This window comes from Geotrypetes seraphini, chromosome 14, assembly GCF_902459505.1.
Source record: "Geotrypetes seraphini chromosome 14, aGeoSer1.1, whole genome shotgun sequence".
NCBI lineage: Eukaryota > Metazoa > Chordata > Amphibia > Gymnophiona > Dermophiidae > Geotrypetes > Geotrypetes seraphini.
This window is the reverse complement of record NC_047097.1, coordinates 12,697,038-12,841,216: the sequence shown is the minus strand read 5'-3', so window position 1 is coordinate 12,841,216 and position 144,179 is coordinate 12,697,038. Positions and strand designations below refer to the sequence as shown.

General features: G+C 43.1%; 4 protein-coding genes across 9 annotated transcripts in view; 3 read left to right on the top strand and 1 right to left on the bottom strand.

Moving 5' to 3' along the window:
• LOC117348512 (cytochrome c oxidase subunit 5A, mitochondrial) overlaps nt 1-5,949 on the top strand; it is a 16,596-nt gene extending 10,647 nt beyond the window's left edge. For both annotated transcript variants that reach the window (XM_033920728.1, XM_033920727.1), the window contains exon 5: nt 5,779-5,949. The gene's annotated coding sequence lies outside the window, so the exon portion shown is untranslated. The remainder of the gene's footprint in view (nt 1-5,778) is intronic.
• Nucleotides 5,950-17,178: 11,229 nt separating this feature from the next.
• On the top strand, nt 17,179-33,855 carry FAM219B (family with sequence similarity 219 member B). Of its 2 annotated transcripts, none has more exons than XM_033920280.1 (6): nt 17,179-17,648; nt 23,029-23,116; nt 23,887-23,977; nt 24,439-24,516; nt 30,019-30,067; nt 30,399-33,855. In XM_033920280.1, exons 1-6 carry the CDS (start codon nt 17,583-17,585, stop codon nt 30,552-30,554), a joined length of 528 nt encoding a protein of 175 aa, XP_033776171.1. In that variant the 5' UTR covers nt 17,179-17,582; the 3' UTR covers nt 30,555-33,855. The 2 variants fall into 2 exon arrangements, with proteins under 2 accessions (XP_033776171.1, XP_033776170.1); XM_033920279.1 differs by having other exon boundaries at nt 17,187-17,648; nt 23,029-23,125.
• Nucleotides 33,856-41,904: 8,049 nt separating this feature from the next.
• On the bottom strand, nt 41,905-84,670 carry MPI (mannose phosphate isomerase). 4 transcript variants are annotated; one of them, XM_033921010.1, is made up of 9 exons: nt 84,560-84,670; nt 78,478-78,605; nt 77,203-77,403; nt 73,779-73,920; nt 72,749-72,937; nt 70,781-70,954; nt 70,118-70,326; nt 64,346-64,477; nt 41,905-42,618 (listed from the first exon to the last, which is right to left on the bottom strand). In XM_033921010.1, exons 1-9 carry the CDS (start codon nt 84,573-84,575, stop codon nt 42,487-42,489), a joined length of 1,323 nt encoding a protein of 440 aa, XP_033776901.1. In that variant the 5' UTR covers nt 84,576-84,670; the 3' UTR covers nt 41,905-42,486. The 4 variants fall into 4 exon arrangements, with proteins under 4 accessions (XP_033776901.1, XP_033776902.1, XP_033776900.1 ...); XM_033921011.1 differs by having other exon boundaries at nt 84,475-84,579; XM_033921009.1 differs by having other exon boundaries at nt 84,482-84,575.
• Nucleotides 84,671-84,713: 43 nt separating this feature from the next.
• On the top strand, nt 84,714-137,349 carry SCAMP2 (secretory carrier membrane protein 2). The gene is made up of 9 exons (XM_033921013.1): nt 84,714-85,132; nt 102,588-102,668; nt 104,656-104,748; nt 124,863-124,974; nt 127,942-128,070; nt 128,739-128,898; nt 129,085-129,186; nt 134,839-134,956; nt 135,794-137,349. The coding sequence occupies exons 1-9, from the start codon at nt 85,076-85,078 to the stop codon at nt 135,926-135,928; spliced, it is 987 nt and encodes a 328-aa protein (XP_033776904.1). The 5' UTR covers nt 84,714-85,075; the 3' UTR covers nt 135,929-137,349.
• The last annotated feature ends 6,830 nt before the right edge of the window (nt 137,350-144,179 follow it).

Sequence of the window (144,179 nt, the reverse complement as noted above, 5' to 3'; positions counted from 1 at the left end):
TACTTTTCTTATATATTTTTGCCAAATCTAGATATGGGGAAAACTTGTAATCTTAAATTGAGACAACACATTCTAATATATTTCCATTAGGGCTGCACATTTAACACACATTAAAAATTTTAAGTCAATTAATGGCTTAAGGGTACCCCATCTCTGTATTCTGCATTGCCCCATCTGGCTCCTGTTTTCTTCCCCTTCAGTTGGCTCGCTCATTTTATGTGGTCTTCTGCTCCCGTCAGTCTTCATGAGGTTGTAGTGTCAAAAAACAAAGCAGACGACAGGCACAGGGATGTTTCCCCATGCATGCTACTGTTGCTATGTTGGAACCAGAAACATGAAGTTACATGACTTCAACCTGGGGCCCTTGGTGCCTAGCCCTAACTTCTGCACTACTCAAATCTGCATGCTGCACTTTTAAGAATGTCCATAATACCAGAACCTGTCATAAGAGCTTGGAATCCCTTGCGGGTTTCACATTCAGGGAAGAGGACAGCGACCATTGGGGGATTAAGGAGGTGGCATGCCTTAACCCCTCTAGTGGACAGCTACTCAATTGGAGCACCTTGCTGTATCGTGGATGTGCCAAATACCAGGTCTAAATACAGACCTCCGTGTTTTTAGACTTGGACATATTCTCTTTCTGTAATCAGAATTGAATATCTGTATTTTGGTCCAAAACTTGCCCAAACCATGCCCCCTTTCCATATGGATATACTGCAGTGTTAGACATTCGTTCATGAGCAACAGGGGAAGGTAGACAGATGCCGAGGTGGAAAGACCTCAAATGCAGGCATGAGGGAAGGAGGTGGTAATTTCAGGCAGCCCCAGACATTTTGCATGGCTCGCTCAATGGTAGCTATTCCCCTGGCTATGGGTGTTCTTGGTTTGAAGTTAAATTGCAAAAGGTCTAATTATGTAAAACATTTTATAGTTCAGAGTCAGGTTAAAAGTTTCTGTTTACTAAAGAGCAGTAAGATTTTGCAGTTCCTATGTTTAATTGCCAGAATTAATATACAGTAACTGCAAAACCTTTGTGTTAACTGTTTTGGTGTTCTCAATAGTTTCCAATTCTGCAAACATATAAAGTATGCAAGTAATGCACATTAAATTCTGTCTGTTCAGGTGACATTAACTGTACCACATTATCTTATTGTAGTGGTAACCACCTCCCTGTTACCTGGAAGATATAGTTTGTCCATTCTTTTCTCTGTTCTCTACTAGCTGTTAACACTGTAAATAATGCACGTAAACTGTTGGCACATGTTGGTTGTCATTTTTAATAGCTTAACACAGTTTTAGTAAAGGGGACCCCTAAGGAAATAGTTTATACTTAACATGTACTATCTAGTGCTTGTAGATGCTTGCAGATACTGTCCTTCACGTCATCTTTCCCTGCATCTCATGTAATTATGGATATCTACAACTTCTGTTATATCCGTTCCAGTAGGTGTTCAATCCCTTCCCACAATCCGGAAGTAAATCCAAACACTTTTCTTAGCATATGCTCCTCTTACCTTAGAGAGTGAGTTAGAGCCCCCTACAGTTTCGATTTCTGCAAGCAATCCATGCAGAAGTCTCTTGAATTGCTCTGCTTCTTTTTTGCTTAAAAGTTTTTGTTTCTTTTGGGCTTCAGTGCCTTGAGACCCCTTTCAGGTGGTTCCCTATCAGAGGAAAGGACGCATTCCCGTGAGTACGGACTGGATCTGTGGAGCTAGACTGCCGTACGCCACCATTTTTTGACTCGGGGTCCATTCCCCTGGGAGTTCACTTGCCTGCTGACCTTGGCAGGGTTGTTTAAGTACAGGCTGTATGCATCCTGAGTGAACATTCCCTGAGTTTCAGGGTGCAGGATGCATTTCCTGCCCTCATTTGCGTGGGGAGGATCTGTGGGGTTGGAGGTTACTTTCGGTGTCCGGCCGACTGGCAGTCCGAAGATCTTAAAGTCTGGTCAATTTGGAGCTATTCTGAGGCAAAAAATCATTTTCTCCATTCAGCTGCTGAGTGAAAAAGTTGACAGGCAAGGTACTTCAGTGACTGTGAGTAACCCCCCCATTATTTCCTATGGGAACTTCGGGAGTGGTTTGTAAAATGTGTTTAAACTCGTTTTTCACAGTTTCTGAGGATAAGGTTCAGGTCTCCATCTTTCCAGACCCCAAATTTCCATTTTATTTATTTCTGGATTTTATTTTTGCCGTTTTTGGTGCAAATTTGCTGGCGGTGGCCATCTTGATCGGACCCAAATCATTGGATGCAGCGTCTGTTTCTTCTAAACCAGTTTTGCCAGTGGCGGAGGTCCCTTTTCAGGATCCCTCTTGTCCGGCTATGGCTGAGCTCGATTGCATTGTGCCATATGGATATATGCCACTTTTGACTCCTAACACTGCTTTTATTTTGGATCCGGCTGGTACCCTTGTTGGGACTGGTCAACACGGTCGCCCTGAGAGTTCAGATTTGGATGAAGACCCCTCTACAGCAGGTCTTTTTAACATGGCTTTGTCCATCATTTTATTGCTGGGGTTCTGCATGAGGGAAAAAAAATCCTCTTCCTCCCAATCCTATCCACAGTTTCTTGGCTGGTTAAAAGACAATAGGATACCCAGGCTGCTCTCTCCAGCTATGTCTAAACTTTCTCTGCTGGCTCCTGCTTTTCAGCAGTTTTAAGCACCTTAAGGTAGATTCCGTCGTGACGCAGAATACCCGGTATATTGACCGCCTTAGTGTTGGAGTAGTAGTATTTAAGGCCTCCAGGATTGCACAGTGTAGATTTTATTTATTTAAAAAACAAAAAACAAACAAATAACAACAAAACCCTTTTGAAGTGGCTTCTTCAGGTTGCCCTCTGTGAAAGTTGAGGTCTGTCCTAGCTAGTGCTGGACAGTGTGGATTATGTGGCGGATGCCCTTTCTGATCTCATTCGAGTTCTTACCGCTTATGTGGTGTCTGTATGCCGGCCTCTTTGGTTCTTGTCTTGGGCTGGGGATACTGCCTCCAGGGCCACTTTAAGCAGACTTCCTTTCAAGGGTCAGCTTCTTTTTGGGACAGGTATAGATGACCTTGGGGCTGGTGTTGCTGATTGCCACCCTAAGTGTCTCCCTGTACACAAGTCTCGCTGGACTTTGGGAGGGGACAGTAGTAATTTTTGTCCCTCATGCCATTTTCGTCAGAGATCCTCGGGCTCCTCCTCCCAGAAATATTCCCAGGGATATGGTCCCCGTGACAACTCTTCCATTCCAGCCATCCTCAGACATCCAGATCCCGGGCAGCTGCTGCTCCTAAACAGCCCTCCAGAGGGCAGCCTTGCTCAGTTTATTCAGAATAGACTCGCCTGTCCTCGGATAAATAAGTGCTGGACAGCATTCAGGAGGGGCACAAGATTGCTTTCTTTTGCCTGCCTCGGACTTGTTTCTGGACTCGCCGGCAGGTCAGCTGGACAAGGAGTGAAGGGTCTGTGCTACTTTGCAGCGTCTCTTAGACATTCAAGCACTAGAACCCATTCCTGAACACAAAGGGCTTCGGCAGATACTCTTTATACTTCATCATGGCAAAGCACAGCTCAGAGGACTGGAGGCCCATTCTGGATCGCAAGTCGGTCACTCACTTCCTATGGATTTCTTATTTCCGAATGGAAGCTGTGCAACAGTCATTGCTGCTATCCTGGGGAGTTCTAGCATCCTTAGATTACATGGAGGCTTTCCTTCATATTCTAATATTTCTGGAGCATCGCAAATTTCTGTGTTTCCATGTTCTGCAACAGCATTTCCAGGTCACAGCTCTTCCTTTTGAGCTGACAGCTCCTTGCACGTTCACCAAGGTGATGGTTCTTGTAGTGGTTTTTCTCCGCAGGCAGGGTGTCCAGGTCCATCCTTTTTTGGACAACTGGTTGATCCGGGCTCTGTTTCGACACAAGTGCGCCTGTACGATGGAGATGGTAGTCCAACCCATAGTTGGGGTTGGATTGTCAACTTCAAACAGAGAAAGACAAACTGTGGAAAACAGAATGTTCTTAATGTTCTTGACTTTCCTTTTATTTCTTCAAATATGTTTTCAAATAAAATAAACCTTGTCCACATGGATCATACACTGAGGTAAAACCTTACTTTTTACAATTTCAAACAGACAGTTGACACCATCTAAGATCTTGGAGTATCTGGGCCTTCTTTTTGATACCTGATGGGGTAGTGTGTTTCTTCCCGAGCCGCACAGTCCGATACTTCAGTGGCAGATCATAGATGTCCTGAACCTTCCAGCTCCCATGCCCTGACATTATCTGCAGGTGCTACTCTTCTGGATTTGACGATCAAGACTTGTCTTTCTGGTTGCCATTGTCTCGGCAATGGATATTTGGAGCTTCTGGCTCTTTCCTGCAGGGAATCCTTTCTCTGTATTATGGATGCAGGAGGAACTTTCCATACTGTACCTTCCTTTCTATCAGGAGGTTCATTTGCCTGCATTTTCATTCTACAGGATTGGAGCGAAAGGATCAGATCGTTAGCTGTCAGGAGAGTTTTGCTCCACTATTTGGAGAGGACTATTTCCGGCTGTCTGATCACCTCTTCATCCTGACTGCTGCGCCTTGCCATGGTCGTCCGGTGTCCAAGTCCTCAGTTGTTTGATGGATTCACATGCCCATTTCCGCAACTTTCATCGCCTATGGCAAGCAGCTGCCAGTTTCTCAAGGCTCACTCAACTTGCTGCGTCATGGGTGGCATATCGCATGATTCATCCAGATGAACTTTACAGGGCAACTACTTGGTCCTCTCTTCATACCTTTACCCGGTTTTACCGGGTGGATGTGGTGGCTCGCTCTGATGCTGCTTTTGGCACCTTGGTGTTGAGGGCAGGTTCTTGCTTTGGCACGTCATCTAGCGTATGGAATCCGGAAGGGACATAACAGAATGGAAGATTAGGTTTTTATCTTCAATAATCTTCTTTCTGTTAGGCCCTGTAGGATTCCATACAATCCACCCTCTCTGTGTTTGCTCAGTTGTGTAGAATAGCCTGCTTCTTTCTGCCTCAGTTATTCTTGCAGGCTTGAAGACTTTCCAGCCAATTGACGGATCCTATGGTGTGTTTTCCTCTTCTGTGAGTATGCTTAACTGAAGGATGTCTCCTGTGGGTGCTTGTTGGCACACCACAGGTTAGTTCTACATTGTTCCTCAATGCCTTTTCTGTATTGCATTTTGCCTGCTTGTTACTTTTTATATTTTGCAGAGCTGCTCTTAACAGAAATTGTTTGTTGCTGGGGAGGTTCCCCCATGCCCCCTTATTTGTCCTGGATTGATTCCAGTATGGTTGCTTGGCTTTGGGACTGAATTGTAGGGGGCTCTAACTCACTTTCCAAGGTAGGAGGAGTATAAAAACAAGACTGTGGATATAGATGTTCTGAAAGATGATTTATTATTCGCTCTTTGCAATAAAACCATTAAAATACAAATATTAGTCCAACCGGACCCTAAATGGTCTGTGTTTCAGCGAACCCGCCTTCTTCAGGGGTCCATTGTCTAGCCTTGCATTGCCCCAGTGGTAATTTTCGGGGGGGATTGAGGAGGAGGTAACATATTGACATATGCTCAGAAAAGTGTTTGCATTTCTGCAACTCCTGGATTGCGGGAAGGGATTGAATAACTAGCATAAGAAATCCTACAGGGACTAACAAAGAAGATTATCAAAGGTAGAAACCTAATCTTTAATTCACTGCATGTAGGACAGCAGAAAGGGAAACAATAGGACATATAAATACTTGAATGAAGGGTAAATTGCATTTCTCTTAATTTGTAGATGAGACCATCTCAAGGATTTTATTGTTGATGCTACTTGATTGTACACAGCCTCCAGAAGATGCAAGGATGTTAAACTATTACCTTATTTGAATATAAAACATTTTCTTTATTGACTCTTAATGTATGTAATATTTCGCTGAGCCTAATAAAGAGAAAATGTTTGAACCAAGCTTTTGTGCTAAGTGCCTTCAAGAAAAGGGAGCAGCTGGGCAGATGGAGCCACTATATTTAGTGCACAAATGAATCAATGATTAAACTGTGTTTCCTATACCTTGCTGTTCAGTTATGCATCTCAGGGCAAAGGAGTGTATAAATGTGGGACATTTAGTTAGAGGCTAGGATATTGGGGGGGGGGGGGAAAGGAATTTCTGGTTTTGTTTTTTGTAAAGAAACTACGAGAAAGCCTTAAATTTCTGCATATTTATTTTAATTTTAAAACACTTTTATCCCGCATATCCAAACAATGTATGTGGGTTACAAAAGTACATGCACAGATCAACAAACAAACATAAAACAGCACAATTTCTTTAAAAATTGTTAAAATCATATTTAAAAGAGCAAAAAACTAATGATTAAACAGCTCAATTGAACAGATCTCCACTTCCAAAAGCTTCCTGAAAAAAATAAACTTTCAACAATTTACAAAAGGACAATGGCACCGGAATCTGATGAATATTAGTAAGTAAAGCATTCCACATACATGGTACTGCAACACTAAAAATTGTCGAATATATTGAAGGCTTGGCAACAGACTTCAATGAAGGAGTTCCCAACAAACATTGCGACTCCGACCTAAGCGAGACCACAGACCCAGGGCCATGAAGGGTTCTATGTCATCTGCGTGCACTATTGCTGAAATATATCTTCCAAGTTTTGGCATAGGTTGCCACAGTAGCTGGCCTTTTCACTCTAAGATAAAAATAATATCTCCTGCTTTCTGCCTTGGACACATAGAAATATCCAGAGCTGGGGTTTTCTTCTTAAGAACATAAGAATTGCTATATTGGGACAGACCGAAGGTCCATCAACACAGTTTTCAACAGTGGCTAAGCCAGGTCCCAAGTAGAGAACTGCATGGGAACGGGGATCCCGCGGGTTCCCCCTTTGGGTCACGGGGATCCCGTGGGGATGCCCCCTAGGGTCACGGGGATCCCGTGGGGATGCCCCATAGGGTCGTGGGGTTGGATGTACTCACGAGGCTCGTCTTCTCCCTACCTGCCCTGCCGCAGCACACAGCCAATCGGAAGTCTTCCACGATGTCGGCGCTGACATCGGGAAGACTTCCAGTCGGCTGAGTGCTGCGGCAGGGCAAGTAGGGAAAGGCAATGGTGTACTAAGGGGTGGGGTGGGGAGGACGGTCCGCCCTGGGTGCAGCCTTAGTGGGGGGGGGGGTTGCACAGCCGGCCAGGTCCCCTTACCTTTGTGGCGCTTCCCCTGACCGACCGACCGACAACAGGCCCGGTCCGACAAACCTCCCTGCCCTGTAGCCACGAATCTAAATTACCTTCTTACAGCAGCTTCAATACTCCAGTTGCTGTAAGAAGGTAATTTAGATTCGCAGCTACAGGGCAGGGAGGTTTGTCGGACCGGGCCTGTTCTGTTGTTGGGCGGGGAAGCGCCACGAAGGTAAGGGGCAGGGAGAGAGAAAGGGAGGAAAGGTGGAGTGGAGAGGAAAAGACGCTTAAGGGAAATGAGTAAAACAGGGGGGAGAAGGACGCTGACAGGACATGGGGAAGATGGGGGGGGGGAGAAGGATGCTGAAAGGAAATGGGGAAGAGAGAGTGGGGAGAAGACGCTGGCAGGGAAGAAAACAGATGCCAGACTATGGGGGGATCGGAGGGAAGAAGATGGGTGCCAGACCAATTTGGAAGGGGGGAGAAAGGAGAGGCACAGTAACAGAGCAAATGGAAGATGCAGAGAGAAGAGAGATAGTGGATGGAAGGAATTGAATGAGAACATGAGGAAAGCAGAAACCAGGCAACAAAGGTAGGAAAAAAATTCTATTTCTTTCTTTTTTTTTTTGCTTTAGGATAAAGTAGTATATTAGTTGTGTTGATAAAAATTTATAAACATTAGAGGCTCTGGTAGAAATCCATTTACAAAGTATGTATTCTTCCCAATTAATATTTCCAAATTAATAAAGTCTTTTTGCTTATTTGTAAATGGGTTTCTACCAGAGCCTTTAATTCAGTAGCATAATTAAATGAAATAACAATTTCTGAAGTTTATAGGGATGGGCGGGGACGGAAGGGATTCCTCGTGGGGATGGAAGGGATTCCTTGCGGGGACGGGTGGGATTCCTCACGGGGACGGGTGGGACTTTGGCAGGGACAGGTGAGATTTCTGTCCCCGCGCAACTCTAGTCCCAAGTACCTAGCTAGATCCCAAATAATAAAATAGATTTTATGCTGCTTATCGTATCCTTAGCTTAGGAGTCACTTATGGTTTACTTGATTTCCTTTGGTACCAGACCAGTCCAGACAAATGGGTTGTGTCTATCTACCGTAGAATGAAAATTGTTCCCAGTGATTCGTCCCATAAGGATATTGTGCAGCCCTAGATTGTTCAGCATATTCTTAACTACAAGCAGATGGTTGATGGAAGGTGCAGCTCCTACTAGGTGCTTCACAGCCAGCTCCTGACTTAGTTCCAGTCGGGTATCAGTTGAGCAGAGGGTTTCCTTTTGGAAGACTTTTAACTCCTTTTCCTGTTTGAAAGCTTGGCTGGATCCAGGTGACACCTGGATCCCTCCCTCCTCTACAAATTGGTAGTAGTAGTATTTAAGTTAAGTCTGCTCACTAGTAATGCATTGCTTCTATTTTAATTTTTTTGTAGGTATATTTTTCTGGGTGTATATTTTCTCTTCATAATCTTTACTTTCTTTGCTACTTTCCTTTCTATTGTCTGTTGGGAGCACTACAGGCAGTTCCTTCAATGGGAAATTTTTATTTTCTTAGCAGCTAAACAGTTTTTTCAGCTGCACTATTTCTACTTTGTCTTTCTGTGGCATCGGCTCTATTCTGTCAGGTTAGAATCTGGTAGTTTCTCTGAGAAAACTTGACAGACTTGAGTGGTTTCTCCACCTGCTCTGTCACAAGCCATTCTTGGCTTATCCTTGACAATATGCTTTTCTAGATTGTCATGTAATTTGGTGTCTTGTGACATCAGCAAATGACATATTTCAAGGCCACAAGATGTTTTTTCTCATTTTCACCTCTCCTGTTTAGATTCAACAACAGCCAGGGTTTCTCATCATGGCTGGTCAACATATTGTTTAGGTGTCGGCACCCTTCATCTGTTATGGCAGCAGCAGCAGTTGCTGTGCATTAGACAGAGTAAAGAACGGCACATCACCATTCCAGCAGAAATTAAGTATCTGCAACTCCAGCAGGGGTGCCTCTAGTGGTATCTCACAGCCTTGGCAATGGCCTAATGATCACAGCTGCTTCTTTTAAGGCCTGTTCTTCTGTCTGCCTTTCTGATGGTGGACTTCTTGTCCATACAGCATCAGAAATAGTCTGGAGAGTGCAAAAGCAGAGACCTTGTCTCTGTTTAGCTTGGACCAGATAAACTCTGATGTATTTTAGTTGCATCACTTGTTGATAACTAAAATGACAATTTATATAGCACGGTTTCAAGCTACTTCTATCAGATACAAATGTATTTTCAAAATTATGTTTATGTATATCGGCACAAAGATATGGAACAACCTCCCAATAATCATAAGATCTGAACCGAACTACTTTACACTGTGAAAGAAATGAAAGACTTTTCTTTGGCACCATATCCTCTACAGAAAACTGACCCTACAAAACACCTTACAACCTCTATTACACTATGCACACTGTCATTCACCTGACTTTGGACTATGTTATCTCCACCTTCTACCTCATTTAACCATTCCTTAAAAGTACTACTTTATCTTCTTGTATTGTACCTTCCCTCAAACCATTTTCATAATGTGTCTCCTGTAGCTTTGTACTGTTCTAAATTGTAACTTTTAAAATTGTACTGTAAGTCGCCTTGAACCTATTAATGAGACTCATAAATCCCACATTAGAATATATCTGTAAGACACTAATCTATCTCGCTTGTCACAGCTGTCTGGTGGATGTTGCTGTTCTTTCTGTGTGTGAATATCTGGTTCAACTCAGGTTTCCTCTCCCATGTTGCAATATTGTAAGTCCCACCTGCATGGCTCATCAGCTAGTCTCTTCTGGATGTCAAAGCTAGGATGCTACATTCCATGACTAGATGGCGCATTCATTTTGCTAGCCTGGATATCTCTGCCACAATACCCATCTGAGTGGCATGAATATGCTGATGCCCACCTGGTTGGTGCAACTGAATCAACACTTGCCTGGATGGGATAGGAGCACCATCACTTGCCTTCCTAATACAAGTACACCAATGCTCTGTAGGTGCAAATTAAATGTATCAGAGCAGCCCACAGGCTGCTGCTTCTTTTTGGAAATAGTGCAAGGAGGACATGAATGTGTGAAATTCGGGGTGCTAAATATGATTACATTAATCATTTATTTATTTACACTAGTCTTTAAGCCCGTTAGATTAACGGGTGCTAGAACATATGTGTGTGTGTCTGTCTTTTTTTCTCTCTCTCTCCTTAGCCGCTTTCTTTCTTTCTGCCTTTCTTTTTCCTTGGCTGTCCATCACCACCCTTTGCCTGCTCCCCCTGTCCATTTTCCCTTCCTTTTACCTCCACTGTGTCCACCACCACCCCTTCACTGCTCTCCTTATGCAGCAGCAGCCCTTCTCCCTTTGTTTTACCTCCCCCCTGTCCAGCAGCACCTCTTTCCTTCTCCCCCTGTCCAACATTAGTCCTCCGTTCTTTTTTCTTCACCTCCCCTGTCCATCAGCATCTCTTTCCTTCTCCCCCTGTCCAGCAGTAGGCATCCCTTCCTTTTTTATCCTCCCTCCTCCTTCTTATCCCTATGATACTCTTACCTTGCTCTGCCCCTGATCAGAGGTTCCCGACAGCTGCCCAGTTGCACCCAATGGAAAAGTTCCCACTGCCGCATCCCGCACCCCTCCTGACGCGGCTCCCGCTGTCCTTTCTGTCTGTCTCTGTCCTTGGCCCCCTTTGCCTGTCTGTCTTTCTGTGTATCTCCCTGACCCTGTGTCTTTCTTCTTTCCTTTCTGTCTCCCTTCCTCCCTCTGTCTGTCTGTCCAAAGCAGCATTCCATCCCCCTCCCCCCACACCAGTTCCCTGTGCACCTGCCCCTGTGTCTTTCTTATTTTCTTTGTGTTTCCCTTCCTCTCTTTGTCTGTCCAAAGCAGCATTCCATCCCCCTCCATTTCCCTCCCCCCACACCAGTTCCCTGAGCACCTGCCCCTGTGTATTTCTTATTTTCTTTGTGTTTCCCTTCCTCTCTCTGTCTGTCCAAAGCAGCATTCCATCCCCCTCCATTTCCCTCCCCCCACACCAGTTCCCTGAGCACCTGCCCCTGTGTATTTCTTATTTTCTTTGTGTTTCCCTTCCTCTCTCTGTCTGTCTGTCCGTCCAAAGCAGCATTCCCTTCCCCTCCATTTCCCTCCCCCCCCCAGTTCCCTGTGCAGCAGCATTAGCATTTCCTCTACCCGCCCCTGTCCCTTCCCCTTCCCCTTCCCGCGGGCCGGACTACAAAGGTGGTGATTCCAGCAGCGCTTTTATCAGTCTCCACACGCTGCTTCGGGCCCTTCTGCCCTGATTTACTCTGGCACGTTCCTGATGACATCATCAGAGACGCGGCAGAGCAAATCAGGGCAGTAGAAGGGCCCGAAGCCGTGTGTGGAGACTGATGTACACGCTGCTTGAATCGCCATTCGGACCCGCGGGAAGAGAAGGGGGTGGGCGGCAAAGGAGAAACGGAGATCGGCGGCGGCGACAGGAGAAACGGAGAACGTCGTCTGGCTGCGGTCCGGCTTGTGGAGGCGATCGGGTGGTGACGTATTCGCGCGCATGCGCACTCCTTCGGCCACAGACCTACAGCGCACGGAACACGAAAATAGGACTGCGCATGCGCGAGTTAGCCTTTTATTATATAGGATTCCTCTGTGATTGGATCCGAGTCTAAACTCCTGAACAATGTGGACAAGCAATGAGATGACTGTTATAAAAATAAGGGCTCATTATTTACATGCAAGTATAACAACCAAACATGAAAACACGAGCAACTCAAATCACATGCAAACCAAAACAATACAATAAGACACGTTATCAGCTAGTTAGAGAAAATGCATATAGAACCCTAAATTGAACCTGAAGTTAGGGTTGCTAATATTAGCCCTTTTAGCAATAACAGATATGACTTATAATCTGGTGGTGATGTCTTCTGGACAGATGGGCAGAGGGTAGGCAGGAACTCTGGGCAGTCGGCAGATTCAATAGGGCAGGGGCTGGGAGAGAACCTGGATGTTGGCCAATCATGTTGCTTGCTTTCATAGCTAAGGTGTGGCAGCAGCTTGGTTCCCATGGAAACCATATCAATATCCATGCTGTAGTTCCTTTCTGTTTTCTATTGTAGTGGTTCCTGCTTAAGCAGTTCCTTTTTCACATCAATTGTTTGGACCATGGGCAGTCTTTCTACCTCTGGAGCACTTTGTCTAGCCATGGTTCATAGTTTCAGTGGTTGTCTATCCTTCTGTACCCTTAACAGTTGGCTATTCTGCCCCACCAGGACAACTATAACCCATACCATTTCTGTACTTCCTGGATAATTCAGGGGTAATTAAACTCATAGAGTCATGTTAAGTCCTTAGAAAGCTGGACATAGGGTTCAGCAGCAACTTTTCATCTGTTTACTGGGATGAGCCTAGGCACCATTATAATCCTGTCACCATTGCTAATCTCTTAAAGGATGGAAGGTTGGTAGTAAAACCTCTGAAAAATCAAGAGATTTAGGGAAAAGTTATTATAAAGAAACCATTAAAAAATCTCTAGAACACAGCACACTTTTTTTTTATAGCTTTCTTTTTTAAGTATGCAATAATTATCTTGAACAATATATTCAAGATTCTCTGCCCCCTTGAAAATTCTTTGTTCTAACTGAAGTACAATAAAAAAAAATTAATTGTATTTTCATTAGCTCAGGGAAGAGGATGTGACATCTGTTTAGTTAATAGTTTGGCTAAGCTGCTGCATGCCAGCATCTAGGGTTTAATTGGAGATCCTTTGGTAGTTAGACACTGTATGCTTTGATAAGTGTGTACTAGATAAATGCTAGAAATAAGGTGACATCTTGGGTAATGTATCCTTGAATTGAGAGTCAGAGCCAGTACTGAAAGGATGCATCCAGGGCAATTGCCATGAGCCCCCTGTTACAAAAATGGCCTATACCTGTGTGAAGCTGAACGGTTGCATGGGAATTTGGCCAGGTGTTGGGGCTCTCCCAAATTTCTGTCCTGGGCCCCTGTTACTAGAGGAAATTTTGAAGCAGCTTACCTTTTTATGTACATTGAAATCCACTCTCTTATCTTATTGACATAGTAACTTAATAAATGACAGCAGATAAAGACTTGAATGAGTCATCCAGCCTACTCAATAGTTAAAATGCATTATAAATTCATGATTAAATTGGGGTTTTTTTTCTTTGATATTTCTGGGCCATAGACCATACAAGTCTGTCTAGTACTGTCCTTGGGTTCCAACTTCTGGAGTTGCTGTCAAAGCTCAATCCAGCCTATCCAAACCATCTTGTCAGTTGAGAGATACAGACTGTAAAAGTCTGCCCAGCACAATCCTCATGTTCCAAATAACTGGAGTTCCCATCCTAAATTGAATTGCCATATATGGGACACAGACCATTCAAGTCTGCCTAGGACCGACCTTAGTTCTTCAATTTATACCATTCATTTTCTAGTTAGAGATCCCCTACATTCATTCTATGCTTTTTTGAATTTTGTCACCATTTTCATGTCCACCACCTTCCTTGGGAGGGCATTCAATGCACCAACAACCCTCTCCGTTGAAAAGAATTTCCTAACATTACTCTTAATTCTACCACCCTGCAACTTCAATTCACGCCGTCTAGTTTATTCGTTTTCCCTTCTCTGGAAAATGGGATCACTTTCAGCTGACAGATGTTGAATGAGAACTTCAGATGTAGCTTATTCTTAATATTTTAACTTCTGGAGTGACTTAGGAAAAAATATGGCCAACAAAATCAGTAGATTGCAGTACAAAGAATGTGAGATTGGTATAAATATTTGAATGTGAGACTGGTATAAATATTTGAAAGCAAAATTGAAAAGTGTTATCAGTTCACTTTTAGATACCGATAAGAAAAAGAGAGCCTGGATTTTGAAGAAACCAATCCTAGAAGTGATGGGCAAGGATAGAGAAGGTGTTTTTCCAATTTGTCGGGCATAATCACTGAAACAATCAATGAACAGTGAAGAGAGGATTGTGAAATATAGTGTTTGCAGAGAATGGCACAATGATTATTTGAAAGCAAATACTGTATAATAATTTTTTAAAAGCATCCTTATTTACCATGAGTCAATGCAGGGCAACAAGCGATAACATGAAGTGATAAAGCAATTGCTAGAAGTCTGGCAATAGAAGTCAGGCAAACCTGTAGGAGAGAAGGCAGAATTAGAAAGCCCAAGTAGGCTATTACATGAAGTAGCCCAGGTGGCAAGGCTCAAATGTAAGAGAATCTAATCTTGCAGCTATAGTTCGTAGGACAGTGTCATTGCTTTAGTACAGATAAAGCTAAGGGATCAGCATGAACATGAGGACTAGATATTGGGAGGGGGGAAGGAACCACCTCCAGGCGCAGAAAGACAACAACACCAGGAGAAACTGGCAGAGACATAAGGAAACTGAATGAATATGTAAAATAAATATTAATGTCATTTGTAAGATACTGAAAAGTATTAACTGAGCAAAGATTGGGAAGCTGAGACTGAGAAAAACATAACAAGGAACTCAAGAAAGGTTCTTTTTTTTTATAATTCTAATAAAAGATGATTCCAATGTGGGTTACAGTTAAAGCATGACAAGTGTAGAGGTGATCACCTGGTTTGGATTGGTACTTCTCTGGCATCTGCCATGAAGGAACAAAAACAATGAATCTGACTTCTGCAGATGATGATAGTATTGGAGCAAAAGGAACCAGAACCAGTAGATTTCTCTTGTGTTTATTAAACACAAAACTACTGTAAGATAGTAAATTTGGAGGTAGAAGTGCAAAAGTCAAGAAATACAGTAGTAATTGTAGTTCTTGTTAATTGCCTGCAGCAGAGGCTAATACACATCTAAATTCCTCATAGCTAGATCAACTGCTTTCGCCCACTACCTATGAGGAATTTAGGAAGCGCCTAAAAACACACCTGTTCCTGAAATACCTGAACAACTGACCTACTCTTCCCTCTCTCCTCAATAACAGTCCTCCCGACCTCTTACCCTTTTCCTCTCTCCCCTCTTTAGTCCGCATAGAACTCTTGGTTCTGTGATATATACAAATTGTTATTATTATCATATCGTAATTGTCGCTGTACTTTCAAAATTGCACATAGAACTCTTGGTTCTATGATATATATAAATTATTATCGTAATTTTCGCTGTACTTTTTGAATTGCATGGCCTTCTTCTAACAGGCCCACTTGGAAATTTCTTCCAATCTGTATACCTTATACTCTCGCTCAGCAAATTGTATATCTATAATTTTGCTTCGTAAATGTTTCTGCACTCTGTATTTCCTCTGACTATCTGCACATTGTAACTCGCTGAATGTCCAGCTCTCTTGATTGTAAACCGCCTAGAAGTCGCAAGATTGTGGCGGTATAGAAGAATAAAGTTATTATTATTATTATTATTATTGCAGAAGTCAGGCTAGACTGCAGGGACACCTAAATATGGGAAACTTGACAAGTTAAAAAAAATAAAAATAAAATTGAGAACCAAAAAGAAAACAGGAGGTACCCCCCCTCCCTTTTTACCAGTGATTAAAATCCAGCATTTAATCTTGCCAGTCGCCAAAAAATATATGTACCATAAACACAGCAAATCACCTCTCTGAAGATAAATGCACCTCCAGCTACACACGAAAATATTGTAAGAACAGTTATTCTTGCAAATCATACTGGGATACCTACAAACATAATATTAATAGACCACAAACCTATCCTTGACCAAGCTAAGTGATACCAGCCTCATAAACATACATTGTCTATGACAGCTGCTTCTACATGCTTTTTCTGTCTCCAGATATTTTTTTTTTTGCCCTTGTGCTTCATCTTGCTTTCCCTCCCTCCTGCAGCTTATGAACAGCTCAGCCTCTTGTTCTTGCTCACATTCCCTGCTGAGTTTTCTTGATATTCAAATCTTCCTTATTCCCCCCTGCTAGAAATGTGGCAATGACCCCAGGACTAAAGTGAGCCAGGAGCAGACACTGCTTCTGGAGTTTGGAAATGTTGTACCAATGCCAATCATCTTCAGTTCCCATAGTCTTAGCTCCAGCTTACATCTGGCACAGGGTAAACACTGACAGTAGTGGGCAGGAATGAGGGGGGTTTATGTTTATCTCCCTATTCCATGGCTGAGTGCATTTGGGTGCTATGAGTTCCTGAAGCTGAAGGACTGGGGAGGTGTCTGCAGATGTAGCCTGTTTTGGAGCTGGAGGACTTGTGCATTTGTGTGTTGATGCAAGACCATGATAGTGTGTGCATGGGCTTCCCTGCTCTGGTATTGGAAGACCAGGGAGGAGGGCATACAGGTGAGTGTATGACTAGGAAGGGATGCACCACACACAAGTCCCATCTTACAATCCACCCACTTCTCATTCCCTTAGAGCAGGGGTCAAATCCAGTTCTTGTGGTCCACAACCCAATGGAAACGGTGCATTCATTACGGAAATCCTGAAAACCAGGCTGTGTTATGGACCTCAAGGATTTGATTTGAGGACCCCCTGCCCTAGAGGGCAGAGGTTGGGTAAATAGGAGATATAGGATTTATCTGCTGTATCCTGGAAATCATATCCTCTTTCCAAGCATTTTAAATCACTCCAATAACCACAAGCTCATATTAAAGCCACGCAATTGCTGGATCTGCAGAGCAACAAAGAGGCACTAGATCAATTTGGAAAGAGGGAATGGTAAATATATGGTGTGATATACAGGCCTCCATCACAGGTGGAAGAAGTGGACAGAGATTTAATATTCAGAATATATCTAAAAAAGGGGAAGTTTTACTAATAGGTGATTTTAACATGCCCTACTGTGGGGTCTTCTAGAAGTAGGGAGATCATAACATAACATAAAAATGTATTTCTAAACCACAGCTCAGGCAAGCTATGAACACACAATCCGTCAAAGGGCGGAGACTTGGCCTGGCACGCTCCATTCGGAGCAAAGTTCCACGTTTTCCCAGCCCAGAGCATGCGCAGTATTACTCACTGAGGAAGCCGAGCAGCGGTTGGTTTGCTGGCATGTTGGTGCTTATTGGCCGAATAATGCCGCCCTCCCTCGTACTCCTTGTACAGGCAGTCGGAAAGTCGAAAGCGGAAGCAAAGAGGGAGGAAGAACAGTTAGAGTCGAGACTCGTTCACGGCGATAACCGTGATACAATCCTCTCCGGAAACGTTATAAGGAGCCTTGTTTAAGTGGCACAAACAGTTGCCTTGGCAACGCAGTTGCCTTCTCATCCTAAGCCCTCAGCCTGGTCTCGCGAGACTAGCGTCAGCGTTTTAGTACAGTGTTTCGGTGTTTTTGCGGCACGATCTTTGTATTTCAGCTGTTTGGGACCGCGAGTGGCGGAAAAGTTGGGTGGCCTAGCCCCGCCCACCACCTGTGTTTGGGGAAATGGAGCCCGACTCGAGCGGAGAGCCCAGAGACCCAGAACGGGGCCTAGGGGTCAACAGCACAACGGTAAGAAATGGGACAAGTCTGGGGAGGGGGAGCGGAAAGTCACTTACGTGAGGCAGAGGAGCAGATCCAGTGAGATCCATTCAGAGCAGGCCTGGCTTGCGAAACCCTGGCCAACTCTGAGGCACAAGTATTTTCTTGTATTCTTATAGTTCAGTGTCGCTGGGCGGTACAGAGCTTCTCATTTGCTCCAGTTGACATTTAGGATCTTATGTAAGGGATTTTTTTGTTTTCTCCACCCAGAGGATTCCGGCTGGTTTTACGTTCTCCCGCAGGATTAGTCTAATCTCATTTTTACCACAGTGCTTGCGGGGAATTGTAGTCTCTTATGTAATTAAGAAATCAAAGTTGTGAATCCTTTTTTTTTTTTAAACTGAGATAAAACCCACATTGGCTCAGTCTTTTTGGCGGAATTTGGAGACATTTGGCAACCCAACCCTTACACTGCCATGGGCAAATATTAACTTAATTAAGTGAATTAGGGAAAAGATCTTTAAGATAAAGCCTTATTGTCAGAGTGATGATGCAGTCCTACACTGTATTTGGCCCTGGCATGAGGTGTGTTTTTGATTTTTTTTTTTTGCTTTTCCTGCAAATTTGAATTGTCTCTTTATGTGCTATTTTGTGATTCTGACACAAAAATACTAAAGTGGTTTTTGTTTTAAATTTAAAGTCATATATATCCAGAACAAAACATTATGGCCCCGATGCACAAAAGCTTTCTGTGGCAGTAAGAGTCATTAAAGCACTCTTACTGGCATGGAAAGCTGTCCTCCCGATGCAGAAAAGGTTTCTCAGTGGCTTCTTCGATCATCATAGCAGCCACTGAGAATCCTATGCAAATGCATTATAAGGAGCTCGTTAGTATTCTAATGAGCCTTCCTTGTGATGCACGAACGAGAATGCACCCTCCATTATTGAATAAACAGGCATAAATTGTCCACACAACATATGTGCAACAGCTGAGCCCATTAAAAAACCAAAAACTCCTTTGCAGCTGAACTGGAGCCAGCAGGGGTAAACCAGCAGCCGCTCTCTCCTCTGCTGATGGGCAGACTGGATGGGGCATTTGGCCTTTATCTACCATCATGTTTCTATGCAACTGATCACAGCTCTGGAGCTGCCATCAGCTGGGCAGAGGGGAGAGTGGCAGCTGCAGGCAGGAGGAGCTATACCTAGTGATTGCTCTTCTGAGTAGGCACCAGGCATAATTCCTCCCCTTTTACTCGTGCTACTCCAACAGAATAGCATGCATATAACTTGCATGTTGTTTTGCTGAGCATCACCAGTAAAATAAAAATAGCTCCCACCATGGTATTATTTTTTTTTTTTTACCATGGTGTCAGAGCTTTGCGCATCCGACCCTATGTTTAAATCATTTTTCCAAGGGAGACAAATTGAAATCTGTTTTAATGCTGTCTTGCTGAACTGTAAATAAATTTGGATATATCAGTAAGAAAAATCCAGTATTAAAGCCTGTGACCTTACTGAATGCTCAGTTAATAAAACTGTGTGTTAAACATAAGAGCAGCTAGACCAATTGTTCATCTAGCCCAGTATTCTGTTGCCAACAGTGGCCAATTCAGGTCATAGTACCTGCCAGAAATCCAAATACAAGGGGGCCCCCCGTATCCACAGTTTACCTCCCAAGCACCGAGCACTCTCGCCCACCCTCACTCTACCCCACCACATCCACCCCAATATTCATCCAGAATACTTCAGTGGCAGTGAGCAGCATCATCTCCTGCTTGTTATTGAGCCCCCTCCTTCTGAGGTCACATCTAGGTCAGGCCCCTCCCTTGGGAGGGGACTTAGGCACTCTAGCTAATCAGGGCCTTAGGCCCCTTTCAGTGCATCCCAGAATGCACCGGAAAGGGGAAGGCCTGCCATTTGAAAGTGCGAGTCTGCTGACAGGAGGGAGTGAGCGTTGCTTGTTTACTCTATCCAAAAATACTATGACTAGGGGGCATGCGATTAAGTTAAGTCGTCGTCTTTAGGTGCCATCAACTCGTGCCCAAGTCCTAACGACTTGATGAAATGTTTTGTGCTAGTCTGGTAAGGTCCCCCAGCGTCATCCCCATGCTTGTTTTCAATATGTCCAACCATCTGGTTACATTTGATACATTGTCTTCTTTGCTTGGTTCCTTTGATCTTCCCAAACATGTTGTCAAGCCAGTTGTAACTTCATCATTTAGGCTTCTAGTGACATAGCTGGTTTGATCTCTTTCAGAATCGATTTGTTAGTTCTTCTGGTAGTCCACGGCACGCATAAAATCCTTCTCCAACACCTAAGCTCAAATGAGTCCAACAGAAAATAATAATTTTTAAAAAACAAACAACCCCGGCAGAAAAGAGGGCTGATGCTCCCCTCTCCACCGCTACTGGCTGTTCTAATACGGCACTGAAAATGTTGGGTCTTATCAACGGTGTTGACCTGTGCAGGATGTGAAGGGATGTTGGGGCATATATGCAGAGATGCACTTTAGGGCCTAACAGGATGATACAGCAGCTCAAAAAGAGGGCAGCCCCTGGCTCTTCACAGACACAAGGAGTAAGGAGAGTTTGAAATTAGAGAAACGTGACGACAATGATCAATGCAGGGCTAGTGTAAAGGCATTACGCAAGCTTTCAGCCTTGCCCCCCCCCCCCCCCCAAAGTCATTTTTAGGCTACGCCTGTGGGTTACCAGCTGAAGGCTTCCTCTTCCTTCAAGGTCTGGAACTGTTCAATGCTGCAGCTCCCTCCCCTCAGGGCTCTGATTTGGTCAGGTGGGGGAGGGAAGCGCTTTACCAGCTATTGATTAAAAATGGGTACGGGGGCTGCTGCTGCTGGGGGGCCCTGCTGCTAGGATTTTAAAAAGGTACGGGGGGAAGGCCCAGCCAGCCACTAGGCCTGCCTGCCTGCCCTGTCCTGGCCTACCACTAGACCACCAGAGGGGGGACAGGGTACAGAGCCTGGCAGGGTAGGAGGACAGGGTGCAGAGCTTGGCAAGGAGTGCGGGGTTGGGTGCAGAGCCTGACAGGGAGAATTTGGTTCAGAATGTTTTTTTCTTGTTTTCTTCCTCTAAATCTAGGTGCGTCTTATGGAGGAAAAAAATATGGTAATACTAGCAGACTTTAATGTGGATAGAATTACATTACATTGGCACAGATTTATATTCTGCCAGATCCTATTCAGTTCCACATGGTGAACTGGAGCATTTCATCCAGGAATTACAATATATACCTTTGCCTCATATTATATGCATCAATTTGCATCTTTAAAAATCCACCCAGTTTTGAGCTGTTTACAAAATACCAAATCTTGTGAAGAGGTAAGGGAGGAATTCCAGGCTGATGCTGCCTGATAGATTATTATCTTCATTGATTTAACTGCACTAACTGATCTCACTGAGGGAAAGCTTAAGTAAGACCAATTTCTGTAATAGTTGCTTATGTAAAATTGCAAAAGGTGTATGGGGGGGGGAAGGGGTGAAGTACATATTATATTTTAAAATGAACTCTTGCAACCACAGGTTAACCAGTGCAGCTTGTAAAAATAAGGGGTAAATGTCATCACCTTTTCTCAGTATAAAACCCTAATTGCCGAATAGTGAAAGAGAAGAGATTGTTTAATTGGTAATGTATTTCCCAATTTATTTTGTGTTGCTATAGATTACAGTTACCAGCCTATGTATCAAAGTTTCAGTCTTAAAACCAACTTCAAGTGTAATGTCCAGTTTTCTAAATTAGTTGGTGACTTTTCAGGCTTGGGCAGAGCAGAATATAATATTTAAAAAGGAGATGGTCCTAGAATGATTGTAGTTCTTATCTGAAGGGGAAAGGGAAGGGAGACTTGTATACCACCTTTTGTGGCTATGACATTCAAAGCAGTGGGCATTGGCTGATTAAGTGACTTGCCCAGGATCACAAGGAGCAGCACTTGAATTTGATTTCACAACCTTTGCTGGGTGCAGAGGCAGCAGCTCTACCATTGAGCCACGCCTTCCCCTCAAGCACAGGATCTTTTTGGTTATATAAGACATTCTTGGTTTAAATGTAACTATTTGTGCTACACTAAAGTAAATTTAAAAGAAACAAAACAAAAAAAACCCAATAAACCAAACCCAAATTAGTAATGGCACCTTGCAGATATTGACTTACCAGATGTATTAATTGAATTTGACCCTTTGACAGGATTGAGAGAGGAGTTGTGCATATATCTCAATTCTTTGTATAAATGGAAATATCCTTTAGTCATTGGTTGCTCTTTTAGATCTTTCTGATGTTATAATTGGGTCAGGCTGGATTATCAGGCTGTACCTCTTTAAAATTTTGGAATCGTTCCCCCCTAATCCAACATGTCTCTGTGTCTTTTCCCTTTCAGTCTCTCCTCCCCCCAGTGTCTCTGGAGCTTAAGAAAATGCCATAGCTCAAAGGCCTTGCTCATGGCACATGCTCTTCTCCCCTCCCCCAGCAATATTTTTTCTTCAACACCAGCTTTACTCACCAGCCCCATCTGATTTAACTTCCTGTTTTTGGAAGAGCAGGAGGGGGTCACAGGAAAAGACCCAGTTCAGGTCCGAGGCAGCCTGTGAGTAAGACTGGTGCTGAAGGAAAAAATTCTTGCTTCTGAGAAGGCATGGGGTGTGGGCAGGGAAAGGAGAGATGCTGGATCATGGGCGAGAGGGAGGGTGAAGGTGTGCAGCATTTCTAAGTCTGGATTTTTAGACTTGTACATATAAAATACAAATTGCATAAAACCAAAATCCAATAAGAAAACTATCCTGCCTATGTTTCCTTGTAGAAGACAAGGAAAAGACATGCAATGTCTTAGATCAGAGAAATTCACTTTTTTTGTCCTTTAGACTACAATTGTTTCAGAATAACCCTAATGAATGTGCATGAGATTTGCATGCATACTACCCATTATATATAGTATTGTCTCATGAATATTCACTGGGAGATATCCTGAAAACTTGGCCTGTTTCTAGTCTCTGGGAACCAGAAATTAATACCAGTGTGTTAAATACCAGTACATTTGGAATTTTTCTGTGAGCATTGGCATTCTTGACTTGTGTTCTACTTACATCTTCATGTACCTGGATATTTAGCCATATTTGATTTTTGCCTTCATTTACTGTGGGAGGATACAAGTAGTGATTTTATATACAAATTAGATTTGGCCTTCAGAAGAGGCTTTGTGATCACTAGGCTTAAAGAAGATTTTGGCATCCCTGGTCCACTTTAGTCAAAGCATAGTGGAGGAGGTTGGCTCTGCTCTAGTTCTTTCAAAATAGATGTTTCACCATGATACTTGTATTCTAAAATGTTATGTAATTGTGAATGTAGTATGATGATCAATCTAATGGGATGGTGCATTGTCTCTTTAATTTCTGTGAACAGTCTGTAGGTAAGACTGAGAAGGCAGAAAAGGATAATCTTGTGGTAAAGAAAGGACCATACATTATGACTAAAGCTCCCTCTATACACAGTAAGCTGCGTAAGTGACCATTCAAAAAGATAACTAATTAAAAATGGTAATTGCATCTGTGTGTCTCTTATTCTTTTCCCCCTGTACTGTCATCTCCTCTCCCTCTCTCCCAGTAGTCATACCTCTTAGTAGGATGGTAGCTTGAACAGGTCCAACAAGAAATCCTGAGGTAATACAGGACTTGCCCTTTGTCTTGTGCAATGTCTTTCCTTCCCTTGTCTTTTTTTTTCTTTTGACTTTGTATGGACACATTGTTGTGATTTAAGTCTGACAAATGAGCATGTCCGGGGAGGGGGGGAGCCTCATAAGTGTGCCACCTTTTTAAGGAAAAGAGCAGAGAATTGTAGTAATTTGAGAGAGAGGGAAGAATGAAGGCAGGAGCCAGGGAAAACTGCATTTCTCCTTGTATTATGAACACTGCAGGATTAAGTGGCCTTATCTAATCCTGTAATTTTATCTTGGGTTTCTCTGGCAGTAATTAGCGGCTAGACTTTTCTGGGATTAAATGGTATGAGAATATAATGGTGCATCTTTAAGACAAGAGATGGATTGCATACTAGGAGGTACTCCTTGAGATTTGGAAAGTGTTAAAAAATATTTGCTTTGAAATCCCCTCATACAAAATCCACAAAGCCAAACTCATAGGTTTGGAGGCCTTGGGCAGCAAGGGTGAATAGACCTTGGAATACTGGAGACAGCCTTTTGCACGGTGAGTTTAGTCTTCATCCATTTGTAATAAAGGTTTTTTTTGGGGGGGTTGTTGCTTTTAGAGAGGCACCGAGAAATGGCAAAAGCAGCACTGCGGAAGAAAGGCCTGCTGGGAGGAGCCATCTTGCACCAACCGAAGCCATCTACTAAAAGGTTTGAAAGAATGGTTGTTCATCAGCCAATATAGTTTGCAGATTTCTGCACCTTCCACCCAAGCAAATTCTTAAGAGTAACTACTTGGTCAGACTATTTAGCAGTAGATAAGGTCATCTGTTGTCTGCCAATTGAACAGGAAAAAGCATGCACATCATTATCCCAGGCCTCCTGTACTTTTCTGTGTTCATTTAGTAGGGAAACAAAAGTTGAAACCTCAACTAGATCTGGGTCTAGCTAATAACCTTAGGTTCTAGCTTTTTAATGAACTGGAAAGAGTCACTAAGATCTGACTGCTCCGCTCTTCCTTTTTACCACCAAATGCCAGACAGTTCAACCTTGAGGTAATCCGTTATTTGGAGCTGTTATGAATAGGAGAATTGCTTGTTTATGCTTATGAGTTTTCCAGTGGACGTTCAGGGTGCTGCTGCCTCTAATTTCTCTGCTATATTCTTTCCTAGGTCAGTAAAGTTTAATAAGGGTTATGCTGCTCTGAGGCAAACGTCACATGAAGCTCTGGTCTCTCTGGAGTCAGATAGGTGAGAGAAGCTGTTCCAAAGTCTCACTTTTTTCATTTGGTAAATGAGTCTTTCACCTATAAGAATGGATGGACCAATTTATATCCATAAATTTCAGAACGCTATGTACAGGATGAATGATACTGGGTTTTGTGGCTCTACTCTGCTGACTGTACTTGCAGCAGAGGATGCAGTGGGGCTGAGGAAATCGGTTAAATTACTGTGACAGTGGCAGAAGATGAGGTGGAATAGAAAACAAAATGCAGTCTCTTTTGCTTTGATTCCTTTTTAGATGTGATAGGGACAGAGTATAACAAAATGAGCCCTCAGCACTGCATGTAGAACTTCTGGTTCTAGATAAAATTTAGAGGCACAGAAAACAATATTTTTTGTAGCAGTTTTTCTGCTAATTATAATTCTCCCTGCAAGCAACAACCTAGCAGCGTGAGGATTATCATAATTTGAAATGTTTAATCTCAATTTTTTTAACATCCGGTTGGGTGGAAGAAGAGTTGATAGAAAAGTTGGGGGATGTGAGCAAGCAAGGTATGGCCTTGTTGCTGTGGTTTTGCACATTTTCAAGAAGTAATGAATAATGATAGAATATGGCTAGAGAGAAACTAGTGTGAGAAAGCAACAGGGCACATTGAAGTTGATCTGGACTGCTGAGCAACAACAATAATTAATTATTTCTATAGTACTACCAGATGCACACAGCACTGTATATTAAATATGCAAGAGACAGTCACTGCCTTATAGAGCTTACAATCTACTTATAACAAGACACACAGGACAAAAGGGTGAATTGTTAATTGCTGATCAGGTAGGGAACTGAAAGGGGAATGATGAAGTGGATATGGTGGGGGACAGTAGAGAGACTGACCAACAGAAATGGGTGCTGTACAAGTTGGTTGGGATGAGACTTAAATACAGCTTCAAAAAAGTGGGCTTTCAGTCTGGATTTGAGCCCAATGTACCTAGTCAGGCAGGATGTTCCAGGCATATGGCACAGCAAGTAAAAGGGACAGAGTTGGCTGTAGAGAAGAGTGCCACTAAGCGAGACTTGCCCGATGAAAGGAGCTATTGGTGAGGACTGTAGGGAGAGATAAGAGAGGAGAAATACAGGGGAGTTTGAACTGTTATGCAGAAATGGGAGCTAGCAAAGAAACTTGAGGAGAGGGGTAAAGTGAGCATAACGATATTGACAAAATATGAGATGTGCAGCAGAATTCTGAACAGATTGAAGTGGGGAGAGATGACTTAGTGGAAGACCTGCAAAAAGCAAGTTGCAATAGACCAGGTGAGAGGTGACGAAACCATGGATGAGGATCTTGGCAGCGTGTTGAGAGAGGAAAGGCTGGATTTTAGCAATGACGTAGAGAAAGAAACAGGATTTGGCTGTTGGATATGCAGAGTGAAGGAAAGAGATAAGTCAAAGATGACCCTGAGGTTATGAGACAGGGAGGATGAGAGTATTATCCACCGAAATAGAGAACGGAGGAAGGGGAAAGGAGGAGTTCGGGAGGAAAGAGGAGGAGTTCAGTCTTGGCCATGTTTAATTTTAGATGGCAGCTAGACATCCTAGATAGCAATGTCAGACAGGTAGGCCAAGACGCTGGCCTGGATTCCTATAGAAATTTCAGGTGTAGGGAGGAAGATTTGTGAGTTGTCGGCATAGAGGTAATACTGGAAGCTGTGGGAGGAGATTAGAGCACCAAGGGAAGAAGTGTAGATGGAGAAAAGAAGAGGTCCCAGGACAAAGCCGGGGTACAGTGACTGATGGTAGAATGACTGCAGGGAAGGATCCTCCAGAGCACAAGCTAAAAGTGTGACAGGAATGGTATGAAGAAAACCATGAGATAACAGAGCTCTGAAATCCCAGTAAGGACAGCATATCGATGAGTAGGCGGTGTCAAAACACTGCAGGTAGATCAAGGAGGATGAGGACAGAGTTGAGACCCTTGGATTTGGCCAGGAGCAGGTAATTGGAGACTCTAGAAAGGACAGTTTCCTTAAAACGAAGAGTGCGAATGCTGGATTGACGCAAAGACGAAAGAAAGTCAATTCAACAGAGTGAACAGCATGTTCAAGTAGCTTGGAGAAGAAGGGGAGGAGAGAGATGGGTTGATAATTGGAATGGCAGGTTAGGGTCCAGTGAAGGTTTTTTTGAGGAGCAGCGTAACTGCGGCATGTTTTGAAGACGTCCGGCATAGTTGCAGTGGAGAGCGAACGGTTGAAGATATGGAAAATAGAGGGGTTGACAATAGGGGGGATGGTGATCATTAGTTGCATGGGGATGGGATCAGAGGAACAGGTAAGTTTAGAGGAGGAGAAGATGTGTGGTTTCCTCCTCAGAGAAGGAAGAAAAGGCAACACGGGCCAACGGAGAGTCAGCAGTGTGGATGGGAGGATTGAGAGGCAGAGGCAATTCGGTCGAGATCTCAAGGTTAATCTTGTGAACCTTGTTGTGGAAATACTCAGCCATAGTCTGGTGAGAAAGTGAAGGAGAGCTGGAAGGAAGGGTACCATATTTGCCGGTGTATAAGACGACTTTTCAGTACCTTAAAATCCTCCCCAAAGTCGGGGGTTGTCTTATATACGCCGGGTACTGTTTAGAGAGCTGCACGGGGACGCCCCCTAGGGTCGCGGGGATCCCATGGGGACGCCTCCGAGGGTCGCGGGGCTCCTGCGGGGCTGGATGCTCAGTCTTCTGGATGTACGCGGCTCTTCTTCTCCCTACCTTCTCTGCTTGCAGCACAGAGCCGAACGGAAGTCTTCCCGACATCAGCGCTGACGTCGGAGGGGAGGGAGGGCTTAAACAAAGCTTAAACAAAGCCCTCCCTCCCTCCGACGTCAGCGCTGACGTCGGGAAGACTTCCGTTCCGCTCTGTGCTGCAGGCAGGGCAGATAAGGTGAAGGAGAGTAGCCTCGCGGTTCGAGTGGCTACCAAGGGAGAGGGGCGGCCGCCCTGCCCCGGTTGCAGCACAGCCGGCCAGGTCCCCTTACTTTTCTGGCACTTCCCGACCGACCGATAACAGCCCGGGTCCGACAATCCTCCCTGCCCTGTAGCCGCGAATCTAAATTACCTTCTTACAGCAGCTGTAAGAAGGTAATTTAGATTCGCGGTTAAGGGCAGGGAGGTTTGTCGGACCCGGGCTGTTATCGGTCGGTCGGGGAAGTGCCACAAAAGTAAGGGGACCTGGCCGGCTGTGCTGCACCCGGGGCGGTAGAGAAGGTGTGCGGAAGAAGGGGTAGTCTTATACGGCGAGTATATAACAAAACTCTATATTTTAACTAAAAGTTGGGGGGTCATCTTATACGCCCAGTCGTCTTATACGCCGGCAAATACGGTACTTCTGATCCTCACCATCTCTTTTCCATCCTCAACTCTCCGCTCAATCAAGCGGGCGCAGTAGTTTTGTTTTACAAGTGAAAGGGTTGATTGGAAAGAGGTCAGCAGAAATTTGAAGTATACAAAGTCAGCATGAGTGCAGGGTTTCAGCTAGTGATGTTCTGCAGATCGGGCATAAGAACGTAAGTAGTGAATCTTAGAGGTCAGCCAGGGCTGGGGTTTGGTGCCCTTTATAGAATGTGACTTGGGAGGAGCGAGGGTATGAAGAGCAGATATACACAGTGTATTGTTTGAGAGGAGAGACGGTAGCAGAGAGAGTGCACGGATTAATAGCTTGAAGATTTCTGAGTGTATTGGCGAGGATGGGTTATGTCGGTTAGGGGGGGGAGTGTTGAGTTATGAAGGTTGTCAGATGATGGTCAGTGAGGGGAAGAATTGAGGTGGAGAAGTTGGTAATTGAGCACTATTGGCTTTTTGCTGCTGACTCCAGTTTTTATTCAGTTGTTATCCATCAGGTTATTTTGTTCTGATGCGCATTAGGACCCCTGAGGAAGGAGCGTTCCTTCGAAACATGGACCGTGTTGGGTCTGGTCTTATCAGTCCTTTTGGATACAAACTGTTTTATGTTTTTTATGATTTTTTAATAAAGTCTTGGTGTCCTGTACATCATCACTGCTGTTTCTGGTTTTAGTTCTTTGTCTCGAGTTATGAAGATTGTCAGATGATGGTTAGAGAGGGAAAGAATTGAGGTGGAGAAGTTGGTAATTGAGCAGTTAGAAAAGAGGACAAGATCCAAGGAAGTGGCCATTCTGAACTGTAGGGATAGTGGAGCACAGCTGAAGATTGAATGAGGATATTAGGGTAAGAAACTTTGAGATGCCAGAGTCTTCTGGCCCCATATTTGCCTCAAAGAACCTTATGCTCCTCACAACAGCAGTTAGTAGTCATTCCCTCATTTAGACAACTTTTTCTGTATTTCCATAGGAATTTTTCATTCTGTGTTATGGCTCCTACTCTCTGGAATTCTTTGCCTTTTTACCTTCGTTCAGATAAATAATTTGTAACCTTTAAAGCACAATTAAAGGCATACTATTTCAATTTGGCCTTTAGCTCTTAACTTACTTCCTCCTGATGGCTACTTTTTCTTCTGTGTGGGCAGATTTAAATTCTTTGTTCCTTCCCTTACCACATTGTTCATCCCTTTCCCCAGTACGGCGGAGGAGTACGGAGTATGGAGGAGGGTAGGGGAAGTGCGATGAGGGTGATGCAGGCGAGGTACAGTAAGATAGGATGGAGAAAGATGAATAAGGAGGAGAAACTGTTGAACTCTTGGAGCTGTGAAGAAGGTGGGTGTTAGAAAAGATGGTGAGGTAATGAATTCAAATAGTGAACAATGTGTACTTGAGGAGTGCAGTGGTTTGGGGTGGAGGGAGCAGGTAGGTGATAGAAAGGATGGTGAGGTAGTGAATTCCAAAAATTGTCAATGTGGACTTGAGGAATGTAGTGGTTTGGGATGGAGGGGGAGATTAAGGGATGTAGTGGTTTGGGATGGAGGGGTTAATAAAAAGAGAAGAAGGTGCAATGGAGCCATAGACTATAAGCGGGGAATGATACCTGGGTGAGGTTGATCAAGGTGGGTTGGGAATTACCCTGGGGAGTGATGGGAAGGGTCTGTAGGTTGATTGCAATGTCTGCTATATAAGGAAGGTGGATGTGGTTGAGAGGTAACTTTGACTTAGCAGTCATAAGGGTAAAGAAAAAGGGGACAGGTCTCATAAACTGCCTTTTGTGGTTAACTAATCAAAATAGTGGGTAGTGGAGGATTAAGTGACTTGTCCAGGGTCACAAGATCAGTACTGGGATTTGATCTTATAAACTCTGGGTGTAGAGGCAGCAGCTCTACCATTAGGCCAGCTATTTTCTTAGAGTAGGACTGATCTTCTCCAAGGGTGGGTTTGCAGGCTCAGTAGCAGAAGAGCAGCAAACTTTTACTTCCCTTTAGCCATCTACTAGGTTGATATTTGCCCACAAAATTAGTCCTCCTGTGATACTTAGTGCACATTAGTGCCAAATCCTATGCATATTGTATGATTATACATACTGTATGAATCTCTTGTATGATTATGCAGTTTATATATACTGTACTCATGAATACTATTTTTTTGTTATAGTGACGGAGAGGTGGAGTCAAGATACTCCTCGGGCTATTCCTCTGCAGAGGTATGTCTGATTTGTCATTTGAGCCTCACCTTACAATCTTATGTTACTTGAAGTAGCATTAATGCAGGGTATTTGCTAGACATAGTCTCATAAAGTGCTGGTTCAGATACTTGGAGCCCATGGGAGCTTTCACTCCCCATTGTGCTATAATTCTAGTCCTGTGAAATCACTTGTCTGAAGATGTCATTAACTACAGCTACTTATAGTACTTCCTGTAGTTACTAGCATATTTTTGTGGGAGGATGCGACCACCTGCAACGCCTTTGCTACTTTGTCATTGCATTTCAGTCGGAGCATCGCCACTCATTGGTACTTCTCTGTTCATTCTTAGCAGGTGAACCAGGATCTCAATCGTCAGTTACTGCAGGATGGTTACCGCCTGGATGAGATCCCAGATGATGAGGACCTGGATCTCATTCCTCCCAAACCCATCAGCTCTGTGTCCTGTCCCTGTTGCTCTGGGGACTCCTCTTGCACTGTCCAGTAGATATTGTCCAGCTGGGCTTCATTTTGTAGGTCAGCACAGAATCCCCTGTGGGGGTCTAGTTATGTGTTATCCCTCTTTTCCTTCTGACTGTCTGAGTAACATCATAGCTACTGACAGTCTTTCTGGGTTAAGTGGATGGAGGTGGAAATAATGGTGCAGTGAACACCAAGCTGAGGATTATGTGTTAATCACATGATGCATTTTGCAGTTTGGACCCTCTAAGGCTGGAAGAATAACATCCATTCCTATGGAATGCTGCTGTGGCGGATAGATGACTGTGAAAGCATACTCGTACAAACACCTCTATCTAGTTTAAGGGCTGAACTAGCTCTGCTGCTTAAGAGCCCCAGGCTGATGTGGCATGTACCAGTATGGTAGGCTGTTGTTGCAAGACTGCTATACTCATCTGTCAGATGATTGCTATAGCAGCCTTTTATAATTTCATAGGGCAATGAAAAGCTTGATATATTTTCCTTTGCCTTTCTTAATATGCATGGTTAATTGTAGCCCAAACTACAGAAGTGATAAAAGCAATAACCATTTGCAACTTTTTGTAGCTTGGGTGTTAGAACACTGCTTTTCTAAGGGTGATATGCTGAAGGGCTTATTAATTTTAAAACATTTTTTTGACATGACAAGTTTCTCCTTCCTTTTGAACTTTAAACTGTCAGAACCAGATCTGTGATCTGGTGCCATGAGCTATCATTTGCAGCTACTCTGAGATTCCTATCCCCCTCCCCCCACCAGTTCACCATCTCCATCTTACCTAGTCTGACCAGGAGCCATATACGAGCACTCCTTCTGGAACCCTACAATCTTAGGTACTGAATCTCAGCATTAGCCCCCCTCCTTTTACTAAGGTACGCTAACCGATTAGCACACGCTAATTGCTAACACGTCCATAGACTAAGATGAACGTGTTAGTGTTTAGCGCGCGCTAAATCGATTAGCGCACCTTAGTAAAAAAGGGGGTATTTACTTTTGAGGCTATGAATGTCATTTCCTATCAGAGCCTAGGAGTGGAAGACCCAGCTTGAAAATTGAACTGGGGACTTTCTCCATGGCGATGCACAATATTGCCACTGGGCTGCCTCAGTTGAGCTTATTCCCTTTCGAGTGTCTGAATTGTTTTCTGTCTAGTGATTCTCAGATTTTTTAAAACTGTGCCTTGAACTCTTTATCTGCAGGAGGTTTTTTTTTTGTTTGTTTTTTTAAACTCTGATGTATGAGTTGAAATTGGGAACACTTAAAGCTCCCTAATCTACCATTGAATGCTGCAGCTAAGAATGATTTGGGCATGCGATGGACCTTCATGTCTCATCAACATTTGAATCTTCCATTCGATTTTTGGAGGTTTATTTTGTTAGCTTCTGTTACTGATTTGAAAACACATGACTAATTTAGGAATGGAAGTCTCCTGCAGACTGCTACTCATGGCAGGGGCCCCCTCTTCCTGTTTTTTCTTTGGTGAATTTTAGTATTTATATAGGTAAGGCTGGAACCTTGAGTAATTTTCTCCAATTTGTTTTTAAAGCCTCCTGCAATTAAGGGTTAAAGTCACACTTCTTGAGAGGTCAGCAGCACCCCATGTCATAAATAAGTCACACTTCTTGAGAGGTCAGCAGCACCCCATGTCATAAATATGCTGATCCAGCTGAAACTTTGTACACAAAGAGAGGAAAGAGCCTTGGCAGTTCTGCTGCAGGTGATACAGCATCTATATGTTTACATGTACATATATTGCAGAGGAAACATTTTTTTCTTTTGGAATCGGTTAAATTGTCTTTTTTAACTTAGCCACTTCTAAATGTTCAGTGTTTTGTCTCTTGTGCCCTTCCCATGCTAGGTTTGGATATGACTCTAACAAAGCTCAGCAGAAACAGAATGTGAGGTAGGCAGTTTCTGGGGAAGGGGGGAGGGGCTGATGCAGAAAGCTACCATGGGCTATAGTGCTCAATTTTAACAAAGTTTGCTCCTAGAGTAAACGCAGCATATTAAAATGTATGATGATAAAGCCTATTAGTTGCCCAATAGCAATATGGGGCTGTTCACTGATGTCTACTGTGGGGGCATAATGCCAGGTATGAGGCTACATAGAGCTCTTATGGTCTGCATCAGTCATATCTTCCTCCCCTCTGCCTGAGCCACTTAAATTTAAAAAGGTCCATCTGGCACACTACCCCCGACTTAAAAAAAAATTATCCTGGTTGTCTATTGGCATTTCCCCCTCCCCCATCCCAGACATGAGTGGCACCACTGGCTTGCTCTCAACTTAAAAAAAAAAATGCCCTGGTGTTTTATTCTCTTATATAGCAGACTAGCCCCACCCAGTGCTGACTAGGATGCACTGCACAGGGTAGGGTATTGCCATTTTGAAAATGATGGTGCAGATCCAGGTGTGAATGGGGAAGCACTCTTGCCTCATTTAAGGCATGGTATTGGGGATCCCCATTTTGGGCAGAGGCTGGGGAGAAGTTCCAATAGACATTAGAAAAAACATAATTTACCCTAATATGAGAGGGGGAGAGAGGAAGGAGGAGTAGGGTTAAGTTAGCGAGGAGGGAGATCAGGACTAATGCAGACTGCTGGTAACTTGTTTTAAAAAGTCACCCTTCTGTCAGTGCCTGAACCAGTTGCCACTCAAGCACTGACAGGACAGGTGACATTGTGCACTGCCATGATTTTTAAGCAACAGTAATTTGCATGCCCGTTACTTGCATTATACAGCAGTATTTTTTGGATCACTAATTTGTGACAGAGCTGAGCTCACTCTAGTGCACAGTTTTCTGCATCAGCTCCTGGGAGAGCCAGTTTTATGCTACCACTGTAAGCTGCTGCAGTGCTTTCCTTCAACGATTTTCAAATTTGGATTTAGCTCATGCCTTTTCAAGAGCCACTTCAAGGTGAGTTAGTCATAGTGTCTGTGTTGTTGATCCTGAATGGCTGACAATCTAAGAGCTAGATATGCCAAAAGTGCACTATTGGATTAAAGTACATTCATAGTAGTAGGTACCATTACATAAAATGGGACTACTGTAAATCTAACCCTGAGTTTGTACCTGAGGGCTACATAACTTGCCCAAGATTATAAGGAGCATCTGTAGGATTAAACTTTGCTTTCTCTGTTAACTCATTGCTGCTCTTGTGTGCAGCCCATAGGGTGCTGAAATTTGGATTGTTGAGCACATATCCTTCCCCCTCATGGTGGATTTCTTGTGCTTTGAAATTTCCTCTGCACCAGAAAGCTGATTTGTATGTAAACCAGTAGAATTTAATTAAAGATAGGATATTTATACCTGTAGCTTTTGTGCAATTCATATTATTGAAATCTAGTTTCTTAAGCTTGTGTACCAGAACTTGTTTTGGGAGTAGGTCTAGTACTGTGATTCCCAAGCTAGGTTTCTCAAGAAATTAGAGAATCTTGTTTGTATGTTTACATAGAGGGTTCTGTGATGTATAAAAATATTTTAGGAGTTGTACTGTAGTATAAAGTTTGGAAATCACTGATAGTATGGAACCAAATTTTTCATATCTAGTTAGAAGAGGCATTGGTGCTACACCATTTTAATAGGCTGAGTTCTCTTTCAAGAGACCAGGTTATACACTTAATAAGAATAAGTGCTGCTGCCATCTCATATGGAAAAAAAAGGTGTGTAGTATATTGTACTGTCTGCAGGGTTATACCAGAGAGCAGCACTTGGCTAGATTACTTAAGAAAGTCATTAGGGCAACGCTGCACAATGATTTTTCCCCAATAGGTGATGCTCTGCATGAATAGCATGCAAATTATATGCATGCTATTGGTGGACAGCAGTGCTGGTAAAAGGGAGAGGAACTGTGTCTGGCATTTGCTCAAAAGAGCAAATGTTAACCAAGCTTCTCCTCCTGCCTTCCGCAACCTTTCCTGTCGCTGCTCTACTTACCTGCCAGCTCAGCTGATGTGGCAGGGGAATCCCTGATCAGCTGAGTGACAGGGGAAGCCCCAAAGCCTCCAGTCAGGGGATTTGGGGAGTCCTGCCAGCTCAACTGATCAGGAATTCCTCTGCTGTATCCGCTCAGCCAGCAGAGAGATTATTTTTAACGGGGCCAGCTTTGCTTGCGTTACGCACGCACACACGCACAACAGTTGCGTCCTCCCACCGAGTCAGAACACCTGACACCCTGTGTCTTTTTTATTTTTTTTTCAGATCAGCAGCAATGATCCCCCCCCCAATACCAGGCTGGGAGCCTAACTCAAGCCCCCTGACACCCCCCCCCATATCCTGTACCCTTTTTCAAAAGTTCAGCAGGAGGGATGCCCTCTCGTTCCTACCTGAAGACCCACCTCTTCAAAATGGTGGCCCTACTCCTCCCAGTGCATCTTCTCAGGAACAAAGCCTCTTCATTCAGCCCTTGAAAGAGCATTTGTTTTCCAGTGTGTAGCCACAGTCTGCAGCACAGTGAGGGGAAGAAAAGCCAGTTGTCCCCCTCACTGCACCCAGGCAACATCTTTGCTTTAGCTGATTGATTTTCTTTGGCGGGAAGCCCCACCCCCTTCTTCCCAGGAACAAAGCCTCTTCATTCAGCCCTTTAAAGGGCTGCTCAGCCAAAGGGCCCTTTGTGTCAACCAAGAAGGACCAAGCCATAAAATTCCACAACAGCAAGCACACCACGAGAAATCTCCAAGGCAAGCACAACTCACTCTAAACCCATCACGCACACACCACCCAGACCACGCCTCCTACTACGCACAATGAAGCCAATAAAATAAAACCAAATGATGATCATCCTACTGCTCCTCTTGAACATAACAAACCGGATAGCAACAGGAAACATCTCCCCAAACCCAGTTACTGTAACAACCAACAGAAATCGCCACCCAGCTGGAAGAAATCATGCGGACAGAAACCTGGTCAACTGCTCGGCTTGCATGCACTACAGCACCCCACGAACACCCCCCCAGGACCAATTCCACTCCCAACCAAGCTCCCTCATCTACCCAAAAATGACTCACAACACTAAAATAGAATTTACCTCAATAAAATGTGCATACATGAACATTAGATCCCTAGGCCCAAAAACAGAGAACATAAGGGACTGGATAAAAACCGCTAAGCTAGGATGTCTCTGACCGAAACATGGCTAACCTTGGACACTGATCCAAGTCTGTCCGCAGGACTACAAAATACAAGTAATTTTCAGAGATAAAAAAATGAGGAGGAAGTCTAGCCATCATAGCCAAAACCACTCTAAATGTAAACATACTGGACAAAACCTCCACCCCCCCCTCCACATGGACTGACTTGCCTGCCAATTATCGAGTTCCACACTAAAGGAATCCATGACCCGCCTCCTATGCTACATAACCCTAGGGAAATAGAACACAGCAAAACCGGAATTAGAAGAATTTATCTTCAGAAACTCCCTCACATCATCATACAACCTAATCTTAGGAGATCTAAACCTTTACCTCAAAGATGAATCTTCCGGACAAACAGAAAGCTTTCTATTTTTCCTTAAAGCCCTATCCTTCAAGATTCTAGACCTCCAAACCACATGAGAGAGGCCACCAACTTGACATAGCGGCCTTCATGCCCATCAACCCACCCCACCAGAAATTCACACAATGGTCAGACCATTACATATACACCTTCAAATGAACTGGCCATGGATTAAACCCAAACATAACCAAAGCTTAACCTATGAAGCATGTCAAAAGATTGACACCCCCCTCCCCCAAAAAAAGAAAAATTCTGGAACAAAGCAGACACTATGTTCCAAGACGGTAGTTCCAAGACGGTAACCCCAAAGACTTCATTATCCACTGGCGCACACTAAGTACAACCCTGCTCGAGGATATGACCCAACTACAATCAAAAACCAAAATCTACAGATGCTCAGACAAATGGTTCGACAACAAATTACTCCCAACTCAAATGTCAATGCAAACGACTAAAAAGAGAATGGAGAAAAAATAACCGAGAACACTAAACAAAAAATACAAAAAAAATTTAAAAAGAAAGACATACTACACCAACCAGATAGGCACCGAAATCTAAGACACCAAGAAACTTCAAATTGCTAAGGTAATTCACAGACACCAAATCCTACTTGGCTACAAAAGACTCCCCCCCCCCCCCCCCCACACCAATAGCCACTCAACTGGCTGAATTCTTTAGAAACAAAATCTCAACAGCCAGGAATACCTTCACTGGGACCCCAAACCACCTGGATGAGATCACACTACCCTCCCCCCCCATGAAAAAGAGTCCTGTGCAACAAACAGAACCTGGTCAGACTCCCAGATATACAATGGTCTGACCTGAACAGACTATACAAAAAATAGTCTTGCAGCATGCGACCTCAACCACTGCCCCCCCATACCTGTTAAACCTCCAGCACAAAATTCCATACCCACCTCTTGCAATGGATGAGCTGCACGCTTACAGAGGGCCAATTCCCACAAGATCTCAATGAAATCATCACCATCACATCAACCTTTAGCCTCAATACCGCTATATGTCAAGCTAATGGAAGGCTTTGTGGCAAAACTTCTCACTGACTACTTAGAAAACTATAACATACTCCACCCCTCACAATCAGGCTTCCTGGCCAACTACAGCACAGAGACACTACTAGGCTGTCTACTAGACACAGCCAGACAACATCTAAGTAAAGGCAAAAAAAAATGCTAGTCATACAACTTGATTTCACTGCAGCATTTGACCTGGTAGACCATGACATCCTACTACAAACAATAAAAGCAATAGGAATCACAGGTAAGAGTTTACACATGGTTTCAAAGATTCCTTCAATCCAGGAGATATAGAGTTAAACCAAACAAAGAAAAATTGGATTCCTGGATCAATCACTACGGAGTCCCCCAAGGCTCTCCTCTATCTCCAACATTCTTCAATCTCTGCAAAGCCACACTAGGCATAACTTCATATAGCTATGCAGATGACATCATCATACTCCTTCCTTTTGACCAACATACTTCCAACACAACAAACATACTACACATAACACTAGAAACATTGACAAAATGGATGAAAGACCACAAACTAAAGCGGAACCAATACAAAACTAAATTCCTATTTCTCGGAAAAAATAAAACCACAATAAACTCCATCACATACCCCTTGCAATCCAATCTAAAACTGCTGGGAACAGTGATAGAGAGAGGCTGCACCATGCAACTCCAAATCAACAAAACAGTCCAGAAAGCTTTCGCAGTCATGCGCATCTTAAAGACAAATCTGAAAACACTTTGACAAAAAACAATTCAGACCCCTGGTCCAGTCCCTAGTTCTAGGACTCCTAGACTACTGTAACATCCTATACCTGTCGTGCCCTGCCAACATGATAAAAACAATTACAAACAGTGCAAAATACAGCCCTCAGACTGATATACTCATTGAAAAAATACGACCACATTATCGCTGCCTTCCAAAACTCATACTGGCTCCCTGTACAAGGTTAGGTTGCTGGCCTGGTTGGTGGGAGGGGGCCTTTGAAGAAGGAGTGGGCATCTCTCCTGCAGATTTGAAAAAAAGGCACAGGGTGGGGGTAAGAAGGGGTCAGGTCCCAGATTTGTGGGGAAGGGCTCAGCAGGAGAGCGTGGACTTAAAATTTTTTATTTTTTTTTTTAAATTATGGGCACAGCTACTGAATAAATTGGTGTCAAAATTTTTTGGCAGCTCCTGTTGTGCGTGTGTTGTACAACACATGTACAACAGGAGCTGCTATAAAATTTCAGCACCAATTTATTCGGTGCTGGAGGGGGCATTCCTGTTAGTACATTGCAGGGATAGCTCATTGAAATAGTAATGAGCTCCTTGCGATGTATTTGCATAGGGTTCTCGATGGCTGCTACAAGGATAGGTAGCAGCCATTTAGAACCCTTTTGTGCATCGGAAGGAGGGTTTTCCTGCCAATAATACTGCTTTAACGAGTCTTATTGGCACGGAACACTTTTTGTGCAACAGGGCCTAGATCACAACAGTGTTTACGGTCTCCAATATGACAGGCCAAAAGTGCAATCTGCTCTGAAGAAAACCTGGAATGAGTCCATCCTGTACTCTACATCCATGGGTCTGGGAAATAGGCTTCAGTAGCTCTGGTGAAACACTATCCCATTTATTTTCTTGCTTAGCCATTAAACTGTTTACTGTGTATAAAGAAATGCTCAGTGAGAGCAGTTGGTTAATGAACTCTTTAGATTAATGATCTGATACAGGAGATACTGTCTTGCTTTTCATTTTAAAACACTAGTAGATTCTTTAAATGTGAAAATTCTGGTGCTCATTACAAAGCACTGTACTGTAAGTACTGCAGTTCTTTGCGAAGTTCTTAATTGTTTGAAGTTGGCTTAGAACTTCAGCTTTAATATAGTCACATTATACAGCCTTATCAGAGGTCAGGTTGCAGGTATAGGCACTTTAAGGGTCTTTGCAGCTTGCCAGAGAAGAGTAGGAAGGCTGTATGTATTGTGCAATTCAAGATTTATTCTCTATGTAATGCTGTTTATCCCAGGACAAGCAGGCAGCGTTTTCTTACAGATGGGTGATGTTCCCCATGGAGCCTGGGTACGGACGGTGAAAAGTGAAACTATCACTTTTAAATTTTTAAAAAAGTCAAAGATCGCCTGTTGCACGCATGTATGGGTGCCTTCCCACCCACTGCCAGCTTGCAGCACTGTCAGTTTTCTAGTTCTCTGCGGAGCCGAGAAGCTGTCTTTGGTTTCTCATACCACATCTTTTCAGGCATTAATTTTAAGTGCTTTCAACTGGCATACTCTTATTGTGCATATCTGCATACATTAGTATTTTGCGCCTTCCCAAATTGGTAATATATATATTATTCTTTTAGTCTGTTTCTTTTGGGCCCTCTGGCCCTTCCCATCTTCAGGCCGGGAACATCATGTCCTTTTGCTGTCAATTAACGCTCAATCTCCCTGTACCTTCCGGTTCTTTGACCTCACATTGGTGATTTTTCCCTTAATGTCTAAAGCTCCTAGCGGCTTCAAACGGTGTGAGTGATATAGGCAGATCATTTCTGTTACAGACCCACATCAGTCATACATTCAGTGCGTTGGTCCCCAACACCAAGATTTTTTTATGCCCACTATGGTCTAAATTAAAGAGGAGGTTGCTAAAATCGAGAAGGCTGAAGTACGAGCACATTTTTGGTTCAGCTTCAAAAATGAATTCAGATTCCAACGTCGAGACTCAGCATAGGACTTTTGAGCCAGTACCAATAGCATTGACATCGAGTTCTACTTCTGCTTCAATACTGTCCCCTTTGGAGGACCTCGTAGAAAAAAACCCCCAAAAAACTAAGAAGCTAAAACCCAACTCTCCTTCCGAGTCTACTTCTTAGCACTCAAAGCGTTAGCGCATCGACTCTGACTCGAAAGCACCTCTTGTAACAATTATTTATTTCTAATATTTCTAGACTGCCTAAAATTAAGCAGCAGTTCATCTATTGGAGCTTCTGGGATTCTAGATCAATTATAAGAAATCCCATCTGGAGCCCTCTTAGATACAACTTGGGACTCAAGCTTTCATCCCACAGCACAAACTACATACAATAATTCAATTTTGCCAGAAGGTCTCCTCTTATCCCACTATTTCTGCAAGGTAAATGCTACGACACCTCCACAGAACTTGTAACTCTATTTGCCAGTCTCCATTTCAGAAAACCTCAATAGGCATTATCGACTCAATGGTTCCAAGCGACAGATCCTCTATTTCAGCAAATCACAGTGATCTCACAGATCCAGATGTCTTCAATTCATCTCTTTAGAGGCTGTGTTACTGCATAAAAGGTGTGAGCAATACAATACAATACGATGTTTTATATACCAGTTTTCTGCGGTTTACAAAAACAAGTTCTTATATTACATAGAAACATGATAGCAGATAAAGGCCAAATGGTCTATCCAGTCTGTCCAACAGCAGTAACCATTATCTCTTCCTCTAAGAGATCCCACGTGCCTATCTCAGGCTTTCTTGAAATCAGACAGTCTCAGTCTCCACCACCTTTACCAGGAGACTGTTCATGCATCTACCACCCTTTCTGTAAAAAAGTATTTCCTTAGATTAATCCTGAGCCTATCACCTCTTAACTTCATCCTATGCCCTCTCATTCCAGAGCTTCCTTTCAAATGAGACTCGACTCATGCGCATTTACACCACACAAATATTTAAACATCTCTATCCTATCTACCCTCTCCTGCCTTTCCTCCAAAGTATACATATTGAGATCTTTAAATCTGTCCCTTCGTCATATGCCTTATGACGAAGACCACACACTATTGTAGTAGTCTTCGTCTGGACTGACTCCATCCTTTTTTTATATCTTTTTGAAGGTGCAGTCTCTAGAATACAATATTCTAAATGAAGTCTTACCAGAGTCTTATACAGAGGCATCAATACCTCTTCCTTTGCACCTTAGCATCCTTCTAGCTTTCACCATTACCGTTTCAACTTGTTTGGCCACTTTAAGATCATCACACCCAAGTCCCGCTCTTCTGTCATGCACATAAGTTTTTTGCCCCCTAAACTGTACTGTTCCTTCAGGTTTTTGCAGCCCAAATGCATGCCCTTGCATTTCTTAGCATTAAATTTTAGCTGCCAAATTTCAGACTATTATTTAAGCTTTCTCTAGCTCTTTCTTCATATTATTCACACCATCCAGCGAATCTACTCTATTGCAGATTTTGGTATCATCTGCAGAGGCAAATCTTACCTGACAGTCCTTCAGCAATATCGCTTATAAAAATGTTAAAAAGAACAGGCCCAAGAACAGAACCTTGAGGCACACCACTGGTAACATCCCTTTCCTCCATTGACTACTACCCTATGTCATCTTGCACTCAACCAGTTTCTGACCCAGCCCTTCCCGAGGGCACTCAGTTTATTTATTAGACATCTGTGTGGAACACTGTCAAAGGCTTTGTTAAAATCTAAGTACACCACATCTAGCATTCTCCCTCTGTTCAAGGACAACAGGCAGATATTCTTACAAACTATCCTTCTCTCCCCTAGTTGGCTTCTTAGCTTTCTAACTCAACTGGCAGTGCCATGACCTGAAGGCACCTGAACATGCATGGTATGGGCAATCTATGACTTTTTCAAATTTTAAAATAATAGTTTCACTTTTCACTGTCCATACTCGGACTATGTGGAAGATGTCGCCCATCTGTAAGAATATCTGCCTGCTGTTCTCTGATAACACCTGTTACAGGTAAGTAACTGTTAAATTCTTTTTGTAATTTTGCTGTAGAGAAACCTCAAGCAATTAGTATGAAACATTGCTACATTTTTCTTAAGGTAATATGAGCAAAATCAGTTTTTCCCGAAACAAAAGTACCATTTATAAAGTTTATTTAGTGCATGTATAATAATGTAATACAAGCATAGATACACTTCTGTTGACTGTCAAGGGTATGTCGTTGAGGATGCTTGGCAAGTAAAAGGATTTGAGTTAAGTATTTACAGGTGAGATGGTATGTTGTAGCCGAAAGTGCTGTGCTGTGCTCTTGTTTTAGGAAAGCATACTGCTGCTAAATGGTAAACTTGAAATAGGGTTCAAAGTTTGGACAGTTTCTTAAATACTGTTTTGACAAATGAAATACACCATCTTTCAATATCAAAAAAGGTAGAATGCTAATTCTGAGCACCTAACAAAACGTGGATTGTTAAAACATTTATTACAACATACCTTACTACAACCTTGAATTCTTGATATTTTTATCTTGGCTAAATTCAGCTTGTGTTTGGTAAAAATGAAATATGTAGGACAAAAGCGCCTCTGTCCTGAAGGAAGACCAACTCATGATCATGTTCTATCCACTGAGAAGCTGCCTCTTCATAACTTTATAAACAATAAAATAGTGTATGTCTGAAATAGCTAATATATATACTAATGTTTAAAACTCAGTTATATCTTATGAAAACTGGTTAAAGATGTGCTGAATAAAAATACTTTCTTCTACAGTAAATTGTGTGGTGTCTTCAAATGAAGTGCAGTAGAACTTTTTGATCCATGAATTCCACAATACAGGGGAGAAGAAAAAAATCTAGCAGAAAACATAACACAAACTGAATCAATATTCATTATATTAATAATCTCCTGTCCCATTTCAAATAAGCTGAAAAAGACTCACTTACAATGGTAGTTATTTTATCTTATACTTCTATCATCAAACTCCACAAGTGAGGTAAAAAAAAATAATGTACTTTTCCCTTTTTTTAAATATGTGATTCTATTATTGCATGGAAATGTAATGCAAAAAAGCACATATGCTAATAAGCCAGTTCCAACTTAACAGCCATGCTGTTTCAGACCAAGGTCTATCAAGCCCAGCATCACGTTTCCCACAAAAGGGTCCAAGTTCCTGGTAGAACCCAAAGTAGATTTATTGTAGCTCACATCCAGACATAAACAATGACTCTCCCTAATCTATCTGCTAATACTTAACAAAAAAAAACCTTCCCTCTTCCCCCAGGAAGTGGTCCAAACCTCTTGAACCATGAACTTTCTTCAATCTCCTGGGTTTAAGGGAGGCTCCTTTTTAGAGATGGGGCAACCAAAACAGCCCACAGTACTCAGTGTGATCACACTAGAGACTTAATGATATTTTCAGTTTTGCTCTCTACCGTTTGGTTTTTTCTTTTTTTTTTTTTTAATACTCTCCCATCATTCTATTTGCTTTTTTTGGAATCTGGTGACTCTTTCTTGAATGGTGGCTCCTAATTTGCAACCCAGCATTTTTGTATCTGTAGTTGGGATTATTTTTCCTTAGGCAGATCACATTACACTTCTCCACGTTAAATTTCATCTGCCTTTGGCCAAGTCTCGCAAGTTCCTCCTCCAAAGACTCTCACTCCATTGCTGTTTTAATGACTGAATAATTGTGTTTCCAGTTCAAAAGGAACATAAGTCTTGACCAGTTATTCACCTCTACATGTGAGTTTTTGCAAAAGAAATCTACAGCTTTTCAGCTCTGTCTCCTTGTATTGGTGAGAAGTCCCCGTCTCCTTAATTTTTCCTTTTGCAAGCAAGTTAATGCCTTGTCTTCTGCTCTGCAATTTATTTTTCTGTTATGACCCATCTGGATTCCATACGCTAGGTGTTCAATCCCAACCTGCAGTCCGGGTGTTTCAGAAATCACACCTTTTCTGAACACATGCTTCAACTCCTTAGCCTGAGAGTTAGTAAACAATCCCAGTTTCAATTTCTGCAAGCTTCTGTTTCTTTTCTCGTTTGAAGTTATTTTTGGTGGCTTCAGTGCCTTGAGGCTCCTTCCCAGCGGTCCTCTGGAGAAAAGGATGCAGTCCTATGGTGCTGGACTGCAGCTTCAGAGAAACTCTGGTGGAGCCAGCCTGATGTATGCCACCTTCTTCAAATACCTGGGGACCCTTCCTGTGGGAGTCTGCTGGCCAGTGACTGTCAGGTTTCTAGCACAGGCTGTGTGCATCTGGAAAGAAACCCACCTAGATTTCAAGGCGAAGGCTGCTTTTCCTGCCCCTTACCACATGGCAGAGGATCCATGGGGGCGGAGGCTATAGTCTGTTTCTGGCTGACTGGCAGTCTGAAGATCTTCAATTCTGTGCATTTGGAGCTGTTTCTGAAGCAGAAAATCCTTTTTTTCTCCACTGTGCATTTGGAGCTGTTTCTGAAGCAGAAAATCCTTTTTTCTCCACTCAGCTGCTTTAAAAATGCTGACAGGCAAAAGCACTACAGAGAGTGTAAGTACCTCCGTTATTTCCTATGTGAACTTCAGCGGTGGCTTGTGGATCGATTTTAAACTTCGTTTTTCACAGTTTCTGTGGGTAGGGTTCAGGTCTTCCACTTCCCCAGACCACAAATTGCTATTTTTTTTATTTTCAGTTTTTGCTTTTTTTGTACATTTAGGTGCAAATTCATGACAGAAAAAGAGCGATTTTAAAATCCAAGATGGCCACTAACTGCTTCTTCTGCCTCAAAAACCCCTCTATTTGACTCAAAATTTATTGGGATGGACTCCCCAGTCCTTATCTACTGGATGTGGACATTGATTGCGTCGGATTAACGATTTTGTGCCATGTGCTGTAGCGCACTGGGAGCAGGAGTTACGGGCTTTGCCTCCTCCATATCCTCTTGAGCTGACCTGAGTCTTTGCCTTCCAAAGAAAATCTTATCCAGGGGCCGTTCTGGAGTATGGCACAGTATGCCTTGCGTTCTGAGTCAAGGGACTCTTTTGATGAGACATGTACCTCAGAGCCTTGCCCTGGTTACAGAGTGAGCCTTTTCACTGGATTTTATATGGTTCTTCTGAATTGCCTATCCTCAGACCCCACTCTCGTTTGATGTAGCCAGCGGGCGCTTGCGGCCTTTTCGGTCTATGGCATCTGTGGTGAAGCTTCATATTTGAGAGCTCTGTCTGGCTGTGCCAGACCTTGATTGCAGTAGTTGCCATGCAGAGTTTGATGCGTCGCCTACCACTGTATTTAAATTGGATCTGGCTGATGGCTTTGCCAAAACTAGTCTCCTCGGCCACCCTGAGTGTATGGATTTGGAGGTGCTGATCCTTCACATTTTCAGTGGGTTTCTGCCTGCCTCTTTATGGCTGATGTTCTGAAAGAGCTCCATTTGGATTTTCCACCTTCTCATTCTCTGGATTTGGTCCTGGTCTGTTCTATGCCTTTTTCCATTCATTGCACAGCTCCAATCTAATTTCAGAACAGTATGATCCATCGAAAGCTTTTTCCAATCTGCTAAAGCTATGTCTATGCTTTATTTCCTGAATCCTGATTTTTGACAGGTCTGAACAACCTGAGGTAGATGCCACCGTGGCACAGGTTTTCCAGCGCACAGCACCCCCCCCCCCCCCCTGTGATGGGGGAGTGAGGTTTCAGGATTCTCTGGATCACAGGGTGGATATTATGTAACAAACTATTCCTTTCCAGCATCCTCAGGTAGCTGAGTGGTGGTGACCACTTCCTTTATGGCACGTGCGTTCTCTGTGAAGGTGCATGCCTGTCTTCCGCTGGTGCTGGTTAGTGTGAAGGTTCCTTTTATGATCTCATTCGAGTTCTTAGTACATTCTCTGCTGGTGCAGTGTCTGAGCGCCAAACTCCTTGGCTTTGTCTTTGATTGAGGATGCTGCCTCGAGGCCACCTTTTTAAGGGCCAGATTCTTGTTGGGTATAGGTCTGGATGCCCTCTACTCAAGTGTTGCGAACAACGTCCTATGTTGCTCAGTGTGAGCCAGTATCGCTGGACTGTGGGAGGGGATCGTAGTTCTCTTCGTTCCTCCCGCAGGTGTAGTCAGGGATACTCGGTTTTATCCTCCTAGAAACGTTCTAAGGGCTACACCCACATTTCCATGGTTCCAATTCCAGGCATCCTCAGATTTCTGTGCAGTGGCTTCGCCTCACAAAAATAAAAAGCATCAATTTTGTCAGGAGTCGGGCATGGCTTCCTCCCTCGCATGCTGTCTTCTACAGTTTTGTCAGGAGTAGATTCGACTTTCAGCAGATGCCTGTTGGTCCTCCTTTGCCCACCTCCAGCTTGGATTCTGTACTTTGGCAAATCGACCACAACAGGCTAGAGTCTATGCTATTCTGCAACGCCTCTTAGTCTTCCAGATGCTGGAACCTGTTCCAGTCCACGAATGGAAGCTTAGACAGATACTTTTGATACTTCCTTGTGCCAGAAAGGCTCGGAGGATTGGAGATGCATTCTTAATCTAGTTTCAAGTTTATTTACAATTTGATATACAGACAATCAAACAAATATCTGGGCGGTTTACAATTCCTAAAATTAGAGTTAAAAAAATGCTATAGAAATAAAATTAAAAATAAAAAAAATAGGGAACATAAAAATCAGAAAAAGATATGGACAAAGTAGGTACGATAGGCACAGAGGGAGGGGAAGATTTAAAATTACATCAAAGTCAAAATAAAAATATAAGGGAGGTAGGAAGGGGAAGGGAGAGAACAAAAGGGAGAGAGAGGGAGGGAGGTCATTTTGTAAAAGCAGTTGTTTTGAGCAATAAGAAAAAAAGGATCTTATCCGGAATTTTGGTATGCATCATGAAATAAAGTTTTTAGCTTGGTTTTGAATTTATTGAGTAAGTTTTCCGATCAAAGATGAGATGGGATTGCATTCCAGAGGGAGGGGGCTGTGACAGAAAAGATAAAGTTTCGAGTGTAGAAAAGATATTTGAGAGACAGAACAGTCAGTATGTTAAGATCACCGGATCTGAGCCCGGGGAGAAGCATAAGGAATGAGATACTTATCAAGAAAAGATGGGTAGTGAGTGAGTTTAATCTTAAAAACCAAGAGGAGAATTTTGTAAGTAATTCGATGCAAGAAGGGAAGCCAATGTGCCTCATGTAGCAATCTACCTTTGTCCAAATGGACAACGAAGTACACAGTACTAACTGCTGGCTCCAGTGGAGTTTCAAGTGTCCTTGGATCTTAGAGGTTTCCTTCATATTTCAATCTGCCCAGAGTTTCGCAGGTTTCTGTGTTTCCATGTTCTGCAACAGCATTTCCAGTTCGCAGCTCTGCCCCTTGGGCCTTGCGACGGCTCCTGCACTTTTGTCAAAGTGATTGTATTGGGGGCGGCTTTCCACCAGCAGGAGGTCCAAGTCACACTTCCTGGGACAGCGGGTGATCCGGGCTCCATCTCTTTGGGTGTACAAAGGTGTGGTGGGGATGGTAGTGTCTCTTCTGCAGCTGATGGCAAGTTCAGGAAGAGACATTTGGAGTCCTTCCAGTTCCTGGAGTTTCTGGGGCTTCTCGTCTCCAGACAGGGTTGTGTGTTTCCTCTCAGGGAAAATGAACAGAACCTTCAACAGATCAGAATTCTTTTGTATTGTCCGGCTCTCTCGGTCTGGTTTTATCCACAGGTTCTGGGGTCTCGGGCAGCCTCATTGGAGGCAATCCCTTGGTCCAGAGTGCCCATATGCGCTTGATGAGAGTTCCTCCTCTCTTTGTGATCTCCGCTGAGTTCCCCATTCAGATGCTGCTCCCCTGGACGGAGCCAGTTAGCCACAATTTGAGCTGGTGGCTTCAAGGATGGCTCTCGACCAGGGCTTGCTTCTTCAGATTTGAGTGGATGACTCTTAGGATGGATGCCAGCCTGTTGGGTTGCGGGCGGACTGCGGGACCCGCTCCAGTAAGGGGCAGTAGACGCCTGGTCCGCAACAATAGCTGACCTATCATCTGGAGCTTTGGAAAATTCAGCTGGTGCTACTCGCATTTCAGCCCCTTCAAAAAGACCAGCAGTACAAGTTCGACATCACGGCGGTGGCATATGTACATCATGAGGGAGTTCTAGTGTGCTCTCTCTGAGCGGTGGCGCTCCACTGGGTGGAAGTGCATCTTCTGTCACTCTCGGTCCATGGGACCGAAGTCAATGTTACGGCAGTCTTCCTCGACTGATACTTCCTGGTCTCAGGAATATGGTCCCTCTCGCAGGAGGCATTCTGTCTGATCTTAGAAGAACTGGGGTTTTCCCCAGAGGGTCTTGTTGGCTTTGTTAGAGAACTCAAAGGTTGGGCGCTTTTTCAGTTGTGAACAGCACAGAAGCTAAGGCCGGAAGCCTTGGTTTGGCCCTGGCTGGCTCACGAGTTCCTGTATGATGTTTCCTCCATAGCTTCTGGTTGGTCGGGTCATCTGCCGGACAGTGACGCATCCCGGCCTCCACTTCATCTATATCTTCTCAGTCAGAGACCAATGTCCATGGAAAACTCATGGTATTTTGGTCTTACAGTATGGCCTTTGAGCGCTCAGCCTTGATGATGTGCGGTTATTCGGAGGTAGTTCTCTCAACTGTTTTGTGCTCGAAGTAACCCTATCCTATGGCTTCTGCCAAAGCCTGGAAGGATCAGGTGGAGCCTGAGAAGGCTCCCAAATAGGTAGTCCTGGCTTTCCTTCAGGAGAGTTTAGACAAGTCTGGCAGTGGCCTCTGTGAACTGTTCAGGTTGCAGTTTTTTTTGAGTGCGAAGAGGTGCTAATTCGCTTACTGCTCTTCCAGATGTGACAAATAGTATGAAGGGGCCACTCCATCTGCATCCTCCCTGGTGTCTTCCTTTCCCTTTGTGGAGTCTTAACATCGTTTTTCAGGGCCTTGGTGAGGCCCTTTTGAACCAATAAAGGATGAATTTCTTCTGGACCTAATGATCAAGACTTTTTTTTTCTTTTCTGGTCACCATTGTTGCAGCATGGTGTGTTTTGGAGCATAGGCTCTTTCGTGCAGGGAACCCTTTCTCCGTATTATGGACGCAGGCATTTTCCTCTGAGCTGTACCCTCCTTGCAGAAAGTGGTCTTGGCTTTTCAAGCCCACCAGGAGCTTAGGTTGCCTGCATTTCTATCCAACAGTGTGGAGCACAAAGATCAGATCTTACACGAATTAGATAACCGGTGGGTCTTGCTCCTTTATTTGGAAAGGACTATTGAGTTCAACCTGTCTGATCACTTTTTTGTTTTCACTGCTGAGCCTTACCGTGGTAGATCGGCGTCCAAGTCCTCGATCACTCAATGGATTGGATGGCCATTTCCTTGACTTCCTTCGCTCATGGCAAGCCGCCGATCTTGCTTAAAGCCCATTTGATGGGATGGGTGGCTATGTCATGGAGGGAATGTCACACGATTCATCTTGATGAATTTTGCAAGGCAGCTTCTTGATCTTCATACTTTTTTGCCTGGTTTTACTGAGTTGTAGCAGCGTGTTCTGCCGTTTTTGAGACCTCGAGTTTGAGGGCAGGCTCTTCTGTCCCTCCCTGGCAACTATGGCTTTGGTACGTCACCTAGCATATGGAATCCAGAAGAGACGTAACAGAATGGAAGATTGGGTTTACAACAGTGAAAATCTTCTGTTAGTCCCTTGAGGATTCCATACGACCCGCCCTCTGTCTTCACTCAGTTGTTTGGAATAGCCTGCTCCTTTCTGCCTCGGTCACTCATTACAGGTTTGAAGTTTTTCCAGTCAGTTGGCAGATCCTGTGGGGAGTTTCCTGTGGGAGGCCTTTCTTGGGGCGCTCATTGCACACTGCAGGTTTGTGCTACATTGTTCCTCAATGTTTTTTTCTGAGTTGCCTTTATGCCTGTTATCACTTATTATATTTTGCAGAGCAAACCAGTTCATGAATTACTTCTGTTGATGGGGTTTCACCTCCCCACGTTATGGATTTGTTCAGGTATGTGCTTGGCTTTGGGATTGTTTACTAACTCTCAGGCTAAGCATGTAATCAGGAAAGATGTGGATTTCTGCAACACCCGGACTTTGGATTGAATCCTCCAATTATTTTTGGGTTTTAATCCAAAGTGCGAGGCTTCATGGTGCCCCAGAAGTTCCCAGGATTTCTGGGACAGTTCTGACTGGGAGAAGATACAGGACACCTACCTCTCCAGCCTGTATTAGCTTAACTCAGGCTGTGTTTCCTTGGAAGCTCAGCTCACCCCATCTCTGATTTATCAAGTGCTTCAGTGGGCTGAGGGACCCCATGTTGATCCAGAGTGCTATAGCAGGTGCCGGCTTCACCCCCCCCCCTCTCCCCGTCTAAAAGGCAGACTGAAGAGACAAGCTTCAGATGATTTTATATGCTTGTCTGAGGCAGGCATCTTCTTTGTTCAGCTACAGTGTACAGTAAGTGCAAGCATGGTACCAGGCATTTCTGTGAGTAGTCTATTACTGTCTGAGGGTAACTTCAGGCTGATTCCAAAATAGTAGTTTTGAGTCTCTGGGGCTTCCTACAGGGTCCCCCCCCACTTCCAAAAACCCCTTGCCTGAATTTTTTGAACTTTTATTCAGCTCTCCCTGGCCATTTTTTGGAACTAAAATGCTGCCACGGTGGCTATGTTTACTCTGTGATTAGCTGATGAAAGCAGCCTCCTGCTGGGTCAGAAATAACACATGCTGATTGGACAGTCTCAAAGTATGGTCTGTAAAAGTTATAGTAGCTATGTTTCAGTATCAACAAAACTGTAAAATTAGAAACAAGTGATCTTAACAATTTGATTCTAATAGCAAAATGTACCCCTTATAATGTGATACACAGACAAATCTATTGGGTCAACAAAGAAATTAAAATAAAAGGTTACATTAGATGGTACAGAAATTGTTTTTAATTAAAAAAAATAAAGAGAATTCAAAATTCCCAAGTGGTTCCAAACTTTTGTATACTAATTCTAAAGGATGCACAGGATTGAAGTTTTAGCTTTCTACCTCTGTTGCATCTCTCCCTTCCTCTCTCCTCTCGTGCACAACTTTCCATCCCTCCTACAATCTGACATACGGGCCTCCCAAAGCAGCAGTGGTAGCTAGCAGGAAGATGATATGCTCAGAACAGGCGGCTTCTGGCCTGCCCCACCAGGGCTTCCCTCTGATGCATCATCAGTGACATAGCAGAGGGTAGGCCAGGAGCAGACTATTCCGACTGCTGCATTTTCTTACTGGTCCCCACTCAGGACTCACTGAATTGGTGAGTGATTTTTTTTTTTTAAAGTGAATGGATTCAAATTGGGCAGCACTAGTGCCTAGTACTACAATTTCTGGGAAAAGGAGACAATGTGCATGTGTGCACTGAAGGACTGACTCAAGGCTCCATGATTAGTGTTATTTAGGCCAACTGGCCCTTACCCAAGTTACTCTTCTAACTGCAGTGCAGGCATACAAACATTATTTCTAATAGCAACAGTTAATCTTACCAGTGGTGACAGGAGTTGACATTCTTAACCTTAAAATCAGACTGCATCTTCTTTTTGACTGGACTGTAGTTCACTACAAATGCATTTGTATGACTAAACAGCAGAAAATAAAAGCACAGATTTGCCTTTAGGAGTCAGCTGTGGCTGCAATGCCATAGTTTTCTCCTCTTGCAATGTGTGTGGCGCAGTGGTTAGAGCTACAGCCTTAGCACCCTGAAGTTGTGGGTTCAAATCCCTTGTGACCCTGGGCAAGTCAATCCTCTCATTGCCCCAGGTACACTAGATAAGAGTTTGAGCTCACCGGGACAGATAGGGAAATATGATAAAGTACCTGAATGTAAACCACTTAGGATATAATAATACGAGGGTTTGCAACACTAATAATGCACTAATTACGTGGCCAAGGCATAACCTCTCTTCCTACTGTCTTTGGCCAAGTTGCTAATGTGCTGTGAAGAAGCAAAATTTACTTTTGTCTTTTAATATAGTTTTTAAAATTTGTTGAGAGAACACCAAATACACACATCTTTGATTGTAATGACTGCAAATTTATTGTACATTGTATTTGAATAAGTATTGGTTCTTGACTGCAAGGGAGGCATAGCTAGATCACTCTACTGTAAAGGTTCTTTACAGAAATAAAATGCAAGCATAAATGCAGAAATTTCCCTTACAATGCTGCATTCAAGGGGGGAAAAGACTCCTAGCACTGAGCTCCATTGCCTCTTACATATATTCAACAAACTATATACTGTTCAATTGGAATCTCTATCACAATTCCATTAGGTACAGAAAACAAATTACATATTAGCTTGCTGTAGAGCAGTGTTTCTCAACACAGCACTGTGCAGGTCTCCCATGCCCTCCTTAATGCCTACCCACCCCCCTCTGCCAGGGATCCTATGTCCTCCTTCCCGCCCACCCCCCTTCACCGAAGCTTACCCAGAAGGCTGCCCTCTGATGTCTCAGCTGCCATTGGAAGGAAGCCTTCCGGGTCAGCAGGGGATCCCAGGTACCTCCTTCCAGGTGGGCTGTTCTTTCCTGCCTTCAAAAGCCTCTCTGCTGTCAGAGGGAAGGCTTGTGGGTCAGTCACGTGCAGCATGAAAAAGCTGCTGCCCATGTGTCCCTGGGGTGGGGTAAGGGGCAGGGGTACTCTGTTGATATGTTAGACTTAGGGGGTACTTGGCTTGAAGAAGTTGAGAAATACTACTGTAGAGAGAACCAACCACAATACAGCTTAAGGGGGCAGCAGTTCTTCCCCAGCCATGAGTGTGTGTTAAGCAAAACAGCTCCTATAATACTGGCTGCAACTTTAGGTAGTATTTTCATACTGAACAGAAAGTTGGGGGCTTTTAGGAAGGTTAAAAAGCCCTCACCCCCCACCCCCCCAAAAAAGTCAAAGAATTCTTAAGCCTCACTGCTGCTGTGAAACAGCATATCCTGAAATGTTCTATAAATACTTTAATATTTCTTTTTTATATGCAGTAGAGAAAGATAAGTTTACATTAACCATGTGTTATTCTAATAAATGCTAGTTTTTCAATATAGTCAAACCACACTCCCAGCTTATGACATACTTTATTTTTGAGGTTGCACTAATATTTTCTAAATAAATATATTATGTACATTAAAAAATATTTTCATTCCCAATAAGACAGCTAAATAAAAAAATACACAGTACACAGGTTTGCAAAATCCTGCTTTTAGCACAATTTTTATCCATTTTTGGTTGTAAGCAATATTATTGCTTGCAATACAAATGTAACAAATAGTTTATTCACTTATGTAAGACAGTCTACATTTATCTATTAACGAAGACCCTTAGCTCTCAGATTACTGCTTATAGAAACAAGATAACAGATAAAGTCCAAATAGCTCATCCGCAGCATCTATCTCCTCTCTGTAGATGCTACATGCCTGTCCCATGCTTTCAGTCTTTGGGCTAGATTCAGTAAGCTTACCGATTGGTTTGCTACCTCGACTCGATTCACTAACGCTGTGGCCGATCAACTCCGATCTGATTCGTGCATGCAAATAAGGGGGACTGGCATGCAAAGTAGGCAGGCAGTGATTCACTAAACAAAATCTGGAACACCGACTGGGCTGGCTGATCAACAAAAAAGCGACTGCTGGAGACCAGTCGCTCATGTCCTTTCCAACTGTCCTCTCCTGCTCAGTAAACTCCTGCTCTCTGCCCTGAATTGCCTCTTGCCACCCTGACTCACTGCCCTTCCCCTGCAGTGCAATAGCCAATCAGGGACTTCCTTAGGCTACTCCCTAAGGAAGTCCCAGACTGGCTGATGCCTCAGGCCCCTCCCAAGGGAGAAGCCCAAGGCACCTAAGCCAATCAGGGCCTTAGGCCTCTCCCCATGCATCACATGATGCACTGGGGCAGGGCCTAAGGCCTCAGATGCATCGCTATAGTCATTGGAGCAGGAGGGACTGAGCAGTCCTCCTGCTCTGTTACAGGGAAGGGGACTGGGGAGGGGGTGTTTGGTGGGTGGCAGGAGGGAGTTGGCATCTCTCCTGCCATTTGTTTTTTTTTTTTTTTGGGGGGGGAAGAAGGAAGTCAGGCGGGGGGACCTTTTATTTTAGTTCAGGGGGGCTTAAAATTAATTTATTATTTTTTTTTTAATCGGGCTGTAACAGCTCAATTATTGCATAACTCCTTAATATGTTTGTGTGGTAAGCCTATTAGCCTGTTCTAATCACACATTAAGGGCTTAATGTGCTTTAGTAAAAATGGCCTAAGTAACTTACCCATGTTCACAGGGAACAGCAGTGGGCTTTGAACCCTGGCTCACCTGGTTCTAAAACCACTACTAAGAGGATTTTTTGGTAGAGGTTGGGACATGGTGAGTGTGCCTCAGTTTTATAGACAAACTCACTCTTCTAGGATGTGTGTGTGTGTGTGCGATCTGGGTGAATGCACAGACCAAATAAAAGAGATTAAGTTCTTACTTTGATAATATATTTTTCAGTAAATAGGGATGGGTTGCTGAACCTTAGGTTTACTCATCTGTGCTCATAAGCATACTACAGAAAATGCCAATCACAGCTTTTCACAAAAAAAGTAATGTAATGTAATGTAATTTATTTCTTATATACCGCTACAGCACTCTGGAATCAATGTCCTTGATGTAAAAGCTTATTGATGCATAAAATAAAGCGCTAAGAGAACTAAAATATAATAACGGTCTCAAATTAAGCAATGCAAATGATATATGGACATAAGATGATAGTAACAACAACTTCTTTATTTTTGTATACCGCAGTACCACATCAGGTCAGAGCGGTTTACAGAGGAAGACATTCAGATTAGCTTAGCAAGTTGAGAGAAGTCAGGCAGATCTGGAGGCATATCAGAGATACAAGGCAGGGAGGGAGTCAGAGAAATTTATCAGAGATAGGTTTTAATTGATTTCCGGAAGGTTTGGTAGGAGGGTGCATTTGAAATGAGGCTGGTTAGACATTTATTCCATTTGCCTGATTGGAATGACGGAAATATATCAAGGAATCTCTTATAGATACAGCCCTTTAAGGATGGGAAGGCAAACATGTGCGCATTACATGTGCGGGTGGGGCCTGAAAATTCAAAATGGTGCGACAGGTAAATTGGGGATGAGCCTGTTCAGGTTTTGAAGCAGAGGCAAGCAAACTTGAAGATGATCCTTGCCTCCATCGGCAGCCAGTGCAGTTTTCTGTAATAAGGGCACAGTCATAATATAATGTGGACTTAACACAGTCTGTTTCAGCTAAGAAAGCCTTCCTCAGGCGTCCTATACCTATATTATATGGAAGTAAAAAAATGTGTGCAAGAGATTTATTGAAAAAAAAAAAAAGTGAAGGTAAATAAACCGGTTCTGACAAATTACTCATGCAAAAAGCTAATAAAGATGTGAATCATATCAAATTCATGAAGAAGTGAATGTGAAAGTAATCATACCAAAACAAAAAAACTGATACATACCAGATATATTAATGATGGTGTAAGTGAGAATATAAATTGAATTCCAATAAATATTATAAAATCTAGGGTAAAAGGAAAACCAAACTCAAATGACATAATAATGAATTATATCATTAAAAACTGCCAAGTATAAAAATATCATTAAAACTACTTAATATAACAATGATATGACCTTTAGAAACTTTTTTTAATAATTACGAATAGCTAGAGCTGAAAGTATGTGGCAGAGGACTAAAAAATGCATATGGTAAGTGGTCCATGATTCAAAGTGCTAGGAATGCCAATAATGAACTTACAAAGAGCTAAAACTGATTGTGTGGACAAAAAAAAGATATATAATCTCTGAATATTTAAAACTCACAAAGCTGTAAATACATTAGTAGAGTTAACCAAAGAGACACATCTCTTGGTCTAGAGTTGTCTCGATTGCAAAACAAACAAGAAGCCAAAGAAAAAGAGAAACAAATCTCTAAGAGAAAAGGAAGAAAAAATAAAGAGAGAACACTCACCAGAAGCACAAATTGCAGACCTTGCAGACACAGTAACACAGAAAAACGCCACTGGGCTATTGTGGATGAAAAAATAGCCAACAATGATATAAAAAAATGTGATGTAGTACAGACAAGCGAGCTGAGCCAAAGATGGCCAAAACCACATATGAGAGAGGCTAGATTACTTTGAACTAAAACCCACAAAAGACTTTGAAAATATAGAACACTGAAGCAAAGAAAGAAAATTAAAAAAAACGAGTGTGCAATATAAAATATAAAAATAATAAATGTGTACAGAACGGCATGACATAAAAAACATTCTGAGTGCATTAAGTTAAAATATATACTTATGAATGATTGAGCAAAACACATATATGCATATCATTTGATCAGAATCTAAAGCAGGCAAATTAATGAGTACAGTCTCTACTGCCCCCTTTAGTATGTACCAAAGCTGGCGACAGCCCTACAGAAGAAGACAGGAGAAGGAGGGATACAGAAAATTCCCCAAAAGCATGGGTCTGATCTGCTCAGATGAAATTAAAACAATCAATGAAGAAACAGTAAAGTATATATTAACAAACCTCTGAGAGGAACGATGAATTAAAGAAACAAACCGTGAACATTTATGGAGCTCAACTTTTCCCTCCCTTGTAATTCAATATAGTCTACTTAATCCAAAATTTTGACCGACAGTGAAATCTTAGCTATGGAGATGACCACTGAGTCAGAAAGCAGCCAGATAAATATTATTATTATTATTAATTTTTTTTTTTTTGGGGGGGGAGTCAGCATATCATCCCTATCTCCTGGAAAAGATTATCAAGGTAAGAACCTAATCTCTCTTTCCAGTGTGATAGGGATTATGCTGAACCATAGGGACATAGCTAAGCAGTCCCCAAAAATACTCTAGGGTGGGATAGATGAGCCTGCTCGTAGTACTGAGGAACTGAACGCAGTATCCTCCTGTGCTGCTATGTAGAATTTGGTGCTAGGTAAAAGGGAGGACCAGGTTGCTGATCGACAAATCTTTTGGGGTGGAATTGACCAAGCTTCCACCCAAGATGAGATCAGATCCCTGACCACTCCTCTTATTAAATGCACTTTTAACAAGATAGGTGGTGTTTGCTGCAATCGATGTATGCAGAGGATATCGCTCTATGAATCCATCTAGAGATGGTGGTCTTGAAAACAGGTCTGCCTAGTCTCACATCATTGGTTAACACAAAAAGGATATGAGCACCAAAACTCATTGGTGACCGCCAGGTAGCACAAGAGAACTCTCCAGATTTCAAAAACATTTAAGGCCTTGTCTTTCTTCTTGGACCCTGTGGGATGAAAGGCTGGCAGTCTAACAAGATGACTTTTGGCAAGAAGGAGGGAGCCTTACGCAAGGTCACTCCCACTTCTGTGATCCTGAAGGAATAGCTCTGCATGACAGAGCCTGTATTTCTGATACTCTTCTTGCAGAAGTAATTGCTACCAGGAAGGCTACTTTGACTGATAGATCCATGAGAGAAGCTTCCTGTAAGGGCTCAGAAGGAGCTCTGCCGAGTCCTACTAAGACAATAAAATTCCAGGATGGAAATGTATTTTGAATAGGCAGCCTCCCTGCCTGTTGACATAGGCCACTGCAGTAGCATCATCAGAGAAAACTGACTGCTTTACCCTCCTACAAAGACTGCAGTCAGCGCAGCACCAGCCGAATAGCTCACTGTTCCAGTCTTTTGATAGACCACTACTACTGAATCAGAGTCCATTGTTTTTGCACTGAGTGACCATGGCAATGAGCTCGCTTGAAATATCTAGCAACCTTTGTAACGTTCCCAGACTTTTTCTGTCTTCTCTGGCCTGCCCGCCAATGAATCCATAAACCAGTTGGAGCAAACTATCTTAGAACCCAGCGGTTGGTTGTTATTTGTTCCCACACCTCCACATAGTCTGAGAGCTGACCTCCACTATAGAGTGGGAACATGAACCTTGGTTCCTCCAATTTCTGGAGAATTTTTGTCTGGAACTTTGAAAGGCTCCCTGGGTAGAAGCCTTGTGGAATACTGTCGAGTTTCAAGACTCACAGCTCTAGCCTCTAGCTACTTGGGGGTCTGCTGTCTGGTAAAGATCATGGGCGATCTTGCACACTGGCCATAAGATCATCTATGCCAGGAGTGTCCAACCTGCGGCCCTGTGAAGTATTTTGTGCGGCCCCAGTCGAGGGCGATGCAGTGTTTTCCTCTGCTGTCCCCGGGCGTTTATCTTCTTGCCGGCTCCCTCCTCTGTCTTGCTGCAGAGTTTGCGTGGCCCCAGAAACATTTTTTTTTGGGCCAATGCGGCACAGGGAAGCCAAAAGGTTGGACACTCCTGATCTTGGCCCTTACCAAACAGCATCTGTCCCATGAATAGAAGCCTTCTCAGTATCACTTTAGAGGTCAAATCATCGAAAATGCAGATACATTACCCATGATTCTGACGACATCAGAGTGCATCTAAGCACAGTACTGGGTAGAGCTTTGTAATCATGCCCAGAAATAGCTAAGAGTTGGGCAGAATGGATGGACCATTCGGGTCTTTATCTGCCATTATCTACTATGTTACTACGTTAGTCTATTCTCACCAACCCAAGCTGCTGCAGGGACTCAGAATTCAACAAGCTCTGATTTCGTAACCTATAATGTGGCACGTGCCACAAAAGAGGCTGCAGCTGCAGCCTTAATCCCTCATTTGGCAGGGAAGTGTGTTTAGTTACCTGGGCTACCAGGGAATCCACCTTTGACACAGCAAACATTTGCTGGAATCCCTGATCCATGGGGTACAGTTTGTTCATGGATTTAGCCACATTCAGGGAGCCTTCAGGAGTCTCCTAGGGCTCTATGACTAGGATTCTCACAGCCAGGTGCCACAGAAGAGACATGGTTTGAGCCTGGACCCAACTCAAAAAAGAACACCGAGAGGACAAGATTTGCGGAGGGTCTATCTTTAGTTCTCAAAGGGACTCAATAATGATCTCCAGCAGCACCGAGGACTTAGTCAGTGAATGGAGGTATACTCTTCCTGGGTCTATGACTGATATTGCATCCTGGTCCTCCATATGAGAGGCTACTTCTCCCAACAGGAAAGCCTCACTTTGGGACAATGAAAGGATTAACTCTTTACCCCTCGTCCTCCAAATCCCTGTCCAATGGCCCATCAGAATCCAGAATAGCCTCTGCTCTCAGGGAAGAAGTGCTTTGAGAATCCAGAAGGGCCTGCACGCTAGTCCGATTGCCAGCAGATCTACCAGCAGAGTTCTGGCCTTGTGCATAAGTCTGCCAGAGGAGATTAACGAACTCCGTGGTAAAGGCCTGAGTGGGCAACTCTCCTTCTCCTTAGTATGGAGTAAGTACCTTTTCTTGAGCTGTGAAATATCTGTGCCTTTACGGTACACAGGATTACTGTTGCAGGGCTCTAGGTGGTGTTTCTTTTCCACCAATGGGACAGTTTGCCGTTCTCCGACACTAGAAGACTGCGGAGGGGCTAAACCCAAAGCTCACACCCCTCCAACCTGTGCTGTGCAGCACATGACGAAAAGGCACTCTTCAGCTGCCCAAGCAGAGCAAATAAGGCATGAATTAGGGGTTTTAAGGTCTAAGGACTCCATCCCTGTCAGTTCTGAAGAAGACGAAGAACTTAGGGAAAAAAGGACTTCCAAGATGGCCACTGCAGCAGCATTTTGGTGCCAAACAGCTTCTAAACACTTCAGGGCTGACCAAAAAATCTAAAAAATAGGATTTTATAGGAGGTAGGCCAAAGACCTAACCGCAGAAATAGTCAAAACATATTTTAGAAGACACCCCCGCAAAAAAATAAATAAATAAATAAAATAAAATTGGAATTTCCCCATAGGCCTGTACTTACAGACCATGTGCTGTGGAAATGGTGTTTCTACCGGCTTCAGATCCCTTAAGGTATAGCTGGATCTGTTCTCTGCCTCAAGCCGCCAGTCAGCTCCTATGCCAAGACCTTCAGGCTGCCAGTCAGATTGATTCTGTACCCCCAGACTGTCGTGCATGATATAGTATTAAAAAAAAAAAGGGGGGGGGGGAAGAGAAGTTGCAGTCTGCACACTGAACGCCCTGAAGGACCGCTATCAATGCCTAATAGCCTACGCTCAAGCTCCCAACAGAGTCAAGGAAGTGAGCAAGTGTTGAGGGCCTGGAAGCCTGAGCTCTATCTATCTTCAGCAGGGTAGTTGTACAGGTCCCCAAAGGATACATCTGCAGACTAATATATCTGCTCCTCTCCGAGCAGCCCCATTTAACCGGGTTCTCCAATGCTGTACAAAAAATGTGCAAAACAGCCAAACAACAATAAAGAAATAGAGCACATCAGAAAGACACCTTCAGACTCGCCTGCACAAGGGGGGCAGAAGAGACTGTGGAGAAGGAGGAGTTGAAAAGCTGTGATTGACAACTTCTACGGTATGCTCGTGAGCACAGATGGATAACTCTATAGTTCATCATACCATCCCTATTGCATAGAAATAGCAGTTTTGATCTACCTATCACAAGGAAAAAAAAAAACACACTTAATTACAGACCTAACAATCATGTGCACATTGGCACACATATGTGACATTTAGGCTGTGGTGCCAGAGGTTAAAAAAGAAAAAGAAAAAGACATTCACTGATTAATATTCAAAATGCTTTAACAAGCCATAAATGGCTACAGACCAGTTAAATCACTTGTTCAGAGCAATCTGCTAATTTTCAGCAGTACTTAATTGATTATTGCCTAAATGAAAACTGGTGATTTTGGAAGACATTGTCAGCAGTTGGTTAGTTAAATACCAATATTCAGTACTTAGCCAACCAGGATAACTGCCTAAAACACAGTCCTATCTTTATACAGTAACTTAACCACTTAAGCAAAAAGCAAATATTAAATATCAAAGTCCAGCAATGAGGTAGCACTGAAGATCCAGGAATAGCGCTGGCGGCTAATTATTAACCCTTCAAGCTACACAGGGCTCCTTTTACAAAGCCGCACTAGGGCCTTAATGCGCGGACTAGGGCACGCTAAATTTCCGCATGCGCTAGCCGCTACCGCCTCCTTTTGAGCAGGCGGTAGATTTCCGGCTAACGCGCGCTAATCCGGTGCATGCAATAAAACCGCTAGCGTGGCTTTGTAAAAGGAGCCCACAGTTTCAGAAAAACACTATACAAGGCTTGTTTTCTGCACATCTCTGTCAAAACCCGACTAGTTTCAATAACAATTAGGTAATATATAGATATAAAGAGAAAAACAAACAATTAGGGTAATCAGCCTGAATAAATTTGCAAGAAGGCTACACTCGTGTTAGCTACCTCATCTAAACTACATTGCCACTGCCACCTACCAATTATTGTCCCAATACATTTTTTCTTTAAACAAACCAGTTACCATGGTTTTCCATCAGGAGGATCTGGTTCTTTTTAAAAATATTTCCAGAAAAGGAAGTGGAAGAGGATAAGCGTAGAATATTTTTTGAAGAAACTGCAAGAAACGGGCTCAACTGATTTCCAGTCAGGAAACAGCAGGCCAAATCAATTCAAAATGAAGAAAATATAACAATTAAAGAACCAGGTAGTAAAATGACATCATTTTTAGTTTGGTTTTTTTAAAAAAAATCTTTATTGATTTTCCAAATTACCATTTAGGGCTCCTTTTACAAAGGCGCGCTAAACCGCCGGCCGAGCTAGCCGCTACCCGCCTCCTCTTGAGCAGGCGGTAGATTTTAGGCCAGCACGGGGGTTAGTGCGTGATGAAAAGTCACGCGCGTTAACCCCGCTAGTGCGGCTTAATAAAAGGAGTCCTTAGACATCATTTAGATGAAGTGGCCAGTGTGAGTGTAGGCTTATTGAAAATTTTTTCAGGAATTTTATTGAATTTAGTCTCATTTTGACAGTTATGCAGAAAACAAGCTTTATATAGTTTATTTAAACACAGCATATGATCTTCTTGTCTATCTCTGTAACTAAGACAAAATGAAATAATTTGCAAAATACTACCATATCAGTAACTTTATTATAAAGATGGGCAATAGGACTCTGTTCTGAAATAAAAGGTATGACTGTGTTAAAGAATTACATGCCCATTATTTTCCAAATTGTTTCTTTTGGGAATAAGTGCAAAGTGATGCATGTGGGAAAGAAGAACCCGAACTATAGCTACGGATGCTGGGTTCTATGTTAGGAGTTGCTGCCCAAGAAAAGGATCCAAGTATCGTTAAGGATATGTTGAAACCCTCAGCTCAATGTGCGACAGCGGCTAAGAAAGCAAATACAACGTTAGGAATTATCAGAAAAGGAATGGAAAATAAAAGATGAAAATGCTATAATGCCCTTGTATCACTCTGTGGTATGAATGCACCTCAAATACTGTGTGCAGTTCTGGTCACCGTATTTCAAAAAAGATAAAGCAGGATTAGAAAAGGTACAGAGAAGGGTGACAACAATTTTAAAAGGGATGGGATGACCTCCCTATGAGGAAGACAAAAGCGGCTTGGGCTCTTCAGCTTGGAGAAGAGACGGCTCAGGGGTGATATGATAGAGTTCTAGAAAATACTGAGTGGAGTGGAAAGGGTAAATGTGAATCGCTTGTTCACTCTTTCCAAAAATACTAGGATTAGGGCACATGTGATGAAGTAGATTTAAAACAAACTAGAGAAAATATTTCTTCACACGTGAAATTAAACTGGAATTTGTTGACAAAGAATGTGGTGAAATCAATTAGCTTAGCGGGGTTTAAAAAACAACAACCCAGGTTTGGATAATTTCCTAAAAGGGAAGTCCATGTTGAGATGGCTTGCAGAAATCCACTGATTATTCCTAGGATAAGCAGCATAAAATCTGTTGTACTACTTGGGATCTTGCTAGGTACTTAGGACCTGGGTTGGCCACTGTTGGAAACAGGATATTGGGCTTGATGGACAAGTCTTATGTTGGGCTCCTTTTACAAAGCTGCAGTACAGGTTCTACCGTGGACCAGCAAGCTAAATGCTCCAACACTCATAAGTATTCTAAGAGCATTTATTTTCCAGGCTTGCGGTAAAAACTTCTACTGCAGCTCTGCTAGTCCTCCACCCCAGAACACGAAATTGCCATCAGAGGGGACACATGGTTGCATGAAGGCGGTCCACAAACCCACAACCACCCCAGCATCCCTGAGATCACTGTACCCGTGTATAAAAGGTTGCCCACCCCTACATTAGGTGAATGGCAGCCTGCCTTTAATATAGTTAAAAGGGGATAGATTCCATACAAATGTAAGGAAGTTCTTCTTCACCCAGAGAGTGGTAGAGAACTGGAACACTCTTCCGGAGTCTGTTATAGGGGAGAACATCCTCCAGGGATCCAAGACAAAGTTGGACAGGTTCCTGCTGAACCGGAATGTACACGGGTATGGCTGGTCTGGGATGGAGCGCTGGTCTTTGACCTAGGGGCCATCACGTAAGCGGACTGATAGGCACGATGGACCACTGGTCTGACCCAGCAGCAGCAATTCTTTTGTTCATGGACTGGTTTCATGCACACATTTTGGTATTGCACTACAAGCAGAAGCTGTGCAGTTCTGATATCCAAACATAAGGCCCAGTTTGATCCTAACTCCTTTAATGGAACTCTTAATATTTTATTAGTTGCTCATTAGGAAAGGATAAACAGCTAAATACTGGCAAGAGTGGCACTTGTGACATCAGTAACATAGGAAACAAAACCCTCTCATAGTAAATATTGTGTATGCATTGTAATAACAGTATCTACGTGGCTAATCTTGGGTGGTAATGGTGAAGCAAAACAATAAATTGGGAGTCTTGCTCATTGTCCCATCCATTTTAAGTATCAAATTAAAGCATTCTAATGTTGCCAGCTACCATACAGAAAATGTCCATGACCAAAACAGTTGAAAAAGATGTTACTCAAGTCAGCTGACAGGTCTTTGTAAAAATTGTCAGATGTAGAATTGAGAGAAACCAGCTGCAGGTAATTTTGGTCAAAAAAAAAAAAAAAAGAGGACTTCACATCTGTTTTATGGACACTGATGTCAAAAGTCTGCTCAGAAAAACAAAGCCAATGCTAGCGGCAACCCAAGAATTGGGGAACTCCGCCCCCCCCCCTTTTAAAAAACAGTATTTCAACGGGTTAAGAGGGCATTTGATAATGGAGAGTAAATTTATGCTCAGTGCAGGTAGTGACAGTGAAAGCCTTCCCACATTATCTTTACATTCTACTCTAATCGAACCACTAGGAAATGGGTTACATGTCACTCATTTATGATATCCGATTTCTACAAGGGACGATGCCTCCAACTAAATTAGGCCTGTGCATACTGGAGGAGTCCATGTTGCTCAGGAGCCAATATAGGCCTGAGGTTGTCTCTTTAATTTAGTGAACATATGATTTTTTTAATCAAAATTCTTTCATTTAATATCACGTTTGGAGGCATCCCAAAACGTCACCAAACCTCTGTATTTAGTAGGTTTACCAGCTGTTTCCATCTACTCTAAGCTGTCACACTACTGAGCAGTGCCCAGTCTCCACTACCTAGAGGAGACAACAAGCTCGGAATAGTAGCATTGCCTCTGCTGAATTCAGATCCAACAAAACACTTTCATTGGCTGAAATAAATACCACTGATCCACGGTGCAGGGTCATCTCAGACAGAGCAGATGCAGATGTAGCAGTTGCTTCACCTCGTATGACCAGAAGGATACTGGCCGAGTCAATGGCAGAGATGGAGTACTGTTTCATAGTGGGTGGAACCTGAAAGAGAACGGAATCTATATCAAAGCATCAACCCCCAAAACGTTTGGGCCACTTTCAGAATACAGCACCTGCAATTATTCAGGTTCCTAAAAAAATAAACATGCACCAGCTGAGGTGGAGTCAAATTATGATTAATTTAATAACTTTAATAACATTACAGCAATTCCTTATCGTCCTGCTAGTCCAGTCTAAATCTATGGGTTATTTGAGAACATCTGTATAACAGGCTGAGCAACCAGGAGTATTCCAAAATTTTTCTGCCTCCAGCAAATGGTGCAAGTGAACTGGTACAGCATTCTTGTTCTTCTCCCCCACCCCTTTAACTTTGGGCCAGATGCCTTGGTCATTAGTACTGTAACTGAAATCTCACCATGGATGCCCTCCCAGAATTTAGGTTACAGCCAGACCACTGGTCAAGGTAGAGGAGGGCTGTTAGCAACTCCTCAGCAGACCAAGAGCCTCAAAATTACTACTACTACTACTACTATTATTAATTATTTCTATAGTGCTACCAGATGCACACAGCGCTGCACAGAGTCACAAAAAATAAGAAAACAGTCTCTGCTCAAAAGAACTTACAATCTAAATAAATAGACAAGCAGGATGTCATGGATACAGTTAAGGGGAATGGTTATTCAGTGGGCTGGGTTGGAGGGCAGATGAGTAGGGTTAAGGATTGAAAGCTATATCAAAAAGATGGGTTTTCAGTCCTTTTAAACAAGGGAAGGGGCTTGATGGACAAACTCGGGTAATTTATTCCAGGCATAGGGAGCAGCTGGGTGAAAGGAATGAAGTCTGGAACTGGCAATGGAGGAGAAGGATAACGCTAAGAGTGACTTATCTGAGAAACGGAGTTCTCTGGGAAGTGTATAAGGAAATAGAAGTGAGGAGAGATATTGAGGGGAAGCACCAAACAAGCCTTCACTCCATTTGGGGTGCTGATTAGTTTATCCAGGAGGTGTCCTCCTCTAGGAACTCCTCTCTGGCTTGGCCTCTCCTGACAAGGACTCTGCAACTCTTGTAGTATGTTCATTTCATCAAGAGTTGTCCTCCCTCCTTCCCTTCTAGTGATATTCAGTGGGTCCCCTCCAAGGTGGAACCAGCAGAAGGCAGGCTTTGGCTGTTTTACCTACAATGGACCCTCATTACATTTAAATGGGTCATGCAGCTGGTTTGACTGCCCTTTTAAGACACTGATGTACCCGATACACCTCTGTGGGACACAAGAATTTTATCATTTTTGTTTCCCTTCTCTGTTCCTTTTCAAATTCCCCTCTATCTTTTTTTGAGATGCAGCGACCAGAATTGCACACAGTATTCCAGGTGCGGTCGCACTATAGAGTAATACAAGTGCATTATACATCCTCGTCTTTTGTTTTCCATTCCTTCCCTGATAATTCCTAACATTCTATTTGCTTTCTTAGCTGCCATCACTCACTGAACTAAGGATTTCAACATATCAACGATGACACCTCAATCCTTTACCTGGGTGGTGACTCCTAACGTAGAACCTTGCATCACATAGTACAATTCGGGCTCTGTCCAGGGAAGCCGCCATCGACCCCAAGACCTGGAGAAAATCATGCGCCCGAGGACACTTGGATGCCCTCAAGACAAATCTGCGACTGCAACTTGACCACTCGGGCCTCTGGCAGGAAGACCTTCCCCAAGCTGGTGTCGAAGAGAACCCCAAGGTACTCCAGACACTGAGACGGAGCCAACCGGCTCTTGGAAAGATTGACTACCCACCCTAGCAACTGCAGGAACTCCACAACTTGAGCCATAACTCGGGAACTCTCCTGAAAGACTTTGCTCGGATCAACCAGTCATCTAGATAGGGGTGAACAAGAATGCCCTCTTTGTGCAAGGCCGCCACCATGACCACGATAATCTTGGTGAATGTCCGCTGAGCCGTAGCTAGACCAAAATTAAGGGCACAAACTGACAGTGCTGACCCAAGATCGCAAAGTGAAGGAACCGTTGATGGGAGGCACGAATCGGCACATGCAAATAAGCCTCCGTCAGATCGATAGAGGTCAGGAATTCCCCCAGCTGAACCGCATGAATGACAGATCTCAGGGTCTCCATGCGAAAAGATGGAACATGGAAAGCCCTGTTCACCCCCTTCAAATCCAAAGATGGGCTGAAAAGTCCCTTCTTTCTTGGGCACCATGAAGTAAATAGAAATCCAGCTGGTGCAACACTCCTGAGGAGGCACTGGAACTACAGCTTTGAGATTGAACAGCCGTTGAAACGCCTGGAAAAAGGTCCGTTTGGTCCATGCTGCCTGGCAAGGAGAAGCAAGAAAGTGATCCTGCAAGGCACGGGAAAACTCCAGGACCCACTGATCCATTGTGATCTCGGCCCACCCCTGGAAAAAATCCCGTAACCAAGTGCCCACCGGCACCAGGGGAGGTATCAGCAAGGAGTCACTGGACAGGGCAGGCAGCAGGGGAACCGGTGGATGGAGCACATCACCCCCCTGACACCCCCCCCCTAAAAAAAAAAAAAAGGATTGCATGCATGGAAAGAAACGAACCCAGGGAGACCCAGCGGCAGGAAAGGAAGCTGCCCCTCGACCAGGGCGGTATCTGTGGAATCACACAAACACCCCGAGCAACACCACCCCAAGCAGGTCTGTTAAGATCTGAACCAACTTGTCCAAATCCTCGCCAAACAAAAGAGACCCCCCCGAAAGGGAAATTTTGTCAGCTTAGCCTTAAATGCTGCATCTATCGACCAAGCCTGGAGTCACAGGGTATGAGTGGCCACCCCGAGAGCCACAGACTTGACTGATGCCCGCAACAGATCATACATGGCATCTGAGAGATAAGAAGCACCCATCTCAATTTTGGCTACTTCCTGTTCCACCAAAGACCAGTCATCAGATTCACGATCAAGGACACACTCGGCCCACTGAAAATAAGCCCGAGCTACCAGACCACCACAAATTGCCGCCTGGACCTCTAGGGCAGTGACATCAAAATTCTGATAAGAAGAGACTCCAACTTACGCTACTCTGAGTCCCTCAAAGCTGAGTTGCTCTCAACCAGCACCATATGCCATTTTACGATGGCTGAAACCACCGCATCCACCACCGGCGACTACAAGGTATCCCTATCCCTTTCCATGCAAAACGAAAGGGTGACTGGCGCCTTCCACTACGCAAGCACAATATCCCAAATATCCTGATGCATAAGAAAAGAGTGGGAGGCTGAGCAGATCCACGCAGGGGCTCCTTCGCGTCTTCCTCGAAGTGCAACACCGAGGAAACCTGAAGAATAAGCTCCTGGAGCTCTTCCCACTGAAAGATGCGCACCATCGACGCATCCTCACCAGCTGATGGAACCGAAAAACCTCCACCAGCAGCATCCACTGAGAGGATCCTGGGGTTCCACCAAAGTGTCCAGGTCCTCATTAAAGCGAAAACTGCTCCCCATACAAAAAAAAATCATCCCAAGAAACACTCGGCTGCTTGGATGAAAGAGGAGGAGACAGAGACGAAACCGGCGCTGAGGGGGCCAAACCAGAGTGGATGCAGCCGAAACTGGCGCTGAAGGGAGCCAAACTGGAGTGGACACAGAGGGAACCCCCCCCCCCCCACGAGATCCCCGGGGTGGAAGCAGGACCCCCGGCTGCCTGAAGGTAAGTCTTGCACAAGGCTAAAAAAAAATCAGGAGAAAACCCCCCTGGCGGCCCCAATGGTACTCATTGCTAAAGTACTAGACCCAGCAAAAACCTGCCTGTCTCTCTAATACAGGGTCACCTGAGGCTGCAGACAAAATGGAGGTGCTTCCCGCCAAAATCGGAGCAAAGCCTGCGAAGAAAAACGCCCCCGAAGCCTGTGCTAGCTGAGAAGCCTGAACCACCCCAGCCGAAAAGCAGGCAACCCAGCAGCAGCGGTAAGGGAGTCCCCAGCAGCATCGGCGGCAAGGGAAACCTTATTTCCCTGTCAGCGGCTGGGGGAATCCCTGGGTGGGCGGCAAGGGAAGCCCGGGCTTCCCCGCTGTCAGCTGCTTGTACGTGAGGTACTCATGAAGGGGATCTCTGGACGCCAGCATCCAAAGCAGATGAGGATTCCCATTCACAGCAGCCAACACAGTGTGAGCACAGGTCGGCCACATCGACACTGCCTTAGGATTTTTTTTTTTTCTGTCAGAACAGACTCCACTTGCTCTCCAAGCCATATGCTTTGCTGGTATCGGTGGCAAGGCTTACAGCCAAGGTACCTCTAAAAAAATTTTGGGGAGGTGGAGGAAATGGGGGGGGGGAGGGACTCAACTCGTGACCCATTGAGTGTGACACCCCCGAGGTTGGACAGACCCCCGAAAGGGTTCCCCCAAGCTCAGTCCAGCAACTAGACAGAGACAAGAAGGCCACTAAACAACTTCCAACAGACCTATACTAACCAAGGGAAGACTGGCAACAGCTTACCACACCTGCTGAGACTGAGAACAGATTGGTTTTGTTAAGAGGAAGCACAGCTACTTGTATTACAGCCAAAAGGTTTTGTCTCAGTCTCCACCTGCTGGTCATGGTGAGCTATTACCCATCAGTGAACTGTTCCGGTCTGGAGAGGTGCTAAAGAAACACAAGTTTAAAATAAGACAACTGTTTGCAGTAAAATAAATAGGAGGGGGGGGGGGGGGGGTAAACAACAACCGGGAAGACACTATTAAAATTGCGAAACACTGAGGTGAAAGAACACAAAGACATGTCCTCATGCCTCAGGTAGGAAGGCATCTGCACGAGCGTGGTGCAACATTGCTATAAACTTCTATCTACAACTTGCTAGCAAGTCTCTGTGTCAGGCTCAATTGGATGGTGTTGCCCAGATATGAGAATAGGAAGGCCTGCTTATCCTTGAAGAACTGAACACACAGAGTGTTTCCCTCCTCTTTGAAGGGCTCATACTTTTTTGGATGTTGGGATCTTTTTTGTCCTCTTTTATGGCCCTTGCAAGGGATATGTGGCCTCAAAGTTTTCAATTGTGTGCTAGATTGAGTCAGCCTAAATTCAATCAGAGAAAAGGGGTTCCTTTTACCCGATTGCAGCCTGCTTCTTGGGCTGAAAAAGGGACTGTTCCCTCTGCAGAACTGCAATATGGTCTGCCTTCCATTTCCATGTTTGGTGGCTAGGTGGGACAGTGCCCTTGGTAGGGAAGTCCTAGAAGCTACTTTCTTCACACCCTGTGGAATAAAAGCTCTGGTACATCCCACAGATTTGAACTGGTCTAGAAGGATAAGGAAAGCAAACATTTTTCTTACTTGTTAATTTCCTTTCCTCAAGTCCTACTAGACCAGTCCTGGACATGCCCCAGAAAACTGAAGGATCTGGTAGATTCCTTGTTCCTATGTCTGCCACTTGCCTCTGTAGCCCCATGAAGCCTTCTGTTCTAGGTTTTTTAGTTCTCTTGTTTTTTCCTAATTGTTCTGGACTTTTTATGTTGAGTTGCTTTGTTATTAGCATACTGAAATATTCATGGCTGCACTACCTATTATACTGATAGCATCAGAATCTTCAAGTCTCTGCCTTGATTTGCTAGTAAGGTCTGGACGAGACTAGTCTAGCAGGACGTAAGGAAATTAAGAACAAATTTCACCTTATTGTGGTTAGTGGGCAAAGCAGCCTGCTCACCTCTATCCGTATAACTGTGAAGTCTGGCACAGGTGGGTCGTAGATGCAAGCACATGGGTCCAAGGGGCTCTGCACAGCAGGAAACAGTTTTGAACTGGCAGGTGCTGGTGTGTAATTTAGCATATGGCACAGTACATTTATATCGATGAACTTGGGTGTAAGGCCTGCCCGGACAGTGTTATCAGAGCAAGCCATGCATTCAATGCAATCTGTAAAGTAGAGAACTCTTATCTAAAAAATGTCACATAGCACATTGTCAGTAGCATAGATTCCAAGCCACACTAAAATAAACAGCATGCAGTAGATTCCGGGCAGTCCATGCAGTCTGCAGATTACATGAGGCCCACACATAGAAAGGAATCAGGATACACAATCCTCTCCTGGGAAGCAAAATGATCTTTTCTAGAATCCAGTTACCACACACATCCTTTAATTTAAATATGTTCTGTGGTGGAACCTAACTTCTTCCCTCATCTTTCCCCTATTTCCTTGGTGCTTCAGCTGTATCAGAAAAGAGTAGACAGCATGGGATATTTTGTTTTTCCATCATTAACCTAATTCTCTCTATTTAAACATTTACTTAAATTTAAATTTATATATGCTACTAAAGTGGGTCAAAAACTTACTATACTCATGCCTTGCTCACCAAGATGCTTTACTTACCTCCATACAAGTAAGCATGTGGTTCATTGGCTCCCAGGAACATAGCCTCCCCTGGCTTCAAATTCACAATGTTCAGGAAGTATATAGCAAAACAACCAATGTCCCCAGGAAACTGAGAATGAAGCCGCAGCAGGAGCTCCCCATTGCTCTTTGTAATGTCCTTCCCAGCAGATACTATAAGAGCATTTTTAAAAAAAGTTAGAATTCTCTCATTCTTTGCTGCAGCCCATAATAGAATTATGAAAGGGAGAACAAGTCACTGAAATCTTCAAAAGATTAAAAACATTACACTATTCCTGCCACCCAGATAGACTTAAATCACATTTGAATAAGCCGCCTCAGAGACTTTTCTCTCTCTTAAATTTCTTTTATTTTTTTATCTTCTTTCATTATTTCTATTCCTTTGATTTTTGATCTTGGAAATGAATTACATATTTTTATTTCAATCAGGTACTTTAGCTAGATTGTGAGCCTTCGGGACAGATAGGGTAGTTTTTCTCAAGTACCTAACTTCATTTTAGTTTGATACATTGTAAAACGCTTAGGTCAGTATAATGCAGGAGCGGTATATCAAATCTTATATAAACATAAACACTCTAAAAATATTAATCCATATTTCTTGTCCCTATAACATCTTATTCTGGATCTCCATTGTTTTTGTATAAAGAGTTATTTCTTAAGGTTAGCTCTTGCATTACTCATGTGAAGCCATCAGAATGATACAGGAAAAGTATGAATGTAACAAGATTATTGATAAGGATCAGTACAGTTATCACAAATAGTTTGCTTTCATTATTACCCAGATTTGCCCTTGCTTTCTCTGCAGGTAATTTTCCTAATCAGAAACACATACAATATTCATTATATAAAACTATGCCTCTTGTTACTTAATGTCCCTGCCCGATCCACAGAACACCTTCAAGCCACGTGGGTAAAATTACCTGTGATATACAAATAGGTTTGGTGAACGCTTGTTCAATTCGTATGAAGATTTCAATTTTGATATTCTATGTGCGACTGAGTCATGGCTGATTAAAGTCCGATATGGTTGTGGCCCAACAATTTTGTCCTGGCCCTGCCCAAGCCTCAAACACTTTACAATCGTAAGTGTTCGAGGCTTGTGCGGTTAAGGCAGAGCATACAGGGACAGCGACAAAACTCGGGGGGACGGGGAAACGGAGTTCCTGCGGGGACAGGGACAAATTTGTCCCCGTGTCATTCTCTAATGTAAATTAAGAACTAGGAGGAGGTGTAATTGCACTTTTTAAGAGTAATATAAACTTTAAATTGATTAACTAGACAGATTTCCCAAATTAGGTGAGATTTTAGTGGTATCGAATAGGATTTTTTCAGTATGTTTGCTATACTGTCTCCACCTAACATTTTATCCAAAGATTGCTTACCATTTTTGACATTTTAGAGCAGCACAATGGACAGAGGCATTAGCTTCTTAAAGGAGACTATCAGGACCTTGGGCAAAAGTTATGAACTTCCTTATAACTAAATTGTGACATTCTGAACAAGTCAGAGATCAGCAGCTCTTAAAACAGCTTCACAGAGAACAGAGTAAGCAAGAGAAAGCAAGCTGTGATGGGAGAGCAAAAGACACAGAGGAAAATGTACCAGCCATTAATTAGGACTTCCAACTCCCCTTGGCACAATTCAGACCACTGTGCGGCACAGTGGTTAAAGCTACAACCTCAGCATCCTGAGGTTGAGGGTTCCAATCCCTCGCTGCTCCTTGTGATCCCGGGTAAGTCACTTAATCCCCTCATTGCCCCAGGTACACTAGATAGAGTTTGAGCCCACTGGGACAGATAGGTAAATTTGATAAAAGTGCCTGAATGTAAACCACTTAGCATATAAGTGGTATATAAATAATTAAAATCAATCAATCTCTCCTGCAGTCAAAACAGAAGATACTGCAACTCTCCAGGATCATATCATCAAGAGACATTAAGAACACACCTTCCTGGGAAATTCTCTTCACTAACATGTTCAATTGGTCCACAAAAACCTTCTTCTCGCTCTTCATCATCTTTGTGAAGCAGGTTCGTAGTGCAACAGATATCCCCCGAGGGTCAGGTTCTGCCTGAACACAGTGCTCCAGTTGCTCTGCCGCTGCACCACCAATTAGTGCATATAATTCTGGGACATCTATGGAGACAGGCAACTGTTTAAAGCTAATTTTGCGGGGAAGGGAGAGCAACAGAAAGAGGGGAAAGAAAAGGAAAGGGCAAAGATGAGATAAGGGAGAGGAATAACATCCCTGTTAGCATATTCACTGGGTGCTTTAAGTATATGCTGCCATTTTTTTGGATAGCAATCTTGTACACCATAAACTGCAACAGGAAAAATCTACTTTCCTCATTTCAGAGGTAAAGGTATCATGTTTAGATCATAGACCTGGACACAGAGAAAATGAAAGCAAAATATAGACCATATGACCTAGCCCATCTGCCCATCCCTTAGAGCAGTGGTTCCCAACCGTGTCCTGGAGGACTACCAGGCCAGTCGGGTTTTCAGGATAGCCCTAATGAATATGCATGAGAGAGATCTGCATATAATGGAGGTGCCAGGCATGCAAATCTGCTCCATGCATATTCATTAGGGCTATCCTGAAAACCCGACTGGCTTGGTGGTCCTCCAAGACAGGGTTGGGAACCACTGCCTTAAAGATTCTATGTGCTTGTCCCATATTTTCTTGATGTAGATGGGGACAGTATTTGAACTCATCTCGACTGGGAGGCTCTTCCACATATCCACATCCAGCACCTTTTTGGAAATTTCCTTAGATTACTCCTGCCATCCATCTTTTACCCTCATCCCATGATCTCTTGTTGAAGAACCTTCTAAAAAATGTATGTACCTAGCCCCGCCATCCAGTCATCAAAAGTAATTTCCAGCACTTAAAAGTCAATTCCTGCTCATTCTTTCCCCCCCCCATTCTTTTCCCCCCATCCCAGCTTCCCTGTTGCATGCAGTTGTGCAGTCTTACTCTTAAGGAAAGCCACAATCTCCTTGACAGGTCGGAAACCACACATCCCCTCAAAGGGAGTGAGTGCGATGGCCATCTCAGGCTTATGATTTGTATCTGGATAGTGTTCAGGAAACTGAGCATGGAGCCTCGCAGCAAGTTCCTATAGAAGAAGGAAAACTTGGGGGGTCATAGCTCTTAACACCAAAGCAGCCCTCTCCTGAAAACAACATAACCACTCTAACAACTACAAATGACTTCCCAAACTAGACCTTGTGACCAACAGCCATTGGAGGGGAAGAAGCAGAGAATCCACCAGAAACATAGAAATCTGTATACCCTGAAAAACCCAATTGGCTGTGAGGGCACCGGGATAGGTCTGGGAAGCCATGTTTTATGAAATGGGACTCCTAGCGTTATTGTAACAATACGAAAGAAGTGCAGCACAACAAAGAAAAATGGGGAGACCCAATGATCCACAGTGAAAACAATCCACCGATGAAAACAAAAACAAAAACTGTGGATACAGATGTTCTGGAAATAATTTATTAAACACCGACATATAAAACCATGAAAATTCAATTAAAAAAGTACAATGATAAAAAAATACTGTGATAAAAATCCAACCGGACCCTACACGGTCTGTATTTCGGCGAACACGCCTTCCTCAGGGGTCCAATGGTTTGCAACCTCACATATAAAGAATTGGACTGAAAACAGTCTATTGTCTTGAAACATGTGAGCAAAGAATAACGCAGACAATTCTTTATATGTGAGGTTGCAAACCATTGGACCCGTGTAGGGTCCGGTTGGATTTTTATCACAGTATTTTTTATCATTGTACTTTTTAATTGAATTTTCATGGTTTTATATGTCATTGTTTAATAAATTATCTCCAGAATATCTGTATCCACAGTTTTTGTTTTCAACAATACGAAAGAACCACATGTGGAATAAATTTCTCTGACAGCAATAGAGTATACAATAGATTTTCATATAGTCTTCAGATGTTCAGCAATGCTTAGGTGAACTTTTTCAGATATGTGGAAGTATAACATTCAGCAGAGTTTCCCCGTGGATATGATCAGAGAGGATGATTTGCTAGAAGTTAAACAGTAGCGTTTTTTAACAAGTGATAATTTACATTCCCAACATTTGCAAAATGCAGTTGGATTATAAGACTTAGGAAGTAGTAATAGCCCAAATTTTTATTTTAAATTGTAATAAATGAATTTTAATGCACTGCCAGTGTACTCAGGGCTCCATGACAGAATTTACATACACACTCATCTTAGGTATGAAGACAAAGTGACAGTATGTACATCATAGGTAACATTTCATACATACATATACCTGCCAACAACCATCTATGTACTAACACTTGTTTGTATACGAGTAATGGATATATGTACATCTATAGTAAGCTACTATTAATCACGCATATACCAACACACTTGCTCATATCCATCCCTCCACAGGGGTAGCCATCATCGCTCAAACAGGCATTAAAACATTCAGGAACCAAGATGTGTGGGGGGGGGCATAATCAAAACATAGGCCTAAATACGATTTGGAGGTAGGGCACTAGGTGCCCAAGTCGGCAGTGGGGAAATGTCCATTCTCGAAATGTACGTCTAAAAATTTTCTATCTGGACGTCCAGGTGGTTGATCGTCCAGTCCGCCAGTATATCTATCTTTATACTACATTTTCAACCCCAAATTAGTCTGTCCCAAATATCCAGACCAAGACCATTTGTACATGGGAGGGGCCAGCATTGTGATGGACTGGCCATACAGATAAGGCAACAGAGCAGTGGAGCACTGCTATGAATTTCACATAAAAGGGTACCAGATAATCATCTCACCAGAACTCCATTATAGGTTATGGTGAGCCCCCCCCCCAACCCAACACCACTATATCCACCTGTCTACAACCCCAATAGCCCTTATGGCTGCAGGTGGCACCTATATGGCAGTACAGTAGGATTTTTGTGGCCTCACATTTTCCACCATAAATGTAGTGGTTAGAGTGGCTTATGAACCTGGATCCTCCTCTCTATGGTTCACTAGCCCACCCATCAGGCTACTTAAGACACCTATGTGCAGCTCTACTAGGCTTTCCTATAGCAGGTGCTGATGTTCTGGAGACAGGTATGTATGCTTTTATTCTGAACTTTGTGGGGGTGCTATTGGGTCAGTGAACATGGGGAGGAGTACATGTGGGTCTTTACTTTATTTCTGCAGTGGTTATATGGACACGTTCGATACTTTTTTTTGGCACTTATACCTGTCTTTACATCGTCTTATAAGTTGTATAAGTTTTGTCCAGGAAGTCTAGTAAAACATTAGATTATCTCTGCAGGACGATTAAGTGTAGGTCGGCCCACATCCTGCCCAAATACCGCCCTAACCACTTCTCCAGAAACACTCCTGTCAGCTCTGGGTGCACAGTGGGATTCAGAGGCCTAAAACGTTTCTTGATACTTTCAGAAATTCAGTATGATTATCAGCACTTGGATGACCTGTCTTTTAGTTGTCCAAGTGCCAACTTGGGCGGGTTTTTAGACGTGGTTAAGTTTTGATTTTGAGCTCCATAGTCATTTGTGTATTCATCTACGGACATACATATAGCATCACTTATGTATGATGGAGTTGGCGAGTGTTCACACATACACATCTGTCTTTGATATTCACAAGCCACAAAAAATCATCTATCAACACATCATCAATACACACTAACCCGTGCCTTGACAAATTTTCATTAAATCTTAAGAGTCATCTTCAGCAACCTTTTTTGCTTCTCCTTTCCCAGCCTTCCAACATTGTCCCCAGTGAAGTTTGAGGAGGGAAGAGGTTGGAATCCCCTCCCAGATTAGCAGTAGCTTTTTACCACCTTCCCATAGCCTTCACCGAGTCTATCTGACTCACTCATACTCCCTACCCCCAATCTCTCATGCCCCCCCTTACCCATTTCTCTCTGGCTCTTGCCTCGTTATTCACAGTGGTGCCTCAAATTGCTGCTCTCGGCCCTGCATGGCGATCAGGCTCTGCATACACTTGAGCCGTGTGACGCAGAAAACTGGGGAAACTGCAAGACTTTCCCCAACTTCCTGCATTGTGTGACTCAAGAATATGCCCGATCACCATGTAGGGCTGAGAGAATCAGTTTGGGACAGTGATGCGGAAAGAAAAAAAAAAACAAACCTCTCTTTTGGAGAGCATGAAATCCTGTGCACTGTGATGAAATTTTAGGCACCTTGGCAACATGGAATTTGTTGAGCCCTGCACTACCCCATGCACCTAATCATCACCATCCAAAGACTTATCTACCATCACCCATCAATAGAGTCAGCAACATATTACCCACTTCATTCATAATCTATCTTATCTACAAATTCAGGTCACCCAGAAGTGCTTTTGTTTAGATAAGCACAAAGATCCCTACCTTATCAGGATGAGCCTGGATGGAAAGAGCTATGTTAACCGACAGGACTTTGAATAGAAAAGGCAGTTGCCCCTGGAAAGCGTCCTTGACCTTTGATCCCAGGCAACCAGGATGATCTGCTATCCACTGCCCCAATGTTTTCTGGGTAATCCTGTTGTCACAAATGACAGCATCACCTTTGGGATGAGCCCCCATCCAGAGCTATAGTACAAATGAGACATGGAGACAAGGGTACAAGAAAGGACAAAAAGTAAGATGTTGTATAACTCAGGCATTGACACATTTCTTAGTATCTAAGAGCCAAACTTAGGAACTGGAACATTTATTTATACCCAACCCAACAGCCTCATCCTTATATCATCACCCAGCAGCTGAATCTTTGGCCACTAACCAGCCATCCATGCACACCAGTCTCTGAATCAGACCCAGCTCCAAGCCCCAGTCTCTGTTCCCATCTATGCCCCTTAGCGTCTACCCTTTCTCCTATTCCCAGCTCCAGCATCAGATCTTTCTGCCATCCCTATTTCAGTACCAGCATTCTATCTGCCCAGCACCAGTAAATCCCTGCAGAGCAGCAGGAGCCTGCGTTTTCATTGCCACAGCTCTGCCTGCCCATAGCCAATTCTATCACTGTGCAGAAGAATGCAAAAAGCAAATATTTCCCGTTTCTCATATAATACAAAAGATATTACTTTCTGCTTTCAGTTCCTGCGTGGTGCCAGAGGACTAAGCTGGCTAAGGTCAGACAGAGCAGTAAAAACACTTACTCTGCAGGGGATTTATATATGGCAAGCAGGTAAAAGAAGAAGGTTGACATTTATTGGGACCTTTGCTAGAACTTTTATGAAGAGAGATTCACCCAAGGTAGTGTGCAACTTTGACATAAAAAAACTTACAATATTGTTGACAGCATAATAGTAAAATGACCAAATATAAGCATATATAAAAATCAGTAAGATATACAAGAAAGTAGCAAATTAAATCCTAGTAAAAAAAGAACAAGGATATAAGTGGTATATAAGCAATAAAATAAATAAATTAATTAAGGGAGAAAATCCCAAGTTAGTTGCGAATCAAGGCTCATGGTGATAGATCCCAGTCATGAAAAAAACAAAACACTGGGTCAAGAAAATAGCAGCATTCCTAGATAGGTCATAAAAATGGCAACTCTCTTATTAATTCCTCTTTCTTGAAGTCATCCCAAATTTACTCCCATTACCCAGGTATAGACCACCAAGATCACCCACAGGTATTAGAGGAGAGACAGATGCTTACCTCTGCATAGGGCTTGTCTGCGTCTATGTGCACCAGAGGATCACTGCTAGCTATGAGCTTCGCAACCTCACTGTTCAGACCAACCTTGCCCCAAGCATAATTCTGCACAACGCAAGACAGGGGAAACACTGGGGAAGCAAATAGAAACAAGAATCACTGTTAGTGCGCTGAAAAGGTTGAGTATTGTGTTCAATTCTAAACTAAACTAAACTAAACCTTGGGTTTATATACCGCACCATCTCCACGAATGCGGAGCTCGGCACGGTTTACAGGAAGAAAGATGAGAGAGGAACTACAGTGGAGAGATTAAAGAGTTAGGTGTAAAGGGGGAAGGTGAGAGGCCTAAGAGGGGGGAAGTGTTACAGTTTTGAGAATAGCCAGGTTTTTAGGTGTTTGCGGAAGAGTTGGAGGGAGCTTGAGGTTCGGAGAGGGGAGGTGAGGTTATTCCAGATCTCAGTGATTCTAAAGGGGAGGGATGACCCAAGTTTGCCTACATGGGAAATACCTTTTATGGAAGGGAAGGATAGTTTAAAAATTTGGGAGGATCTGGAGGAAGTAGGGGTTGGGGAGTTCCAGGATAGAGGGATAATGGTCGTCTTGTCTCAAAAAAGATATAGCGGAACCAGGAAAAGTTCAAAAAAGAGTGACCAAGATGATAAAGGGGATGAACTCCTCTTGTATGAGGAAAGACTAAAGAAGTTAAGGGAAAGAGACAGCTAAGGGGAGATATGATTGAAGTCTACAAAATCCTGAGTGATATAGTGAGCATGTGCAAGTGGATCAATTTTTTACTCCATAAAAAATTACAAAGACTAGAGGACACTCAATGAAGTTACAGGGAAATACTTTAAAACCAATAGGAGAAAATATTTTTTCACTCAATAGTTAAGCCAGTGTATCGCAAACTGTGTGCCGTGGCACACCAGTGTGCCTCCTGAAATTTCAGGTGTGCCGAGGTACACTGGGGAAGAAGAGAGATGCCGGCACCAGCTGACTGTCTACAGGACGTGCCTCTCGCCTCTCACTGGGACTGTCTACAGATCACCAGCACCTCTTCTCTCTGCCGGCCCTTCTCTCATCACAAGGCTCATTTGAAGGGCCTTTGTGCATGCGCTGACGTTATCATGCCAATGCCAGCACACTTCCAGGTGTCTCAAGCTGGGGCCACTAGGTTTAGTGTGCCCCGGCTTGAAAAAGTTTGCGAGACACCGAGTTAAGCTATGGAATGCGTTGCTGGAGGATGTTGTTAAGAGTGGTTAACATAGCAAATTAAAAAAAAAGGTTTGGACAAGTTCCTGGAGGAAAAGCCCATATTCTGCTATTGAGACAGACATAGGGAAAGCCACTGCTTGTCCTGGATTGGCAGCATAGAATGTTGCTACTATTTGGGTTTTGGCCTGATACTTGTGATCTGAATTGGCCACTCTGCTAGATGATGTTCGTATAGATTAATATAACGAGAGAGATTGGACAAATTCTTGGAAGAAAGGGTCCATAAAAATTGGCAGCCAGGTAGACTTGGAAATTAACTACAAGAACAGATCTGCCTTTTATGATCTGCTAAAGTAGTTATTTATAACTTGGACTAGCCACTATCAGATACATGATGCTGGGCTTCATAGAACCTGGTCTGATTCAGTAAGGCTTTTCCTTATATTACATTACATTATATTAGAGATTTCTATTCAGTTTACTGAACTTGATAAAGCACTTTTCATGATATCTAAAAAGAGTAGTTTACAGTTAAAATAAAAAAGAAGATAATTCTATGATTATATGTTGGTGTTTTAAGAGTAGAAATATATAAAATAGAATCAAAAGGAAAGTTTGCAGGCCGTAAAAGTTAACTAATTTTACCAGCCTCTGTTTGCCTAAGAAAAGAGGCAAGTCTTAAGTGGAGCCTTAAATTTAAACAATACATCTGTCCAAAGTGATATCCAAAGATCATTACAGTAATAAAAAGAAAAACACTACGACAAGCAAACCAGCTAAGCATGATACCAGTGGGACTGTAAAGCAATCAGGGAAAATAAACATGCACATATTTATAAATCTCTCACATTCACTGGCTCACTTCTGATGCCACAAACTGATCAATGACCTATGAGCCTATCATTACAAATTAAACCAAAGAAGAGAAAAGTTTTCATATCATCTTAAAAAGGTAAAAGTCTCAAAAGTTAGTCACAAACATTGCCCATAAAGAGGTATCGCCTACAATTGCCTACAACTGTTTTTGTAAGACCATCTACAAAGCAGTAAGGATTTAGATCAGGGGTGTCCAATGTCGGTCCTCGAGGGCCGCAGTCCAGTCGGGTTTTCAGGATTTCCCCAATGAATAAGCATGAGATCTATTTGCATGCACTGTTTTCAATGCATATTCATTGGGGAAATCCTGAAAACCCGACTGGATTGCGGCCCTCGAGGACCGACATTGGACACCCCTGATTTAGATGTTTCTTTAGGCTTTTCCAATACTTCAAATTACATTCAGGTACTTTAGGTCTCCAGAGGGCTTACAACCTATATGCTTTACTTTAAAGATCATGAGGAGTGGCACTGGAATGTGAACAGGCTTTCTAGTTTAGCACATAATAGCCATAATGGTCAGACCAGTGGTCCATCTAGCCCAGTATCTTGTTTCTAACAGTGGCTAATTCAGGTCACAGATACAAGGCAGAAACCCAAACAGCAGCAACATTCCATGCTTTTGATCCCACGGCAAGCAATGACACTCCCCATATGCCTGCCTCAATAGCTAACCATTCGGCTGCTCCTCTAAAATTTCACCATTTTTCTTTCTCTAGTTCTACACAGCTGGGCTGGCCGGCATTATCATCACCCCACTAATTGACATCTCGCCCATTCAGAGCCACAAAACCACCACCGCATCACAGGGGGTCCGTGGCCCTACTATCATATCCACTGCCGCTTCTATCTCTACAACATCACCAAAATGTGCCCCTTCCTCTCTGAGCACACTACCCAGACCCTTGTCCACACTCAAGTAACCTCAAGCTTAGATTACTGCAATCTACTTCTAACTAGTTTCCTGCACGAAGCCTAGCAAACTCTAACCTAAAATCGTTCATATATGCAGATGACATCACCATCATTGTTCCCATTACCTCACTCACTCTAGAAACGGAAAAACTCATCGCATCTATCCTCACCAAGTTAGAACTGTGGACCTCAAAACTCAAATTAAAATTGAACTCTGAAAAAACCAAAATCTTCCTAGCGAGTCCCAACCACAAATTAACAAACACTTCCCTCAGATTGAATGGGCTAGATTACCCTATCTTACCCACCATAAAAATCCTTGGAGTCATCCTGGACCGCACCCTAACCTTCGATGACCATACCAGTGCCCAGGTGAAAAAATGTTTCTGTACCCTCTGGAAACTGCGCACCATCAAACGTTACTTCGACCACCAAGCCTTCCGTCTACTCGTCCAATCTCTGGTATTAAGCATATTAGACTACTGCAACATTATTTACCTGGGATCCTATAAAAATACCATCAAATGTCTTAGAACAGTCCAAAATGCGGCCGTCCGCCTCATCTATGATCTCAAAAAATACGACCATGTTAGCCCCTACTACACCAAACTCCATTGGCTCCCAGTAGAGGCAAGGATCATCTTTAAGTTCGCCTGCCTCTGTTTCAAAACTCTAACAGGATCTTCCCCAATCTACTTGTCTGAGCACCTTGAAATAGCAGGCCCCTCTCGCACACGAAACGCCCACCTATTCACCTTTCCCTCCCTAAAAGGCTGCCTCTACAAGAGATTCACTGATAGAACCCTAGCATTCCAAGCGGGCAAATGGAACAATTGCCTTACCGCCCTCATCTCCAACTCTCCACCCTACCACCTGTTCAGGAAGTCACTAAAAACCTACCTCTTCGACAAATTCCGCTAACGCTGCCTTCCCCCCTTCCCTGCACCCTCCTGACCTCGACATGCCTCCATTCCCTCTGACTACGCCCCCCTCCCAAGCCACTATGGCCTCTCTTTCTCAAGCTCTGTTTTAGCTAATTGCCCTGCCTTTTCATAGCCTCATATTTAACATCACTGTAAATGTACCACCGCTTTAACATGGAACATCGCTGTATACGTACAGTCTCTTCTTTAGTATATGCCTTTTTATTACTGCTATTTATGTAACATCTTTGTAAATGTAATAACACTGTAATATGTATCATCGCTGTAAATGTACAGTCTCTTCTATTGTTAACCACATTGAACTTCCATGGTATTGCGGGATACAAGAATAAAGTTATTATTATTATTATTATCTATTTGCATGCACTGTTTTCAATGCATATTCATTGGGGAAATCCTGAAAACCCGACTGGATTGCGGCCCTCGAGGACCGACATTGGACACCCCTGATTTAGATGTTTCTTTAGGCTTTTCCAATACTTCAAATTACATTCAGGTACTTTAGGTCTCCAGAGGGCTTACAACCTATATGCTTTACTTTAAAGATCATGAGGAGTGGCACTGGAATGTGAACAGGCTTTCTAGTTTAGCACATAATAGCCATAATGGTCAGACCAGTGGTCCATCTAGCCCAGTATCTTGTTTCTAACAGTGGCTAATTCAGGTCACAGATACAAGGCAGAAACCCAAACAGCAGCAACATTCCATGCTTTTGATCCCACGGCAAGCAATGACACTCCCCATATGCCTGCCTCAATAGCTAACCATTCGGCTGCTCCTCTAAAATTTCACCATTTTTCTTTCTCTAGTTCTACACAGCTGGGCTGGCCGGCATTATCATCACCCCACTAATTGACATCTCGCCCATTCAGAGCCACAAAACCACCACCGCATCACAGGGGGTCCGTGGCCCTACTATCATATCCACTGCCGCTTCTATCTCTACAACATCACCAAAATGTGCCCCTTCCTCTCTGAGCACACTACCCAGACCCTTGTCCACACTCAAGTAACCTCAAGCTTAGATTACTGCAATCTACTTCTAACTAGTTTCCTGCAGTGCCGTCTTCCCCCCCCCTGCAATCTGTGCAAAACTCTGCTGCACAACTCATTTTCTATCAACATCACTACACTCATGTCTCCTTAAAGCAGTGGTTCCCAACCCTGCCCTGGAGGTCCACCAGGCCAATCGGGTTTTCAGGCTAGCCCTAATGAATATGCAGGGAGCAGATTTGTATACCTGTCATTTCCATTATATGCAAAACTCTCTCTTGCAAATTTATTAGGGCTATCCTGAAAACCCGGTCCTCCAGGACAGGGTTGGGAACCACTGCCTTAAATCACTTCACTGGCTCCCTATCCGCCTTCCCATACAGTTCAAGCTCCTATTGCTGACCTACAAGTGTGTTCATTCTGCTGCCCCCTCAATCTCTCTCCTCAGATCAGTTGCTCTTAGCTGTACCCTTCTCCACTGCCAATTCCAGACTTCCTTCCTTTCATCTAGCTGCCCCCTATGCCTGGAATAAGTTACGGGAGTTTGTCCGCCAAGCCCCTCCCCCGGTTTAAAAGCAGACTGAAACCCCACCTTTTTGATAGTGTAGCCTTCAGTCTCCCCACCAACCCAGCCAGCAGATGAACCGTTCCCCTTAATTGTATCCATGGCATCCTGTTTGTCTGTTTAGATCAGGGGTCCCCAAAGTCCCTCGAATCCAGTCGGGTTTTCAGGATTTCCTCAATGAATATGCATGAGATCTATGTGCATGCATTGCTTTCCATGCATATTCATTGGGGAAATCCTGAAAACCCGACTGGATTCGGCCCTCAAGGAGGAACTTTGGGGGACCCCTGGTTTAGATCGTAAACTCTTTCGAGCAGGAACTGTCTTCTTCGGGATTCTGTACAGCGCTGCGTACCTCAGCGCTTGCCGCCGCCGCCCTCGTATTGGGCTGCAACAAAACAAGACGGACGCCCTTCACCCCACCCTTTCTTCTGCACCCGACCCACTGCTGCCTCTAGTCCTCCAGCCCTGGTCCAATCCGGCTGCATGTACCGTCTACCATCTATTCCACGAGGGCTCCCTCTCCTCCGTGGTCCCAGCGACAAAGAAGCCTCGTCCAGCTCTGCCCTTAACTCACCTCGAGCCTCCGCCATCGCGCCAACATAAGCCGAGACACGTTCCACCGCATGCTGACGTCAGCGCGGCCCTAACGCGCCCGTCGGAAAGAGAAGTGTTGAAAGAGGAGTGGCGCAGGTGCAGAAATGAGACCAGGGATGACCTGTCGTGTTGTCTCATCTCTTCTTTGGGAGTTGCGCGGCCCTATTTTACACGGCTTTTAATGCATAGCCTTGCACCAGTTTAGCAGCCTTTATCCAGACCACCGCAAAACTTTAATTCTAGGAGGATGAACTGAGAGGCACGACGCTTCAACGTAGAATAAACGAGATTATGACGTCACCGGCCGCACGAGCACCACCTTTCTGACGTGTCACGGGGAGGCTGGTCCGACCGCGAGCGCCGCACGCACGCACGCTTGAGAGCGCCCGCCTCCAGGAAGTATACGCGGAGAGGCAGGTAGGGAAGCGGAGTTTGGTACGCCGGAAGTCGGCGGAGTTCTCGTTTCTGGTTTGTCCGGTGCTGTCGATACCTGGCCATGTCGGGGTTCGAGGCCAACCCGTTCGCCGACCCCATGGATGTGAACCCGTTTCAGGTAAGTGCGGCATTGCGGCTGGTTGAGCTGGTATTATTGAGAGCCCGTGAGTGGAGAGGCAGGGGCTGGAGACGTGGCGCGAGTGACGGTCACGAGGCCAAATGGGAAGGCGCCCTGGGAACAAGCAACCAATCCGTGCTCAGAAGGGATGGGCCCATAGCGCCAGCCTTGGGAAGGATGTTTAAGGGAAGGGTTTGGGCCCCCTTTGGTGTTGGAGCAGTATCAGTTACAGCTGGGGAAAAAGCTTATTCTCCTAATATATTGTTTTGAGAATCTATACTTTAGATATCTTCTTGTTTCAGTATTCCATCAGCCTGAGATTCTAGCAAAGTTTTGGGATTTGAACACCAAATGTATTTGTCTTTTTAAATCGGTGCTTAGGGTGAATTACAATTCAGCTGTTTATAATTATTCCTTAAAGTCCTTAAGGACTTGTTGTGATGATGAATTTTTGTTGAACTGCCTTTCCAGAAAGCTCCTTTTTCTTTGACCTCAGGCAGGGATGTCAAAGTCCCTCCTCCAGGGCCGCAATCCAGTCGGGTTTTCAAGATTTCCCCAAGGAATATGCATGAGATCTATTTGCATGAACTGTTTTCATTGTATGCTAATAGATCTCATGCATATTCATTGGGGAAATCCTGGAGGGACTGGATTGTGGCCCTCCAGGAGGGACTTTGACACCCCTGAAAGGGAATAGTACTCTTAAATTAAGTTCACAAAAAAATGTCTAACCTGTAAAGTGTTTTTGTGCCTCTAATTCTGCATATCGAAATCAATTACATAAAGTGTGCTATTTTATTAATATTTAAAAATAATTTAAGGACTCTAATATTAGGGTATGATATTTTGGGAGCCTTACTAAACCATTCCTTCTCAATTCTATTGAATAAAAAGCTTTTACAAGGCAAATTAATTTATTATAAAGCCCCTATGGATGGCACATTAACATAAGAACATAAAGATATGCTATATTCCATCAGACCAAAAGTCTGTCAGGCTTTCCTGCCTCCTAGCAGTGGTCAGTCCCTGTCACAAGTGTCTAGCAGGATCTTAAGGAGTAGATTAGTTACTGTCTCTGTTAGATTTTTGGAAAGAATGTGGTATGAGGAAGAATTGCCCTCATCCTAGAATGAAACAGTTTGATTGCTCTAACAAACTAATCTTTGAGACTTTTGGCCACCTCTAAGGACCAGCTCTAATCATACAAAATATCTTGTATAAGATATGTTTAACATATAGAATCCCTGAATAGTTAGAGATTTATACCAAAGTAGAATCTTGAAGTGCCTTGAAAACTTAATGTCAATTTTAACTTTAATAAAGGCATATGTTTTGGGTGATATTTTGCATTGTATTCTGCACAAAGAGCCCTCTAAGAAACACGATGGCAGAAAGGTTAAATGGCCCATGTAGTCTGCCCATCCACAATAACCATTATCTCTTTCTCTCTCCGAGAGATCCCACGTGCGTGTCCCAGGCCCTTTTGAATTCAGACAGTCTCTGTCTCCACCACCTTTTCTGGGAGACTGTTCCATGCATCTACCACCCTTTCTGTAAAAAAGTATTTCCTTAGATTACTCCGGAGCCTATCGCCTCTTAACTTCATCCTATACCCTCTCATTGCAGAGTTTTCTTTCAAATGAAAGAGACTCGACTCATGCGCATTTACATTACATAGGTATTTAAACGTCTCTATCATAGCTCCCCTCTCCTGCCTTTCCTCCAAAGTTTACAGATTGAGATCTTTAAGTCTAACCACATACCATTTTAGTAGCCTTCCTCTGGATCGACTCCATCCTATTTATATCTTTTTGAAAGAGCGGCCTCCAGAATTATACACAATATTCTAAATGAGGTCTCACCAAAGTCTTATACAGGAGAATCAATATCTCCTTTTTCCTACTGGCCATACCTCTCCCTATGCAATCTAGCATTCTTCTAGTTTTTGCCGTCACCTTTTCAACCTGTTTGGCCACCTTAAGATCATCACACAATTACACCCAAGTCCCGCTTTTCTGTCGTGCACATAAGTTCTTCATCCCCTAAACTGTACCATTCCCTCTGGTTTTTGCAGCCCAAATGCACAACTTTGCATTTCTTAGCATTAAATTTTAGCTGCCAAATTTCAGACCATTCTTCAAGCTTCGCCAGATCTTTCTTCATATTATTCACACCATCTGGCGTGTCTACTCTGTTGCAGATTTTGGTATCATCTGTAAAGAGGCAAATCTTACCCGACAACCCTTCAGCAATATCATTTATAAAAATGTTAAAAAGAACAGGCGCAAGAACAGAACCTTGAGGCATACCACTTGTAACATCCCTTTCCTCAGAGCAATCTCCATTGATCAATACCCTCTGTTGCCTTCCAGTGGTGATGACTGTGTAAAAAAGTGCTTGCTGTCTTTTAGCAGTTAAATACAGGTCATTAAGATATAATATTTTACTTAAACTTGTTAATTTGAGGGATTTATGTACAGTAAATGTTAAGTAGATTTCTTTTAAAACACAAGTTATCTAAAACCAGCCTTGCTTTAGGTACAGAATTATACAAATGTTCAAAAGACTCCAATTTTTTTTTTCTCCTTATTTTGAATTTGAAATGGGGGCAGAGGATTAGTTTTCTTTTTCTTGGACAATGTGATGTTAATGGGTCTCTTCCTGATCAGTCACTGAATAAGAATGACTGCATGAATCTGCTTGACCAGGAGGGTCTTGGTGGCAAATCTAACATTTTGAAGAGACCAAAAATAGTATATTTTCCTTTCATATTCCTCTGTTTGTCATCAGAGGGATGATTTTTTTGTGCCTTCTTGCTGTGAATGCCTTCCTGGGGTGGGGTGATTTACTTAGGGTGTTGATATAGAAACGTAAGCTATTTAGCTGCAAAGTTGAACTTTACACTCTGAAAACTTCTGAGACTTACTGATATATAAGGTAAATTACTATATTCCGTGTTTGTCCTGTAGTACAAGAATAGGCTGCCAAAGGTAATTTTCTTCCTCAAGTGCCATCAACCCTTCCTTCCATAACTTCACTTTGAGTCTGCAGTTGTGATATGAATCGGTGCTTTAGATCCAGAGAGAGGTAATTTATGTAAAGTTATTTATAGAGTTTGAAAGAAAAAGGTATGATAGAAACAGAGAAAGTTACAAGCATGATCATACTATGTGCCAAAAAAGAAGAGGCTGAGACATTAACCATTAGTTCCAAAAACTTGGGGTAAGAATAAGACCAGCATCAAGCATAAGAAGCAAACATTTAACCTGTAGAGAATAGATCAATACAGGGCTCCAAATAGCTTAACCCTCCAAATCACCTTTAGAGTAAAGGTAATTGATTCAGGTACAATAATCTTTCACATGTATTTTCCAGTATTTATTTATTTTAGGTATTTATATACTGCCTATCAAAGTTATCTAAGTGGTTAACAATCAGGTACTCAAGCATTTTCCCCATCTGTCCCAGTAGATTCACAATCTTTCTAACATACCTGGGGCAATGGAGGATTGAGGGGAATGTTCTCAAAGCTTCACAGTAAAAACCGCTTTCGAAGCCGTTCTTGTAACAATTTTAAAAAGTCGAGTCATTCTCCAAAAACAGCGCATGCACATGAGGTTCATGGAGCATAGGCTTGCTAAATTTACTTGAGATAGTCGCCGGAGGTAGCAATCAGCACATGCACAGAATACACTCACATATTTAAAAAACAAACAACAAATCAAAGATTGGCCGGAGAGATGCCCACTCTCTCCCGCCACGCTCACACAACCTCCACACATCAACCCCTGGCAGCAGGAGAGATGCCCACTCTCTCCCGCTGCGCTCGCACAATCCCCTGACTCTACCCTCCCCCTGCTACCTCCTCTGTCCCCCTGACGACATCCCCGCTACTGCCTACCTTAATCAGGAAGCCCAGCCAGAGGGGCACCTGTCAGTGCTTGAGTCAATCGGCGCTCAAGGCACTGATCAGAAAGTAAGGCTACGACAGCTCAGACCTGTCGGTAAATTTTAGCCGCAGATGTGGCTCAACAAGGTTAGAGAATCACTCTGCAATGATAGAGAATTGCTCGGCACACTCATTTTAATATTAATGACCTCATGGTACTGCATTGGCGTGGCAGTATCGGAGACTGCTAGAAAACTCGGAAAAGACCACGGTAAGACGTTTTTAATAATTTGCCGCTAAAATATTTGCACACTAAACTGGCTAGAACCAGTTTAGTGACTGCATTAAAGGCAACCTTAAGTTTTGAGAATCTAGCCCTCAGTGACTTGCCCAGGGCACCTTTTACAGAATCCAACAATATGGCATTTCTGTATATGTATTAAATCTTAAATTGGATCATTGGTTCCCAGATCTGGCCTGATGGAACCCCTACCAGTCCAGTTTTCTGGATATCTGCATTTAGCTATAAGAATGTATTCTCTCCTATCTGACTTTTTTGTTTGTTTATTTAATGAATTAATTTTCTAATGCCGTTCTCCCAGGGGAGATCAGAACGGTTTACATGAATTTATTCAGGTACTCGAGCATATTTCCCTGTCTGTCCTGGCGGGCTCACAGTCTATCTAATGTACCTGTGGCAATGGGGGGATTGACTTGTCCAGGGTCATAAGGAGCAGTGTGGGTTTGAACCCACAACCTCAGGGTGCTGAGGCTGTAGCTTTAATCACTGTGCCATACTGTCGGACATAGTATGGTAAAAGATAACATAGCAAACATTGTCTGACAAAGGTGGCAAAACATAGTTAACAAAGCATGTTAAAACATAATATGACAAAACATGGCATGGTGAGACATAGCATAGCAAGCATAGTATGGCAAAACCTATCACAGCAAACATAGGGCTCCTTTTACAAAGACGCGCTAGCGGTTTAATGTGCATAATACCGCACGCTAAACCGCTGGCTGCGCTAGCCGCTACCGCCTCCTCTTGAGCAGGCGGTAGTTTTTAGGCCAGCGCAATGAAAAGACGTGCGAAAAGACGCGCACGTTAACCCCGCTAGCGGGGCTTAATAAAAGGAGCCCATAATTCTTTTCTTTTTGTATTTTATTATTTTTTAGATATTGTAAACCAATTTTAGCTTTTCACAAAGCAATATTTTTAAACATGAGCTTGATTTGCATGCACTGCTTCTACTTCTTACAAAAAGTCTCTCATGCATATTCAGTGTGGGTGTGCGGAAAATGTGTCTGTCTAGGGTATCCCAGGACAGGTTTGGGAGCCATTGAATTGGACTAATGCCTTGGGTCACAGAAAGCTCAAGTAAGACATAATTTTCTATCTTGAATCATGCAGCTCTTTTTCCTAGCAACTATGATGGGTCTCATAAATAGGTCAGTCAGGTACCACAGAAAAGATGGCATTGTAATAGTATTTTCTTAAATCAGGGCGTTCATTACATGTACTATAAATGCAATCACATTCCAAACCACAGAGACTATGATCAAAAATAAATAATATAAAGAACACTATAAATAAGGCAGTTTATGTGCATAAAGTGCTCAGATCATACCCATGTGCTCAAAAGGTTCGAACAAAGGTAGCGCCGGGACCATCATCTCACTCTATATTCCCGTACCACCAAACAAATGCCAATATATCAGAAAAAGTATCAGAAAAAATGTATTACTTAGCTTAGAATAACAATAGCTGTAGGTTTGAGGCAATGCAAGATTCAGCAGTTTCCATCCCAGTTGTTGCTACTTTGCATCGAACCCTTGTGCTTTAAAAAAATGTCTCCCCCACTGTATTGGTAACAGCAATGATTTGTGTGTGGTCTGCATAAATGTAATAATTCAGACACATCAAACTAAGGGGTCCTTTTACAAAGGCACACTAAATATTAGCGCATGCTAAATGCTAATGCGTCCATTATAGTCTATGGAGCATTAGCGTTTAGTGTATGCTAAAACAGCTAGTGCTCCTTAGTAAAAGGACCCCTAAGTTCTTTACCCATGGAACTAAAAAAAAAAAATACTCTTCTCCCTCCAGATCCGTGATTTCAGTATCCGCAGATTCGGTTATTCGAGATATTTTATTTTATATTTTTTTTTACAAACAACCTATTTTTCATTTTTTGCCTATTTTTAAGCCGTCCAAGCCTCCTCAGAACCTTACCTGGTGGTCAAGTGGGGCAGGAGCGATCTTCCTATGCTCCTGCCCCGTGCAGAGCCGTCATCAGAATGGCTGCCGGGAGTCTCGAGACTACAACGGGAACTTCCGGCAGCCATTCTGATGACGGCTCTGCACGGGGCAGGAGCATAGGAAGATCGGTCCTGCCCCGCTTCACTGCTAGACCACTAGGTAAGGTTCCGGGGACACAGGAGGGAGGCGGGGGTGGGTCAGAGCCGGCCAAGAAGTTATTCGCGATTTTCACACTTCAGGTCCGGCTCTGCACCTAACCCCCACGAATACCAAAGGAGAAATGTACATAGAATAGAATGGGAGGGAGTGGAGATCTGTGAGAGACTCCATAAAACAAAACCCAGTATTCAGAAACATATTAGGTGAGTGTTTTATCATACCCTTCTTTCACATTTCCAAATCAGGAAGTGTTCTCCTGCCCTTCATTTGTAATGAGAATCGGTTTTGCCATGTTTCTTCTTATGAGACAAGAGTGATTTGGTCATTTGTTTCACAACTGCAAGTTCAGTATTGAATAGTAAGCATTAGGATGCTGGGTAACCTTTTAACTAGAGCAGAGAACAAATAACGATCCACCAAAAAGTTCCACAAGGAAAGCAACTGTGGAACTGATGATCTTGCTACCCGGCGTTTTCGCTAGTTTGGCAACTGCTGCGGCAGCATGGTATATTGCAATCCATTCTCTGTGGTTTACAGCAACAACGGACCCCGGAAGAAGGTCTTTTGTGACCGAAACACGAGCCTTGTTGGGTCCATACCACAATTCTTTTACTGTGTTGCCTATGTATTGCATAATGTATACTACAATTAGCTAATAAAGACTTTATGAAGATCATCAGTTCCACAGTTGCTTTCCTTGTTTTGGCTAACCTTTTAACTAGTCAGTAAAATTCAATGGATTGTTCATGGAGAATCTTGGATTGGGAAGATCAAGGACAAAAGGTAAAGACAAGATCATTCAGGAAGCTCAAGGGGGATGTGGGGACGAGTAGAGAGCTTAGAGGGGTTGTGAAAGGGAAATGTTTTGAAAGAAATTTCATATACAATGATAGAGCAAATACAAGCCACAATGAAAGAGAATAGAGTTGAAAATTCTTAATCTGTCAAAACACCTGTTCTTCAGTCTCATGATCTGTGATTCACATATTTTTAACAACTTTGTCTGCTAGTGTTTCCCATCTACAGAACAGAATCACCCAGAGTCACAAAATGTAAATGACTGTGTCTTATCTGGGTTTTTTTTTTAATTTGGTAGTTTAATCCTTCTGCATCAGCCATGGTTGTTATGGTGGCGGGGTATTAGCCCTATATTGTACAAGTTGCCCATTTGAGCTAAAAGAGCAAGAAGGAATTGGATCTTAGCCAAATAAAGGCCAATAAGCAATGAAAGTAATGCAGCCCTGGGTCAAATTAGAACAAGTGTGAAATCTGTGAGCGGTAGTAACAGTTTTCAAGTTGCTGAAATATTCACTGGTTTATCCAAAGCATTTAGAAATTAGGTGCCTTTCATGAAGTGTGAGATGTAGCATTGAATGATTGATTTGATATATAATATATATTCCCTCCCCCTCCCAGTAACTAAATTGTGTGAACCTGTGATCTATGTTTAAATCATTTTTATTAAACATCACAAGTAACAAGAAACAGCAGTTCCAGAAACAATTTTACAGGCATAAACCACAGCCAATCTCCCCATCCCCATCCCCAACCACCCACCCCCCACCCTCCCCGGGCAGCAGCAGCGGCAACCAAAGAAAATGAAAATTGTAATAAACAAAAACCAAAAGGAACATATTACGAATCCCAAATTTTCTTCTGAACATAAGGAGTGAAGGTAAGACTAAATAACTGCCAACATTGACAGAACAAGCGTCCCGCTTTAGAGGAGAAGTCCACAATATCTCTGCGTTCCAGCAACATTTGATGCAACATTAAAGCTCTCCATTGAGAAATGGTAGGAGGCTGAGAGGAAAGCCACTGTAACAGGATATATTTGTGGCCCAGCAGTATGGTTTTCCGAAGAAAAGCTGCACAGCCCGGTCTAGGCGGATGAAAACGAATTTGTAGGGTAAAAAGAAAACTTGGATGTAGTCTCCAGGAGCAATGCCATAACTGCGCCACAGAGGACACCAACTGAATCCAAAAAGAAGACACAAGCGGACAAGTCCAGAACATATGTCCAAAGGAAGCCATTGGGTGTGCGCATTTACCACAGCAATGTCCCAGACTGATTCCCATCACATGGGCTCTCTTAGGCGTATAAAAGGCACGCAACAGGAATTTGTAATTTCGCTCCCTTTCAACAGAGGACAGAGTGGCAGTTGTCCCCAAACGGATACCTTTACGCAGCATGTCCTCGGATATGGGTAACTGAAGGTCATCCGACCACTTCCGAGCCAGCACAGCAAAATCCAGTGCACCAGCACGTTCTTGTAAAAACTTGTGGTAATATTTCAAAGGGACGGGTTCCTGAGCCGTGAGGGACAAGGCCTCCTGCAACTGGTCTTGTATGTCCACCGACATCACCACCGGGGTTAAGGCCCGCAAGTAATGTTGCAATTGACGATAGGCCAACCAGTCTGTAGGTAGGAGGCGAAACGTCCGTTGAAGTTCAGCAAAGGAGACAGGAAGACCAGCACGCGTCACCACCTGGGACACATACTGGAGGCCGGCACCCGACCAGCGCCGGAACGATGGAGAATCCAGCCCATGTAGGAAGTCGCCATTACCCACAATGGGGAGGTAAGGAGTAGCAGAGGAGGAGATCTTCAATATTCTGCACAGTTTTCTCCAGGCCGTGCGCATAGCAAGCAAGAAGGGATGACACTGCAACAGAGGTAACTCAGGCAAACGAGGAGAGTGAAGGAGATAACTAAAGTGGTATGGCTGCAAATGAAAACATTCAACAACAGGCAAGGAAAAATAGGTTGTATTACAAAACCAGTCATGGATATGTCGCAATTGACAAGCCAAATTAAACCTAGATACATACAATAAACCTAACCCCCCTTGAGTGGTTGGAAGCATTAGCTTAGCTAGCGATATTCTAGCCCTTTTACCCTGCCACAAATAAGCGGAAAGATGAGACCTGTGTTGAGATAAGTGTTGTGTGGTCAACATAATGGGGAGCATTTGTAAGATGAAGAGCCATTGTGGGAGTATCATCATGTTGTAAAGAGCTATGCGTCCAGAAAGTGAGAGGGGAAATGTTCGCCAGTTATGTAACGTGGATGCAGTACGACGGAGTAGGGGCAAAACGTTAGCATCATAAAGTCCCTTCAGGTCCTGTGGAATAACCACCCCTAAATAGACTAAAGAAGAGGGAGCCCAAGTCAAAGGAAACCCTCCACCCCAAGTGCGTTGTACCTCAATGAATGTAGGAAGTGCTAGAGACTTTTGCTTATTAAGGACCAAACCCGAATAAAGATGAAATTCATCTAAGAGTTCCAAAGCCCGAAACAACGAGCGTTGGGGGTCACCAAAAGTAAGCAAAAGATCGTCAGCAAAGGCCAATACCCGTAGCTGAGAGGAGCCTTCAGGCAATCCCGTAATCTCATCATCCTTCTGTAGCGTGCGCAGCAGAGGATCCAAATATAAAAGAAAAAGAAGAGGGGACAACGGACAACCTTGCCGCGTTCCCCTACCTATAGAAAAAGAGGGAGAGCGCACACCATTAACTAACACGGAGGCGGTAGGTCCGGAATAGAGCGCTTGTAGGGATGCTAAATAACTGTCAGGCACCCCCATATATTGTAATACCCTGAACAAGTAATGCCAATGAACCTTATCAAAGGCTTTTGCAGCATCCAGCCCGACTAACAGGCCAGGCAACCTCTCTTGCTGTGCACGCGAAAACGCAAGAAGAACCCGTCGAACATTTAATACCGAATGACGAGACCGGACAAAACCCACCTGTTTAGGGACAATAATAGAAGGCAACAAGGGAGCCAACCTATCGGCCAAAACACGAGCAAAAAGTTTTATATCAACATTCAGCAACGATATAGGTCGGTATGATTTGATATCAGTGGGCGGTTTAGACGGCTTTGGGATCAAAGTAATCAGGGCTTCATTAGAATAACGTGGAAACGTGCGCTGTGTCTGAATGGACCGATAATAATCCAAAAGAGAGCCCCCCTATGGAAAGAGATAAGATCTTAAAAAACTCAGGAGAATAACCATCTGGTCCCGGCGCGGTGCAGGGTCTCAATTTCTGTATTGCCAGCAACACTTCCTGAAGCTGGAAGGGTCTGTCAAGAAACCTGTGATCTATACTCCTACTCACAAGTCTTAAATCTGTGTTAATATGACCGGAGTAACCAGCTGACTGAGTACGTAGTTGAGTTTGTTTTATCAGATTTTGTACTCCATACATTTAATTTGACTGCATGCAAAGTTAATCAAATTAATCTGAATATTTGTAGCAACAAAGAAGGGATATATATGCTGCACATTTAGCACTGTTTATTTAAACAATTCTACTTTTGAGCACGTGGGGGGGGAGGGGGGTTGAAACTTGTGTAAGTAACCAGGGCTGTGGCACAGTGGCTAAAGCTACAGCCTCAGCATCCTGAGGCTGTAGGTTCAAACCCATGCTGCTCCTTGTGATCCTGGGAAGGCCACTTAATCCTCCCATTGCCCCAGGTATGTTAGATAGATTGTGAGCCCACCGGGAGAGAGAGGGAAAACTGCTTGAGTACCTGAATAAATGCATGTAAACTGTTCTGAGCTCCCCTGTGAGAACGGTATAGAAATTGAATAAACTTTCAACTCCTACTGATATTAGGTCTTATATTTACAGTACTTTAGATCTAGAATTTAAAAAAAAAAAAATTTAACTTTGGATCCCGAACAAAGAGGTGTGTAAGTGTGTGTTTTATATATCCAGAGTGCCAGACACTGTTCCTACTTCCACTTCCTACCAAGCTATTGGAATCAACTGTCTCCTCGCATCAGATCCCCAGTCGGTCAGCTGGAGAAAACGATCAAATTGTGAGAAATAGTGAGAAGGCCAATAAATATCTGGGCTGAACAGAGAAAGTGGAATGCAGGTTGCGTTGGTGGCTATAGCTGAAGTCACTGGCCAAAGGCCTACCTCTTTACATCTCCTCCTGGGTGATTCTGATGACAGAGGCCAGCCTGTATGGCTGGGGAGGCCATTGCAAGTGTCACCTAGTCCAGGGATGATGGTTTCCCTCACAGAGGAAATGGTCTAAAAACAGAATGGAGCTGAGGACCATCCATTTGGCACTGTGGACGTTGAGAAGCACCCTGGAAGGCAAAGCGGTAGGATGGAATCTTGCTTCTCTTTGCGATCTTACCAATAGTGGCCTCTTCATTCCTCTCTGGAACATGAATATCAAAATATGAGTCTTATCTTAGAGGACTATTAATAGCTAACCTCCTTCTGAATTTGGTTCTTTATTGTGAGTTTTCATCATTCTTGTTCACTTTGGTATAGAATCTTAGTACAGTAGAACCTTGGATTGCAAGTAACTTGGTTTGCAAGTGTTTTGCAAGACAAGCAAAACATTTTATTACATTTTAACTTGATATACAAGCAATGTCTTGCAATACAAGTACATACATCACAACATCAGAACTGAACCGATGGTTGTTCTCTCTGCCACTTCAAGAGTGTAGTGACTTCTAAACAAGCAATGTCTTGCAATACGAGTACATACAGTACTAGCAAAACCTCAGGGCACTTAATTTCCATTTGGTTAACCAAAGCAATAACATATTGCCTTTTATACATTCCTGCCATACAGGTAGGATTTCTTTCTTTTCCTACCAGGTGGCGGAAGAGGAAATAAAAGAGTTCTTAGCATAGCACACTCTACCTTTCCTTTCACTCCATATCGAGCATTCAGGTTCTTGGCATCCTCATACCTTAGTTACTTATGTACTGGTGCAACCAGTTAGTGCTGAAGGGCGTGCCTGCTGCTCCCTGCAGCCTTCCTCATTAAAAAGAGTTCTCTGGCAGCAGAAAGTCTGAGGGGAGTGGATGTGGGGTAGAGCGTTGTTGGGACTGGGTTGCTGTGCATTGATCTTTCTAGGCTGGGTCAGGGACACAGCGAGTTTCTGTCACACTGCAGCTGTTCTGTGCTCTTGGCTCCCTCCAGGATTTGCCACCGCCTTGGTGCTGCTCAGCTTGGTCAGCTGTTGACACCGTGAACCTCTGTGCTCTTTTAGTATTACGAGGGTTGTGCCTCACTAGTTGGCTTCCTTCCCATAGGTCTAGAAAGTACTTTCCCTTCACGGTTTGCCCTTTCTGATCTGCCTTCCAGTTTTTGAAATCTTCATGTGTACAAAAAATGTAAAACAATTTGGAAAGCCTATGGTTTCAGTCTGCATTACATCCTCTTGATGTTTTACTGTATTGATTCTTCAGTAAGCCCAAATTGCAACGTATGCTGCCGATGGGGCCCCTGGCTGAGAGGGAGGAGTAAACACTGTGATGACGGCAGGTTTTGAGCCCTTAGTGACAGTGAGCCGAATAAGGAGGACTAAGCATATGCACCACTGTCTTTGACTGTTGCCTTTTTAAGATAGTGTTTTGGTTTTTTTGTATAGGAACCCTAGGGGCAGGAGACAGAGGTTTTCTGACATGCATGCTGGCAGCAGCTGCCCCATGGGAACGGTTGTATATATTGCAAAAAAGAGAGAATTTTTTAGGGGGATTGATTTTAGATTCAAATCACACATTCTTCAGTAGTAGCTCATGACTCTTCACTTTCAAGCACATAAAGCATTTTTCTGACTTCCGGGCATTTATCATGAGGTTCAAGGTTTATTAATATTTGATGAATTGCTGAATCGGTTTACAAAGCGATGTACATAATTATGAAAGAAAATAAGATTATAAAAATACAAATTCATTAACATTGAATTTAAGACAAGACAAACGTTAGCTGGAGGGGAAGGAGGGCAAAAGTTACATCTTTTATATCGAAAAAAACAAATAAGGAAAAATCAAAAGGAAACAGGGTAGTTAAAAAATTAAAAGTAATATGAAAGTCTAAAAAAATTAAGTATTAAAAGCATCTTTAAAAAGGTGTGTTTTTAAGGATTTTTTAAAAGAGAGGAGATCTTTTTCGTTTTTAATGTGTTGTGGCAGAGAGTTCCACCATTGTGGACCAATTACAGAAAACATATCAGAACTTCTTGTACCTATTGTTTTCAGAGAAGGTATAGCTAATAGATTTTGAGAAGATGATCTGAGTGAACGTGCAGGGTTATGAGGGATTAGCATTCTTGCTATAAATTGGGGTTCGTTGTAGACTAAGGTTTTAAATATAAGCAGCATGACCTTAAACAGAATGCGATGACTGATGGGAAGCCAATGAGCGTCGATAAATAGAGGCGTAACATGATCATATTTTCTAGCATTATAAATCAGGTTGATAGCAGTATTTTGGATAATTTGAAGACGTCGCTTTTCTCTTTGAGAAATGTTGAGTAGTAAAGAATTACAGTAATCTATTTTAGCTATAACTAGCGAATGGATCAAAATGTTACGTGATTTAGGTTCGAGAAATTTGGCGATTGATCGTACTAAACGCAGTTTATAGAAGCAAGTTTTAACTATATTATTGATATGGTCATGAAATATTAATTTATCGTCGATTATAACCCCTAGAATTTTAAAGTTGGGGACAATTTCTATTGTGTTATTATTAAGGACCAATGGCATCTTCAGGACTATATCATTTTTCCAATTAAAAATCATGGCTTTGTTTTATTTATGTTTAATGCTAATTTGTTTGCGTTGAGCCAGTTTTGAACTAATTCAAGTTTTTTATTTATAGAGCTTTGTAAAAGAGGGCCAGAAAGGTAAAAATGGAAAGGAGCTCAATAATATATAGAATAGAGGTCAACAGTCGTGCATTACAAACAATTAATGAGGAAGAGAGGGGAAGGGGTAGAATAGGTAAAAGTGAATCATTTTTTTTTTTTTTTTTTACTCTTTCAGAAATTACAAAGACCTAGGGCTCCTTTTACAAAGGTGCGCTAGCGTCTTTAACGCACGCACCGGATTAGCGTGCGCTATAGTGCATGCTAGCTGAAAATCTACCGTCTGCTCAAAAGGAGGCGGTAGCGGCTTGCGCTATTCCTTGCGTTAAGGCCCTAATACGGCTTTGTAAAAGGAGCCCTAAGGGTCCACTCAATGAAATTACATGGAAATACTTTTAAAACAAATAGGAGGAAATATTTTTTCACTCGAAGAATAGTTAAGCTTTTTCAGAAGTCATTGAAATTTCAGCTTATTTTTTCCAGAAAGCTTTTTGAAGTGGTAGTCTGATTAGTTGAGTTGTTAAATCACTAGTTTTATTACTGTTGTATTTTATGATTTTAGGGTTTTTATTGGTTTTGTTTTAGGCAAAATTTGTTGCTTGTTTATTAATTTGTGCGTGTATTCTTGTAACCACAAATGCATTTCAACTGTATGCTTTTAGACATAAAATAGCTGAGATTTGAGCTTTCAGCTTCAGCGTTTAACTGGAGGATATAAAGTTTTTGTATTTGTGGATTTTTTTCTCCAGTTCCTCCTTATTTTCCTTTTTTGTATTTTTGTAACCTGCAGAGATTGTCTGGATATGCGGGATATGTGTGTTAAATAAATACAACTCATTGCCAGAGGATGTGGCTGAGTTTATAAAAGGTTTGGACAAGTTCCTACTATTGAGACAGACATGGGGGAAGCCACTGCTTGCCTTGGGATTGGTAGCATGGAATTTTGCAAGTTTGGGTTTCTGCCAGATACTTGGATTGGCCACAGTGGAAACAGTGGACCACTGGGCTGATCTGGTATGGCTATTCTTATGTTCTTAAATTGTACATCTTAATATGCTATATGCAAAGACAGGTTAGCCAACTGCAAAAATCTACCGTGTGCTGACAGTCAGTCTAGGACAGGGGTATCAAAGTCCTTCCTCGAGGGCCGCAATCCAGTCGGGTTTTCAGGATTTCCCCATTGAATATGCATGTTTCTTCTTTTCCCTCCCCGAATTAATGTGGACTTGACACATTAAGGGCCCTTTTACCAAATACTAAGAAGCCAATTTTTGCAAGTGTCGGGCCGGTACTTACCTACCCTCCTTCCTGGAATGTTCCACATTGCGTATTTGGGGGGAGGTACTCCCCCTTCTGGAGTGCGCCTTTCGCCGCACAGTGGAGTGGGATTATGGATTTCTCCTCCTGAGTTTGCAGATCTCCCTCCGGGATCAGGGGTTCGCTGTCCCTCAGTGCCGTTTCTTTTATAATGCTACCCTTCTTGTTAAGAAGCTGATCTTGACTTATTGGGCGTCGGAGGTTCCACCTCCGGCGCCTCAGTGGAGGAGTAGACTTCTAGAGATGGCCCGCTTTGAGATTCGGTCTTATGCTAGCTCTTCGAACCTGGACATGAGGCAGTATATTTGCTTGTGGGAGTGATTGAGGGCGATGGTCATGGTCTGAGGGATTGCGCAGGCTGGGGGGTCCACTGGCACATCCACACTCTTTGTTCTTCTTTTCTTTCTCTTTTTCTTCTTTTTTTTTTCCTTCTTTCTCACTTCTTCCTTCTCTCTTCTTTTTCTCTCTTCTTCCTTCCTTTCTCTCTTCTCCCCTTTGATCCGGTTTACGCTTTCTGTTGGGCCTCGCATCTGGAGGTCCCTTGGGGATGGGATGGGGGGGGGTTGGTGTGTCTGGACGAGTGCTTGTTCTGTGCTTTGCTTTGGATTGGTTGCGGATGCTAGTGCGGTGAAGAGTGCAGTGATTGGTCCCCTTTGGGGACATTTAAACACAAAATGGTGAAGGGTTGCGACAATAGCTCTTTGTTCTTTCGTACTTTCTTGTTATTGTGCCATTTTTGGATGTTAACTGCTATGCCCCGTAGTGCCGCCTTGTTCCGCTGTGTTTATGGGAGGTCAAGCTCGGGGGAGTTGCTGTTCTTCCTATATTTGCTGTTTATCTGTGATGTTTGGCGGATTTGCATTTCTGTTTTGTATCTTACCTGACTCTGGTTGTGACCTTTTTTCACTTTCAATAAAAATATGTTTAAAAAAAAAAAAAAAGAAGCCAATTTTATGCCTATGGGCTTCTTAGCATTTAACATGCACTAATTTCTGGTATTGTGCACTAAGTTTTAGTAAGAGAGCCCCTATATTGTGATCTGAGAAGATTTCCATTTTCCTTTTTATATTTCAGTTTAACATGATTTTTTTCCCAGTTGTGTTTTCTGACTTTATTTGCTGTTATAAACCAAAAGATTCTGGGGAAAAAGTGCTTGTTGCCTGATTTAATGATTAAAAATTTTAGGGCAGACATTGAGTAAAGCAGTCAGAGTCCTGTGTGTATATAAGTGGCATTCAACAGATTTGCTTGAGAATTGTGGCTTCACTAGAATAAATATTATTGTTAAAAAAAAACCTTTAAGAAGAAAATCAGGATGTGTGAAATCTTTTTGCCCAGCCACACGACATGATAACTTGTCAGAAAGAATGGTACAGCTTCATCTTTTTTCATTTCAGTTGTTTTCTTAATGTTTTAGATAGATTTGTCAATTTAACTTTGTCATAGACCTCCTTACTGACAGCAAAATCTTTTTGTCTTTTTATTTTTTCCTCTGCTCACCCTGTGCAAGGTACAATTTTATTACTGAGTTTTTGTGGACATTCTTTTAAGATGCATTGGGTCAGGAAGGATCTTGATGCCTTTCAAGCAGACATTACAGGTTCTGCCTTCTCCAAGGTTGGAGTATTTTAATGATTCTATCCAAAGAAATGAGAAGTCTCTAAGCTCTCGTAAAACACATCTACTGTACCTGAATGTAATTTACCTTGTGCTACAACTGAAAAGTATGAACCAAATTCAAATGCATGCATACATACATTTATGTTTGTATGCATGTACCATGGGGTATAGAGCAGTGGTCTCAAACTCGCGTCCCACCAGGTTCTATTTTGAGGCCCTCGGTATGTTTATCATAATCACAAAAGTAAAATAAAACAGTTTCTTGATCATATGTCTCTTTAGCTATAAATGACAATATTATTATAAAGACTTAGCCAAAAGGAAAGATTTATAAACTATAAAGAGTTGTGGTTTTTTTTGCCTCATGCAAAATTGTCATTTCTTTAATAAGACATTAACTATTTTTTTCTGAGGCCCTCCAAATACCTACAAATCCAAAATGTGGCCCTGCAAAGGGTTTGAGTTTGAGACCACTAGTATAAAGGTAGATAAAATTGTGCAAAAGGTATTACTTTGGAGAACTGTGTCTGTGATTTGGATATAATGGCTTTTCCCTTTTCCCTTGCCAGGATCCTTCAGTGACACAATTGACCAATGCCAACCAGAACAACTTAGAAGAATTCAATCCATTCACGGAGAGCTCCCGGCTGGTATGTTCCTTAAAAGGTTACTTTAGAGAGGTAGTGATTTTCCTCAATGACCACAGTTCTTTATCCAACCAACTGTTACTTGCCTCAGAAAACAGCTCTCCCCTTTTGTACCGTTAGCAGGAGCTCCTTAAATTTTGTCCAGATTTCAAATATATGAGGGCTGATTGAAAAGTAATGAGACTGGATTTTTTTTTTTAAATTAAGAATCAGATGACTCCACAGGATCTGAACATATTTTTTTCTTTTTCAAAATAGTATCTTTCACATTCAATACATAAACAATTCAAAGATGCACAGTAGATTGTTTTGCGACATCACCTTTAGCACTGTGGCTGTCAATGTTTTTTACTTCATCGTCTGAAGAGAGCTTCTTTCCGCCCAGTTATTTTTTCAGTGTTGGAAATTTCAGTAGTTTCATTATTGCTCTTTGAGACAGTCACTGAAACACTTTGATGTTTCACTTACATATACTGACGGTTGTCAACATTTGCCTATTTCTGATCTGAGGAAGCTAATCGAGCAATGCACTGTTTGTCCAATAAAAAAAGGTATTACCTTTTATTCCTTTTGTTTTAATTCTTTATACAGTAGTATCTCAAGTTTAGCACAATTCAGTCACAGACATGTCTTCTTCATCTGCCATGACGAAATGTACGAAGCTCTTCCTCTCGCTGTGACCCAACAGTGAAGACTATGGCAGTCCAACTGCATATTCATAAATGTCAGTGTATGAGCTTCACGAGAACCAGCACAGTGTTGCCGCATCGACTTCTTGGAAAGAAAAACAGAGGCAGTCTCATTACTTGTCAATCAGTCCTCATACATACAATGCCTTCTAAGATCTGGATTATAGGAACCCTTCAGAGGCAATGGGTAATATGAGGATAATCTGTGAAACAGTCTTCTGTGGAAGAGGAGTAGAAACTTAATTTAAAGCATAAGCAGTAAATCTCATACATCCATGATCTTCAACCCAGGCAGTGGATGTACTTTTGGAAGAATAAGCCAGATCTGCATCTTAGAGCTGCAGGTCTTGGATGCATTTGGTGCTGCTGCAGTTAAACAGCCTGACTTCCACTGGCTTGGTTACTGTAGGTGGTGAATTAGTGGAACAGCCTCCCATTGGAGGTGGTAAGAGATGAAAACTGTAAATTCAAAAAAGCTTGGGATATGTACATAGAATCTCTAATGGGTAGATTGCATGGATGGGCAGACTTAATAAGCCCTTTTTGTCTTTTTAATGTAGGATGTGGATACAAGCCTTCTTGGGGCAGAGGGTGAATTTTATAATGAAGAATGATTGTATGAGTCCTACAGGAATCCTTTCCTTATCTTCCTGGCATATGAATGTAGCTCAGTGCTTAGTTCTTCATAGATGGCAGGAACTTCCCTCCCCCCAATACCTCTTATACAGCAACTCAATTATGCTTCCTTTTGAGAAGCACCCTCCCCCCAAGCAACAGATCTTGATAGATAAGTTTCCCATTAGTAGCAGAACTTCATATTATAAACCCCAGAGTGAGGGGATCAGCTGCAAATGGCGGTTTCCCTGTACTGTCAGGGCTGTGTGTGCAGGATTTACACCATTGGTCTTTACCTACAATGCTGAATAATGATCTCAACTTAAGAACAAAAGAATAGCCATAATGGCTCAGACCAATGGTCCATCTAGCCCAGTTTCCCGTTTCCACTGTGGTCAATCCAGGTCACAAATACCTGACAAAAACCCAATAGTAGCAACTCTTTCTGTGGAAAGCAGATCTTATGCAGAGCATTCCCTGTCTTATTAAGAGTAGGTCATATGAGGAGAGACATCACTCTTCACTTGAGGTTTCAATGGAAGCAGGTCCCATAAGTGATGAGCCTTAAAATGTATCCATATCCACCAAGGACCTGCAATATTTTCTCACTATTGGAATCCAGACAGTCACTAACAAACAGAAAGAAATAGGTAACACTTTAGTAAGACTTTTCTTTATTTGTCTAGACAAACCCACCTCGGACTACTATGCCAGCAACAGAGCCCACAACACCCTCACAGCCTGCTGTCCTGCAGCCCTCGGTAGAACCCAGTCCAAAGGTATTGTATCCTAAAATGATTGCCAAGCCACTGTTCTTCCATTATTGTTCCTCAAACCCCATACTCCCCCAAACTAGAAGCAATGCATAGAAAATCATGTGTAAGGTACTGTATAACAGGGTGCCTGGGTTGAAGCTGTGACAGCACATAGGCACATGTATTACATCTATGTACCTGTGTATAAAATAGTCTACCAAAAAGAATTGAATTCTGAGGAGCATTTAAATGGAAACATTTACTGGATCTAGACCACTATAATAGGTATATTATCTTCACCCAATCTAGGATATTTTAGACTCTAAAACATTTTATCTAACAAAACCTTTTTAGTTTTTCTATTTAAAACTATCTTTAAGATGAAACTGAAATAATATAAATGCGGCCAGAAAATAAATTTGCCTTAAAAATGTTGAGGAAGACTGAAGCACCCATTTTCCATTATTGCACATCTCGTATTGTGAGATAAAATATTTGAGTCTTAAATACTCTAGATCGGCTGAAGATATATAAAAAAAATTGCCTAACCAAAAGCTTTTGAGGCAGGGGCAACTTTGGGTATAAGTACAAATAAGAACTGACGTACTAAAGTGCATTTATTAAATATGCACATAAATTCCAAACCCACCCCTGGTAATAGCAATACAAATAGTGCTATGTTTTCTGAGTGCCCACTTATGTGTATATCTCCAGGTAATCATTTTAAATGTCTATTTAAGCTTGTAAAACATTGTGTTCTACATGTTCAAGTTAATTCCAAAATTACCCCCTAAGTGGCTATGTTCATATTAGGACTGTGGGGTTGGTATGCCAAACCTTCAACATGGACTCCTCTGTTGTCCGACTACAACTCTGACTCTTACTAAGTCAGGCTTTAAATTTTTTGTTCAGGATCTAAAATGATTTATCCCAGGACAAGCAGGCATGATATTCTCACATGTGGGGTGACGTCATCTACGGAGCCCCGGCGCGGACAGCTTTTCAAGCAAACTTGCTAGAAGTTTCAAGTTTGCACACTGCACCACGCATGTGCGTGCCTTCTGCCCACTAGAGGGCGCATCCCACCTCGTGGTCCTCAGTTCAAATTTTTCCGCGGAGCAAGAAAGCCCTGTGGATCTGAGCTCCAGTGTTTTTGCCTTCTAGCTGCCGCGTTTAGTTTGTTTATTGATCGGATTAATCGCGGTGCTGCTTTATTTTTCGTCCGTTTTACAAAAAAAAAAAAAAAAAAATAATAATAATTGTTTTTCGTTGGGCTCCGGGGGCTCCCGGAAGCCTGAGCCGGGGAACGTCGGTCGTTCCCGGCCTTCTTCTTTTTCTCGTCGATGTCCCGTCCTGTTACGGGATTCAAGAAATGCAGCCGGTGTGAGAGACTACTCTCCATCACCGACCCTCACCGGTGGTGCATTGTCTGTCTTGGGCCCGAACATCCAACAGCCTCGTGTGATCGCTGTGCTACCTTCCAGAACAGGGCCCTCCGTCGCCGTAAGGCCAGAATGGCGGAATTGTTCGCGGTCGACGCGCCGCCCAAGGCCTCGACGTCGGCCTCGGCTTCGGCCCCGGCCTTGACCTCGGCCTCGGCGTCCTCGGGGGCCTCGGCGTCGCCTCGGCCCTCATCTTCGAAGCCGTCGTCATCGAAGCCAACTTCGGGTAAGTCCTCTGTTCCATCCCCTTCAGCAAAGAAGCCATCCTCGAGTCAGGCCAAAGCGGGTGGGTCGACCCCGACCCCGCATCGGACCTCGACTCCGCACACCCCGAGGGAATACTCGAGACCGAGGTCGCCCTCCAGGGAGTGTGCCCCGGACTCGGAACTCCCCACCTTCGTGGGGATTCCGGCCTTCCAGGATCTCCTTCGAGCCTTGATCTCATCGGAGCTGTCGGGAGCCCTGGAAGTGCTGCAGCGTGCTGCGGGCCCGGCGGCGTCGACCTCGGCCGGGGCGCCCCCGGCCTCGGAGGCCCCGGTCTCGGCTCCCTCGACCTCGGGAGCCCCGGCCTCGGCGACCTCGGTCTCGGGTATTGCGGCCCCCGTCCACCTCGGCCTCGGCCCCGCCCCGGACCTCGACCTCGGGGGAGCCTCCTGAGCGCAGTGTCCGCCCAAAAGAAAAGTTCCGCAGAGTGCGCCGACTTTCCTCCTCGGCTTCGGGATCTTCCCCGGACGCCTCGCCCTCGAGGCGACCTCGGACGAGGCGCCGATCGAGGAAGCCTAAGCGACCCCGAGGCTCGCCTCGGCGCGATCGTTCCTCGTCGTTCGGGGGCGAGGCGCTGCAGGTGTCGGAGTTGCGCCTCGATAATCCGAGGCTCCTCCGCTCACCCCGGGGAAAGTCTTCCCGTGCCGCCTCGCCGAGGAAACGGGAGAGGACCCCACGGACCCCGGGATCCTCCCCCAGGGACTCCCCTAGGAGGATGATTTCACCCTCCCCCTCGAGGGCCGTGGAGAGAGGATCCTGGGATTCAGGATCGGTTAGGAATCCTCAGTATTCCCATGAGGCCTCCCCCCGCTCCTCGGCGGGACGGTCGAGAACCCCGTCCCCCCAGGCTAGGCCGTCCTCCTTCTCATCTTTTGTCCAGGACATGGCCCAAGCCCTGGGGATTGACCTGATGGTAGGTTCCAAATATTCCAAGGAATTTCTAGAGGAACAGGACCTTCCCACTCCCCCTAGAGAGGTACCTAGACTCCCTCTCAACAGTGTCCTCCTGCAGACCTGGCTGAAGAACTTGTCGAGCCCTCTTACAGGCACGTCTGTCCCGTCAAAAATGGAATCAAAGTACAGGACGATTCCCCCGAAAGGGTTTGATAAGGCGCAGCTCTCCCACCAGTCCCTCCTGGTGGAATCTGCCCTTAAAAAATCACAGCCCTCACGGGTTTCTGCGGTGGTTCCACCCGGCAGGGAGGGGCGGACCCTGGACAAGTTTGGCCGTCGCCTCTATTCAAACACTCTGATGGCCACCAGAGTTCTAAATTACTCCTTCACCTTTTCCTCCTACTTGCGTGGGATGGTGAAGGACCTTCCTCAATATCGGAACTCGTTACCGGACTCCCAAAGAGCAGGATTCGATAAGTTTATGTCCAACCTGTCTCAATTGCGGTTGTACCTATTCCATTCAGTGTACGACACCTTTGAGCTGGTTTCGAGGGTGTCGGCCCTCGCAGTGGCCATGCGCCGCTTGGCCTGGCTTCGCACCCTCGACATGGACCCAAACCTGCAGGAACGTCTTGCAGACCTGCCCTGTGTGGGGTCCGAGTTATTTGACGAGTCTTTGGAGGCGGCGACCAAGCGGTTGTCGGAACAGGAACGCTCTTTAGCATCCCTGGTCCGCCCCAAACCTAGGCCCCCGCCGCAGAAACCTTTCCGGCCTCCGCCGCGCCGGTACCCCCAGAAGTCGACCCCGTCTTTCTCAAGACCGCCTCCGAGACGTCCGTCTCAACGAGGCAGAGGGGGACAAACCCAAGCCCCGGCGCAGGGCCCTTCTAAGCCCGCGCCTTCCTTTTGACGGGCTGAGCGGACGGGGCGGGTTCCCCTCCGCACCTTCACCAGAACCCCTTCCCATCGGGGGGCGTCTTCGGTCCTTCCGGAAGGCATGGACCGCGATTACCTCAGACGCTTGGGTGCTCCGGATCGTCTCCGAAGGCTACTCGCTCAATTTTGTGTCCTCGCCACCGGACAGTCCCCCAAATTTAGCCTTGTGCAACCGGTCGCAACTACCGACCCTTCTGACCGAAGCCAAAGCTCTCCTGAAGCTTCGGGCGGTCGAGCCGGTCCCCAAGGACCAGTGGGGGACGGGATTTTACTCCCGTTACTTTTTGGTCCCAAAAAAGACCGGGGACATGCGCCCCATACTCGACCTCAGGAAGCTCAACAAATGCCTGGCCAGGGAGAAATTTCGAATGCTATCTCTCCCGGTCTTGTATCCTCTTTTGGAGGAAGGGGACTGGATGTGCTCCCTCGACTTGAAGGAAGCATATACCCATGTCCCGGTGCACCCCACCTGCCGAAAATTCTTACGATTCCAGGTGGGAGACCTACACCTCCAGTACAGAGTCCTGCCCTTCGGCCTGGCCGCGTCCCCACGAGTATTCACGAAGTGCATGGTAGTAGTGGCGGCAGCCCTGAGGTCTCGCGGGCTCCATGTGTTCCCTTACCTGGACGACTGGCTCATCAAAGCCCCGACCAGGGAGGAGGTTATCTCAGCGACCCGACAGTCTATTGCCTTCCTGCAAACCCTCGGATTCGAGATAAACTTTCCAAAGTCTCAGTTGAGGCCGGCTCAGTCTCTTCAATTCATAGGTGCGGTGCTGGACACGGTGCGCCTGCGCTCCTACCTTCCGACCCAACGGTTGGAAGTCTTGGTACGGATGAGCCGCCAGGTCTCTCAACTACCAAGGGTGTCGGCCAAGCGCATGATGATGCTGCTCGGCCATATGGCCTCGACGGTACACGTCACGCCATTTGCGAGGCTGCATCTGAGGATCCCTCAGTATACACTCGCATCACAATGGCGCCAGGAGTGCGATCCGGAGTCGCGCCTCATTTCGGTGACTCCGCTTTTGCGGAAATCGCTAAGTTGGTGGACAGACTCTTCAAATCTGTCCACGGGACTAATGTTTCGCACTCCCCCATTTCGCAAGGTCCTGACCACGGACTCCTCGGACTACGCGTGGGGAGCCCACCTCGACGGTCTTCGCACACAGGGCCTGTGGTCGGCAGAGGACCGTCGCTGTCACATCAACGTGCTAGAGCTTCGGGCCATCTTCCTAGCACTTCGAGCCTTCGTTCACGTAGTACAGGACCAGGTGGTCCTCGTCCGCACGGACAACCAAGTAGCAATGTACTATGTGAACAAACAGGGGGGAACGGGGTCGTGGCCCCTCTGCTCCGAGGCCCTTCGCCTCTGGGAGTGGGCGGCCTCCCGGAACATCTTCCTCCGGGCGGTCTACATCCAGGGGGAACTGAATTGTCTGGCGGACAAACTCAGTCGACTCCTGCAACCCCACGAGTGGACTCTACACTCAGCAGTTCTGCACGAGGTCTTCGCTCGCTGGGGAACGCCACAGGTAGATCTGTTCGCCTCTCCGGAGACACACAAACTACCACTGTATTGCTCTCGGATGTACTCGCGGGATCGTCTGGAGGCGGATGCCTTCCTTCTCGATTGGGACGGGAAGTTCCTCTATGCATTCCCTCCTTTCCCTCTGATCATGCGAACGTTGGTACATCTCAGATCGTCCACGGCCACGATGATTCTCATAGCTCCTCGGTGGCCGCGTCAGAACTGGTTCTCCCTACTGCTCCAACTCAGCGCCAGGGAACCCCTTCTTCTGCCTGTCTGTCCTTCTCTGCTATCTCAGAATCAAGGATCCATGTTACATCCCAATCTGCAGTCATTGCACCTGACAGCTTGGTTTCTTGTTCCCTGACCCCCCCGGACCTGTCTCAATCAGTGAGGGAAGTGCTGGAAGCCTCCCGCAAGATCTCGACGAGGCTTTGCTATTCGCAGAAATGGACCAGGTTTTCCACCTGGTGCTCATCTTTCCTCCTGGACCCGGTATCGGCCCCGGTACCCTCGGTTCTGGACTACTTATTCCATTTGTCGCGCTCTGGCCTGAAAACCACTTCGGTGCGTGTCCATCTTAGTGCGATTTCCGCCTTCCACCAACACCTGGATGGACGCCCTCTGTCTCTCCATCCCTTGGTGACACGCTTCATGAAAGGATTACTCAGGGTTTGTCCCCCGCTCAAACCTCCCCCAGTCGTATGGAATTTGAATGTGGTTTTAGCTCAACTGATGAAACCACCCTTTGAGCCACTCAACAAGTCCCTCTTGAAATTTCTGACTTGGAAGGTGGTGTTTCTGATTGCCCTCACCTCCGCTAGGCGGATTGGGGAACTACAAGCCTTGGTTGCGGACCCACCCTTCACCGTATTCCATCATGACAAGGTGGTCCTCCGCACCCATCCTAAGTTCGTCCCGAAGGTTGTTTCTGATTTCCACCTCAATCAGTCCATTGTCCTTCCTGTGTTCTTCCCTAAGCCCCACTCCCATCCTGGCGAGACGGCGCTTCACACGCTTGACTGTAAGAGGGCGTTGGCATTTTACCTTCAACGCACCAAGTCCCATCGGAAGGTCCCGCAATTATTCTTGTCCTTCGATCCCAATCGATTAGGGCACCCAGTTTCCAAGCGCACTCTGTCTAACTGGTTGGCGGCGTGCATTTCCCTTTGCTATACTCAGGCTGGCCTTCCTCCCCCGGGTCGAGTCACGGGGCACAAGGTCCGAGCAATGGCAGCTTCGATAGCCTTCCTCCGTTCCACCCCGATGGAAGACATATGTAAGGCTGCCACTTGGTCTTCGGTTCATACATTCACCTCTCACTACTGTCTGGACACTCTGTCCAGGAATGACGGCCGGTTTGGCCAGTCAGTTTTACAAAATCTGTTTTCTTAAATTTGCCATCCTCCCACCTGCCCTTTTTGGTTTGGCTTGGAGGTCACCCACATGTGAGAATATCATGCCTGCTTGTCCTGGGATAAAGCACAGTTACTTACCGTAACAGGTGTTATCCAGGGACAGCAGGCATATATTCTCACAACCCGCCCACCTCCCCGGGGATGGCTTCTAAGCTAGTTATGGAACTGAGGACCACGAGGTGGGATGCGCCCTCTAGTGGGCAGAAGGCACGCACATGCGTGGTGCAGTGTGCAAACTTGAAACTTCTAGCAAGTTTGCTTGAAAAGCTGTCCGCGCCGGGGCTCCGTAGATGACGTCACCCCACATGTGAGAATATATGCCTGCTGTCCCTGGATAACACCTGTTACGGTAAGTAACTGTGCTATATCTCTTTGTCTTGGATCTAAACTTTTATTTATAGTAAATGTATCATTTTATACTTGGATATTTATTATAATGTAAGCTTTTATTTTAAAACTGGAGTCGGTACGTTTTTACCTACTCCAACCACCCAAAATTGCTTCCTACTGCACGGCCCTGGTTCATAATACATTGGGAAAACCTCTTATGCTTTTAAGAAAAGTTTTAAGCTTTGGATGCTTTGGGAGTGTGTGCCACAGTGGTTAGAGCTACAGCCTCAGCACCCTGAGGGTGTGGGTTCAAATCCCTTTCTTCTCCTTTGACCCTGGGAAAGTCACTTAATCCCCCCATTACCCCAGGTACACTAGATAGAGTTTGAGCCTGCTGGGACAGATAGGGAAATATGATAAAGTACCTGAATGTAAAACCACTTAGGATATAAGTGGTATATAAATAATAAAAACTAACAGTAATTTTTCCTGGAACCAACTCCTATTCCTTGGAGAAATGGGAGTTGGGAATACCATGGAAGTATTATTCCCCCACCCTGTGAGGGATCCTTGGTTCTCCTGCATTAGCAGGACATGCTAGCTGCCCCCACCTCCTCCTCACTGCTGCATTAATTTCCGTGCACAAAGCCTCAGGCAATGACTCCTACGCGCGTCCTGCACCTGAACTGGAAGCCTTCTGTCTGAAGGAGATAGCCAGACGGTAAAACTCCCAGGGGCTGCAATGAGGAAAACATTGCATCACCCTCAAGCCGGCGCAGTGTCACCATGAGCTGCATAAAATGACCAGGCGGGCCGGATTCGGCACGCGGATCTAGTGTTTGACACATGTGCCTTAGAACATAAGGATACAACAAAGTGAAGGCAAGTGAAATGTCTATACCACCTGGTAATCACATTTATTATAGAAAGGCAATAAAACAAATGGTTCTTCAATGGATTCACAATACATGCATCAAAAGTTCTGAATTGATGGGATCAAATAGTCTATTGAGTATTTGTCACCATTTTAGGTGCAGGTTAGGTGTGACCAATAATCACTTCCATTTGAAAGCTTATAGAGATGGGCAAGCTAGATCATGCAGTAGGCGAGTTTCATGAGTCTGATGTGCCTGAAAGCATAACAAAAGACCAGCCACAATAAGTAGTACAGAAAAAGTCTCATTAGCTGCTGCTCTCATGGCTTAGCTTTAAAGCTACAGACCCAGAATCGTGAGTTGTGTCCCTATGTGCAATCTTGCCCAGAACAAATATAAATGTTCCTGGGATTTGTACTTATTTTATAAAAATAAATACATAAGTACATGAAATAAAATCAATGTGCATTCATTAGAGCAGGGTAAATTTGTGTGGAAGCTTTCTAGAGGATAATTTTATGATCATTTGGCATCCAGTGATCACTTCACGGTGTGGTTTAATATTAAGACAGGTGTAGAGAAGGCTTATTTGAAAGTGAAGCTTCTAGACTTTAGAAAAAAAACAAAAAAAACACTGTTCAGATGGGGGATTACATCAAAGAATTGTCTGGATGGGAACACAATGGGCAAAACTGAAAGGAGCTATTGTAAGGGCAAAAAACCATTTTCTAAGGAAAGTAAGTAAAAGTAAGAGGAAAAGAAGGCTGCTTTGGTTCTCAAAAGTAGTAGCTGAGAAAGTAAAGAAACAGAGGTTAGCATTCATAAACTACAAAAGATCGCAGAAAGAGGAAGACTAAGCAAAAATATCTGGAAAAGATAAGAGAGGCTGGCTGAGTAGTCAGGAAAGCAAAGATGTAAATGAAAGAAAAAAATAGCAGACACAGTAAAACAAGGAAGACGAGACTTTTTTTTGTTGTTGTTGTTAGATATATTAATGATAGGAGAAGGGGGCGTGGCTTCGAGGCGAACGAAGATGGCTGTGTGAGGAAACAGCTCCATGGTGACAGGCAGCTTGATTTTAAAAAATAGCGGTAAAAGTTTAAAGGAAAGACAAAATTAGTGAGAGAAAAGAAGTATAAGAATGGCGTCGGGCAGACAAAGTAAATCTTCTGTGGCTGGAGCTGGATCGGGGTCTGTTAAAAGATCAAAAATTGACTCCACTTCCCCGCAGATGGTGCCATTGCCAGCAGATGAAATTGATAACAGAGATCTTATGAGAGAAATACAAACAATAAAAGATATTGTTTTGGAACATTCAAAAGACATAAAGGAGGTGAAAGGAGAGATAGTGAGTTTAACTCAAAGGTTAAATGCAGTGGATTTGAAAATGGAATGTTTAGAAAAACGGGTGGAAAAATGTGAGGAGGAAAAAGTACTGTGTAAAAAAGATCATAAAGAAATTGAAGCATTAAGAAGGGATTTTGTGGATTTGTCCAATCGTGCAAGAAGGAACAATTTGAGGGTACTTGGATTACCAGAGGAGATTGAGAAGGGTGATCCTATTACTTTTCTGTTAAATTTCCTACCTAAGATTCTACCAATTCAAAGTAAGTTTCCGTTGGAGATAGAAAGGGCGCACAGAATTCCAGCAAAGAGATTAAGCAGCCGAAAGGGACCGCGACCTTTAATATGTAAGCTACTTAGATATCAGCAAGTAGAAGAGATCCTGAAATTAGCAAAGGAACATAAAAATAGGAAATGTCAGGATGCAAAAATATTTATAGTCCCGGATTTTGCCAAGGAAACTGCATATAAAAGAAAACAGCTATTAGAATTACGCCCACAATTGAGAGCAATGGGTGCCAGGTTTGGATTAGTATACCCGGCTATAATGCGGGTGACTCATAACAACAAAACTTTCAGTTTTGAAGAAGCAGGGAAGTTAAAAGAATATATAGATAAATGTGAAAGCCCGATGAATACCTAAAATGAAAATGAAGATATTAATGAGAAGTCTGTTAATGTTTTAATAGTGTGATGCATAGGTTATGTTTATTTGACTTTATTCATAGCGGGGTATTGTTTTTGAATATAAAACTGTCATTTTTCATTACTTGAGACAGTTGACTGTGGGGATTGGCAACATTCTGAATTGAGCTCGAGGCAATTTAAATATGGGGAGTGGTAACATTCTGGATTGAGCTTGAGGAAACTTAACTGTGGAGAATGGCAGCATTCTGGACTGAGCTCGAGGCAATTTGATTGTGAAGATTGGCAGCATTCTGGACTGAGCATGAGGCAATTTAACTATGGGGATTGGCAGCTTTATGGTTTGAGATGGAAGTAATTTAATTAAGGAGAATGGCATTATTCTGGACTGTGATTATGGTAATCCAACTGTGAAGATGGGAAGCATTCTGGACTGAGATTGAGGTAATGCAACTATGGAGATTGGCAGCGTTATGGTCTGAGATGGAGGTAATTTAATTGAAGAGATTGGCAGCGTTATGGTCTGAGATGGAGGTAATTTAATTGAAGAGATTGGCAGCATTCTGGACTGAGCTCGTAACAATTTAAAGGTGGAGAATGGCAGCATTCTGGACTGAGATTGAGGCAATGCAGCTGTGGGGATTGGCAGTGTTATAGTTGGAGATGGTGATAATTTAATTGAAGAGATTGGCAGCATTCTGGACTGAGTTCGCAGCAATTCAATTGTGGGGATTGGCAGCATTTTGGACTGAGTTTGAGGAAATTCAACCATGAGGATCGTCAGTATAATGGACTGAGCTAGAGGAAATTTACCTGTGGAGATTGACAACATTCTGGACTGAGCTTTGTGGTCAATGGAATTGAGAAAGTTGCTGAGTGATCTGCTGGATGTGGATTGGTAAAGACAGTTTAATGAAGAACGTCTGAATTGGAATAGTCTGGACTGCTGATCCATATAGAAGAGAGAAGATCATAGGTTTGATGTCTTCAAATGAGAAATATGAATGATGATATATAAAGGCTGTCTAATTCTTGGAAAAATGGAAATGACTAATGTGTTAAATGATTATTCTAATTTTTGAAAGGGGTTGAAGGGTAAATGTAAAGGGTTATTTGTATAAGTGAGGAGGGGAATAGGAGTTAGGATTATAGTATTGGAAAGAAGTAAAGGGGAAAGGAAAAAAAAAAGAGAAAGAGAAAAAAAGGGAGAAGAGAAAAGGAAAAAAAAAAAAAAAGGAAAAAAATATAATAAAGGATATAAAAATGCCTTTGAAATTTATTTATAAGTTATTAATAGATTTTTTTATAGAGTAATGGGGAAGGTTTGGGAAATACATATAAAAGATTGAAGTTTTTATTTCTTGTATGTTATATGAGATACTCAGGGTTAGATGGGAAAAAAAAGATAGGAGGAAAAGGAGAAGAGGAAGAAATTAAAAAAAAATAAATAAATACAGAAAAGGAAAAAAAAAAAAAAATTAAATGAATAAAGAAGGAAAATATATATATATATATATATATTTTTTTTTTTTTTTGTCTTTTCATTGCTAATAAGAAGTTCTAGGGAAGCGGGTAGATTAAGTATGATGTTGCCTGTGGGGAGTTTTTCTTTTACATAGTCAGTATGTGCGTTTCGAAGTCTTCATTTATGATGGGGGTGGGTATTTGGGAGGGACAGAGAAGGTGGGGAGGGAGGGTAAGCTTGTATTTTGGTTTAAGGGAAAAGGAAAAGTTTATAATATATGTTTGAGAAGGATATATTTGTATATTATATTTTATTTATATAATGGGTTTTAAAATTTTTTCTTTGAACGTAAATGGCCTCAATCATCCAATAAAAAGGAAAAAGGTATTGTCATATATTAAGCAACAAAATATAGATATTTGTTTTCTGCAGGAGACACATTTGTCTGGAATAGTCTATGAAGCTGTCAGATAATTGGGTAAAGCAATGTTTATATGCACCAGCGATAAAAAAGAAAGCAGGAGTAGCAATATTAATTAATAAAAAATGTCCAGCAACATTTAATATGGTTAAAGCAGATCCTCAAGGAAGGTGGTTACTTGTTGACATGAGCATGGGCAATAATACAATGGCGTTACTAAATGTGTATGCCCCTAATTCGAATCAAAGTGAATTCTTTAAATCTCTACAACAATTAATTTTGCCACTGGCTACTACTAATTTAGTGGTGGCAGGGGATTTCAATGCTGTTATAGATCCAATAATGGATAAAAAGCCTAGTAGAATTATGAAATCAATGGGATTAGATAATTTGATACAATCATGTAATTTAAAAGATATATGGCGTATTCTTCATTTTAATGATCGGGAATTTACATTTTGTTCACATGTTCATCAATCGTTTTCAAGAATTGATTATATTTTTGTTTCAGATCAGATGGTACAGCAAGTTGTAAAAGCTGACATAGAACCAATAGTAATATCTGATCATGGTGGTGTGTGGATAGAAGTTAACTTAGTAGATCAAGATAATTCCAAACCTGTATGGAGGTTTGATAATACATTGATTGCTGATTCTAAATTTTGCACAGAATTTCAGAACAAAATTAGTGAATATTTTTTGTTTAATGATTTAGAGGAAATGTCGATTGAAATTTTATGGGATGCTTTCAAAGCAACAATGAGAGGACAAATTATATCATATTCTGCATATAAAAAGAAACAACTAAGGAAGCAATTTGTAAGTTTGGAAAAAGAAATTAAAAATTTAGAATTAAAATTGATTAACAAATGGGAACAAGCTACATTTCAAATATTGTTAAAAAAAAATGTGAATATAATGAGATTTCCTCTGGATTAATAAAGAAAGATATTTTTACTCAGCAAACGTTGTATTATGGTAGTGCAAATAAGGCTGGAAGACTATTGGCAAATTATTTTAAAAAAAAAAGGAAGGAGAAAATAGGTATAATTAAAGATGAGTTAGGGAATTCTCATTCTCAAATTGGAAGTATATTAAAACAATTTTTGAAGTATTATAAGTCGCTGTATTCTTCTGAGTCTTATTTAAATAAAGAGAAAGATGGGTTGGATTTTTTGAGTTCAGTTGAAGGTCCTGAGGTTCCTGATCATATAAAAAGAAGTTTAGATGAACCTATATCACTAAAAGAATTACAAACGGCATTGAGATCCCTTAGAGCTGGGACCGCTCCAGGTGGAGATGGATTTACGGTAGAGTTTTATAGAGAATTTCAAATTTCCCTTTTACCTTATTTATTAAAATTATATCAGGATCAACTGAATAAAGGTTTTATATCAGGCACTATAGCAGAATCTTTAACTATTGTTTTGCCAAAGCCAAATAAAGATCCAACATTGGTTTCAAACTACAGGCCTATATCTTTAATAAATGTAGATGGTAAATTATTAGCTAAGATTTTAGCATTAAGATTGGCTAAAGCTCTTCCGCATATAATAGGAATGAATCAAACTGGATTTGTTGCTCAAAGACACTCTTCTAATAATACTAGACTGGCATTTCAGATGTATTATTTAACAAAACAAATTAATGATCCGGCTTTTTCGGTATCACTAGATGCTGAGAAGGCTTTTGATCGTGTAGAATGGAATTTCATGTATCAAGCTATGGAGTGGTTTGGTATTGGATCCGGATTTATACAAATGATTCAAGCACTGTATAGCTCCCCAACTGCTCGTTTATACATAAATAATAATTTTTCAGATGCTTTTAAATTGCAGAGGGGAGTTAGACAGGGTTGTCCATTATCTCCTTTGCTCTTTGATATAGTTCTTGAACCCTTGTTGTTAGCTATTCGACAGGCAAAGGACATACAGGGTATTCCATGTGCTGGAGTGGAATATAAAGTATCCGCTTATGCAGATGATATCTTGCTTCATTTGAGGAATCCGGAAGCAACAATTCCATGTCTAATGGAGGTAATAGATACATTTGGAAAATTCTCAGGATACAAAATAAATTGGACTAAATCAGAGATTTTACCTTTAAATGTGCATTGTATAAAAGGTATACTTGATTCTTTCCCTTTTATTTGGAAAGAGGATGGAATAAAGTACTTAGGTATTTGGTTGAATAAAACACTCGAAGAGACAATGAGAATAAATGAAAAATTTTTATTACAAAAAGTAACAGAGTTGTGTGAGCAATGGAATCCTTTACATTTGTCATGGTGGGGAAGAGTTCAAACTGTTAAAATGATGATTTTGCCTGTAGTTTGCTATCAATTGGGAATGATACCAGTGTTTTTTCAGGGGTCTTTCTATAAAAAATTAAATAGTATTCTGGTTAAATTTATTTGGCTGGGTAAAATTGCAAGAGTGGCTCTAGTGTCTTTGCAAAGACCAATTGAGGAGGGTGGAGTAAATTTTTCCAATTTTTATAGGTATCATCAGGCCTATATCATGCGCCAAGGTATGTATTGGGTCCTCCCAGAGCTTTTGGAACAACTACCAGAGTGGCTACGGGTGGAGAGATCACTTATCTTTCCACTTAGGCTTGATCTTCTGCTTGGTATAAAAGTGCCTAGAATACGTAAAGACAATAGAGTATTAATGGATACTTGGAAAACATTAAGATTTGTAGACAAATTAACTACTGATTCTATTTTAAAATCGAAACAACAGACTATTTGGGTAAACTCCAAGATACAAATAGGCGGGTTTAAGGTTGTCTGGAAGGATTGGATTAAAGCAGGTATAAGATCCTTAACGGAAGTAATTGATAATGGTAAGCTGCTTGATTTTTCACAATTGCAACATAAATATGGTCTGAATAAAAAACAAAGTTATAAGTGGTTGCAATTGAAGCAGGCTATTCAGGTGGGGTTCCCTGAATGGAAATCTTTAAATGATCATTACAGCTTAGAGTTCTTATGTTTCCAGGCAGATTTTCTGGGACACCAGGCCGCAAAGTGGTATAAAATTATATCTAATTATTTGAATAAGAAACCAAAAAATGGATTAAGAGATATTTGGAGCATTGAGATTAAGCATCAGATTAATGCATCTCAATGGCCACGTATTTGGTCTTGGAGAATTAAAGGTACGATGTCGGCATCTATTAGGCAAACATGGTTCTTTTTGTTGCATAGAGCATTCTGGACCCCTACTAGATTACAAAAATTAGATTGCTCTAAGTCTAATAGATGCTGGCATTGTAAAATTGAAGTTGGAACTTTAGACCATCTTTTATTTTATTGTCCATGTATTCAGGCATTTTGGATATCAATCTGGGATCAAGTTAACCTAATGATGGAGAGTCATGTGGCATTGTTCTATGACACAGTGGTTTTTGGAATGTGCATGAGGGCTAAATGCCAAATATCTGCAGCAAACAATAAATTACTGATGATTCTTACTGGTGTGGGAATTCAGCAAATAACGACTAATTGGAAAGACTGTTCTAGACTAAATTGTAGTTTTTGGTGGAACTCAGTATGCCATATGTATAAGATGGAAAGATTTCTTGCAGTACAGAGGGGGCATTTTAAAAGGTTTCAGGAGGTGTGGAGGCCATTAATTGAATATTATAATGATTAAGGTTTATTCTTTTTCCTTAGGGGATAATTTGTAGAAATGGGGGTGGGGATAATCCAATTAAATAGCGGTATATTTCAACTGATTAATGGATATAAGAAACATGGTATATATGTATGAATAGAAAAGGAAAGGGGGTAAAATTATTGGAAATATGTTGATATGAAATATTAGGGGATATATGTACTATGATGAGATATATTTGTTGTGCATTAATGTATATAATAAAATGAAAAAAGAGTTTGAGGAAGAAAGGGTGGGGGAGGGATAGGTTAAAGTATGATTAATTGTATTAAGGAAGAGGGATGTCTAAGTATGTATATGTTTGGATAGATTATTTTATTGATATGGGAAGGGATGGGAGGTGGGTGGGGGGGAATTAAAACATGTATAATAATATTGTGTAAGAATGTCAAGTGAGTTATGTGAATTAATTGTAATAATATTGTACACTTGTTGAGAGAAATAAAAAGAAATAAAGATTAAAAAAAAAAAAAAAAATGATAGGAGAAAATGCAAAAGTGACGTGAAACTCAAGATGAAACTGTTAAAGATAAGGCTAAATTTCTTAACAAATATTTCTGTTCTGTGCTCACAACTGAAAAGCCAGGACTGTAGAGAATGACATGGGAAAAATAATTTGTCCCTGTCACCGCCTTATTCCCACGAGCTTCATCGCTGTCACTGCTCCTACCCAGTCACCCCCACCCCCCCATCCCTGTGAGCTCAGTCCCTGTCCCATTTATACAAGCCTCAAACAGTTATGATTTTATATTGAACTTATTTTATTAAAGTATAAAAAGAAACCATATTCTGTACACATGTCCTTTTTTAAATCGCAAAACAGAGCAAGAATCAACAAAACTCCTGTCTCCCCTCCCGCTTACAAATATCCCCTCCACTAATGAGAAAACTGAACAAGCCAAATTACTACAGAATGCTACACCAGCAAATTCATTTCCGAAATCATCCTTGCCAAACATTGACAGCCTCACTGCAGAGAACAGGTTGGCAATGGAGAACCTATGCAATTGCAATGTCCTGGTACCCTGTGAAGTATTACATCACTCACAGCCCAATGCACACCCCTTTTCTGCACTTACCTCTAGCAACGGTTGCATCTGCTGTGCTCCTGGGGAGGGGGAATCGTAAAGTCTAACAAGTGAAGTTAGGTTTGCTGCAGCTTAGTTTTATGCCAGCAGCAGCGTGGCAGGTGGGAGGGACAGACAGCAGCATCCATAGGTAACTGGCTGTTGGACTCCTGCAGCACCGGCATGCACACAGCTCAAAGCAGGTTCAGAACATTAACACACGCATGCACGAGCCTAGGAAAAACTGAAGAGGTTGACTGCATACGTGTCTCCTGAGGAAGGCATTTCCCTATACGCCAAAACAGGGATCCTTGTTGGGACCACCATTTTAAATAAAGACTTTTTTTTAGTTGAAAAGACACCTTCCTTACCTTTTTTGTTTGACTGCTTGTACTTTAAGGTGAGGTGTTCTTCTGTCTTTTTGTTTGTACAGATAGAAGAACAGGCTTTAGCAGTCTGTTGGATGTGCATAGAAAACGAGGTCAGAGTCAAAGATGACTCTAAGGTTGCGAGCAGAGAAGACAGGAATGATAACAGTATTATTTACAGAGGCAAAGAATGGAGGGAAGGAGAGGAGGGTTTAGGAGGAAATAGGAGCAGCTCAGTCTTGGACATGTTTAGTTTCAGGTGGCGGCTGAACATCCGGGCAGCAATGTCTGACAAACAGGCAGAGACTTTCTTGGATTTTTGGTGAAATCTCAGGTGTGGAGAGGTAGATCTAGGAATCATCAGCATATACAGGTGATGCTGGAAGCCATGGGATGATATCAAGGCACCAAAGGAAGAGGTGTAGAGGGAGAAGAGGTCCTAAGGCAGAACCTTGGGGTGCACCAACTGCTAGCAGGATAGCAGCTGAGGAGGATCCACCAGCGCATACACTAAAGAATCGATGGAAGAGGAAGGAGGCAAATCAGATAAGGACAGATTCGTGGAATCCAAGCAAAGACAGTGTATCAAGGAGTAGGCAGTGATTAACAGTTTCAAAAGCAGCAAGTCAAGAAGGATGATAATTGAGTAAAGGCCCTTGGATCTGGCTGGGAGCAGGTCACTACAGACTTTGGTAAGGGCAATCTCGATGGAGTGTAAAGTTCAAAACCCGACTGAAGAGGATCAAGAATCGGTTGAGATGAAAGAAAATTAAGGCAGCGACGGAGGACAGTTCGCTCAAGTAGCTTGGATATGAACGGAAGAAGGGATACAGGGTGATAGAAGGACAGATGGAGTCCAGCGAGGGTTTTTTTGAGATGCGGCTTAACCACCGCATATTTGAAGGCCTCAGGAACAGTTGCAGTGGAAATGGATAGGTTGAAGATATCACAAAATGTAACATACTCTCCACTAGTGAATGATTCAGGCACCAAACATTTGTTCACACGAAAGAAAAAGCCTCAGGTCCAACTTAAAGAACAATTGAGCCCTGCTGTATTGCGGGAAAAGGACTCTTTCTAAATCAAGCGGTCACCATACGTCATGCGGCAGATGTAAAACTTGTGACATAATGGTGTCACTAACTGAGTTTATTAATTCTGTCAATGGCAGGACACATCAGTTGCAATTTGAAACCACATGCGATTCAGAGTTTGTCATGTACTGTGTTCTGTGTCCATTCAACAAAATGTACATAGTGCAAACCTCCAGACAATTACGGCTTAGATTGAATGAACATCACAACACCTTGAAGAGAGGGCTGTTGCAGGCTCCTCTAGTACAACTTCTTATCTTTTTTGCATGGTTTTTTTCCAACTAAAATATTTTGTGGTGGATCATATTTCCAGCAATGTCCATGGTGCCAATAGATGGATTGGAACTGCAATGCAGAGAACAGTTCTGGATTTTCACCCTTAACATCCTGAAACTTTCTGGTCTCAATGCCAGCTTAGACTGGTTTTATTTCTTTTGAATATTGTGTGAAGAAATGAGCGTCAAAATCAGCATGTGATCAGCCTTTTCTTATTTTCACATTTCAGCGGCATTTTTTGACAGCTATCTAAAGTTTTAAAGGGGACTTTTCCTGTTTGCCATGATTTGTTGCCCGGCATTTCACCTAGCCAGTCAGGAGTGAGCGTAACTTAATTGATCTGTGGGGAACATTTCAGGATGCCGAGGCACCCTGTTTTTTTTACCACCAGTAAGCAGAGCAGTGAATTACTAAAATGTGAGTAAATGATATTGTTTCAACTGTGGTACCTTTTGGCTGGTTGTGTTAATTAGACACTTTACACGGATATTTTTCTGTCTGTAGGGTAGTGTTTGAAGGTTCGTGGGCCCTGAAGAAGTTGTGATTGTTCACGAAATGATTGTTGACCTTATCAATCGGAACCCTTTTTGTTTTTGAATCGGTTTAACGGTTCACGTTAGAATTATCTTTTATAATGATTTTTTGCCAGCTTTGTTCAAGTCACAAAAGTTTTTTTAATGCCAATGATGTGGAGGAGGTAGGGTCATTTTGAGATTCGCCAGGACCTGAGGCTTTTTTTGTGCATGAACAAATGTTTGGCGCCTGAATCATTCACTAGTGGAGGGTGTGTTACATTTTCTGATTTTCTTCCTCCACTCCTCATATTTTTGTGTGGTGAGTATCACTTATTAGGTTGAGGATAAGACACAGAGTACGGATAACAGTATGTGAGATGGAGTCAAGTAGAGGGGTGAGAATGGGGTTGGAGGGGCATGTAGTGGGCTTGGATGAGAACAGAAGTTGTGCGGTTTCTTCCTTTATGATTTCAGAGAAGGAAGAAAAGTCATAGGGAGTTGAAGGAGAGTCGAGAGTGTGGGACCAAGCGAGGGGAGGTGGGTCTAGAGAGGGAGGATGTGTGGGTTACTCCTGGGTTGCTTGGGTGAAGGAAGAAGGGATGGTGGAAACTGGAAGGTCATGATAGTGGATGGGAGAAGGATGTGACTTTGTAGCAAATTCGAGGGTGATCTTGTGAACCTGGTGATGGAAGAATTAGCCATAGTCCGGGGTGAAAGGGAAGGAAGGAAGTTCAACATGGCAAAGAAATGGCAGGGTTGGAAGAGAGTCAGTTAATTGGGTGTAGTAGCCTTGCTTAGCCAGTGTAAGAGCAGAATTGTAGGAGATCAGCATAAGTTTATAATGTAGGAAGTTGGCATGTGTGCGAGATTTAAGCCAAAGGTGCTCGGTGAAGTGGATATAGAAATACAAGTGGTGGATATTGGGAGTGAGCCAAGGCTGAGGTTTGGTATGCCTGACAGAGCAGGAAACAGGAGGAGCAAGGGTGTTCAGAACAGAGGAGAGAATAGAGCTGTACAACAAAACAGCCTTGTTGACAGACTTGGATAGCATAGTGGGTATGAGGAGAGCATAGAAGGATCGAGGGCTTGTTTTTTTGTTTTTGTTTTTTCTTACTTCACTTACCTCCTGCTTCTATGTCAATCAGTATGATCAAGGTGGTGTTAACTTTGTTTGGGTTCCACTGGAGTTCTACACATTACCTTCCATGACCCATATTAGGAAGATTATGTAGATAGCATACTACGTAAATTTATAGCTTTGAAGAGAGGCACAGTGGAGATGTTTAATGAATGTTGGTCATCTTTTTCTTAGAATGGTATCAACATATGTCGCCATGGGGCTAATTTTTACACCTGTTTTTGCAATCGGCCTTCTAGGTGCTTGGAAACTTGCTTTAGTTTTTGTATTCTCTGTTTAATTTAGGTGTGAGTGGGAGGGTTGGGTATCTACTGTTGGAATCTTTGTTGCTCTGCAACTTGTCTTGCTGGGTAGTATAAAATTTCAATTAAAAAAAAAATTAAGAGAAAAAATAAGTCCATCGTTTTGATGTGTGCAGTTTTCTGTGCTCTACTTCAGTCTGTAGCAACAGCAGCACAAGCTGGACTACTGCAGCAACAAGAGGAGCTGGAGAGGAAAGCTGCTGAGCTGGACCGGAGGGAGCGGGAAATGCAGAACATCAGCATTAATCGTGAGTACCTTGACAACATTTTCACACTTTCTGCATCTAGTTGGTTCCAGGCATAATACATCCCTTTTGTTGTCTTGTGGGGTGAGCCTAAATCTAGCTGACTGAGAAGGTGGGTGACATTTCTGGGTTTAGGTGTAAGCCAGCTAAACGCTAAAACTTCCAGGGTTCACCAGTAGAATCAAGGTGTGAAGATGTGCTGCTAGTTGTGTTTTCATATTCCTGAAGAACTTAGGACCCAGAATGCTAGTGCACATTCCCCTTGATCACAAATATATTTACAAGCTTTTTTTTTTTTTTTTTTTAATATAATTAAATGACAAGTAGTTGCTACCAAAATCCATTCTAAACATGCACAATTAACACTTCATAACAAAGGCCTAGATTCACTAAACTTACTTATCAGATCCGTGGGTGATCCTTGGCCGAGTCTTGCCAGGCGACCGAATCACAACAGTTCCTGCATTCAAATGATCTGATCGGAAGCACGCCCACAAGCGATCCCACAGATCGCTGTAGAGCAATCGCGACACATGCGCAGGATGTTACAGGAGTTGCGTGTCAGTGCCTGTCACTCCCGGAACTTATGGACTCCTGCCAAAGCAGCCCAGCCACAGTATGAAGAGCCTTATGCGCCTTCACCTCCTCCGTGGCCCTTTCTGCCTTTCTTCCTCTTCTTGCCTCCGGTGCTGTTCTCTTTAACAGTTGCATGTTGGCTCTCATCTGGATTAATATGTGCCATCTACCTTGGCATAGGCTGTAAAAAGATGTGCCCGGCTTCGAGAACAGGTCTAGATGGGGGTTTTCTTTCTTTCTTTCTTTCTTTTTTTTTCATGCTCACAGTTGGTCTGGAAAGAGAAAATTTCCTGATCAGTCTGGTTATTCTTAAATGTGGACGCTAGCTACGTGTTAGAACTCAAAACCAGAGGAGGGCTTTAGGTGCATCAGGCATCTGCAAGGAAGGTAGGCTGTAGAGGATCCCAGTCACCAGGTCCTGTTCCAGCTGTGACAGGTCCTGCCTTCCCCAGTACCAGATTTTTGGGGGTTTTTTGCTCGGGTCCAATGTGGTGAAGAAGATAGACTAAGCGTTGCTCAGCCATTTCCCTGAAGCAGCAGGGGTGCTGAGTTTACCCCACGAAACTAAGGCCTGGTCGGATATAAATTAGAAACAACGATGCTGATTTGACAATGGGCTACTCAAGTTAAAAAGCTAAGTATTTGTAAAAGACTATACTAGTTTATTATATTAAATGGAAAGTCAGAAGTCATAAGCTACAATGAATTTCCTTTTTTCATATGAACTATTTTTAAATGAATTCCATTTTTGTAAATGAACCTCCTTTTTTCATATGAACTATTTTTAAATTAATTCCATTTTTGTAAATGAACCTCCTTTTTTCATATGAACTATTTTTCAAATGAACTTATTTTTTGCTAATGAACTTTTTCAAGTGAATAATTGAAGAAACATTTAAAACACTGATAGGAATGTCATTGATATTAAGCTACAATGAATCTCCCTCTCTTTATATGAATTTTTAAATGAACTTTATTTTGCAAATGAACTTTCTTCTTTTCATTTGAACTATTTTCTAAATGAACTCAATTTTTGCAAATCAACTTTTTTCAAATGAACGATTGAAGAAATGTTTAAAACTTTGATAGGAAAGTCATTGATTTAGTGAATTCAAGATTGTCTCAGAGCTTTTTTTAGTGTATTTATTATACTGAAGCACTTTCACTGAGCACTTTAAGTATTAGTAACATTGTTAAAATTTTGTGGTCATTAGTGAGATATGTAAGATACATGAATTGATGAAAATAATGGGATGAACTATAATTAACAATAAGAAGAAATGAATTGCAGTGAAGTTGAATAAGAATTTGAGATGAGATATCTTGATTTAATTTGATTAGGTAATATATATGGTTTGATATGAGTTGGTCCTGAGTTTCAAAAATGGCATGCTGATCTATTTCAAGTAATATATATCCCATACCAAAATAGTTTTTGTAGTTTAAATTTAATAAGTTTTTAAGGATTCAAATTAATAAAAGAGGAGACATAGTATTTAGAATTATTTATTTATAAAAATTAATGTAATGTATTTTTTTAAAAATAGAGAATTAGAATGAAATAGTTAATTTATCTTTATTGGTAGGGAGGTGGGGTAATAGCCGGTGATGTTATAAGGAGATAAGAGAGTAATGTGTTTCTCTCTTTAAGTAATCCCATTTTGGGAAACATGTTCTCCTAAGTCTGAGGCTTGTCCCCATTAATTAATGTAATGTGATTAAAAGTTAACAGTCATACTATTAAATTCAATTACTGAAGTAGTAAATCTAATTAATAAGTTGGAATATAGAAGTAGTGTCCATTTTTGATTTTGTGCAAATGGTTTTCAATAGTTTCATATTTTATGTATATAATACCATTTGAAGTTTGTATTGTTGTGTTTTTTGTATTACCATGCTTTTTGAACACTGTCTTGTGTTGGAACACTGAGTTATTTATGCTCTACAACCGGATGCAGCACGGGTTTTTCTCATGGTTTGAGTTTTTTTCCTATGTCTGCCACCAGTTGTAAGAGCCGATGATTGATGCTCTTCAGCCTGTTGGCTGAGAAATGCTGGGCTTAGGCTTTTAGTGCCTTGCCTTTGTCTCTGAGGCTCATTTTCAGGAAAGGGTTAATTTCCGCCAGGAGCTCTGGACAATACAGTGTTTAGAGTTTTGTCAGATTAATAAAGTTACTAGTAGTATTGTTTTTGACAAAAAATACCTTGATTTGTACAAGTGTATTAGTATTGAATATATACGATATTCCATGCAGAAATGGGGCATGAGGGATCCCAGTGTCTTGGATTTATAGTCTCTGATCGGTATGCATCATCTCATCTTAATTGCTCCATTATCTATGTGCATATAATAAACTGAGGCCGGTTTGCTGTCATCTCCTTCCACTTCCACAGCAAGACAGAACAACTGGCCACCTTTGCCTGCAAGATGCCCAGTCAAGCCGTGCTTCTACCAGGATTTCTCTGCAGATATCCCGGCAGATTACCAGCAGACCTGCAAAATGCTGTACTACTTGTGGATGCGTGAGTAGCTCTGAGTGACTTGGGAAGGAAAGAGCCTGGTGAAAAGTTACTTGTGTCTGAATGCCTGACCTGTCTGACTGAGGCTGGCATCTCATTTTCTGATATTTTCGCTTTCCTGCATTAACTGGTGTTCTTTTTCCTTTTATTTTGATTTGTACACTACATTGCTTATGATCTCAGGAAAGGCAGTATATTAAACTTAATAAACCACTGATGAGAAGCTGTCACAAACAGTTGTATGATGCACAAACATACCCTTCGACAGTTCAGAGTCAAATGGGGTTGAGAGGAGGTTGGAGGGTGCCTATGAGTGTTTTTATGGATACATTTTTATTTAGGGGGTAATTCTCTGAGATTGACTCGCATCTCCCATGGGCCTCCCTGTCTAGATCAAAAAAGATTGATCTAAAAGGGAAAGGGATTGGGATTTGTATACTGCCTTTTTGTAGTTATATAACCACACCCAAAGCGGTTTACATATACATATACATATATATATATATATATATACACATATACAGGTACTTATTTTATACCTGAGGCAAAAGTAATGTGATGAAACCTTCTAGGCATCAAACAATAACTTCAGCTAGGAATCATCTAACAAGTTATCTGGGACCATCCAGCCAACCTGTATCTTTCATTGCTTTTCTCTTTTCCATCCACAGTTCATGCAGTGACTCACCTTCTCAATCTGCTTGCATGCCTGGCTTGGTTCACTGTAGACTCAAACAGAGGGGTGGACTTTGGCCTCTCAATTCTCTGGTTTCTTCTGTTCACTCCGTGTGCCTTTGTCTGTTGGTACAGGCCCATTTACAAAGCTTTCAGGTAAGCTCTCTTGCTAATGTGAGAGGATGGAAATAAGAGCTCAAGGGAAGGGGAGGAGATTGCTCGTTTTCTTTGGGTTTGCTTCCAGTATCTGTGGTTTATTTTGAGTCCTCCTCAAATGCAGCTAGGATGAGCTCCTGGACTTCACTCCTCTTGATCACATCTCCTTACTCTTTTCTCTTGCAGGTCCGACAGCTCCTTCAATTTCTTTTTTTTCTTCTTTATATTTTTTTGCCAGATCGTTATTTTCATCATTCAGGCAGTGGGCATCCCAGGTTGGGGAGACAGGTAGGTAGCTACTTGCTTGTTGTATTTTCATTCCATTTGCACTTGTCTTTTTCTAATGTTGACAGTTCTGATTTTTCCTACACATCCTCTTCTGGCCATACAGGTGCCAGGTGCCATTGGCCACACACATAACATCCTCTCCACCCTCACTGAGCTTGTCATTTCCTCCTGTGTCTTTTTCTTCTTAGACAGAAAGCTGATGGTTACTTAATTCACCATTCACTTGCTGCCTTACTTTCCTTCTTTACCCCTTGACATACTATTTTACTCCAAGAATGCTATGGCTTTGCTTGACAGTATTTATGTATTGGAGTTGGGCAATTCTGATATTCAGGTAAAGCAAAATAGATTTTTTTAAAATTCCATTTTCTGCCTTTTCGAATTAAATAAAAACTTTATTGCCTGCCCTCAACTTTTGGCTTTTTTCCAAAATTGTACCCAAAGTAAAAGCAAAAAGTAAGGTTAATTTTTACTAGACTGATGTGCCTTTTCACCTGTGTAAATCACAGACTTTAAAATAGCTTCTCCATTCATTCATCTGAACAACCTTTAGGGTTGCTTCAGTAATGTGTCAACACATTTACCCCCCCCTCCCTTTTTGCAAAACATTAGTTATTTGTGCCGGCTGCAGTGGTAACAGCTATGATGCTGATAGGAATTCTATGGGTGTCAGAGCTAAAAACCGTGCTATGGTTTTGTAAAAGGGGGAGGGGTTATGCATATAAACCTATGAATTAAAACACATTAAAAGTTCTAATATGTTAGCAAAACATTTTTCTAAAACAAATGTGTGACAAAAAAGCTGGAAAAAGACTCATATTTTTTCCAAGCAAATCCTTATTAATAGTCTCCATACCAAAATATGGTAATAAAATTATTTGTACCAAAAAAATGGTGGAGCTAGGGCAGGGTGATGGGGGCTGACAGATTTAAATGAATAGAACTATAATGAGTGCTGTCCAGCTAAATTATGTGGATAAGCCCATTCAAACACTTACTATTATATTGTTCTAAAAGACAAATAAAGGAAAAAGGCCTCAGAAGCCACGAGGTACACGTTCTGCACCGAGGCTATGAGTGAGAGCAAGAAAAAAATCTTGGCTCTCCCTCATGCTTCTTTCATCAGCCAAAAAAACCCCAATTTATTTGCTTAACCAAAAATTACTGGCTGCAGATAAAAGACTTTTTTTGGATAGGACCCTTGCATTTCAAGCAAGTAAGCAGCAGTCCTGGTGGGGTAATTATATTGGTGGAGTTATGTTGTCTTAAGGTGCATTTCGAAAAGTAATTAAGTCAGCGTTGTTTGATAAATTTATTTCCTAAATGAGGATATTATTGTTAATCAAAATTCTATATTGAATATATTAGGAAAACTGTTGTATTTTAATTATTTGTATTTTGCTGATTGTCCAGCCTTCTACTGTATAAACCACCTAGAAATTGTTTGATTATGGCGGTATAGAAGAATAAAATTATGTTATGTTATGTAATATTATTCAAAAGAAATGATTCAACAGACTGTCCAAAAAAAAAAAATGAAAGCGAGTCGGACTTATCTTTCTGAAGCTTTACTGTTGCTGATTTAGTCCGCTGCTTCCTCTTCAGTCTTGTTGTTTAAGGCATTAAAGCTGAACGTTACAGCCAAGCTCATGTGTGTTGCCACTGCTGTAAGTTGCCGACGATGGCTGTTTCACGATAATACTGTCGTTTCCTCGGGGCTCTGAAATTCTGTACAGAATTGAACGCAGGACGGCTATCACTTCTGCCATTTCAGAGCCCTGAGGAAACGATAGTATTATCATGACACGTTGACCATCAACGGCAACTAGAGAAAGCAAGCAAGTTTCAGAGACTGTTAGGTATTCAGGCCACAGAGACCATGCCGCTTGAGGATTCAGGCTCAGGCAGATACTCCATGTACTTTACTCCTAGCGGAATTCTGCGCAATGTGGAATTTTTGCAGAATTGCACAGTCACACAGAATCTCAACCATGTCAGCAAGTTCAGGTCACGGTATTGGCAGCAATTCCCACACGCTGCTTGCTACTAACCCGGAAGTCTCTCCACGGCAGTGTGGCATCCCACAGGGCTCAGTTCTTTCTTCATCCCTATGTAATATAATTATATATTCATGAATAGAATTCTCATTCTATATGTATATTTACATCCCAGCTGATGACTATATGCATTACCACTGTCTCACTGCCCCATACTACCTCTAATGACACAGTTGGCTAGGAGACTCAAATGACTGGCAATAGATGTTGCCGGCATATATGTGAGTGCATTATACTAGTTCTTTGTTGCTTTTTCCCCCTCCTCCAGTTCGTTTGTCTCTTTTTAATCCCCCCTCACTTCCACATGAGTCCTATATCTTGCTTTCCATTCCTCTCCCTTCCTCGCGCTACTTAAGCTTTATAGCTGTTTTGCTGTACTAGCAGCAATCCACACAGGCAGTCTTCTGCCAGCATTGAGGCCTTGCTCTGAAGCAACTTCTGTTTCTGTGTCAGAGCAAAGACTTTGATGCTTGCAATAGCCAGTTGGTTAAAGAAGGATAAATTGATATTGAATGTGAGTAAATTGGAGATTAGGGTGAATTGAAATAAAATTTGTGATCCAGATTCAGGAAGAACAGATTCTTATGGATAGTGCTTGTAATTTTAGGTTTAACTGACAAAAAAAACATCCCCGGTGCAAAAACACAAGATAAACACTTTTCTCTAGTACTGTCATCTCTTGTCTGGCCTGCTTCAAATCATCACTCTTTGTCCCTTTTCCTCACTGATGATGCCAAAGCTTCACAAATGTGTGTATTCAGTTCCATTGAAATAGATACATAGCACCTGCACTGTAAAAGCTGATGCACTGATTTTTGCTGGAAAATAAACACCTAAATTTACAAGTTATAAACACCTAAAAACGGAAATCTTATTTATAAAACAGTCATCTAGAAATTTAGGAATATGGTGAGTGAAATCAAACTTTTGTCTTATGTTTCAAAGCACATGTGAGTAAGGTTTTCTATCAACTGCCTAGTGATTTGACAAATTAAACCATACTTAAGGAAGGAAAATATGAGGATGGTATGGTTTTGGAGAGTAGAAATCATGTTTTTCCTCTATTGCTCATCCTTCACCAATTGCTGATGGAATTTCTTTTTTTATTTTTTTAGTTCACATAATTTTTATTGATTTTTAACAAAAGCAAAATAGAGCAATAATAGAAAACAATCATTGGGAACATATTATAAACAACCCATATAGTCATAATATCAAATCCAAGAAGATAGCCCAGGACCAACATTAAGTAAAAAGGCACAAACCTCCAAAGAAAACCCATTAACTTTTCACAGAATGACCCATCTTACAGTATTTCTAAAGTGGTTCCCACACCTTATTCACAGTATCCAATCTGTTAGTACGATCAACAGCTTTACACTTGGATTTATGCACACGCAAAATAGTGTGCCACCAAAAAGTTTTGTTTAACAGTGAAACTACCTTCCAGTACTGATGGAATTTCAAGGAATTTTTAAAACTCTTGACATTGGTGTGTTAAGCCAGAAATGAGCCAGTCGTAATATATGAGCTTTTGGTTTTGTGTAGTCCATAATGGAACTTGCAATTCAGTAGAAGATAACACTTTCAGTGGTGTCTCCAGACCTCTAGAGTAGAGACCTGCACGGGAATGGGGACAACAGGAATCCCGCGGGTTCCCCCTTCGGATCCCGTGGGGACGCCCCCTAGGGTCGCGGGGATCCCGTGGGGACGCCTCCGAGGGTCGTGAGGTTCCTGCAGGGTTGGATGCGAGGCTCGTCTTTTCCCTACCTGCCCTGCAGCAGCACACAGCCGATCGGAACGGAAGTCTTCCACGATGTCAGCGCCGATGTCGGAGGGAGGGCTTAAGCAAAGCCCTCCCTCCGACGTCAGCGCTGACATCGGGAAGACTTCCGTTCCGATCGGCTGTGTGCTGCGATCGGCAGTGGCGTACCAAGGGAGGGGCAGGGAGGGCGTTCCGCCCCGGGTGCAGCCATGGGGGTGAGGGGGGGGGTGCACAGCCGGCCAGGTCTCCTTACCTTTGTGGCGTTTCCTCCGACTGACCGACAACAGGCCCGGTCCAACAAACCTCCCTGCCCTGTAGCCGCGAATCTAAATTACTTTCTTACAGCAGCTTCAATACTCCAGCTGCTTGAAGAAGGTAATTTAGATTCGCGGCTACAAGGCAGGGAGGTTTGTCGGACCGGGCCTGTTCTGTTGTCAGTCGGACGGGGAAGTGCCACAAAGGTAAGGGGCAGGGAGGGAGAAAGGGAGGAAAGATGGAGTGGAGAGGAAAAGACGCTTAAGGTAAAACTGAGGGGGGAGAAGGACGCTGAAAGCACTGGGGAAGACAAAGGGGTGGAGAAGGACGCTGAAAGGACATGGGGAAGACAGAGGTAGGAGAAGGACGCTGAAAGCACATGGGGAAGACAAAAGGGTGGAGAAGGACGCTGAAAGGACATGGGGAAGACGGGGGGGGGGGAGAAGGACGCTGAAAGGACATGGGGAAGACTGAAGGGAAGAAGAATGCTGAAAGGACATGGGGAAGACGGGGGGGAGAAGGACACTGAAAGCATATGGGGAAGACAGAGGGGGGAGAAGGACGCTGACAGGACATGGGGGGGAGAAGGACGCTGAAAGGAAATGGGGAAGAGAGAGTGGGGAGAAGTCGCTGGCAGGGAAGAAGACAGAGATGCCAGACTATGGGGGGAGTGGAGGGAAGAAGATGGGTGCCAGACCAATTTGGAAGGGGGGAGAAAGGGAGAGGCACAATAACAGAGCAAATGGAAGACGCAGAGAGAAGAGAGATAGTTGATGGAAGGAATTGAATGAGAACATGAGGAAAGCAGAAACCAGGCAACAAAGGTAGGAAAAAATTATATTTCTTTTTTTTTTTTTTCTTTAGGATAAAGTAGTATATTAGTTGTGTTGATAAAAATTTATAAACATTAGAGGCTCTGGTAGAAACCCATTTACAAAGTATGTATTCTTCCCAATTAATATTTCCAAATTAATAAAGTCTTTTTGCTTATTTGTAAATGGGTTTCTACCAGAGCCTTTAATTCAGTAGCATTATTAAATGAAATAACTATTTCTGTAATTTATGTGGACAGGTGGGGACAGAGGGGATTCCTTGTGGGGACGGAGGGGATTCCTCGCGGGGACGGGTGGGATTTCTGTCCCTGCGCAACTCTCCTTTAGAGTAATCCTCCAGAGAGCATTACTTGCCTTTTCACTATGGGAGGAAGACATGGCTATGATAATAGGCATTTGCAGGAAAAGTAAAGTGGGAGATGTAGATGTTGGAGCAAGGTTTAGATTAGGAATTGATGGAATAAATTTGGAGACAGGCTGTACATATATTAGATACCCTGTAAATGAAATCGGAGTTCTTCTGAACAGGGACCATCTATTTTTCGTGAAATGTACAGCGCTGCATATACCTTTCAGTGCTTTAGAAATGATAAATAAAAGTAGCTTATAACAGGCAGGCATGGATAAGCCATTCCCTTTTCACACCAACCTCTCTCCACAATTCCTTTAAAAACAGCTATCTAAGCATTGCCTGTTCTGGCTCCAAATCTCACATTCACTTTCTCATGTGGTTCTCTTATAGTGGGTGGATTGCAGCACTGAGTATACTGAAACCAAGTCTAGCAGTGGGGGTGATTATGATGGTGGTAGCTGGATTTTTCACACTCTGCAGCGTCCTGTCTCTCATCCTTTTAAAGAAAGTAAGTATCCCTGCAGACCCCACCACATGTGTGTATATATAGATTTATAGGATCTTGGTAAAAGGCTGTACAGTATAGTGCAGGGCCACAATTGAGCTCAGTTTTCAGCAATATCAAGCTATGCAAACTAGCCTGGTCTTAAGACACTATATGGAAACAATCTGCTGAATAAGTATTGTAGACTTTAGGTCTCAGTAGTTGGCCATCTGGCCCTGGTTCAATGCTCAGCTCCATGAGTGGGTTTTGAAGGGCAGAAATTGTGAGCTCATTCAATTTAGATATGCAGGAGGGAAGTTTAGGTTCCTAAACATAGATGGGGGAGGGTCTTTAGACTGGTTTCCTCTTAGAATGAGAGAAAATGTGTTTTTTTTATTTTATTGACCTTATAAATTTCCTCATGTTCTGAGGAGACATCGGGACCCATCCCTGGTGCTGTACTCCTGCTCTATCATGCTGTACAACTAATGGAGAAAATATTAAATACCAGTAATAAAGCCAGTAGCTTTTATCTTATTCCCTGATGATTTTTGGTCCTTTTCTAAGTTGTTCCAGAGCCTGCCTGAGTAGGAACACTGCAAGGATCAGTATTGCTGTCTGAAAAATAAATGCAGTGTTTAGTATGAATTAAAATTATTTTCAAAAGGTTGAGGTCTTGAAGTAGTAAAGTGGTTTACTTCAAACAGGCGAAATCATATGGGATCGTCTTTCCAGTTGTATTGCACTTTTATAAGCAGCAGGGGAGGGGAGACATTGCCATGGCCCATGTGAGGTTGGAGAAGGGGGACGGATTGGTTTCAGAATTAACTATTGTCTATTTTTTTTTTTTTTCTTTCTTAGGTGCACTCCCTCTACCGCCGGACGGGTGCTAGTTTCCAGAGGGCCCAGGAAGAGTTTTCTCAAGGTGTAATGTCCAATAGAAACGTGCAAAACGCAGCTGCTTCTGCTGCCCGCAGCGCATTCCAGGGCAACTAATCCCATTTTTCCCATGGCTGCCTCCTTCCCTTCCCACAGCTTCCCTGTGTGGATGAACATGACATACCATCCTGGGATACTGTGCTAGCACCAGGCCACCCACTGTGTGGAACAGGACTCATCCACTGCAGCTCTTCTGTTAGCATCGCTGGCACCTTCACTGTCCTTGCTGATGAGCAAAAAGAAATGTCTCCAGAGACACTCAGCAGATTTATATATAGAGACTCAAAATCTCATTTCATTACCATGGAATAGCAAAAACAAATCGTATATTTCTTCTTTGTATAAGGTTTTTTAATTGTTTGTGGGCTTTACTTTGAAGGATTTCTCTCTCATAATTTTTTAGAGAGCTGAATGACGTAAGAGGAGATGGTGTGCTAACTGCATTTGTTTTTATTAAAATTGAGTATTGAGGAATGAGAGGTATTCAGCCTTGCTCAGCCTGGCTTCTTACCCCAAATGATCTGATAGGGATTGCAGTGTATAAGGATCATGACCCAAAATATACTGTATTGATGGGGATAGTAGGGGATGATGGGCTTTGAGCTAGAGGTCTGATGGTGCCTGTCACTTGTGAGTGGGCATGTTTAAAAATTATCTGGAAAGACAGTCCCTTTGTCTCAGGATAGGTGTGATTCTCTGTGGGGATGAGAGTTGGCATGCTCCTGCTGCACTCAAGTGCTGCAGGACGTGAGGAACGAAGGGAACATCCCTATAAAGGAAGCCAGTGGGTAATTTATTTTCTTCTGAGACAGCCCTATCTCAAGTTTCCCATTTTGTGTGCCTGCCCCATTTGATCACTCTGCTCTGGAGAACAATAGAATAACAAGCTCAAGCATGTATAAAACAGGGAGAGGGGAAATACAGCCACCAGTTCATGTGCTAAAATCCAGTCCTGTCCCAATGTTGTATATCCTAACTTCTAGCTCTGGACATGGGAAGAGATTTTACAAGGAGGAAAACCTGGAATTCAGAAACTAGCTGCATTCCCTCTCCCTCTTATCACCAGGATCTTAATTAGCAAGCATTCTGCATCCGCCGCCCCCCCCATCCCCGAACAAACACAGGACAAATTCAAAGCCAGCTGATAACTATATGCATTACCACTGTCTCACTGCCCCATACTACATCTAATGACGCAGTTGGCTAGGAGACTCAAGTAACTGGCAATAGATGTCGCCGGCATGTCTGCCCACCTTGTGTCCCTAGCTTCTGCCCTCCATGGACATGTTTCTGGGCTGGCATCCATTGAGGGAAGGGCCGTGCTTGAGAGTGGATTTACTTAGTAATTTCTGTGAAAACGGATTGTGTTGCTGAACTGTAAAAGCAGATGTTTTGGCTAAATCTTGTATAAACAGTTTTATCCTAACAGAGCAAAAAGACTACATTTAAGATTAAAGACCTTCACTATACTAACCATAGCTGCACACTACTGAATAGTGATGCTTGTTTTATTATACTATCTCTACACCAGTGTTTTTCAACCTTTTTTGGGCAAAGGCACACTTGTTTCATGAAAAAAATCACGAGGCACACCACCATTAGAAAATGTTAAAAAATTTAACTCTGTGCCTATATTGACTATATATAAAGTAATTCTCTTGAATAGGAATCAAATAAACACAAAGAAAGTATTTTATAATTACTTTATTATGAAATATTAAGTAAACAGAATAGTGAAAAATTATAAAATACTTTATTCAGTGCGAAACCTGGGCCTGTTTGGCTGAACACAAAGCTGATATTCTGGCTGGAATCGAAGAAAGACACACACGTAGCTCTTTGTCAACAGCCGTTCCCTTCACTGCCCCGTCACCGCCATCCCTTTCACCGCCCCGTCACCGCCACTGCCATCCCATTCACCGCCCCGTCACCGTCCCCGCTGCATCCATATAAGCCTTAGTACTGTAATATTTAGCTTATTCCTTTCTTATAAATCAAAGTTCCTGCTGCTGAACTAGAGAGATGTTCAGCTGGCAGGGCTTTGTTTATAAATTTTTATCAACACAACTAATATACTATTTTATCCTAAAGCAAAAAATAAATAAATAAATATAATTTTTTTTTCTACCTTTGTTGTCTGGTTTCTGCTTTCCACATCTTCTCATTCAATTCCTTCCATCCACTGTGTGTCTTCTCTCTACGTCTTCCATTTGCTGTTACTGTGCCTCTCCCTTCACCCCCCCCAATTGGTCTAGCACCCATCTTCTTCCCTCCGCTCCCCCATAGTCTGGCATCTGTCTTCTTCCCACTCTGTCTTCCACATTTCCCTTCGGGGTCTGTTCCTCTCCACCCTCCTTCAATGTCTGTCCTATTCCTTTCCACCACCACCCTTCCCTCCCTCCTTTACCATCTGTTCCTTTCTACTACCCTTCAGCTCCTCTCACGTGGCTTATCTATCTACCTTCCTCCCTCTTATTTTCATGGCACGTTACAATGTAATTTGTGCAAGCCACTAGAGCCTGCGAGCTCGGTCCCTGTCCCATCCCCACAAACCATCTCGCTTCTGTGCTCCTATTTTCTCCATTTCTAATATCTCCCCTATGTATCTGTCATTGCCCCCCCCCTGTGTCCATATACCATCCCCATGGCATGTCCCCTTTATGTCTCTGTCCCTATGCCCCATGCACATAATTGTCCCTATGCCCCATGCACATAATTTCCCCTCTTTCTGTTACCTTCCTGTGTCCCGATTTCCCCTATCTTCCTCTTCCATACCAGTGTGTCTCTTCTTTTCAATCCCATCTAGCTTTTTTCCCTCTTTCTTCCCCCCCCCTGCTTCTAGCATCTGGCTCACCTGCCTGTCCTTCCCTTTCTTTCCTGCTGTGGGTTTTTCTTTCCGTCTTCATCCCCTTGGCCCAGAATCCTTTTCCCTTTCACTCCCTCCTTCCAATTTGAGCCGGGAACACGAGCGATCGCACGGTCCCTGCAGCCACCACTCGTCTGCCCAATCGATCCTACTGTTTAGCCAGCTCTCTCCCTTCGCCTCACCTTAGTTTGTAGGTTTTGTTTTTCGGCGACATGCACGCTTTCCCAAAGAGCCGCGCACGCGCGGCTGCTCAGTGTTCAATCTTCTGCTCTGCTGCAACTTCCTGTTTCTGGTTGCGTCAGAGCAGAAGATCGAAACTGAACAGCAGCGGGGACCGGGGGAGTCTCATGGGAGCATGTGCGGGACCCGGCCTTTGGCCTAATCAGTGTCTGCACCGTACGGCACACCAGGCAACATCTCGCGGCACACTAGTGTGCCGCGGAAAAGCGGTTGAAAAACACTGCTCTATACCATCCATTCTTCCTCCTCAATTTTTAAGTTTAGCTAGACACAATGCTATTTTCAATAGATGTAACTTTTTCAGAGAAAGGAAAATGGTAAAACCAGAGGACATAATTTGAGGTTGAGGGGTGGTAGATTCAAAGGCAATGTTAGGAAATTCTACTTTACGGAGAGGATGGTGGATGCCTGGAATGCGCTCCCGAGAGAGGTGGTGGAGAGTAAAACTGTGACTGAGTTCAAAGAAGCGTGGGATGAACACAAAGGATCTAGAATCAGAAAATAAGATTAAATATTGAACTAAGGCCAGTACTGGACAGACTTGCACGGTCTGTGTCTGTATATGGCCGTTTGGTGGAGGATGGGCTGGGGAGGGCTTCAATGGCTGGGAGGGTATAGATGGGCTAGAGTAAGTCTTAACAGAGATTTCGGCAGTTGGAACCCAAGCACAGTACAGGGTAAAGCTTTGGATTCTTGCCCAGAAATAGCTAAGAAGAAAAAATTTAAAATTTAAATTGAATCAGGTTGGGCAGACTGGATGGACCATTTGGGTCTTTATCTGCCATCATCTACTATGCTACTATGTTACTATGATATAGCTGATTTATGTCACCCAGACTGCTAGGTGGCTCTCATCTTCTCCTGGTGTTTAAACACATCTTTTGTTGTAGCCCTTCATTTCTTGCCTCCTCTGCTTAAAATATATCCTTTGGAAAACTGCTACTGTCGATACACAAGACAAGCCTGTATGATTTCTCTAATGTACTGGCTTATCCTGGAGGAGGACGAGCTTAACTCATGGCCATAAATGACCATCTCTGCCTCTATCAACAAGTCATGGGCAGAAAAGATACAGGTAAAATGTTCTGGAAGGTGGCTCTGATCAGGTTTCAAAATCCCTTACATAGAATAACGTGAATGCAGAGAGTCATGGTCTTTTTTTTTTGTGGAGGTACTTGGAGCATTCTCCTCTTCCTGTTGGAATGCCACTATTGGTGAGGAGCGAGGAGGAAGAATAGTACCTGTCTTCAGTGTGTATGAGGGTCACTTTACTTAGGCAGAGCCAAGATGAAAAAACAGATGGCACTTGTTAGTGTTCCTTTTGTATCACTTTTTCTAAGGCATCAGGAACTTAATTTGAGCTTTAGTATTGCTCTTCACTGTTGTTCTAAAAACATTCCAAAACACCTGCTGCTTGGTCCAGGAACACTGATTCCTGATGTCCAACCCTTGGAACACCACTTTACTTTCAGCACTCAGAGAACCTTTGATATTTCTCTTTACTAGTGCTACCTTGATTCGGGGAAAAATTTTTTATTTGATTCGGCATATTAAATTGATTTTTCTATCAAATTTGATTCGCATTTCCCGCCAAATCGAATGCTTTGTTGGTATTTTTTTTCAAACATCCTGGCAAAGTTATTTTGTAACCTTTTCATCCATCCCACCCCCTTTTGCCCTCTCCAAACCTACGCCGACGCTGTGGTGTAAACCAAAAAAAGACACTTTCCCTGTTAGGTCCTAGCTCATGCTTGCTGTCTTAACACCAGTTCTGACAGGATACACATTTCATATCTGATATACTGTAATCACAAAATCAAAAATTATTTTTTGGCACCTTCCACTGGCATCTCCAACATTTGTTTCTTCCTTCTGCCTACCATCTTTCTCGCTCTCCTTGCCTTGTGCCCTGGGTCAAACTCTGTATTCCCCTCCATTATCATGTACAACATTTCTTTCTATCTCCCCATATACCTTCTCTCCCTGTCCTCCATCCTATGTCTGACATTTCTCCCTCTCTCTCTTCTCCATGCTTTCTCCCTCTCATCCCTTTCTACCTCTGTTTCATCTCTCCCTTACTCTCCTCCACCCCAACAATTCTCTCTCTCCAGTGCAGCATCGTTCCTCCCCTGGTGCAGCAGCTTTCCCTCCCATCTCCCTGTGCAGCAGTACCCCACCAACCCTCCCACCATAAGATCTGGAATACCTCTAGGTCTCCTAAAACAGTGGCTGGCCTTGACGAGGCAGGGCTCTGAATGGGCTGCTCCGTCATTAACGATGCAAGCAGTCCATTTAACGCACTGCCTTTTCAATGCTGCCCAGCATTGCTGCTGCTGCTGCTTTAAAAGGCATGGAGGTATGTCAGGTCTCATGGTGGGAGGGTTGGTCATGGAATTGGTGAGGCTGATTTTTTCCAGACAACTAATTGATTTGAATCGATACATCAAAATGAATCAATGAATCGGGCAGCACTACCTTTACCATGAGTTTCGCGAGTCCCGCTGGCAAAGGCAAGCAGGACTAGTATAATTGGACAGGGGGAACTTGATATATGAATCTACACTTCACCAGTACTCAATAACTCAGTCCAGGACAGAAATGGGGTTCTGAACTAAAAGATTACTTTTTAAAAAAAAGTTGTCCTGAGACTCAAAATAACCATTATCAGAGAGCAAAAAATAACTAAGACACATGAAGGGCAATTCAATAACTGTATTACGCTTAAGCAAAGCCCTCCCTCTGACATCAGCGCTGACATCGGGAAGACTTCCAGTCGGCTGCTTGCGGCAGGGCAGGTAGGGAAAAGGCAGTTGTGTACCGAAGGGGGGGGGGGGAGTGTGCACAGCCGGTCAGGTCCTCTTAGCCTTGTGGCGCTTCCTCTGACCGACTGACAACAGGCCCGGCCGACAAACCTCCCTGCCCTGTAGCAGCGAATCTAAATTACCTTCTTACAGCAGCTTCAATACTCCAGCTGCTGTAAGAAGATAATTTAGATTCGCGGTTACAGGGCAGGGAGGTTTGTCGGCCGGGCCTGTTCTGTTGTTGGTCGGGTGGGGAAGCGCCACAAAGGTAAGGGGCAGGGAGGGAGAAAGGGAGGAAAGGTGGAATGGAGAAGAAAAGACACTTAAGGGAAATGGGTAAAACTGAGGTGGGAGAAGGCCACTGAAAGCACTGGGGAAGACAAAGGGCTGGAGAAAGACGCTGAAAGGACAAGGGGAAGACAAAGGGGTGGAGAAGGACACTGAAAGGACATGGGGAAGACGGGAGGGGGGGATAAGGACGCTGAAAGCACATGGGGAAGACAGAGGGGGGAGAAGGACCCTGAAAAGACATGGGGAAGACAAAGGGGTGGAGAAGGACGCTGAAAGGACATGGGAAGATGGGGGGAGAAGGATGCTGAAAGGGCATGGGGAAGACAAAGGGGTGGAGAAGGACGCTGAAAGGACATGGGGGGGAGGGGGGGAGAACACTGAAAGCACATGGGGAAGACAGAGGGGGGGGAGAAGGACCCTGAAAGGACATGGGGAAGACAAAGGGGTGGAGAAGGACGCTGAAAGGACATGGGAAGATGGGGGTGAGAAGGACGCTGAAAGGGCATGGGGAAGACAGAGGGGGGAGAAGGACCCTGAAAGGATATGGGGAAGACAAAGGGGTGGAGAAGGACGCTGAAAGCACATGGGGAAGACAGAGGGGGGAGAAGGACACTGAAAGGACATGGGGAAGACAGGGGGAGAAGGATGCTGAAAGGACATGGGGAAGACGGGGAGAAGGACACTGAAAGCAAATGTGGAAGACAGAGGGGAGAGAAGGATGCTGACAGGACATGGGGAAGATGGGGGGGAGAAGGACGCTGAAAGGAAATGGGGAAGACAAAGGGGTGGAGAAGGACGCTGAAAGCACATGGGGAAGACAGAGGGGGGAGAAGGACACTGAAAGGACATGGGGAAGACAGGGGGAGAAGGACGCTGAAAGCACATGGGGAAGACAGGGGGAGAAGGACACTGAAAGCAAATGTGGAAGACAGAGGGGAGAGAAGGATGCTGACAGGACATGGGGAAGATGGGGGGAGAAGGACGCTGAAAGGAAATGGGGAAGAGAGAGTGGGGAGAAGACACTGGCAGGGAAGAAGACAGAGATGCCAGACTATGGGGGGAGTGGAGGGAAGAAGATGGGTGCCAGACCAATTTGGGAGGGGGAGAAAGGGAGAGGCACAGTAACAGAGCAAATGGAAGATGCAGAAAGAAGAGAGACAGTGGATGGAAGGAATTAAATGAGAACATGAGGAAAGCAGAAACCAGGCAACAAAGGTAGGAAAAAAATTCTTTTTTGCTTCAGGATAAAGTAGTATATTAGTTGTGTTGATAAAAATTTATAAACATTAGAGGCTCTGGTAGAAATCCGTTTACAAAGTATGTATTCTTCCCAATTAATATTTCCAAATTAATAAAGTCTTTTTGCTTATTTTAAAATGGGTTTCTACCATAGCCTTTAATTCAGTAGCATAATTAAATGAAATAACTATTTCTGTAGTTTATGGGGACGGAGGGGATTCCTCGCGGGGACGGGTGGGATTTTGGCGGGGATGGGTGAGGACGGGTGAAATTTCTGTCCCCGTGCAATTTTAAAATGCACCTTTCTTCCTCCATCCCATAACACACAGCCTGGGGTTGATGATTATCAGATTGATTCATGAATATATAATGATGTTATGAGTCTGTGTAATGTAACATGCTGTATGTGACATGCTGAGGAGGATGGGAAGGAAGAGGTGCACACTCATAACATCATTATATATTCATCCATAGCTGCATGTTAATGATGTGCTCATATGCACTTATTTATCATCAAAACATATACATCATCATTAACATGCAGCTGTGGATGTGTAAGGACAGGCTGAGGAGGATGGATGGGAAGGAACGAAGGTGCACATATCAACATCCGCTTAGAACCGCAAGGCACAAGCGGATTAGAAATCACTAATGTAATGTAATGTAATATCGTACATTTTTAACATGCATGATGCAGCTATAGGCAAGCTGAGGAGGATGGGATCATACAGATGTATATGTTCAGATATGCGCTCAGATGTGTAGTTTTTTTCTGATATATTTATTAAGCTTACAGTATTTATAAAAACACATTTAATACTTGTTACAAAAAATATTGTGCAATTGTGATCTACTTCAGGCCTACAAAGGT

What these genes read in the sequence shown, in the direction of transcription:
- FAM219B (XM_033920279.1), top strand. Translation starts at nt 17,583, where the DNA reads ATGGAGCCCGACTCGAGCGGAGAGCCCAGAGACCCAGAACGGGGCCTA. An exon ending in CCGAAGCCATCTACTAAAAG is followed by an intron (nt 23,978 to 24,438) that starts GTTTGAAAGAAT and finishes ATTCTTTCCTAG; the next exon opens with GTCAGTAAAGTTTAATAAGG. An exon ending in CGGGCTATTCCTCTGCAGAG is followed by an intron (nt 30,068 to 30,398) that starts GTATGTCTGATT and finishes GTTCATTCTTAG; the next exon opens with CAGGTGAACCAGGATCTCAA.
- MPI (XM_033921009.1), bottom strand. Translation starts at nt 84,575, where the DNA reads ATGGCGGAGGCTCGAGGTGAGTTAAGGGCAGAGCTGGACGAGGCTTCT. An exon ending in CAGACAAGCCCTATGCAGAG is followed by an intron (nt 77,404 to 78,477) that starts GTAAGCATCTGT and finishes TTTGTACTATAG; the next exon opens with CTCTGGATGGGGGCTCATCC. An exon ending in CCCTGCACCGTGGATCAGTG is followed by an intron (nt 42,619 to 64,345) that starts GTATTTATTTCA and finishes GTTTTCTGCTAG; the next exon opens with ATTTTTTTCTTCTCCCCTGT.
- SCAMP2 (XM_033921013.1), top strand. Translation starts at nt 85,076, where the DNA reads ATGTCGGGGTTCGAGGCCAACCCGTTCGCCGACCCCATGGATGTGAAC. An exon ending in TGGATGTGAACCCGTTTCAG is followed by an intron (nt 85,133 to 102,587) that starts GTAAGTGCGGCA and finishes TTCCCTTGCCAG; the next exon opens with GATCCTTCAGTGACACAATT. An exon ending in CTCTCATCCTTTTAAAGAAA is followed by an intron (nt 134,957 to 135,793) that starts GTAAGTATCCCT and finishes TTTCTTTCTTAG; the next exon opens with GTGCACTCCCTCTACCGCCG.